This window comes from Osmerus mordax, chromosome 12 (genome assembly GCF_038355195.1).
Source record: "Osmerus mordax isolate fOsmMor3 chromosome 12, fOsmMor3.pri, whole genome shotgun sequence".
NCBI classification, from domain to species: domain Eukaryota; kingdom Metazoa; phylum Chordata; class Actinopteri; order Osmeriformes; family Osmeridae; genus Osmerus; species Osmerus mordax.
The window spans coordinates 3009579-3150138 of NC_090061.1; the positions used below are offsets into that span (position 1 = coordinate 3009579).

General features: G+C 45.4%; 10 protein-coding genes and 1 long non-coding RNA gene across 18 annotated transcripts; 6 read left to right on the top strand and 5 right to left on the bottom strand.

Moving 5' to 3' along the window:
* The first annotated feature begins 14236 nt into the window (after nt 1-14236).
* LOC136954438 (DELTA-stichotoxin-Hcr4a-like) lies at nt 14237-14852 on the top strand. The gene is made up of 2 exons (XM_067248069.1): nt 14237-14343; nt 14453-14852. Exons 1-2 carry the CDS (start codon nt 14237-14239, stop codon nt 14850-14852), a joined length of 507 nt encoding a protein of 168 aa, XP_067104170.1.
* Nucleotides 14853-15279: 427 nt separating this feature from the next.
* On the bottom strand, nt 15280-17409 carry LOC136954328 (uncharacterized). The gene is made up of 7 exons (XR_010878101.1): nt 17249-17409; nt 17080-17133; nt 16856-16909; nt 16515-16589; nt 16237-16269; nt 15850-15930; nt 15280-15570 (listed from the first exon to the last, which is right to left on the bottom strand). It is a non-coding gene; the product is annotated as an uncharacterized lncRNA (long non-coding RNA).
* Nucleotides 17410-17823: 414 nt separating this feature from the next.
* Nucleotides 17824-24006, top strand: LOC136954393 (ubiquitin-conjugating enzyme E2 D2-like). Of its 2 annotated transcripts, XM_067248028.1 has the most exons (8): nt 17825-18185; nt 20354-20417; nt 20532-20563; nt 20778-20855; nt 21154-21259; nt 21780-21873; nt 22403-22453; nt 23092-24006. In XM_067248028.1, exons 1-7 carry the CDS (start codon nt 18162-18164, stop codon nt 22449-22451), a joined length of 447 nt encoding a protein of 148 aa, XP_067104129.1. In that variant the 5' UTR covers nt 17825-18161; the 3' UTR covers nt 22452-22453; nt 23092-24006. The 2 variants fall into 2 exon arrangements, with proteins under 2 accessions (XP_067104130.1, XP_067104129.1); XM_067248029.1 differs by lacking the exon at nt 22403-22453 and having other exon boundaries at nt 17824-18185.
* A 632-nt stretch (nt 24007-24638) lies between these two features.
* nfkb1 (nuclear factor of kappa light polypeptide gene enhancer in B-cells 1) lies at nt 24639-40778 on the bottom strand. Its single transcript, XM_067248030.1, has 25 exons — nt 40411-40778; nt 39826-39875; nt 39506-39560; nt 38129-38169; nt 37715-37813; nt 33785-33933; nt 33504-33667; nt 33224-33382; nt 32184-32288; nt 31552-31643; nt 31300-31438; nt 30715-30846; nt 30571-30573; nt 30289-30387; nt 29760-29921; nt 29403-29559; nt 29088-29202; nt 28622-28823; nt 28199-28368; nt 27817-27919; nt 27328-27458; nt 26985-27054; nt 26685-26851; nt 26244-26379; nt 24639-26043 (listed from the first exon to the last, which is right to left on the bottom strand). Exons 2-25 carry the CDS (start codon nt 39859-39861, stop codon nt 25949-25951), a joined length of 2781 nt encoding a protein of 926 aa, XP_067104131.1. The 5' UTR covers nt 39862-39875; nt 40411-40778; the 3' UTR covers nt 24639-25948.
* A 298-nt stretch (nt 40779-41076) lies between these two features.
* LOC136954392 (thiosulfate sulfurtransferase/rhodanese-like domain-containing protein 2) lies at nt 41077-44041 on the top strand. Its single transcript, XM_067248027.1, has 9 exons — nt 41077-41360; nt 41483-41775; nt 41870-41978; nt 42157-42279; nt 42387-42492; nt 42884-42999; nt 43093-43251; nt 43396-43534; nt 43773-44041. The coding sequence occupies exons 1-9, from the start codon at nt 41235-41237 to the stop codon at nt 43997-43999; spliced, it is 1398 nt and encodes a 465-aa protein (XP_067104128.1). The 5' UTR covers nt 41077-41234; the 3' UTR covers nt 44000-44041.
* A 649-nt stretch (nt 44042-44690) lies between these two features.
* On the top strand, nt 44691-61393 carry sec24b (SEC24 homolog B, COPII coat complex component). 5 transcript variants are annotated; one of them, XM_067247922.1, is made up of 25 exons: nt 44691-44937; nt 45752-46399; nt 46543-46806; nt 47628-47741; nt 49549-49632; nt 49853-50004; nt 50080-50267; nt 50469-50571; nt 51733-51859; nt 52034-52143; nt 52316-52428; nt 52872-52990; nt 53445-53500; nt 53868-54074; nt 54688-54811; nt 55286-55444; nt 55674-55847; nt 56355-56465; nt 56814-56989; nt 57232-57369; nt 57921-58025; nt 58357-58449; nt 58924-59027; nt 60492-60643; nt 60845-61393. In XM_067247922.1, exons 1-24 carry the CDS (start codon nt 44844-44846, stop codon nt 60625-60627), a joined length of 3699 nt encoding a protein of 1232 aa, XP_067104023.1. In that variant the 5' UTR covers nt 44691-44843; the 3' UTR covers nt 60628-60643; nt 60845-61393. The 5 variants fall into 5 exon arrangements, with proteins under 5 accessions (XP_067104023.1, XP_067104022.1, XP_067104024.1 ...); XM_067247921.1 differs by having other exon boundaries at nt 60492-61393; XM_067247923.1 differs by having other exon boundaries at nt 46579-46806; nt 60492-61393.
* Nucleotides 61394-66798: 5405 nt separating this feature from the next.
* hopx (HOP homeobox) lies at nt 66799-69762 on the top strand. Its single transcript, XM_067248225.1, has 2 exons — nt 66799-67173; nt 69469-69762. Exons 1-2 carry the CDS (start codon nt 67024-67026, stop codon nt 69544-69546), a joined length of 228 nt encoding a protein of 75 aa, XP_067104326.1. The 5' UTR covers nt 66799-67023; the 3' UTR covers nt 69547-69762.
* A 3803-nt stretch (nt 69763-73565) lies between these two features.
* On the bottom strand, nt 73566-77259 carry LOC136954630 (sperm microtubule associated protein 2-like). 2 transcript variants are annotated; one of them, XM_067248265.1, is made up of 8 exons: nt 77120-77259; nt 76979-77009; nt 76766-76822; nt 76359-76490; nt 75356-75481; nt 74643-74784; nt 74024-74158; nt 73566-73789 (listed from the first exon to the last, which is right to left on the bottom strand). In XM_067248265.1, the coding sequence occupies exons 1-8, from the start codon at nt 77136-77138 to the stop codon at nt 73667-73669; spliced, it is 765 nt and encodes a 254-aa protein (XP_067104366.1). In that variant the 5' UTR covers nt 77139-77259; the 3' UTR covers nt 73566-73666. The 2 variants fall into 2 exon arrangements, with proteins under 2 accessions (XP_067104366.1, XP_067104365.1); XM_067248264.1 differs by having other exon boundaries at nt 76359-76493.
* Nucleotides 77260-77495: 236 nt separating this feature from the next.
* On the bottom strand, nt 77496-80280 carry arl9 (ADP-ribosylation factor-like 9). The gene is made up of 4 exons (XM_067247624.1): nt 79941-80280; nt 79444-79618; nt 78881-79056; nt 77496-78535 (listed from the first exon to the last, which is right to left on the bottom strand). The coding sequence occupies exons 1-4, from the start codon at nt 80154-80156 to the stop codon at nt 78356-78358; spliced, it is 747 nt and encodes a 248-aa protein (XP_067103725.1). The 5' UTR covers nt 80157-80280; the 3' UTR covers nt 77496-78355.
* A 767-nt stretch (nt 80281-81047) lies between these two features.
* Nucleotides 81048-88021, bottom strand: srp72 (signal recognition particle 72). Its single transcript, XM_067247846.1, has 19 exons — nt 87916-88021; nt 87119-87239; nt 86798-86921; nt 86239-86382; nt 86019-86130; nt 85882-85913; nt 85482-85606; nt 85228-85285; nt 84964-85095; nt 84535-84663; nt 84203-84275; nt 83804-83868; nt 83620-83715; nt 83372-83475; nt 83082-83159; nt 82756-82893; nt 82577-82614; nt 82091-82250; nt 81048-81913 (listed from the first exon to the last, which is right to left on the bottom strand). Exons 1-19 carry the CDS (start codon nt 88013-88015, stop codon nt 81733-81735), a joined length of 2010 nt encoding a protein of 669 aa, XP_067103947.1. The 5' UTR covers nt 88016-88021; the 3' UTR covers nt 81048-81732.
* A 426-nt stretch (nt 88022-88447) lies between these two features.
* Nucleotides 88448-92399, top strand: LOC136953955 (leptin receptor overlapping transcript-like 1). Of its 2 annotated transcripts, XM_067247448.1 has the most exons (5): nt 88448-88555; nt 89553-89628; nt 89850-90036; nt 90242-90354; nt 90520-92399. In XM_067247448.1, coding segments are annotated over exons 1-5 (393 nt in total). In that variant the 5' UTR covers nt 88448-88539; the 3' UTR covers nt 90521-92399. The 2 variants fall into 2 exon arrangements, with proteins under 2 accessions (XP_067103549.1, XP_067103548.1); XM_067247447.1 differs by having other exon boundaries at nt 90242-92399.
* Nucleotides 92400-140560: the final 48161 nt, after the last annotated feature.

The window sequence follows — 140560 nt, forward strand, 5'->3', positions numbered from 1 at the left end:
AAAAAACTAAATTGTATTCCATAGTGATATCAACTTCCTCTTATTCTCAAGCTTTATAAACACAGACCTCACTTTGTCTGAACAATCTTTTCAACCTATTAGCGATTTAAGTACAAACACACACACACACACACTCGAACACACTACGTTAAGCCTTATCTCTATTATATTTAGTTTTGGTTTTATATTTCATTTTGTCTGTTTCCATTGGAACAGTACTATTTCTTTACAGACTTCTCAAATCACTAAAGACGCATATCTAAAAATCTCAACAATATTAGTGACCCTCGAGAGAATATCAAACATGCATTTATTGAGCGGACAAGTTATTACTGTAATCTGCAAACTCTGTTACATTACGCTGATAGATAAGAATAAATATACATCCAGTAAAGATGTAATTAAACACCTCTGCAGTTACACTTGACACTGTTGACACATGTTCACACATACAGCTGTGCTGTTTGGTCTTAAATGCGCATCCAGCATACTCTTAAAACAGCCACATCATGGTTTGTTTCTACAGTAAACACAGTTAACTCATTTTGCTCCCCCAAAAAAGCGTCCCATTATAGCGAAGCCCTTAAATCCGAGGACTAATTTGTTAGTAATTGCTGCATGAAGAGCTGCGCTATTCTAACTGTGAACCTCTGTTTCCCCGGACTGTCTGGGATAATTACAAATGACACACACAATTAAGGTGCACAAATGAAAATCAGTCACCGACCATTATTCTATTCTCACGGTGAGACTGGCTGCCTGGTTCAAAAACGTGAACAGGAAGTACACCACGCTATTGGTGCGTCAAATCAAGCAGTATTTGTGTCTTAGTGACTATAATGCAAGGTGTGATACAAAGTGGCCATACGTCTATTCGTGTCCAGTTCAGCTAAGGATAGAACATAAATTATTGTATAATAAAAGGTTCAATTTATCACTTCATCAAATTGTCTTTTTTTTTGCATCAAATTGTCTTTTTTTTCTCTCTCTCCAAAACCAGTTTGAAAACTTTTTTGACGGTACACCTTTCTAAACCTAGTTTGAGCTTTCTTTTCTCAAGTACAAGCTTCTTAACATACGTTGAGGTTTTTTAGAATATATGCTCAACAGAAAAGGTATCCTAAACACATGTATATATGTACACACAGGCAAACACATACACACATTTCACCACACACTCATGCATATCTCACACACACACACACACACACACACACAAATGCATGCCACACACACACAGATACCACACAAGCATATCACATACACTCACACACACATGTATATCCCCCCTCCCCCCCCCCCACACACACACACACACCTATGTGCATAGCTCAGCAACCCAAATGAGTGGGCCCACAGCTGAATCCATTAGCTGGTCACCTGCACACTTCTAACGAGGTCAGAAGGATGGCGATCCTCACACAAGTCAGCTAATGGTTTGCACGTTTATGGGGGCAGCTGGCGCACACACACACACTCGTTTCAGTTCAGGATTCCGGTAAACAGCACGAGCGACTTGGTTTTGACAGTCTGAGACAAAGAGTTAAGTCAGGTGTTTAAACTATATTTACTTGAGTCAACCATGTTATCACATTGTTACAATGTGTTAGCGAGAATTTACAGTAACGACACTGAAACAGGATTTGTGCAATGGAAGTGTGTGCAATTTTTAATTATCTGATACTTTTAACGCGGCCTTGGGCAACGTGCTTTTGGGTTTAATTGTTAGTGCTTGTGTGCTTGTAGTGGTGTTGACAAATGCAAATTCCATTTCAACTGCATTTTCTCACCAGAGAAGAAAAAAAAAGACACAAAAAAAGAATTAAACGTTCAATGTTAAATGTTTCCATTGACCTCTGAGGGCTCACACAAGATGATAAGTTACACCCCCGAAACATGAAACAAAAATCTGCCACCGGATGACGAGCGAAGCATTATCAACGCCACACAGTCAAAACATGCCTGCGAGGGCAAATAGACTTTCTTGAACCTCTTCCCACATGGCCTAGGGGCCACGAGGGAGCGTTGTCTCCTTACTTTGAGGCAGCTGACTGAGGATGATTGAGGCTGTGACGGATGGTGCTCGGGACATCGAATCCCTGGTTGGCTATCACTCACCTCGGATCCCTGTCTGACTCCTGCTCCCTCATCCACTACGCTTGGGAACCTGCTCTTTACTAAGCTGCCCTCCTCCCCCTCGCTAGCACACAAAGGCAGGGGGGCAACATCATTCACTTTGCTCGATTTTTACAGTGTCAGGGTAGGCAACTGGGAGGGTCAAGTGAAATCAGTTTCCCAGTTGTGTAGAGTACTCACTCACTGACTCACTTACTTAAACGCGCACGTTCAAACAGACACACACTCAAATGTGCACTTCCGTGTATACAAGTCCAGTTGTAAAGGTACGCACACACACACACATTTTTTATACACAACCACCTACAGAAAATAGGGAAACTTGATCTGGGGGAAATAGCTGGTGCACTTATCTACAGGTGCATTATATAAAGCGAGTCTAAAACATAAACAATTCCAAATCATTAAGCCCTATCCCTAACCAATATTCTCCACAACTGAAAGAGACACATCCACAATGGTGCGCAATCAACATTTAAAGCACATTCACTTAAAACAAACGTAAATTTTGCTAAACAGTGTCATGAAATGTGTGGCAGACACTTTCAGAACGTTTCCTGGTTTCCCAGTCCTCCAGCCTGCCTTCCTCTAATTGCTTGGTGACTGACTGATGTGAACTCTGCTCTAATTCTGTCAGGGTGTGATCTTTTATACAGTACTATCTGTTCTCACAGGGGCTGTCTTTGAGATTAAACAGCACACAATACTTGGCCAAACAGTAAAACCTCAATGGATGAACTCTGCTCTCCAGTATACAGTACATCAATTTAATATTATTCATATGCTTTGGAAGCAACCAATAATTCAATTTCCATTTCATTACTGGTAAAATTTAGGCCAAGTTTATGAGGACAAAATATATTCAGAAAAATATTTGAACACTGACAAGTGATTAAGTGATGTTTCATACAATGTCTTTTTCGTGAATCAATACCTTTTCAACGTCACAATTTATTTTATGTGAATACGTTTTGCAATATATTTATGATGAACACAAAATCTAAATAGTTCATTTATGTCAAGCTATACAAATAGCATGTTACTGGACTTAACTATTGATTACCACGGTAGCAGTAAAATCGATAATAAACTTCAACATCGACACTCGCTAGTGTGTTGGAAATTGTGTTTACATTTTGTATTGCGGATGCCATCACTGAAACGGTAAAAAAAAATGTCTACAGATTTGCAAGTCAATGCGTAATATGCTCCGTATTATGATTTACTTGATAGCGTTCAGTTGGGTCAACCTCCAGCCCCCCGTTCCAGGCTAAGGTCGCACGCGCTCACCCGTGAGCGCTCGGGTGTCAGTTGACCTGTTTATCGGTATTGAACCCCTGGTTGATCCTGTTTATGTGTGCGATGGAGTGACAATCGAAAGGAAAATTATGTAGGCCTACCTGGTTCATTAAATGCTTAATCTATTGACCTGTCCCCCTGTTCCCACCAAGTTGTCTAACATAACAAACTCTCGCTTTCAAGTACACAAGGTCACTATGACTTCCATGTATGCGTAAAAGGTTTAATCCGCGGTCAAGTGGCGGGTTTTTAAATCGCTGTGATTGGTTCTACGGGACGTGAAGCTTCTTTTTGTACTAAATTGTGAGAGGCACGTGAAAGAGAAGAGAAGCATTCGACATTTAAAATGGTTATGCACTTTTTGACATTTGATATTTAATACTTTTGACAGTAAATTATGTTGACCCCCAAACACTTAACAGCTGTTACAGACCCTTTGAGCTAAACACATCAAGGACAGTTAGTTAAATATATATTTTCCGTTTCATCCTTTTTTCACCACACATTGTCTTTGCATTAGACTGAAAAGTAGCAAGACTTTATTGAAGAGATTTTGACTTCAGACAGAATTAGATTCACGCGGGCTAAACACCCACAACTCTATTTCTAGTAATTATATAACATGGATAAAACATTAAAAATAATAGGTTGGTGGATCAATGTTGAGACAGTGGACAATAAATCCTGAATATTTATATGTAACTATATAATCAGATTTTTTAAAGCCTATGTGTTTGACAGCCCCACATGCTGACGCAAAACCTAAATTCAAGTTTTTGATAAAAAGCGCCTGATTACGACAGAATTAGGCTACATAGTGAAAAACAACTTTAGATCTGTCGGTCCTTTAAAAGTCTATTGTTGACCCAAAACATTTTGGCGGAAGTTTTACATATTTTATAGATATAGCCTAGGTATTATGAGAAACAGATCACTCACATTTTGAAAGATAAACTATTGCTTTTGCGAGCACAAATAGGGTATTGGTTGCTTCTATTTCTCATTTTGAGTGATTTGTTTTAATTCTGACCACTTAGCAAAACCATGTCTATATCTGGCATGAACATGACAAAGTTTGTGCCTCGAGCTGCAGCGTTTAAAGTTCCAGCGACATCCCAACAGTCAAGCGAACCCGCTGCGGAGCATTGACAAAATAACTCATGCGCCATCTAACTTTTGGTCACCATCTAAAATTGAAGGGTCAATATATTTTTGGGGTGGACGAGCGCATGCATATAAAGGTCCGCTGCGGGATGGAGTCATATGCTGTTTAAATTGTGATGGAGCCTTTGTACATATGGATGTAGGCACGAGCCTCTAACGCCTGTAATGTATAGTATGATCAGTGCATTCAGGGGTGATGGTGATGAAAACTCTTTGCATAAAACCATTTTTTGTCTCCTGATTGTAAAAACAAATGTTCAGATGGACTGCACTAATATGATGAAGCCTTTAATGGTTGGTTACGTGATCGATATCTCATAATTCCTGCAAAAAAACATGATGCCAGGAAATCGTCTTGACAAAACGGTTAATTTAGTTGGGCAATCCGCACCAGACAATCCTATCACCCCATTTACCGTCTACCGTGAATATTGAGATAATGTTTACCTTTGTGCCGCTGTGTTCGCGTCCAATATCCCCGCGCTCTGCATCCACGACCGGACCGGTGTCATGCCACTCGTGAGCGGTTCCTCTTTCATGGTCAAAGCTCCCCGCGGGAGGCTGTCCTGGATGGAGAACATGAAAGTAACCTTCTGGGATCTCTCTCTTCACCAAAACGTGCGAAATAATCCTCCCGAAGACTCAGAGCAAGGCCACCTGGATTAACGACGAGCAAGTGAAAAGGGAAGAATCTTCCCCAAAGTGCAACAAGGGGGAAACGCGATAGCGGTCCTTATCCAAAGACGAGCGCCGTATCCCTTTGGGTTTTCCGCTTTATTTTAAATTCCAGCCCCAGTTCAGTTCGCTCGAGCTTAACCGGTCTCTCAAGTTAAAAGAGGGTGGAGAGAGGGCGAGTGTTAGAACAGTTAAGCATCTCAAAGGAGAAGAATCAACCGGGATCTAGGAGACCTTGTTGTCGGGAGGAAAGAGAGGGGCGATACCCAGCTTGATCAGAAGAAGTCGAACATACGAGTACGGGATTGTGAAATGAAAAGTGGGATAAAACAAGCGACTGCTTCAAAAAGGAGTAAAATGAAATGATTATCAAATAAGAGGGAGGGACGGACCATGGAAGGCTTGCTCTCCCAGGGGAAAAGGGGGATTGGGTAGCAAGAACTCTCATTCCCTCCCTCCCCGTGTCTTTATGTTGCCTCTGTCCCAGTGGAGCGCACCTTCTCTCGGGTTCGAAAGCTCTAGTGCTCTCGGGGGGGACACGCGTGGACTTGACAAGGGCGGAGACCAGACCTTAAAAGGAAATAGTAATTTAAATACCAGAATGATGTGTGGCTTCTCATTGGTCAAAGTCATCCGTTGCGTCATTTTTTGAATTCGCCGGAAAAGATTTCCGCGTGTACGAGTTCCCTGCATGCTCATGGACTTAGTCTGTGTGCCATTGCCTTTCCAGATTAATTTGACAATTTGCATGTTGGCCCACTTTTGAACAGATCAGAGACTCAGTAATTTAAGCAGCTATTCATTTGTAAGAGTTGATCCGAGCATCAGGACCATCCAGCACAGGCGCGTTAACTCAGGGTCACCGTTAAAAGATAAACACGTTCAGTTATCAAGTTTGTTGTATTATAGTCAACCGTCTCATTTCGGGGGAATGTCCCTGTACTTACTGTAAGTCGCTCTGGATAAGAGCGTCTGCTAAATGACTAAATGTAAATTAAGCGTCATTTAAAACAGCCGACCAAGCGGAGGTTTAGGCAACTTAAGCGCAATGACCAGAAAGAGCAATTTGATCTCATAGGACCACACTTTGTCACGAGCGCGCACGGCCTCACTCACAAACACACGCGCACAGTTACAGTGAGTAACCTATGAGCCTATGATCAAATTAACAGCAACCTCTGTTACAATCATAATACGTATGAATTAACTGAATATAGCCTATTAAACAACATGCTCGTCCTCCTGCTCCCAACCGTCACATATCATCATCTCCTCATTTTGAGAGTTCGCTACTCGGTGAGATTTGACAGCAGGCGCTTGTCATGTCAACGCCAGCTATTGCATGTCATGGTAGCAGAAGAAATAAAACAAACATGATGATAATAATAATAATAATAGGCCTACTGATGATAATAATAATACTACTAATAATAACAATTATAACAAAACTAGGCCTACTAATTGTTTTTATAATCATGTAATTCTGACATCATTCCTTGGTAAAATAAATAATATTATTAATGATAAAATCGCCAGTTTCATAGCGGGATAAATAGACCGTCGTTAATTAATTAGCCTTGAGAAAATCTTCTAAAGCAACCTTCATTAAATATTTATGGTACTTTAGCCCCTGTAACTTCGGAGGCTAAGAATGATCTCAAGAGAAAACGAAAGAGTCTGAGAAAAATATTTCTCAAAAGGTAAATTGATGCAATAGGCCTACATTTATTCAACACGTTTCAACTTTCTTTCCGATGTTTATAGTCAGTTTACATGGTTACCAACTCCACCTAAAATGGGATGAATGTGATGAGGATAATTAAAACATAACCTACTAAAGTAGTCGTTGACACAATCTTATTACCTCCGAATACAACAATTAAAATATGCCTACCAACCGTATAAATGAGGAATATGCTAATATTATTAATAATAAAGAAGGCTAATCAAATTTCAAATCCTAACCCCTCACCAAGGTATTTTGGCAAACCTGCATGTTAGCCTAAACAAACCTTATCAACACAATGCGAGTGATACTTTAAACTTTAGGTACTTAATAAAACATTTTAAATAGCCAATGCCAGTCCAAGTAAATCTTCAATCTTGATCTATTTCTTGTCATCAAACTTTGAATTCAGAATGCACTTTTTGACAGATTTCCCAATACGATAATGGGTAGGCCAGCAAAACAAGTATTTGGATTGGAGGAGAGGCTGTAATGTTTGATTATAACGGCTTGTATATTCAAACAGGGGGCAGAATTAAACAGTATATTTTAAGCTTATGTCTTTTTTATATACAAACCTGTTCGGTGCTTAAACCGGACGGGACAGTTGACTCGTGCACCTTACCAAAAAATATTTTCATGCAGTAGTCTAATCCAGCTGATTACGTTTTGGGGTGATTTTGAGAGTGGTGAAAGAGCAACAAGCAATTTGTTATTCATCTCCTAAAATATAGGCAACAATTTCTTCATATTTTACATACTCTGAATGCATCTGCGAAATTATGCACCAATTTGCCTCAATGCATTATGTTTTATGCATTCTGCCTGTATAAAAGTCTAGGTGATGCGCTAGATTATATTGGTTTCAAAAGAAACTCTTGTAAGAAACACGTATATGTAGACTAAATGTGTCTTGCTCAATGATTTACAAACACCATTAGTAAACTATTTTAATTTCATTATGTGGCCACTTGATGCTTCCTTAAATGATTGTTATCTTTTGCAGAAGCTTGTCGCCATCTAGTGGTTCACGGCAGCATTACGCCTTTTCAATAGCCCTACAGGAGGGGTACATGATATGTAATCTCAATTGATTAACACTAAGCAGTTGAAGTAAAACTGACAATTTACCTTTAAATGGATGCTTGCTGGCCTATATGTGGCATTCCAGTTAAAATACGTCGTAAACTGTTTCTATTGTTGCCAATATGTCAAACATGAACAAATCCCAAAACATTTACAAATTATTCCCAAACCACCTAAATTCAAGCTTCAGTTTCCAAAGAGAATTCCGTTTTTTTGTAATCCGATTCATGTTTTTTTTTTTTCTTTGTTAGGGAAAATATCCATTTACAGTATCCTAACTCCTAAACCTCATCAAACCTTATCAAGTATTGGTTGTGGCACTAGTGTTTGCTATATAGGCCTTTTACCTGTTCACTTCAACTTTAAACGCGTTCTCCACATTTGGTCTCATGTCTTGCAGGCTACTTTAAGGCTACAGTAGCAGTCAAATTACTTTAAAATGTAGCAAATCGTAAACCACTGTCATATTATAATTGTTTTATTCTGACTAGTTTCATTCACATTGTAGCTGAACGTGGCCCAAATTGGATTGTTTCCCTCATATGTGACACAGGCTGTTGAACTGCCCAAAGCGCATTGAATCTGACATTTTCAAATCGGGTTTGATAATGTTTTGACCATATATACTTCTATTTATGTGTTGCATCCAAAAGACTTCACACCTTCACTGAACATCCTTGGATTGTGAGCTAGCACCTGCCACATTTACTGTACCAAGTTGAAGACACAGTTGTTGAAACGTGTTGGCAAAGACAAAATGATGTCATGTGTGCTGAGCAGTACATGGCATGCAGCAGAGGAAAAGTAAGTACCTAATGTCCTAAAATTACATTTTCACCCATGAGGAAAACTTACCGTTGTCAGCCCAATGATCAGATCTTCCTTTGGCTTCTCTCTGTCTGACAGTCAGTACTGACTGGAGAAAGTGCAGACATGGTCACTGTATTAGTACTGTAAGTACTGTAGGCCTAAGTAACATTAAATTATGTTTTCATAAAGTGTCATGATGTACAAGAAACGTACCTAACACATTTGTAACGTTCCTTCAGGTCTTGCAGAGGTACTGAATGTTACAGCCTGTTTGGGACATTAGAGGTACATTCATAACATTCCCCATTCCCACGTTATGAACGCACCTGTAATGTACCTGTAATGCACCTGTAATGTACCTGTAATGCACCTGTAATGTACCTGTAATGTCCCGAAAAGGCGACCTCTGAAAGACCTCAATGGAACGTTATGAATGTACCTAGAACGTCACAAACAGGCTGTGGCATTCAGTATCTCTATCATAGACATCTCAGTTATGTTTCTTGTTTGCTGGTGTGGCAACTCTGGAACTCAGGGTCAGGTGATCCAGGTGAAGCACACAGGGTCCCGCTCCCCAGCCAGCTGACGAGGACCACAGCTGCTCCTCGTCAGCCAATCAGGGGAGCTGTGGCATATAAGCCAGCCAGTACAACCAATCAGGGGAGCTGTGGCATATAAGCCAGCCAGTACAACCAATCAGGGGAGCTGTGGCATATAAGCCAGCCAGTACAACCAATCAGGGGAACTGTGGCATATAAGCTGGCCAGTACAGCCAAACTGGGGAGAGAACAACCGTGGTGGGATCTGCATCAGACAGGTCAACTTGGTTCATCAGGTTTAGAGAACCCCAGGACACCTTACCTGGTTTGTGAAAGAAGTTTCAAGACTCTACCCAGTGTGGTCACCAGGGAGCTAACTCAGGTTTTGACCTTTGACCTTGTATAACTGAAGGAAATAGCACCAACAGGGCCAGTTTAACCCAGGTAGGGTATTTAATAAACACAAAAAAAAAGTGCAAAAATACAAGGTACAGGTGCCCCGTCACACTTTGCGGAGTCAATTAGCTGTTTTTATATTGTGTGTAAATAAAGAGCCTGCTGATGTTCACATTCCATCAGTATGTCCTGAGACCCCAGCAAGTGTGTGTGTGTGTTTGCTTCTGTAGGTCCTGTGTGCGTTCCCCTAACTTTAGAGTAGCAGAACTCCCCCAACAACTGTGAGGTAGATGGTCAGTCAGTGAGGTCCATCTGGACCTAGTGTTATCACCCAGCAGCAGTACCCCTTCATGTGTTCTGGTTGTGTCTGTGTTCATTAGATTATTTTAACTAATAAGTGTAACTGATGACCGAAAATATAATTTGAAATTGTAGAAAGAGTAAACAGCTTGAAAACTTTTATGAGTTTACATCTACATTTTCTACTGTGACTGAATTGATTTAGTTGATTTAACAGAGTTCAAGCACACATGGATATATATTTTCTTCTATATTATATTGGTATGTTTTGCCGTGCTCTGCTCTGCAGTATGTGTAGGTAACTAAGGGCTGGAGTTCATGTCTTAATTTACATTATTCTATTAACACATATGAATACTTGCACAATATAATTTGTTTTTTGACCATGTCTGTCCTGCTGTAAGTGTAAGGTGGATTTGATTATTGTTTTTTCATTATATGACCCTTAGGTGGCAGTCTTTGTATTCATATTTCTCAAGTGATAAAGTGATAGTCTCAAAAATAATTCTGCAGAATTATTTTAGACTATAAAAAATCCATAAAAAAACAATGTGCCAAGATTTTTGAACAATGTATCTACATATATTTATATATCTGGTGAAGGGCTGTAGCATGGGCCAACATAATTATGACCATGATTCGTCATTAGGTTCCTTAACATCATTGCAAAAGAGCTGCAGTTCCTGTGCAGACAGGAGAACCTAGCAGAACAACCATCTCTCCAACTCTCCATCGTAGCCAAAGCCCACCTGAGAGGTCACGACAGTTAGCCAGACTCGTTAGATCAGAGAGCTATATTAACATGGCATCGTTTGAGTATCGTAAGAGTCGAGACTTCAGGACCCCGGGTTCTGGACTGGATGGAGTGCTACAGAGATGGCGTTCTGCTAGGTTCTCCTGTCTGCACCGGAACTGCAGCTCTTTTGCAGTGATTGTCTCCTGTGTATGCACAGGGACACTGAAGCTATGTAAGAGTGTCTCTCTTTAGTACAGGTTTACTGTGCAACACTAGCTAGTTCACTCCAATGTTAATACTTAGCTATAATTATAGCATTCGCGCTGACCCACAGCAGAGTTAGCTAATAGTTCATCCTAAATTTGGAGCTGGCAAAAACCTACAAATTTACTACAATAATGTATAATTTGAACAGTACTTATACGAATCTTTAGCTGAGGCAACATACTCTATGTTCCTATTTCACTGACGCCAGCCGCAAATTAGCCACCCTAGCTGAAGCATCGACCATGTGAGACTTAGCTAGCCATAAAACTAGACGAAAATGTTTGCAATCATGACGGATTTACTGGATTTGATTATTCAAATCAGTGAAGTATGGTAGTAACTGCACAAGTAAAACATAAGTACACACAGAGATTACTAGCAGCTAAATTGGATGACTGCAGATAGTTTACCGTTACAGAGCAAAAGTCACGATCCTGGCAGGCAGCGCCGAGGTAAAATGGTGAAAAAAAGAAACCGTTGGGAGAGCGCGAAAACTGACGTTATTTCCACCTCAAAACTATTTCACTTCCTGAAAATTGCATGTAAACCAATCTCATACGCCTTTCTTTGAGCGCAAAATAGTTTTTTGAGCTTTATGTAAATAAACTTTTTACAAGCCGTTTTTCAATTGGTAAAATCTTGTCTAGAGAAGGTGATGTATTTTTGTCTCTTAATTTTTCAGCCCTACGTAGCTACCTTGCGTTTCTTAGCCTGGTTTAGCCAAGGAGCTCTCCACCTTACTCATTTTAAAACTATTTGATAAATCGAATATAAAAGCATCATAGAATGTAAAGTAACAGCTAGCTGGCGTCCGTTACTTGTAAAATGCATAGATAATGTTTAACAGTAACATCTAAATTTAGTTTGCACCTAAGTAAGTTAAAACATATTTGAGTGTGCTAACATTAGCAATAACGTCAGCTAGTTTGAGGTTTATGGATAGGCTAACCATTAAATTAGCAGCACATTTCCCGTATTTAACAATGATTAAACATGGGCTTACCTGAAAGTGATGCACGGGCATCAACTTATTTTTTCCTTCCCCTGACTCCTGTTATCTTTTTAAGCCAATTTTAGAAAAGTTGACCTAGCCTGCTGTCAAAGCTCGTCAGGCCACTGAGATAGGGAAGGGCACCCACAGGAGCTTGGGAAGTTGACTGTGTATTTGTTTTTTTTTGTTTTTTTGGGGGGGGCACCATCGTAACTTTTTTTGAGCATTTAAATAGGCTATATCTCTTGTTCTGCCTGTTTTGTAATATCATTAAAATAAATACAGTCAAATGCTCTAACCACCGAGCTATACCTATCCCCTAGAACAGGGGTGGACAACCCTGGTCCTCGAGAGCCCCTCTCCTGCATGTTCTAGATGTTTCTCTGCTCCAGCACACTTGTTTAAAATGAATGGGTTGTTATCAAGCTCTGTGGAAGCCAGGTAATGACCGTTCATTTGAATCAGGTGTGCTGGAGCAGGGAAACATCTAAAACATGCAGGACAGGGGCTCTCGAGGACCAGGATTGGCCACCCCTGCTAGACAGTGTGCACAAAGTTGTGTGTGGGAGACGGAGGCAAAACCAGCCTGCGTTCCCGCCAGTCCAGTGGCAGCTACACAGGGTCACGGCAACTGCTCTCAGAACCTCATCAAATCCAATCACGCTGTATAGAGCCCTTTATACAAGCACTCACAGAAGGCTCCACAGACGCCCATAGATCAGCACCTGTAACCAACCTAAACCCACAAACACCTGGAAAAACTCCCAGGGAAACAATGGAAAAAACTTTACGTGTTCATTTAGGCTCTTCCACTGCATTGTAGTTTTTAGAATATCATTTATACAGAGATATTGCGAAACATTTCCCTCCCCAACCCATATAAAGATGTGTATTTGAGATCACCCTTCCCTTCCTTATCAGAGGGTGGATTGAGGAAGTTGTTAACCAGGTTATTAAAAGAAAGAGTCTCAAAGGTCAGTTCCCTGTCACTTTCTCCAGTCAGTACTGACTAGAGAAAGTGCAGAGAGAAGCCAAAGGAAGAGCTGATCATTGGGCTGACAACGGTAAGTTTTCCTCATGGGTGAAGATGTAGTTTTAGGACATTAGGTACTCACTTTCCTCTGCTGCATGCCATGTACTGCTCAGCACACATGACATCATTTTGTCTTTGCCAACACATTTCAACAACTGTGTCTTCAACTTGGTACAGTAAACATGGCAGGTGCTAGCTCAGGATCCAAGGATGTTCAGTGAAGGGGTGAAGTCTTTTGGATGCAACACATACATAGAATAAGAAATGTTTTATACATTTTTCCTAAAGAACTAAACAAAGAAAATATCAGATGATGAAAAAGGTAAGAGAGACAGGGAGTATTGGGGTGTGTACTAATAAATAACTACGTTGGTTATGCTACTTCAGGAAGCCTTGAATGCATATTTCCCACTTTAAGAACTGAGACTGACCCAGATTACCCAAAGCATGCCATCCCACATTCCCAATCATAATTGGGAAAAAACTTTCCTCACTTTAATGCATATTTTGTTACTTCTAAAGGAATACGGAATTTAAAGTATCAACAGTCTTTTCTTTTAGTGAGACGACCCATAGATACGAGGTGCTAGTCCATAGCAACAGAAAGTGAAATGTGACGACAGTAGGACTTGTTTACTGCCAAGCTAAATTTATGAACTTTTTTCTTTAAGGAGTTCCATGAAATTTATGTACATCCTCTTGTGGACTATTGCTTCAAGAGATTATGTTATTATAGCACTGTGTCTTGTACATTACAGGCTGTTCCTCCTTGATTATCCCCTGCACTCACTATGCCTCTTTGGACAAAAGCATCAAATAAATAATGTCAATGTGATCTCTCATCAGTCAAAAAAATAACTTACAGTACTTGAATGACTCAATTAGAAGAAATGAAACAGTCGGTCAGTCGGTCAATTAAACAAACCGTGCACATCAGTGCATCAGAGTGACATAATGGAGATAATTTTACAAGAAGGAAATGTTACAGTAATTATTGTACTAGGCTACTGATGATTATTCATTAAAATAACTCCCGAATATCTGTGTTGTGGGAAGCAAACAGTGAAAACACATCATCATGTCAGCTCCACCGCCGGTTGAGCCTCTGTCAATGAACGTAGCCAGCAGGAGTGTCAGGATTCAGATCACCAACCAAACCAACAACTACACTCTGATGAACCCACAGTAAGCAGTGCCTTAGTCTCTCCTATAAATCATTGACAATGTTTCCATTCCATGTTTAATGAAAAAAAGTTTGTTATTGTAATTGTTAATTGTGTGTTTGTCTCATTAGGGTAGCCATGATGAGTGGGGTTGTCTATGCCCGACCTGCATCCACAGTCAAGCCCATGGAGAGTGAAGTCTGCTCCTTCATTAAAAAAAGCATATGGCCAACAGGCAGTGTTGGTGTTATGACCTATGAATTGCAAAGTGACAACAGCTCCAAAGACGAGATCTTAGCCATCATGTTCTCTGTGCCCTTTAACTACATGGTGTACAGTAACTGGTTTGGTGTGGAGTTCTATGATCATGGCCGTGCCTGTAACGAGAAATTGTTCGATGAGATGGAGGATGAAAGAAGAAGGATGTGTGGCTCAGAAATCTACTCTGAAGGAAAGTTCCTCAAGGTGAAGGCCAAAATGCTTGACCAGGCCAACAGCGTCCTCACAGTGGAGCTATCAACAAGAAAATGAATACATACTTCTCTTGAAGAACTCTGAGGTACTAGGAAGTATGGAAATCCCCTGATCAATTAAATGAACTTGGCTAATCTTTACTACCTATCATGTTAATTAATGCTTGACGGGAAAATATTTTACTTTGTCTTAACCTACATGTATGAACACCAGTATGTAATAATCACTCTGTTAAACCTTTACTTCTAACTATTTCTGTCTTCATTAAATTTGGCTTTACAATAAACCTGTGTTGTGAACCCAGTTTCAAGACTTTAGTCCACCATTTCTTGAACCTGAGAGCGATGAATGACATGGTAGTTTGATGATGGGGTCTTTCTCAAACAGCTGCATGTAGATCCTTCTAGATTCACTGTCACCAGACAAACTTGTGGCTGGGATCTAATATATAAGGATATTTGATTTCATAACACAGACGATTAAAATGATTATGAATACAAATGATCTCTTTATTATTGTGGTAATTATTGTCTTCTTCAAGTCAGTAAACAGTTTAATGGTTGAGAAATATAAATGCAAAGACTGACACCTAGTGGTCAGATAATGAAGAAACAATGATCGAATCCACCTTGCATTTAGGGACAGACATATCTAAGCATGTAAACATAACTGCCATAGATACCAAATCCTTAGAGCTCATATTTATGCCATTTAATCTTGGGCTTGGCACAGTCCTTCACTGCAACCAGACAAGAGTGTAAACTGTCAGCAATGCCTGTGGGCAAAAAAACAATTACATTGTTTAAGTATTCATATGTCTTAATAGAATAATGCAAATTAAGACATGAACTCCAACCCACTCCAACCCAACTCCACAACATAGCACGGCAAAACATAACAATATAATATTGAAGAAAATATTTACCCATGTGTGCTTAAACTCTGTTAAATCAACTGAATCAATTCAGTCACAGTAGAAAATGTAGATGTAAACTCACTAAAGTTTTCAAACTGTAGCCAAAAAGAATTCTGTACATAGTTGTACAATACTTACCTGACAAGTTAAGATCATCAATATTTTTTGCTTTGCTTTGCATTCCCTCAATGCAACTCTTGATAGCACAGTGAGCTGCATCTAAAATAAACAAAGTTTTCAATTCATATGATTTACTTAATAGCTGATTTAATTTTGTAGTAAAAATAAATGAGTACTTTACATATGCTTTAAATCCTAATTTGAATCATCAATCAAACATTTAATTCCAAGAACTTGGTTTTGTGCTGATGACAATATAGGCCTATATGAACTTGTTGTGATATGTAAGTGATAAAAAATCTACTGGAATGGCGAATAGCCTTTACGTTGTGACCTACAGGGAGATAATTATATTATATTGTCAATTTGCTACTTGTTATAAAAACTGACAAGATGCAAACCTACCATAGACCTCAAAGTCACTGTTCAAGTCATAAGCTGTAAGGAAAATACCATCAGTATGCCACTTAGAAATTATGTAAATTCAGCTAAATGCTGTTGAATCATAGTTTAACATGCGGCTGATTTAAAATAGCTTATTTAAGAGTTCTCGAAGTGTTGAATAGGCCTATGTTATATATCATGACGATAACATTTACAACACAAATAGCCTATGTCGTAAAAACAAATTAAAAGTTAATTTGAATGCACTAGAAAAGCAATCAACAAAACAGCCTACTTACTCGAGTCTTGGAAAATGAGATTATATCCCAAAACTCCGCATTCTTGAATCATGTCGATACTCCCGTCCTTACAGGCTGAAATACATTAATCCAATATACATAATGTCAGTCAAAATGATTTAGTCCCATTTTATTCATTTGTGTTCTGGAGTGGCTGGGTTTTCACATTCTATAAATTCCCTTGCATTGAGTAGGCCTACTTTTCATTAGTCACAAACGTAAAAGTTTCTCTGCGCAGAAAAAAGGATTGACTTGAATAGCCTAAGGCAAGGTAAAACAGTAGCTACCTATGAACAGTCCGACCTAATTGCCACAAAATATTAATGTGTATATGCTTATACCTTTGTTAGTTCTACATTTCTTCTGGGCTGCTGCAAGAACTCTTGTTTTACAATCTGTGTGATTTGCACAACAATGGTTTTGCCTGATCAAATTGCACTTGAAAATAATGTAATACGGTCACATTATAATTAGCAGAATAAATAACATATAATTATATAATCATGTGCTGTAGCCTCTATTACAATGTTGAAGATTAAAAAGTTCGATATAACTTAATTCCTACCTGAGACCTCGTCAACTGGAAAAATGTTGTCATAACCTTTTAGAACCTTTACCTCTGTTGAAAATAAATAAATAATGAAGTTCCTGTTTTCAGAAAACAAGTTGAAGTCGATTTTGACTCAAGCAATGTTTCCTTCACATTTGCAACAAGACATTATTAGTGCACCTACCAGATACAATTACCAGAAGCAACACAAGATAACCAACTGTAATCATTTTTACTAACTTTCCTGTAAATATAGAAACTCAAACCACTTATTAATAAAGTAAAACCCGTCTGAAGTTGATTTGTAGAGTGACTAATCAAGCTGTATGCCAGTGAAACACAATAGTGAAACCAAAAGAAAGGCTTTCATTGGAATATGGAAAACAGTTCCAAACTCAAAATTTTTTCTTCAATTGGTTCCTCCTTTGGTGCATTTAAATTATTTATAAGATAAAATATAGCCCTCTCAATGAACATAAAATGACAAGAGTTAGCTTTTTTATTCAACTGTTTATTTTCAATACATTACACATTAATTGTGCATTGATATGACATGTAAAATCACGTAGCAAAAGCACTAGCGTTCCGAGACTAAACCAGGCAACAGTGGAATATTTCAGAAACCTGAACGATATTTTATGCAACCGGAAGAAACGTGTCCTCCCCGTTAGTGCGGGTGCCTACAAATGATCAATTACGCCACGCTTGAGTTTTTTACGCACGGGTGTGCGTTTGAGGCTCGAGAGGCGAAAGTGTAGTTTCTACTCAATGTCAGTGGACATTTTGAGCAGTTCGAGTATCTTGACAGTGCGCACAAACTCCCGGTAGGGAACAAGGGCCGAGAAAAATACACCAGCTAGCCAGTGAAGTTAGAAACGGTTCGTATCGTACTATAAAAGGCAGTTACAATAAAATAAGAATCAACTGACACGATTTTATTAAGTGCCAACATCGAAGTTGTTTGTGTAGCTTCCAAGCTAGCTATCAAGCTACCTCGCAGCGTCAAAGCTAACCGCTAGATGGTCGTGAGCTAGCAAGCATCACCTAGCGGGTCTTGGCTTTTCCTCTTCGGCAACTGGTCCATACACACTGGCAGTATGGCTTTAAAACGCATTCACAAGGTAAGAGTGTGTTGATTGACTTAAGATTTAAAGTCTTTACGGTATAAATGTTAAAAATGTATGTTTCAGTACATTGTAGTGAGCTAGCTGGCGTAGTAGCTTTTGAAAGGTAGACTCGTGTGTGGACGGTGTGGCAATGCTAAGCTAGTCTGCAGCTAGCTAATGTGTCAAAATTCGTAATTGACTTGTTTTACAAACACTCACACTCAGTTTCTCTTAGTTAACTATTGTTGGTGTGACTATAGGTATGTAGCTGTAATGTATGACCTCGTTGCAATTATATTTAATATATTTATTTAGCGTGTGCTATGTTATTTACTACAATCTCGATTCTCAATCAGGAACAGTAGCCTATATTGCTAGTCTGTTTTATGTTGCTTGATCGTTGAGCTTTTTCAGGTAGATTCACTTGTAGTTTCGTTTCAGTGTATTGTGAGAATAACTAACTCCAGTATAAGGGTGAGCTAGCTAACGCTAGCTGGCAGTGTATTTAGCCAATTAGTCAACTTTCCCAGTTACAAATGTTGCAGTCATGAAAGGAAGCGTGTTCTTTCGGTGTGGATGTTTCTCAACTGTACAGAAAGCGTCAGCATAAAAATATACATTGTTTCTGAAGTAGAGCCTTCTGCTTACATACTGTAACGGTAATAGAATTGCTGTGTGCACACGCTTAATTCTACACGCATTCTGAACTTTGCCAGCGGATGCTTTTGTAACCCCTATTTAGATGACAAATGTAGACAGATACCTGTGACGGAAAGGTACGTTTGGGATTTTGTTAGCTGTCACGAGCGATTAACTTTTTCTTTATCCGGTGAAAGGGATCATTTCATTCGCCTACTGTTCAAGGCCAAAATATACACATTTAAGATTAATGTTTCGACGCAGTACATCATAAGTTTCTTGCAAACTAAATGTTACCACAAAGCTCGGTTACAGTTGCAGGAAAGGGAGGTTGATGTCGCGCTAAGGATGTCCGTACAGTGGGCTTGTCTAACAGCTGACAGCATTGACAGCTGTGATGCTTCGATCTAGCTTAGCTTTGCACCTAGCTTCAACAACTGGCCCCGTTTGCAGAAGCTGCCCCCACTCAAGTGACCTTATACTGGGCCCAGTTTTCTCAAGTCTCTTATTCTCTCCCACTTGGATCACTGAGTGAAATCTGTGAAAGTCAGGTACTTGTGGTTTCACGTCTCCCTGCTGTTTACAACTGATAGGCCTGAAGTACTGTTTAGATTCTTGATGTTACTCAGACTGACAAATATATTTTACTGTTATAGTTGTCTTAGCAGTTTATTTTTGTTATGTTTTATTGCTGCTCTAGTTGTCCATTCGTCTGGATTATTAAACGAATCCATATTTGAGGGTTTCAGTGCTCAACACCTGGGTTGTGAGTTTATAACCTGGATATAAGGGGGAGTCAGATGGCTGAGCGGTTAGGGAATCGGGATAGTAATCTGAAGGTTGCCGGTTCGATTCCCCGCCAGGCCGAATGACATTGTGTCCTTTGGCAAGGCACTTCACCCTACTTGCCTCGGGGGGAATGTCCCTTTACTTACTGTAAGTCGCTCTGGATAAGAGCGTCTGCTAAATGACTAAATGTAAATGTAAATATTGGCAGCTGTTGTTGACAAAAATGTATTCCTCTTTTTTTCCAGCACTTCCTTGTCAAACCAGGCAAACAAGTTGAACTGCCTCTATGGCTTGTTTTGTTTTTGCACCACCAGCTACATACGTAACCAACCCTCATGTGTCAATTGTGGATTCATGATCCCCATTCATAGTCCACCTGCTACAAGTATATTTTGAAACGGGAAACTCCTACAATGAATCATTCCTATTGCATATCCCCTCTGCTTTGTAGGGTGGTGTGCCATGATGTGAACCACATTTCTGTGTCAGGTTGTCCCTTCCTGTGTAAGAGGGACACAAGTGCTTATGTGGGTTAGGGGGGTCAGATGACTGAGCGGTTAGGGAATCGGGCTATTAATCAGAAGGTTGCTGGTTCGATTCTGGCCGGGAAAAATGACGTTGTGTCCTTGGGCAAGGCACTTCACCCTACTTGCCTCAGGGGAATGTCCCTGTACTCACTGTAAGTCGCTCTGGATAAGAGCGTCTGCTAAATGTAAATGTAATGTAAAAGTAGGGTTGTGGTTTTCTTCATTCAGGAGCTGGTGGACTTTGGACGGGATCCCCCTGCACAGTGTTCTGCTGGCCCAGTGGGAGACGACAGTAAGGCCTGTTTTAGTCTGAGTTTCTACCGTACTGGGTCGCTGTGTGGACCTGACTGTGTCGCACCATGCATCAAACTAATCCAGCCATCGCTGTGTGCTTCTTTTTTGGCAGTGTTTCACTGGCAAGCGACGATCATGGGGCCTGTAAGTACGATGAGGCAGAGGCGATCAATCTCTGTCATGAACGGCCAAAAAACTTCCTCCATTCTCGCAATCTAGATTCGAAAAGTATCTCCATCCTCTAGCTTCTCCTAGGATGGGCATGACCTGCAAGCCTCATTTACTTAGCCATAAAAATGGAAATGAATGTTTCCGAGAAGTGGTGATCTCTCTGTGAGACGTCATGTTTGTGTTTCAGAACGACAGCCCTTACCAAGGAGGTGTGTTTTTCCTGACTATTCATTTCCCTACAGATTACCCTTTCAAACCACCTAAGGTAAGGAGCTCCTTCCATTAAGGGATTCTTCTACATAACCAGTGTGTACAAGCATGTACACTACAAGTATATCAAGTGTAAAGTCACAGGCATGCACGTTTTTGCCAATGATAACTTGGCAGTAACATATTACTCACGGCATACCTTTCTCATGTTTTGCATGTTTTCTTTTAACCAAAATAAAAATGTTGTGGCCAAAATGCCCAACTCGACAGAAACAAAATGTCGCCTTTGTAAATATTTATGAAACATTTTTCTTGTTGCTCAGCATGACCATGTCCTTTTTTTATATCCTCAGGTTGCCTTCACTACAAGAATCTATCACCCTAACATCAACAGTAATGGCAGCATCTGCTTGGATATACTAAGGTCACAGTGGTCGCCAGCCCTAACTATTTCTAAAGGTGAGGAGTGTTTTTATTCTGGAGATGGACCCTCCAATGCTTGTACATGGTGGTCAAATGGCTGAGCGGTTAGGGAATCGGGCTAAGAATCAGTAGGTTGCTGGTTCGATTCCTGGCTGTGCAAATGCCGTTGTGTCCTTGGGCAAGGCACTTCACCCTACTTGCCTCAGGGGGAATGTCCCTGTACTTACTGTAAGTCGCTCTGGATAAGAGCGTCTGCCAAATGACTAAATGTCAAATGTACTCTGTAAGACAGTGTCTAGAGTCTATTACACTTCATTTGGTTACCACCGGGGACATGCAAAGTGTTTGGAAATGCATGACCTTTACATAAAAGAGATGCATATCTCTAGACGCGGTAGCTGCTTGTATGTAAAAAAATAAACTAATATTATATAGAGATATAGATATATCTCGATAGAGGTGTGTGTGTGGAGATAGGGAATGCAGTTGGGGTTTTCATGTATTACTGTAGGACGACCCTGATCAAAACGTGTCCTTTTGCTTCCCTCTCCTCCAGTACTGTTGTCCATCTGTTCCCTCCTATGTGATCCCAACCCTGACGACCCCCTGGTGCCAGAGATCGCACGCATCTATAAGACAGACCCGCCCAAGTGAGTAAGCCTCCTCAGTAACCCCCCCATCTCCTTTCCTCACATCTGGATCCAAATCTTGCTTTTTAAAATGAAAGGACCATTGAAACCATTATCCTAACATTATCTTTTTGAGATGTAGAGTATGATTTTATTCACCCTGAGGAGGGGCTAGGTTGGTGTAGTTTGTTTTCGGTGTCATGGTTGGTGTGGCAGTTTCTGGATTAGCCGAATGACATGTCACACCTGAACATGACGGAGCCAGGTGACCTAGTTGGAACAGTTGGAACCTATTGACCTAGTCACACCTGTAACTAGGCATGTCATCTGGGGAGTCAGGTGGCTGAGTCAGGTGGCTGAGCGGTTAGGGAATCGGCCTAGTAATCAGAAGGTTGCTGGTTCGATTCCCGGCCGTGCCAAATGACGTTGTGTCCTTGGGCAAGGCACTTCACCCTACTTGCTTTGGGGGGAATGTCCCTGTACTTACTGTAAGTCGCTCTGGATAAGAGCGTCTGCTAAATGACTAAATGTAATGTCATCTCCATGCTAGGTACAATAGACTAGCGAGGGAGTGGACAGACAAGTATGCTATGCTGTAGGGGTAAGAGCAGCCTGCATCTTGGAGAACGAGTGTGTTGCCTTCATTGATTCCTTAGGCCCTTAAACTAACCCAGTGGGGCTTGTCTGAGTTTGCTGCGTTGACAAATCTGCTTTCAAGCTTGCCTTGCTGGACGGTTGGTTTGTACCGTGTGTGAAAGGTTGCTCTGACTGGGTGGTGTTTGAGAAGGGCATCACAGCTGGAGCAGTATGGATCTCTCTTGCTTGTGTTTGAGGCATTCTCACAATAATAAAATCCTTATATTATATAATTATTTATAACTTATTAAGCATGATACAAAGTGTGTTGTCAACAGGCAAAAGCATGTGTTCAAGCTTTGACAGGTACCTGTCTAAGATAGTGGTTATTCAGTCATTGACAGCCTGACATCAAAGCGTCTGCTAAATGGATCACGTGTGTCTGGATAATTGATATTATTTCAACAACTGAGGTGTAGTTTTGGGACTGTGAATCGAAACACTTCCCATCTGGATGTTGTGTTTGAGCTGCTTGACTTGGAGCCCTTTTTTAATGCAACTCAGTTCTTCTACAACTTAGTGCTTCTACAGCCACTGCATCTTTAGTAATCCTGCATCATCACCCCAGTGTGGATTGTGATTGGCCTTTTATTTTCTTTGTAGGTATGAGAAAACAGCTAAGGAATGGACTCAGAAGTACGCCATGTGATGCCCTGGTCAGGGCTGCTTCACTCACACTAGCTGGAATAAACATTCTAGTATTTTGGGTTTTTTCTTTTTGTCCCATTTTGGTCACAACCCCTCACATCAGCAAGTCTTCTGTTTATTGACCCTTTCTAAATTGATTCACATGCTTTTAACCTCATTTTCTTTCAAAGATGGAGAGGGCTTTGAAATACTCTCCACAGAGCATGTACCAGTGTGAAATATTCCCACTCCTAGGGGCCCACGTTCCACTAAGCAAGATTATCAAGCTGAAAAGCTATAAAACTAGATCATTTAAATACAATTTATGGGAGGGTCTCATGCTCCTAAAATACATAATTACATAACTTTGAATTTGGTGGTAACTTGTTGGTCCTACTTGGTGGAACAACCCCATATTAAACTGAGCTTAAAGGTGCCAATGCCAAAACATAAACAATGTTCTCAAGTGACAGCTTCTTGGGAAGCTGAGGGCTGTTGTTACTATACACACTCTTTAACCAACTGACTTAAATGAAGAATTATCTCAGCTATATCTGCAGGTAAATTAGATAAAAAAAAAAATGTGCATGGTGATACAAAAAAAATTGTTGGTTTCTGTGCTGCGGAGTTAGAATTGAAGGATTGTTGAGAGCGCCAATGTCCACTTTTTAAGTCTCTTTTTTTTTCTTTTTTTTTGGGCGGGGTTGTTTTTAGAACAGAGAGCTGTTAGTTAATCCATCATCCATAGCTCGGTTCTCTCCCTTTTGCACTGAATACATTATTCACAGCTACCAATGGCTGATCGATCAACTAATAGCTCTGTTATTTAATGGCTTAGTGGTTACTTTGTTTCATTATTTTTTTTTTTCTCAATAAAGTTGAACAAATATCTGTGGCGTCCTGGACCAGTTCCTCACACGTTCTGAGATATCGCTGCTTGTTGTTAGCCAGGTCCTCTCTTTAAGAAGCAAATGATATGTCTGGGAGAATACTAAGAGCTCCTTAACAACTGGTGGCCTATTTATAACCTGCCCCATCCAGCCAGCCTCAGAGCTGTTATAACCTGCCCCAGCCACCCAGCCAGCCTCAGAGCTGTTATAACCTGCCCCAGCCATCCAGCCAGCCTCAGAGCTGTTATAACCTGCCCCAGCCACCCAGCCTCAGAGCTGTTATAACCTGCCCCAGCCACCCAGCCTCAGAGCTGTTATAACCTGCCCCAGACAGCCTCAGAGCTGTTATAACCTGCCCCAGACAGCCTCAGCTGTTATAACCTGCCCCATCCAGACAGCCTCAGAGCTGTGGACCTGGCAGGACAAGCCTGTAGTTCACTTCTGGTCCTAATCAAAACTACAGCTCCCATTCAGGCTACCATCTACAGTCTTTACAACTCACTCTACTGTACTTTAAGCCTAACTGGGAACTAATGAATTCTCTTTCCTATTAGTTGAATATTTGCCAACACCCTTCAACCAATCATGTTGAGATTTAGGTTCCAATATATTGGAATGAGAAGATCTACTATATAGCTATTTACCATTTTTATTTAAAAAAGTTTTACAATAAAATAAGTTGACGCAAACTGACTGTACACAAAGCTGGTTGACAGGGTGCATGTATAAATATCCCAGCGTTAGCCCACAGTGATGCAGTGCCTGTCAAACCTTTGGTTTGAAATACAAAAAAATGTCTCTTAAAATCCGGTTTACCCATTTTCCAGCTTCCCCTCCAAACCACCTGGAAATATAGGATATTTGAGCGGTTTTATGAATGAACTTTCTCAACTCATACAATGGAGGGGTTAAACTAATAACATGAAGCATATTAAACTGTACGGGCTAGTCCAAAACTGTTTACAAACAACAGTGATAACCTGATAAATGTCACATGGCAGAAATTGAAACATAATACAAAACTTTCACTCAAGTTCCAAGACACAGAGACTGAGTACATGATGCAGGTCTAAAAATAACTGAGAAACAGGCCTTCGGGACAAGGTGTCAGGCCTCTAACATCAAAAACAAGTGGGTATAAAGAGGTCTATGCAAAACACAAGCAACTGTCAGACACCAGTGACGTGCAGAAGGTTGTACACTGAGCCATTTCAACTGGCTTCATCCCCAAGGGTGTTGCAGAGAACATTCTACAATCATCATTACCTGTTTTACCTGAGGGATACATTGATATGGTTGAACCGCTACTTAAATTCCCAAAAGTTCCAAGACAAACCAATGTTGACCACTACATAGTTTGGCATTTGTAAATCCGGTGCTATCAATATTTAGTTTGAACAACCAATAAGCATAATTCTAATCTGTTGACAGTTGAATATCTGAACAAGGAAACATCCACACTAATGGAAACTGTAGTGTGGATCACTACAATCTAAATACTTAAATAACTAACATTCTTATTGTAAGATTATTTTGGAACCATAGCATACACATTAGGCTACTAAATGTCTTCCTCATTTTCCACTTTCCCTTGAAAGTACTCAGTTGAGTATACTAACAAATAATTCATTAGTAAGATTTCCAACAGTTTCACTGACAATCATTTGAACATGTTCTTTTTACTCATAAAAAGAAATATTAATAGCAACACTATATAAAAAAGGTTTCATGTCATATAAAAAGAAGTCTTTGATGTCCTAGGAGTGCATATGCAAAGTCCCTTCCAGGCGGAGAGTGGGTTGTGGTGGCGATCTCTCACTGGCGTGTGAGAGGGGGTCGGCTAGGGAGACGGGGGTAGTCTAGGGAGACAGGGGTCATCTAGAGAGACGGGGGGTCGTCTAGGGAGACGGGTTGCGTTGCTAGGCGTTTGCGTTGCTAAGCGTTCACGCTGTGGACAGCTCCACGCCGCTGTCACACCAGCCGCTGTCCTGCTGGCCGTCAAGCTTCAGGTCCTCCAGCGGCCCGGAGACACACACATCTACAGACGACCAGAGAAGGGCTCGTTAAACGGACAATTATCAACTGGTACGTTCTAAAGTCAACTGTTATCAAAAGTTAGAAACAAAGATAAGTCATTTATAAAGTTAGATATAAACAGAACAGACCCTTTCTCGCTCACGTTCGGTCCCTCAATAATATTTTTATTTATTTAATTTAAACCAACTCTTAAACTCTTACCCTGGAGCTCTGTTGTGCTTTGGGAGACTGCAACATCCTTGGTGGTATTCAGCGCCCCCTGTAGGACAGTGAGAGCCATGTGGTTTTCCACAGCCTCTAACCCGGCTACCAGCTCCTTGACTGTACCCCCAGACACCTGCACACACACGTGCACACACACACACACAGGCAGTGAGATGACAAGCACAGACCTAAATCACTCCTCGACTTCCGATACAAAAACTGCTACAAATTGGGTCTACCTCATAGCTTTTATATATATTATCATGACCTCGTAGCTGTTACATAATATATACTATCATGACCTCGTAGCTGTTACATAATATGTACTATCATGACCTCGTAGCTGTTACATAATATGTACTATCATGACCTCGTAGCTGTTACATAATATGTACTATCATGACCTCGTAGCTGTTACATAATATGTACTATCATGACCTCGTAGCTGTCCAGCAGCGTAGTGGCGGGCGATGGGCTGAGTCTGAAGGCACAGCTGAGGATGCCCATCCCCAGGGCCCGAGCCAGGCTCTCCCAGCCTCCACACGCCCCCTCCAGCACCTGGCACAGAGCCTGCTTGGTGTCCGGGCCCAGGGTCCCCATGTCCCCTGCACAAACACCACACATCACATGGGTTACAACCACGCTCGTGTAACAGGTCACACACAAGTGTCACATCTCTCACAAACACTTCGCTGATCGTGTGTGAATCTGGGAGGTCATGCTACTGGAGGGGCCGACCTTGAGGAGGGACGCAGACTGTGAAGGGGGTCTCTGGCTCGTACTCCTTCCCGTTCAGGACCTCCGACACCTGGGAGGACAGGTCACCAGGTCAAACTACCTCTTCACAAACATCAAAGTGATTTATGTATTTCTATACCCAAATGAAAGGGTTTTAACTGTTGGTAGAATACAGGTCAAAAGGTTAAGCCAACTCCACAAACGACCACTTCACAAAACACAATGACCAAACAAAAAGAAACAGACAATTGTAAAAGTGATAAGATACTAACTGCCAGAAGGTAGGGGTAAATATCTGTGAATCTGTCCGAGACGAGATGGAAAAGACGTCCTGGTGACTTACCTCAGCGCTGGCAGCCATGTTGAGCGGCGTTGTTCCCGGGATATAGCCTTCATCCTCCTCTTCCTCCTCCCCGCAGCAGTCTTCCTCTCTGAAGAACAGAGGCTCAAAGTTCTCTCTGTGAGGATCAGCACCTGCCAACAGAAACCTGGGCTTACTTCAGAAGGAGATATTGGGAATATCCAGGTCTCTCACACACACTCTCTCTCTCACATACACACTCTCTCACACACACACACCCACCCTCTCTCTCTCACACACACACACACCCTCTCTCTCTCACATACACACGCACACACACCCTTTCTCTCTCACACACATACACACACCCTTTCTCTCTCACACACATACACACACCCTCTCACACACATACATACACCCTCTCTCTCACACACATACACACACCCTCTCTCTCTCACACACACACACACACACACACACACACACACACACCCTCTCACACGCACACACACAGGGTTGATGGGTGCTGACCAGCGGCGATGAGCAGGGCGGTGAGTTTCACAGAGCCCCGTCCAGCGGCGATGTGCAGGGGGGTGGAGCCGTTGTAGGTGCAGCAGTCCACGCTGGCGTTGCCCTGCACAGACACAACCTCAGGGATCAGGGGTCAGCTGACTGCTGATCCAGAGGTCCTGGGTTCAAAGCCCTGGTTCGAATCTGGACCAGACCATACTCTCCAGGAGCACCCAGACAGACAGACAGACAGACAGACAGACAGGCAGACAGACAGACAGGCAGACAGACAGACAGACCTACCTCCAGGAGCAGACAGACAGGCAGACAGACAGGCAGACAGACATACCTCCAGGAGCACCCAGACAGACAGACAGACAGGCAGGCAGGCAGACAGACCTACCTCCAGGAGCAGGCACCCAGCCAGGGAGACGTTGTCCATCTCGGTGGCCAGGTGGAGGGAGGTGCGCCCGCAGCTCCTCTCCTGGACCTCCACGCTGGCACGGGCCTGCAGGAGAGCCCTGAGCGAGGCCAGGCTGTCTGCCAGCACGGCCAGGTGCACCGCACACACACCTGCAGGACCAGCACACAACCCTCCACGCTTTACACCTGTGGACTGTACCATGTCTGCTCATGCAGATCTACATTACAATTGCTGGAGACCACACTTGATCCTTCCATGCATTATAAGTGTATGTATCGTACATGTTGATATATACTTTATGAATAGATGGAGACCAAACTAGAACTTGTGTCATCAATACAAACATCAAAATGATGCAAACTAATATACATCCTTATCTTGAATGTGTATGTGTGTGTGTACCTGCTGCATTGGGGAGCTCCACTAGTTCGGTCACTTCCTGGTGTTGCAGCAGGAATCCCAGCATGCCTCCCTCCTTTTGCTGGGCAGCCAGATGCAGCACTGTGTTGCCGTGGCGATCGGCCATAGTGACATCAGCCCCGGCTAATAGGAGGGCCTGGACCACCTCTTTCTGTTGGGTGATCACAGCTAGGTGCAAAGAAGTCTGGGAAGGGCAGAGACAAACGGAATCACAAGATGTCCTGTTCTGTTCAAACGCCCACCTCAGCACAAAGCAGCTGTTTAGTCAGGCGTGATGTTAGAAGAAGTACAGTTGACCAACAGGGCTGTAACAAGTGTACTAGCTGTATACCGGAACAAACTTGCTTGGGTTTTGCCCGTGTGTATGCATGTATGTGTATGCCTGCCTGTATGTATATGTACAGTATGTCTGCCTGTGTATGCATGTATATATGTATGCATGGCGTACCTGGTACAGGTCATTCCTCATGTTGAGGCCCTCCTCTCCAGGCAGGCCAGCTATGACCTGGGCCAAACTCGTCACTGCTGCAGTCTGGCTGTGGATCACTCCCAGATGGAGACCCCTGCAACACACACACACACTAAATCACTCACCAACACATTCTTGACATGTTCCACTGTAACACAAGCTCACTGTTGAGAGAGAGAGAGAGAGAGAGAGAGAGAGAGAGAGAGAGAGAGAGAGAGAGAGAGAGAGAGAGAGAGAGAGAGAGAGAGAGAGAGAGAGAGAGAGAGAGAGAGTGTGTGTGTGTGAGGGACCTACGTGTCTCCGTCCTCGTCCTGGGTGGTCAGTAGGTGGCGCTGTGGGGCCAGAAGGCAGCGGGCGTCTCCACTGACGGCGTACTGAAACAGAGCTGCTGCGTGTCTCTCTGCTACCCTCACCAGCCTGTCCTCCCACACACACGCTGGGGACACACACACTGTCAGCACATACACACACCGTCAGCACATACACACACCGTCAGCACACACTCTAGAGGGACACGCACTGTCGACACACACTGGAGAGATATACACGCAGGAGAAACACACACTACTTGAACACATCTCAGTAACGTCAACCAGTCTACCAAAAGAAACAGAAATCCCAACACACACACACACACACACGGGTACACACGGGACCCACCCTCCGGCTCCACCTCCGCCCCTCCCTCCTCCTCCAGCTCCCCAGGAGCGGTGGGCCCCGGCTGGGCTCTGACCCTCAGAATGGCCCCCGAGGCTGGGTCATCGTCTGGGTCGCTGCCGTCATCTCCGCTGTCCTCCGCTCTGCTCTGAGGGGCTGTGGGGTGGCAGAGCCAGGGGGGTTAGAGTCAGGTAGTGTGGGGTGGCAGGGCCAGGCTGGGTAGAGTCAGGTAGTGTGGGGTGGCAGGGCCAGGGGGGTTAGAGTCAGGTAGTGTGGGGTGGCAGGGCCAGGCTGGGTAGAGTCAGGTAGTGTGGGGTGGCAGGGCCAGGGGGGTTACAGTCAGGTAGTGTGGGGTGGCAGGGCCAGGCTGGGTAGAGTCAGGTAGTGTCATTAAACTCAAGACCGGTCTTGGTTTAGGTGGCCTTGACCACAACACTGGGGTCTCACCAGAGAGAACACGATTACAGAGAGAAAGAGAGAGACACAGAGAGAGAGAGAGACACAGAGAGAGAGAGAGGCTCACCATGTTTAATGCCACCCCCACCTCCACTCATACTGGTGGAGAACCCTGCTCCATAACCTGTGCTGTAGTTGTTGTAGGTGGAATAGCCCTGAAAGTAACCTGAGGAGAAACACAATCTCTTAAATACGTTATCCCCACATGGGTATCATTCAATAAACCCGAGCTCCCTTTAGCATCAATTATGATGTATTTTATTATTGTCTCTATTGTTCTGATGCAGGTAGCTTAGGGTAGGTGTAGCTCAGTGGTCGAACATTTGACTGCAAAGGTTCAAAACTCGACCCCCTCTGTAGATCACCGGCAAATAAACATATAAACAATAATGAAGTCAAATCATTCTCAATCTATTTCACAATCATTCCATACCAATCGCTGCTGTGATAATCGTGTTTGCTCTGATCTGATTGGCTGGTGCGTGGTGCGTACCTCCTCCCCCCGTGCCGGGCCCGCCCCCCGCTGTGGGCCCGCCCCCTCCGCCTCCGAACATGCCCCCTCCTCCGCTGAAGTCCTGGAAGTTTGGGAGTGTCTTCTGCCTCTTCCTCTGAACCTCCTCCTTGTCTGCAACGAGCAGAGCAACCAGGCTTGACATCGTTGTCACGGCAATGTGCGTTTTGTTAAATCGAACGAACCGTTTCGTTCTTTGGTGTTAACCACTGCGATGCTGTTGGAACTGGGGCACTTCTGATCCTTTTGTTTATCTGCTGCACTTGCTGTGCGGGGTGATCTGTGCGTCGCTTTGGATGAAAGCGTCTTCAGAATGAGTGTGTGTGAGTGAGAGGATGAGGTGTGCTGTGTGTCCACTGGTTGCTACCGCTGTGGTGCTGTAGGGGGCGCTGGTCCCTCAGAAAACTACTCTGACCATTAAGGTGGATTAATGACTGATCACACGACATCACCGGTGTAAAAACAACATGCTGACATCACCATGTCCAGGAAGTCAGGATTACCCATACAGGATTACAAATCAACCTATTAATAAAGCGGAGCCTGGCGTATTTCTAGACAACTCACCTATGATCTGAGGGTGGTAGGTGAAGGGCTTGGGCTCGCTCGTCTCGTTGTCAGACTTGCGTTTCAGCTGCACAAACACCGACGTGGGCTTCTGCAGGTTCAGGTCCCGGTACTTGGGGGTCTTGAAGACGATCGCAAACTGGAGAGGAGCGGGGCGGGGCGAGGGAAGGAGGGGGGGGGAGACGCAGCAGTTAGAGACCCCCCCCCCAGTCTGGTCTGTGAGGCCCTGGGGCGGCCGGGCGTGTGACTGACCTGCCGGTGGACGTCGGTGGGGGAGAAGTCTCCCAGGGCCTCCCAGGTCATCCCCCTATCGTCCTCCTCGTAGAAACGCACCTGGATGTCATCTGGACAACAACACAGGGACACGCCTTCACCACACAACCAGGAAGTGATGTCATGTAATATTATGTAGACAGGCATGTAAAAGCATGTGTCTTTCCCTGTCCCGCTCTCTCTCTACCGGGGGATTTGTATACCAGCCTGGGAACTCCCCAACACTGGCCAGCTAGGACTTCCTACTCTGGAACGACATGACGCGATGCTGTCACAATCAACAAAGCCGTCATGCGAGGGTATCGGTGACTACGTAATCACTTTGTTTTTAAGGTGACAGGGAGACTAAGTGCTTTGCATTTTGCGGTACAAATAACAAAGCAGGCCGTGCTCGGTTAAAAATGAACTTGTCACGATGATCTAGATCTGCCAGCTAGTTAAACCTTGTCACATAACTAAGGGCAAATGACAACTGGACATCTCAACAAGGCATGCTGAGATATGATGAGGCTGATTGATTATCTGCTGTGGAAAGGTACTAGGGAAGACAGTAATACCAAGTGTTGTACAGTTGAACACAAAGTCTTGCTCTAGCTCTGGACTTGGCCTACCTTTCTGAACCTTGTCACAGAGAAGATAGACCTCCTCTCCTCCAGTCACACAGCCGGCCGTTCTGTCCATCCTCACAATCTTCAGGTTGGAGGCGTTAGGGGCCTCTGCAGGGAACACAGAGAAGACCAACAGGGAATCAGGGAGTCAGGTGGCTGAGCGGTAAGAGAATCGGGCTAGTAATCAGAAGGTCGCCGGTTTGATTCCCGGCCGTGCCAAATGACGTTGTGTCCTTGGGCAAGGCACTTCACCCTACTTGCCTCGGGGGAATGTCCCTGTACTTACTGTAAGTCTCTCTGGATAAGAGCGTCTGCTAAATGAGTAAATGTAAGAAGCCCATAGAACTGCACCTAACCCAACCTAAACACTCAGAGACGACAAGGAAAAACTCTGGGGAAAAGACAGAAACCTTGGGAGGACCACTCGTCTCTTCCTCTGCTTTAGAGGCAGCCAGGACCACTGCCGCCTCTGAGGCAGTGCTGCTGGGAGCAGGGCAGCCAGTCAGAGGTCTAGTGTGAGAGGAAGCAGGGCGCAGTGAGCTGGGGAAATGAAACCAGGCCAGGCTGCGGCAGTTTCATCTGAACGCCGGAACTCTCCTTCCAACACGGACAGAGAGCAATGTGCTGTGGCCGTCTCCAGAGCAACCAAGTGGGTTCGCTTCAGCTGTACTTCCTGGTGCAATCGACAGAGATGGGGGGGGGGGGGGGGGATGTGTCTTACAGAAAGGGTGCCGAAACAAAGCACCGTGAGTAAAAATCCCTCTGTGGTCTCCGAGTCACACGCAGTGTGGAAGACTGAAGCCCTTCTCAGATGTTCTCAGGTGTAGGACGTGAGGGGATGCGGAACTCTGACACTACCCCCTTTCATAGGTCATAATAACGACTATCTTAGACACAGCTACCCCCTTTCATAGGTCATAATAACGACTATCTTAGACGGACCCTGACCCACCAACGGCAGGCCTTCAAGATAAGTTAATCGAGTTCAAACGCTAAGAGAAGACCAAATCCCAGCGGGCTGAGAGAACGAAGCGCTGACTCACTGCTGTCGAAGATGGGGTCTGATATGACGGGGTCCAGCCGGCGAGAGAAGCCCCCGTCGCTATCCGGCAGGAAGGCCGTGAACATGAGACGGACCACACTCAGGTCCATCTCCTTAGACTGCTGACCTGCTGCTCCGCTGATCAGGCTCTTCTGATGCTCTGGACACAAACACACACACGCACGCGGAGATACACACACACAGGACACGCGTTAGCACAAATATCTGTCAAGGCTCGCCATTGTGTGTGTGTGTGTGTGTGTCTCGTGTGTAGTTCTGACCTGTGAGCTCCCTGGGGAAGTGGACCTCTCCCTGGTAGACGTCTATTTCCGGGTGGATGGCGAGCCCACTGTTGTAGCCCATTCTGTAGGCCTCGCTCATCCTCTCCTCCAGGGTCTTGATCACGTTCTTCTTGGTCACATGCAGGATCCCCAGGTTGGGGAAACTGGAGAGAAGCGACACAGATTTACAGCTGGCTTTGGCCCTCTTGACCTACCACCGATACATGTGTAAGGATTTAACAATGTGACCGTGTGTGTGTGTGTGTGTGTGTGATCCACACCTGAGGCAGGAGTCTTTGGGCTGCAGGTCAGCGATGCAGATGCCCTTGTCACACTGCTTACCCACCAGACTGTGAGCATGCAGGTGTGGGCTGCTAGAGTTAGTGACCAGCTGGATCACCAGGCGAGCCATGCCCTGATAGTTACAGATCTGGACACAACAAGGGGGTCAGATGGCTGAGCGGTTAGGGAGTCGGGCTATTAATCAGAAGGTTGTTGGTTCGATTCCCGTCCGTGCTAAATGACGTTGTGTCCTTGGGCAAGGCACTTCACCCTACTTGCCTCGGGGGGAATGTCCCTGTACTTACTGTAAGTCGCTCTGGATAAGAGCGTCTGCTAAATGACTAAATGTAATGTAAATGTAACAACAACTTCAACCCTATTCAATTAGCCAACGCATCCATCCAAAGGAACACACAGAAATGTGAACCTGTGACCTCTTGATTGCCAGTAAAACCCTCCACCGCTCCCATATCCTATATGTGTTTTGGTCGCTTGATTTAAAACAATTGAGGCTACAGCGTTGCAGATCGATGTGGTGCGTGAAAGCTACAACAGGGACTCCAGAAGTGAGTCACAAAGACAAGAAGGTTGATTTTTCTGTAATGTTGTCCTCTCTAGTGTGGTGGTGAAAAACACTTTCTCTAGGCAAAAATGAGTCACTCGGGAAGCCACACACACACACACACATACGTACGTATGTATGTGTGTATGCTGACACGCTCAATGTGGGTGGATAAAAAAGGGTTCAAAGCTCCAAATCAAAGGCTAAAGCACTATGTATACAAAATGTTTTGAAAGGAAAGTAGTGGAGAAACTGTTGTGTTTACTAGTGATCCATGACAAACTAATTGTGGCATAAACCACTTCAATCTTTGAGGTTTCAAGTTGGTTATAGCTGATCTGGAAAACCCTCTGGGACATTTCTAGTAAAAACGGCTAGACAAACAACATTTGATTGGATTCAAACTGACAAGTGACTGACGCTGGATGATAGCCAACACAAACGTCACCCATAAACATTAAGAGGACCGGCCTGACACAAGACAACTGTTCCATGAGCTAAGCCACCTCCGAACACCGGTAAAGAGGTCGTCCTTTCCCTGTCGTGCCACTGGTCTTCACACACCAAGACGTAAACCCCCTGGGATCACCTGACTGACGGAGGCACAAAGTCCTCCCAAACCCCCCCCCCGTTATGAACGAGACTCGCTGGTCTAAGTGTGACCTGTCTTGTACTCCTGTCTTGGACAGGTTCTGGTTCACACAGACGGCACCTGCAGCACTTGGACCTGCTGCCTTTATCTTTTCTTTTCCGTTCCCCTCCCCTGCAGTTTTGGATAAACAAACCTGCTATATGAACACATTATTATGTGTTTCCTGGTTCTTCACAACAACACAGAGCAGGTCTGTTCCTGGAAACTGTATACATATGTGGTTTCTCATGCAGCAGGTGACACTTCCGCTAACAGGCAGCCTTCCACTGCTCGCAACACCAAACCCAACCAGGACAACTGCCATCCAGCCAGCATGCCCTCTGCTCACCAGACCCACCGGCCCCACACGGCCAGCACAGTACCAGACCCACCGGCTCCACATGGCCAGCACAGTACCAGACAGACCAGACCCACCGGCTCCACACGGCCAGCACAGTACCAGACAGACCAGACCCACCGGCTCCACACGGCCAGCACAGTACCAGACAGACCAGACCCACCGGCCAGCACAGTACCAGACCCCTGACAGAAAGAGAGGTCCCTTCCTTTTCCAAACAAGCGTAGGCTCTGTGAGAGATCTTGTCTAGTTCCAGGTTGATATCTGTCATGTCTGAGTCTGTCTGATTCACTCGACATTCCTTGTAATTATGTGCGCACGACACGCGAGGAAATTCCCAACGGATCTGAAACAGTGGGGAATTAAGGGGGAGAGTTGTAGCGTGCAGCTCAGTGGTAGAACATGGGGATGGGTATAGCTCAGTGGTAGAACATGGGGATGGGTATATCTCAGTGGTAGAACATGGGGATGGGTATAGCTCAGTGGTAGAATATGGGGATGGGTATAGCTCAGTGGTAGAACATGGGGATGGGTATAGCTCAGTGGTAGAACATGGGGATGGGTATAGCTCAGTGGTAGAACATGGGGATGGGTATAGCTCAGTGGTAGAATATGGGGATGGGTATAGTTCAGTGGTAGAACATGGGGATGGGTATAGCTCAGTGGTAGAACATGGGGATGGGTATAGCTCAGTGGTAGAACATGGGGATGGGTATAGCTCAGTGGTAGAACATGGGGATGGGTATAGCTCAGTGGTAGAACATGGGGATGGGTATAGCTCAGTGGTAGAACATGGGGATGGGTATAGCTCAGTGGTAGAACATGGGGATGGGTATAGCTCAGTGGTAGAACATGGGGATGGGTATATCTCAGTGGTAGAGCATGAGGATGGGTATAGCTCAGTGGTAGAACATGGGGATGGGTATAGCTCAGTGGTAGAACATGGGGATGGGTATAGCTCAGTGGTAGAACATGGGGATGGGTATAGCTCAGTGGTAGAACATGGGGATGGGTATAGCTCAGTGGTAGAACATGGGGATGGGTATAGCTCAGTGGTAGAACATGGGGATGGGTATAGCTCAGTGGTAGAACATGGGGATGGGTATAGCTCAGTGGTAGAGCATGGAGATGGGTATAGCTCAGTGGTAGAACATGGGGATGGGTATAGCTCAGTGGTAGAACATGGGGATGGGTATAGCTCAGTGGTAGAACATGGGGATGGGTATAGCTCAGTGGTAGAACATGGGGATGGGTACAGCTCAGTGGTAGAACATGGGGATGGGTATATCTCAGTGGTAGAACATGGGGATGGGTACAGCTCAGTGGTAGAACATGGGGATGGGTATAGCTCAGTGGTAGAACATGGGGATGGGTATAGCTCAGTGGTAGAGCATGGGGATGGGTATAGCTCAGTGGTAGAACATGGGGATGGGTATAGCTCAGTGGTAGAGCATGGGGATGGGTATAGCTCAGTGGTAGAGTGTTTGCCTGCAGATCAAGAGGTTTCAGGTTACAATTCCCCTAATCCTGTATGTTACACTGCTAAATAAAAAAAAAATGAAAGCCACAGGCATGAAACACAGGCATACTACTAAATCAATCTTTCCTATCCTTTCTTATTATAGTGATTATGATAAACTTGTCTTTAACCAGAGAATGACTCGTTCTTCTATGTGAATGTCAGACGGTTTCCAGAGAAGGAAGGAAATGAAAGCACTTTAAATGATATTCAATAGTTTCTAAAGAAACTACATGATCCTGGCTGTAGAAGACCTAATATTTTTCATATCTTGCCTGTACCACATCTGTTAAATCACTAAACCATATAGATTAAACCACAAAGGTTTAAGGCCTAACATTTTTATAGAGATCCTGCTAATGATAAGACAGTGGAGAAACGGGCTCCATATCCAGACACTCCTACAAGTGGGGACTTCCCAGAGTTAAGTCTGAACATAGTTAAAATTACCAAGGATTTGTGTGTATTTGTGTAGTGTGTAGTGTGTGTGTGTACAACGGAAGAGGAGGGGGTGGAGGAGGAAAAACAAGAGAAAGGGAGACAAAGAAATCTAGAGAGAAAATGAGAAAAAAAGAAAAAAGGACTGAAAAAAAGAAGAAAAAAAGATAGAGAGAGAACTCATGGTGATAGAAAAGGCAGAAGAGCATACTTCAGAACAACCCTGTGCTTGTGGAAACACGGCCTACAAACTGACAGGCCTCATCCACGCACCTTTATCCAATGTAAAACTACATGTTGGAAATGCTTCTAGAAACCAAGAGGGGAATTCCCTCTCATGCATCTTCAGTCAGAACACATCCACACTGTCACATGACATATGGAAGAACACAAAAGAACAACGAAGAGAAAAGTGCATCACCTTGATCTGAGGATAGGACTTCCTGTTCTTCTCACTGGACGCTCCCGGGAGCCCGCCGTGAGACGGCCCCTCGCAGCCGTACCGGAAACGGAAGCCCCTCTGGGGAACACGTGATCGCCGTTAACCGTTAAACATCTGCCACCCAAACACCTCGCAACCATACTGGGTAGATTACAGTAAGGTCGACTTGCTTTCTGTCAACAGTAAGGTCGACAAATATCTGATGTATTCATTTGGTGGATGCTGTCCAAAACCAATGGAAAAGGGGACTATTTGAACCTGCGATCCTCTTGATCTGCAGTCAAATGATCTACCCACTCAGCTATACACATCCCACTCAGAGGATGTGCAGAGCCGACAGGTGGTTACAGGGCCGTCGGACCTCTAGGAGCAGAGTGAGGATGGAGGGCTTACCTGTTTGGGCTGCTCAGTGATCTGAAGGTACGGCCCATCCACTGAAATGAGGAGCACGAGAAGAGGGGGAGAAAGCACACATATTAACCATCAGTCGAGTGTCTTCACACATAAAAGCGGAAGAAACAACATACACTCTATAACAGGGGTCTCCAACCCTGCTCCTGGAGAACTATCTACCGGCTCCAATCACACTCACCTGACCTGATTCAAGACTAGTTACCTGAACAACCAGATTCCCCCCCCCCCCTTTACGGAAACACTGGAGTGGCTTGCTCTTCACCTAGAAATCTCTATCATGAGCAGACTTCTATATCAACCAATGAACAGGTCATCGTGTAGTGAGCTTGCCCCGAACAGAAGACTGCTCTCCAAGAGAGACTTAAAACAGTTTTTTAAAGTACAGAACCACTATAATAATAACCTTTATTTAACCAGGAGAGACCCATTGAGATTAAGAATCTCTTTTTCAAGGGAGACCTGGCCAAGACTATAATTCAACAAATGGCATGTACGATACTTAGATGTACTTGCTGTCATGTGGCAAGGATGTTGTTTTCCCTGTGACATCCAGCTCTGTAGCTCACTCTATCGGTGGGTCGGTCCACAAAAACTGCCCGTGGGTGCATGGTCGCAGTTATTGCGAACTTGCGCCTTTTTTGGTTTTGTTAACACCATCAGGTGTGTCACATCCTCTGTGTTAAACAACCACATCAGCTTCGATGACTTCCTGTCTGACAAAGGGCCTGGCCACATCCTCCCACTGATGTTAGCTAGCTTCCTTCAACCAACACGCTAGCATTCGGCTACAGATACAAGAATCAAGACTGAGAGAGACTTTAGACGCCACTTATTCCTGAATCCATCAGTTCAATTTGAAGACACTGTCCATGGGACTTGGTTTCACAGCACAGTGTAGAATGCCACCTCTCAATGCTGATTTGGACAACACACACCCTCACCCACACCCACCCACACACACACCCACACACACACGCACTCACCCACACACTCACCCACACACACACACGTTGGGTCTCCACCATGACAAAGAGAAGTTTCCCCTTTGTAGTCTTGTTTCACCTTCTGTTTGTGCTTGATGTTTCATTAAAGTGTTTTTTCTGACAGCCTTCTGAAGATCAATAGAGAAGTGAGACTAACTTGAGAAAGAGAAGTGTACTTGTGGCTATGAAGTAGTAAACTACCCAAACACATCATGACGTCACAAAACTGTCTTTTCAACTTGCATCAAGGGGGTGAAGGATATGCTGGGTTGGGATAGTAGGTAATATTTTGACTAACTGTATACTTTCCCCATGGCCAAGGAACTGTAGAAATAAAAGTAAAAACGTCATTCCCACTGGTCTATGCTCTTACCTGTTCGCTGTGGTATGTCCGAGTAAGATGAGATATCCCATAGTGGATCATAGAACTAGAAAACAAATAGAAGCATTCACGGATTAAAAACCAAACCTCCAGTTAATCGTTTATTATAATGCTGTCATATCGCTACCTAAATTTTTTATAATATACTATACATTACTATATATCAAAAAGGTATACGGTAAGATTAATATTGCTTCCTAAAATATGTATAAAACAACAGGAATGGGAATGCACTGTTGAGAACAACAATGGAACAACAACACAAATCATAGTATTTCTTTATAGAAAGAGGAAAACGGGTCGAGGTGTACCGGGGTTTGATTTGACAGGTAATCCTCATCAGCCATGTTTGTGTCTGTGACTGGGGAAAGCACAAAAGACCGTAAGACCACAATGATAGTTTGAGTTTTCACTGGTCTGCTCTTTCGTCAATTATAGCAAAAGAGGGATATTTTCCAGCTGAACAGCTCTCGACAGTAGAGCTAGCACTTATTGAACTAGTTAGTAAGTTTAGGACTAACTACCTTGTTAGCTTTTTATCTTGCGCCCAATGTGTGGTAGCTAGCCTATACCTAACCAATAGTTACTGTGTCAGTACACCAGTTCAAACAGATATGTTTCAATGTTTCGCCATTCCATTGCTACTGAAGTTTGCTGTACAGTAGCGACAGTTACAGCGACAGTTTGCTATTCATGATCAATGTTAGCAAGCTAAATAGCTAACTAGACTAGCTAGCAGACAAGCTAATTTGAGATATGAGGAAGTGGACTGGGCTGCACAATAATAGGCAAGATCACAAACTGTTTAAGCAGTTACACACAAGTCTAAGGTAAACTGAATGCATTCTTGGAAATGAGCTGGAACGTACCGTGTACTAAAAACAGCAAATGCTTACCTGCTTTAGGAGGTCACAAATCGGATTCCAACATGAAATTGCAGTGGCAGTCCCAACCTAATTTGAACTGAGTTTCGCACCTATTGCGCCATGCTGTTTGGATGAACTCATTAGCAAGCTGCTACAGTATCTAGTATAGTAGCAGCTACAGCTAATTAAACAGCGGCAGATGTCGTCCACCACCAGTGTTATCTGATAAGACTGAATACATGTGTTTAAATTGAGCAATGATGGTATATGTCAAATGGTTAAGAACAAAAGACAACTAGAACGTGAATTGGACAGTTGTTAATACAATTTACTTCCCCACTGGAATTTCCCAGTGACGTGAACCTAGAAGGGTAACTTTTTGACCTTTTTCGTAACGCACGCCCCCTAAAGGCGACCAAGGTTGAGGCAACTACGTAATCACAATCCAGGCTTAAAGGTACAATAGTTATTTTTATTTTTTTATTTTTTTTGTAATAGTTTTGACCCATAACATGTTATTATTTTTCTTCTTTGGATATAAATGTGTTGTTTATTTTGGAACGTTACGCTATTTTCCAGCCGGACTATTAAGTACAGGTGTTAATTGTAGGGAGGTATGTATGGCTATTTTTTGCAATTTTTTTGAAAACTAGGTTTAGGTTATGTGTGTTTTTTTTTTTAGGTTAATGATTTCTTGATTTAGTGTGGGCCGCCTGCGCTACTCTCCTTAACAGTAGGTGGCGGTAACGCTCTTTTCAATGATGGTTGCAATCTGACTCTAAACGCTGAAGTAGTCAAGCGTAGTTCCTGAAATCTTACAGAAGCCCCTTTGCGACAAAATAACGTATATTGACATGGCAACAGATATGGCTTGCATCGATGTTTCTACTCAGGATACTTATGCTACTCATGGCCAAAAACAAGAGAAACTGCAACTTTCCACAACCTTAAGAAAGTATTATGCTTTCTGCAAGAGGAAGGTGAGTTTACAACTGTAAGGAGGCCCTTCTGACCGAATAACCAGAGTTGTGTACTTTACAACTACTTTTTAAAGTAATATAATATGTATCCCATTACAATTTTTTTTTGTATCGTTTTGTAGACATTTGCCAAATTTGTGGCATCGAAGGAAAACCCATGTTCCGAGGAAGCCGTTCGTCCAACAACCTGGCAATGCTGTAGCCAAAGTTTCTATGAACCCTCTTCAATCCACAAGCATGTGGCCAGGGCTCATGAATCTGAGATTACACAGTTAACAGAGTCAACGTTCGAGAACTTTCTCAGCCAGACTGAGAAAGACACATTATCACAACAGCAAGTAAAAGTGAAAGAGACTGTAGATATTTCACAGTGGATTCCTGACACCAGCCACATCTCTGATGACCAGCTACAGAAGTACATGAGACTATATCACAATAAGACTCATTGATTTCAATAACATTTGGCATGCACACATTTTTATCTTACTGTGTCCTCTTCTGTGTCTAAGTGGTCCAGGTGAGGTTCTCCTATACTACTGCTATTGCCAGATTACAGATCCACATCCTATCTGTGCCTGGCAAAAGGCCTTGTGTGAGAAGCTCCACCTAACTGGCAAGGTAATTCTGTACCTCACCTGGGGCTATTATGCTGTGCATGAAGTTCCTTTATAACTACAGTGTCACTACAGGAAAACTACATATTTTTTTTTTAGTACACATGCACATGGTAGTAAATATAAGCTAATGTACTTCCTGATCTTGTCATATATACTCAGTCCTTCCAGTCTTTCTGCAGGTGAGGGTGGCTACAGAGGGTATCAATGGCACAATTGGCGGCACCAAAGTGGCGACTAACTCGTACATCAAGGCAATGCGTTCACATCCAGTCTTTAAGATCATGGATCAGGAGGACTTCAAGGTAAAAATTCTCCTCACATAATTTTGCCAGACGAGCTTATATACACAAGTCAGAGACTTAAGCTTGAATAGTTTGACAGCAGGGCCTGGCTCTCTGTGTCTCCACAGACCAGCGAAGGGGGGGCAGGCTGTTTCCCTGACCTCAGGGTGGGTGTCTACAAGGAAATTGTCCCCATGGGAGTGGACCCTGAGGAAGTGTCCTACAGACTGGCAGGTACTAAACCACACAATACTACCTGTGTGTGTGTGTGTGTGTGTGTGTGTGTGTGTGTGTGTGTGTGTGTGTGTGTGTGTGTGTGTGTGTGTGTGTGTGTGTGTGTGTGTGTGTGTGTGTGTGTGTGTGTGTGTGTGTGTGTGTGTGTGTGTGTGTGTGTGTGTGTGTGTGTGTGTGTGTGTGTGTGTGTGTGTGTGTGTGTGTGTGTGGGGGTGGGGGTGGGGGTGGTTGGGGGGGGGGGGGGGTTTCGATGCATTCAGAAACAGATTTAAATATATGTAACATGTAGGCAATGTATGCCAGATCCTACAGTACTTATATCAGATGATTGTTTGACTGAAGCATAGGAGACAGACATCTGGTTTGACAAGGGTTTGCTAATCTTGTTAAGGAATCCACTTGGAACCGGAGGAATTTCACAAAGAAGTGGAGGCTATTCTGTCAAAAAGGGATTCTTGCAAAGACACAATACTGTTAGACTGCCGAAACTTCTACGAGAGTAAAATAGTGAGTACGGTTGAGAGATGAATGCACCGTATCTGCTCCAGCAGGGCTACATATGTAACCCCTGTTCTCCTTTCCTCCTCTGGGGGTCTCTAGGGCCACTTCAGACATTGTGTAGCCCCCAACATTCGCAAGTTCAGCTACTTCCCTGACTACGTTGACCAGAACCTTGACCTCTTCAGAGACAAGAATGTGCTCATGTACTGCACAGGGGGTATTCGCTGTGAACGTGGGTCAGCATATCTTCGCTCCAAGGTAAGCATAGTGACCTTCACTAAACGTATCTGTTTTGCTTGGTAGCGTTGTATAATATCTTCATATAACTATGCTTAATGCCCCTCCATATGCAAGAACACTTTCAGCCCAACAAAGTCAACAAACCATGCTGTGTGTGTCTAGGAGGTGTGCAGGGAGGTGTACCAGCTGAAGGGAGGGATTCATAAGTACCTGGAGCGCTTCCCAGAGGGGTTTTATCGAGGGAAACTGTTTGTGTTTGACGAACGCTATGCAATCTCCTCAAATGGGGACGTTATCTCAGGTGTGTGTATCTCCCCTGGGTATTACAGCACACTGTGTTTGTGAGTTTGCGGTTGTTCAGTGTCAAACGTCCACAAGCTACTGACATTTTAGTATATGAATGAAATCAAATTTGAATATGATCTGATTGTTTGAATGGCAAAAGTGCTTGAGTGATTTGTTTGCATACGATTTTTGAATATTACCAAAACAAAACAAGCTCATAAAACGTGACCCTCTCCCTCTGTCCCTCGCTCCAGAGTGCAGGTACTGCAGCTCACCCTGGGACCATTACCAGCTGTGCACCACCACCTTCTGCTGCCAGCTAGTCCTTTCCTGCCCCACCTGCAGGCAGGGGGGGCTCACTTCCTGTTGTCCCACCTGCCAGAACAAAGGCCAGGGCCAGGAGCCCTCTTCCACACCGCACCAGAGAGAGGAGTGCGAGTGCACAGACGGACGCCCTAGGATCCCCCAGGATGTATTGTGATGCGACAGTTTTACAGTTAGAAAATAAATATTTTTAAATACATATGCTGTGCTGTGTGAGGATTTAGATGGCTATGAAGCATGGCAGTGTTTGGTTTTAGTTCACATGAACATGGAACCACATTTATCTGATATGATAAATGGGCAACCGTGTCAATCCCTCGTGGAAAAGATGGTACTAAACAACTGTAATCTGTAATCATTAATTAATTCTCTCACCTTATTCTGCTGTTGGTGAACTTCACCTTGGAGTATAGATTGTCTTAAAGTTAGATTGTCTAGAAAGTCTTATGAACTGCAGTGTAGTGAGGTTGCCACATATTTGTGTCCTACCTTTTGTACCTTATGTTTTTGAAGCAGTTCACACTTTCCAAACAAACACCAACAGTAGAGTGGGGTGATATGACTGTTGGCGTCTGTTGGAGCAGTGTGAAAATGACGGTTAGCCTATCATTCCAAACATTTTAAACCCTACACAAATAGTTCGAATATTTGGTGTTGGGGCAATATGAACTGGCCTTAGGGCCTCTCAATTAATGTATGTTTTCATAAAAACCGTCTTTATTTATAGGACAGACCCAGAGGAAGTGCCTATTCGCTGCACTAGATGGCGCCTTTGACTTGTAACTAGTAATTGCTAGTCGCATAGAAACGGTACCAGATAATCGCATCATCACTGGGAAAGAAGCTCATCGTCGTAGGGTGGCAGGGGCTCACGAACGGTCACCATCAGGGACGAAAACTGCCAGTCAGCACCTTGGAATATACTACAACTTGGGTGACAACATTTGATGAGTTTTAGTAACCTTGTACAGTTGTGTTCGTGAGGACAGGAGGACTCAGCGATGTCTGCACCGGGGTTTACAAACCTGAACACATCTGTTGGTTACAGCTTGAACTCAACGCTGAATGGTGGAGCAGCATCCCCTTATCAGAATGGTAAAACAGGCCGCGGAGATAAGCTAGGCTGTACAAGATTAGCGTATAGCCTTGAAGCTGCCGTTTATCTGGTTCCCAACATGTTTATGTGAAACAGTTTCTCTAGACTTTAAGGTCAAGTGTAACTAGTCATACATTTTACTTGACTTATGTCATAAAATATAACTTGCAGGTGTTTGTGCAGTCAGCAGCAGTATTCTAAGTGGCTAGCTAGCTAGCTACTAGCTAGTCTAACCCTATGGCGCTATAGCGTATCTAGCTGTATAGCTAGCTAAACTCACCCGCAGTGCCGGTTAGTAAAGCTTTTGCTAGTAGTGACTCAAACCAAGGGAAACGTGACAGACGCGACAGATTATGGCGAGATCATTAATAGTAGTTGATCATTGTGGAGTTGGAAAGCTAGCCGAATGTGCACATTTTATAACAGCTTGCTAGCTGTAGCAAGCCAGAGTAATCAATGCAGCTGTCAAACTAGCCAGTTTAGCTACTGTAGTGCTAGCTAGCTGACGTTAGTGACTGGGGATTGGGAAGGTTGGTTTAACTGCGTTCTGTCGGCTACGTTAGTGTGTTTACAAGCCAATTAGCCTACCTAGCAACCTTTACGTTTTAAAATTATAATATTTCTTGGAAGCGATAGCTTAGTATGTTAACTTTATCAAAGTTTGACATCTAGAACGTGGTCAGCTGTAGAAGGCGTAATCATGGACCGTTAGTTAACTTTGATTAGCTATGACAGTTTAAAGCTTTAGATATGCGTCGCTCCCTTGACCAACGTTGCGACCTGCTGAATACAACTGTATCCCTTTTTTTCCAGGTTCAGAACAGAACTACCCCTCCACATATCCTGGCTATCCGGGCTATTATGGAGACACACCTCAACATCAAGGCCACTCCACCATTCCAGCACAGTGTGCCCCTGCCCCTAACAAAGCGACAATCACGAACAATGACCACAGTGCTAACTACTACCACAACAGCCACCAGCAACCCCCCCACCCCACTGCTGTCTCCAGTGTAGCCCCCACTGCATTTGGGCCACCCCAAGCTTCCCTCCACCCTCCACCCAGTTCCCCATCAAATCCCCACCATCCACAGCCATTCCAGCAGCCAGTCCCTTACGGCACCTCAGCAGGTTACTACGGACAGCAGTATCACACTCCCCACTCACAGCACCACCCTCAACAGACAAACCTGGTGTCGGCACCACCAAGTGGGCCTGGCACCCCCCTCTACCCCATAGTCTCCTACCCATCTGCACCGGGCAGCAGCCAGTATGGGACGCTACGCTCCTCGCTCGCCACCTCCTCCCCGAGACCCGTTCCAAACCTGATGGGGGCTCCCTTGCACCAGTATCCTCCTGGAAATGGTACCAGCCAGCTGGGGTCCCCGGCAGCGGTGCATCCTGGGTACGGCGTGGCTCCTCCAGGCCTTCCGCCCACAGTGAACGGCCAGGGAAGTGCAGGTAGGACCCGGAAGCTGTATTCTTTCTGATGGATCTTTTGTTGGAATGAGTTGTGAGGTCAATCTAGTCATGTACCACTGTATACAAGTATCTGCTAAACGAACAAAGTACAATGAAATAAGCCCCCAGGTTATTTGTCGCAGGCCAGGCCCCAGTCCTCCAACACTACGACCAGCCAGGCCAGGCCCCAGTCCTCCAACACTACGACCAGCCAGGCCAGGCCCCAGTCCTCCAACACTACGACCAGCCAGGCCAGGCCCCAGTCCTCCAACACTACGACCAGCCAGGCCAAGTCCCAGGATCTCGTGACCCCTACGGACGAGTCCCAGCTGGGCTGTCGGACGCAGACAGGACCCCCTCAGGGACCCCCGCTGCCTCGGTCCACTCGTCCCCCGGACACCAGCCAGGTACTAGAGACAGGCACACAGTGTGTCCCTCAAACAGCTTTTTCCATTGGATGAAGTCGCCAGGGGTGGACTGCCATTGGACGGGAGCCGAGAGCATGTTCCCTGCTGTGTTTTCTATACGCTGTATTTTTAAGTTGCTTCGGATGAAAGCAAACTGCTAAATGGATAAAATGTCAGATGTGATTATCTTTTTGAATTCTCCCAGAAGAGCTCGGTATGGGCCTCTGCTCAGACAGAGAGGGAGTTTGCTAACGTCCTCGTTTTCTAGTGCAGCGTGATCCGTCGAGTGCTTGCTGGTTTTAGAAACCTCAGTTAGAGGTTTCTTCCTGTTCTTCACTGCTTAGTGTTACGGGGTTTGAAGCTGACACCTGGCAGCGCCTCAGAAAAACCAGCCTTCTCTCTCGCACACACACACCATGACACATCTACAATGTTTTTATTCATTTAGCAGATGCTTTTATCCAGGGCGACATGCAAATAATGCACATGCAAAGTACAGCAGGACATGAGGGGGGCGTAGTTATGTAGTATTTTAGTGGTCAAAGGTTGATCTGTATTACCAGACACAGTGCAGAGTAGCCTCATCCCAGCCAACAGGCACAACAACAGCAATAGTATCTCAACTACAGGATTTCACTGTGCAATGCTGCAAAAACATCATATCTGGGCAACATCAGACAATTTCGTGGATGACGGTTGTACAACAGTTTCTCAAACACAAACGCAGTCACATGTCGTGGGCGCTCCCTTACAATGCCCCACCCCCCCATTCCCTTCCACAGCTGATGGTTCTGTTTTGACCCCCCCCCCCCCCCCCACAGGCATGCAGTACGGATATGTAGCTAATAGTGGCTCCGCAGCCCCCCCTGCGCCAGCCGCCCCAGTACCCTCGTCATCCAGCTCCGAGGAAGAGGAGGATGAGGATGAGGAAGCAGGTCTGCTTTGCTCTGATTTTATTACCCATCCATACCCACCCCTCCCCCTTCACTGCACTGTCTCCTCCCTCCACTGTACTCTCCCTCCTCCCCTCATTCACTGTACTGTCTCCTCCCTCCCTCGCCTTCCCTTCCTAAAGCAAACAATCCATCTCCAAATTCACTTTCCCCCCCGGCCGCCCCCCCCCCCCCCCCCCCCCCCCCGGCCATCTCAACCCCATGCCTTCCCTCAACTCTAACCATCAACTTTCTGTGCAGAAGAGTCCAAATAAGGGGGTAAATCGCACAATTTTCACTTGACATATAACCACACATTGTGGCTCATACTATTTCTTTGAGAATTCAGTTGATGTTCCAGAATGTGTCGTTGGCGTACAGACTGTGAGCCTGCTCTGCTTTCTGTCTGGCATCTAACCCAGAAGGCCTCTGCTCTGCAGGAAGTCATGTTGCTCTGGCAGGGTGCAGGCAGGAAGGATGCCTCCTCGCAGCGTCGCCTGTGTCAGAGGACGTTTTGGGGAACATTACGCTGCTCTGCTGTATCTCTGACTTCAACACATTAAATATTCAACAAAAAAAACACGAAACTAATTTCCATAAGGACTCAATTTCCCTTTGTTTCCCCATTAGATACACTGGACAAGGTTGTGTGGACTAAACATAAAATCGTTCACTTTTCACCTTTAAAACCATGCTGCTGCTACGTGTCATATCCTGCACAGCATCTCTCCTCGTAGTGTCCCAGTTCTAGAGAGGTGTTGAAGTGTCTCCTCAGAGACATGCACTGCCCCGCCCTGAGGAGCTGTGTAATCGACTGGAGGTTAACAGCTTTTTATATATAGCCTCTCCCCAGTCCGCCAGGGCGTCTCTGGGCCCTGGGTCTCTGCCGTGGGACCAGGAAGCTGGCCAGGCTGAGCTAGCTCTCATTAGCACTGTGGCTAAGGTGTTGCTGCCTCCAACTCCAACCCCCAAGCGTTCTTTGATTTCATGTTTATTCCCTCCTTTTAAGGCACCTGTAGTGGATGCCGGTTCTCTCTGCTTGTCATACAGTATAATTGTATTTGTCGATGCTGTCCTACCGGTAGAGGTGTTAGCGTTAAAGACAGTTCTGAAGGTATTCGAGGTTTGTGTGGTGTCAGATTCAGGAGGAGACGGTGTAGAGTCTTGACTGGTTCTTCCTTTCAGGCAGGGCTTCTCCCCAGAGCTCCTCTCCTCACGCCGGGGCAGATTTAGCCTGGGCTAATTGGATGTGTTTCAACGAGCGCTTAGCCTGGGCTATCTTAGTTCACCAGCACAGTCCTCCATTTGGCCAATAGGATTAATTTGGGCCTTACACACCTTCCTTCATCCGCTGTCATCCCAGATCCCTCCTCCCCCACCATCCCGGGACAGGCTGACGTGGGATTGTGGGATTGTGGGAGTGCGAGTTGTTGTCAGGCCCCCTGTGAGGCCGTGAGGGGAAGGACGAGAGACGACATGTGAAGCTTAAAAGCCCCGGCGGAGTTTGTGGACCTCGCGACCTCCTCTCTGTTTGTCCTGAAACTCGGGAGCGCAGGGGAAGGGTTGACTCGCAGAGGCTGGAGAACTTTGTTGTTCCTCTTCCTGCCCACTTGGGTGGATTCCTTTCAGCACCATTTCACCTGCTAATTGCTAAATGCATCCTGTTGTGTGTTTACCGTCCCATCTAGCATTCCATACTCTGTCTAACCCTCTGCAGATACACTGGGTCTGTTCAAGGTACTGAGACAACATAACCATTTCATTTTTCACTTATTTGTGTGGTTTCCTTCCTTCTTGTCTCCTCTGTCAGGCGGTGACACATCTTCCTCCACCACAGGCAGTGCCTCCCCGGTGCCGGCCAGCTATGAGTGCCTGGAGGGGGGTAGTTACCCAGGTGAGGAACACACTCTCCCCAACACATCAGCACAGCCTGCTTCAGCCCACTCAGACACTGACGTTCTAGCATTTTCTCTCTTCTGTTCGGTTCTCCCCTCCTTCTCTCTCTGCCCCTTTCTCCCCTCCACCCCTCTCTTTCTCCCCCCCCCCCCATATCCTCTCTTCTCCCTCCTGTCTCTCCCCCACCCCTTTCTTCTCCCCCCTCCCTCCCTTCCCAGACTCCTCCATGGTTCCCTCCAGTGACATGGCCAGCCATCCCCCGCCCTACGGCTACGGCTACCCCAGCATGCAGTCAGCCTATCAGCAAGCACCAGCCCCAGACTCCTCCCCCTCCCATGGGGGCTACAACCCTGGCTACGAGTACTCCCAGGTAGGAGACTAGACTAGGCCCCTCATGCACACGATGTGTCCTTGAGGTAACTAACCCTCTCCCCTCCTCCCCCAGCCTGCCTTCCCTAACCTGTCCCAGCTGTCGGAGGCGCTGGGGGGGCTGAGTGGGGTCCCAGAGCTGGAGATGGAGGCCCTGATGCCCGTCAACCTGCTGCAGGAGAGGAGCCTGCTGCCCCCCCGGCCCCTGGAGGCCCCAGAGCCCAACCTCAGCTCCGACCTGAGGAAGGCCAACTGCAGCCCCCAGTACGTCCGTCTGTGTGTGTGTGTGTCTGTGTGTCTGTGAGTCTGTGTCTGTGAGTCTGTGTCTGTGAGTCTGCTTGCATGCTCACTCAACAACTATTCTAATACAGAAACATCTAAATGTAACGGTGTGTAGATGCACTGATGACATAATGCTTACTGTCTGTGTGTGTGTGTGTGTGTGTGTCTGTGTGTGCTCCCCAGGACGTTCAGGTGCACCCTGACCAGCGTGCCCCAGACCCAGGCCCTGCTCACCAAGGCCAGACTGCCCCTGGGGCTGCTGCTGCACCCCTTCAGAGACCTGCAGGTACAGCACAGCCTCCAGCCTGGCCTCTACACGGCCTCCACACAGCCTCCAGCCTGGCCTCTGTACGGCCTCCACACAGCCTCCAGCCTGGCCTCTGTACGGCCTCCACACAGCGTCCAGCCTGGCCTCTACACGGCCTCCACACAGCCTCCAGCCTGGCCTCTGTACGGCCTCCACACAGCGTCCAGCCTGGCCTCTATACGGCCTCCACACAGCGTCCAGCCTGGCCTCTGTATGGCCTCCACACAGCGTCCAGCCTGGCCTCTGTATGGCCTCCACACAGCGTCCAGCCTGGCCTCTATACGGCCTCCACACAGCGTCCAGCCTGGCCTCCACACAGCGTCCAGCCTGGCCTCTATACGGCCTCCACACAGCGTCCAGCCTGGCCTCTATACGGCCTCCACACAGCGTCCAGCCTGGCCTCTATACGGCCTCCATCCTGACCTTTACTCAGCATCACACTGAGTTACATAATAACAACTCTGAATGTGACCTGCAGTCTTGAATGGGAACCAGAGCTGACAGTCTGGTTAGAACTGGTTACGTCACCGTTCAGCAAGCACAGCAGAGATCTCCTCCAGGGCTGTTGGGAGTGAATGGAGCTTTCAGTGGTGATGTGTCCTAGCCATGCCGAAGTAGAGGCCATTATCCCTGCGTTTGTGGGAGGTGTTGAGGATAGCAGGGGAGCAGGGGGTGAGGTGTGTTTATACGAGAAGTGGAGCACTCCACTGGAGGGTGGAGAAGGCTGAGTGCATGTTGTACATGTGGGGAGAACAGCTGAAGCTGACGTTGACACAGAGCAGTCAGACAGACCAGAGACATGGTTGTCTGACTGCTACAGTTGTGGTGGAGATGTAGGTGTGATGCAGGTCACAGGTGCAGGGAGTTGGTAAAACCACGAACAAGCTGTGTTCATCAGAAGAATTTACTTATTTTTGTCTGTTCCTGAACATATTTTTTCCTTCCTCCTCTTCCTCCTCCCCTTCCTCCTCCCCTTCCTCCTCCTCTTCCTCCTCTTCCTCCTCCCCCTCCTCCTCCTGCTCCTCTTCCTCCTCCCCTCCTCCTCCTCCCCCTGCTCCTCTTCCTCCCCCCCCTCTTCCTCTTCCTCCTCCTCCTCCTGCTCCTCTTCCTCCTCCTCTTCCTCCTCCTCCCCGTCTACAGCAGCTGCCCGTCATCACGTCCAACACCATTGTGCGCTGCCGTTCCTGCAGGACCTACATCAACCCCTTCGTCTCCTTCCTGGACCAGCGGAGGTGGAAGTGTAACCTCTGTTACCGTGTCAACGATGGTGAGGGGGGGAGGGGTTGTAGAGGACTAGTAGTAGTAGGGTGAGGGTGGGGTAGAGGAGGGGGGTGGTAGAGTAGAGGAGTAGGACGTTGTAATGCAACTTCTGAATCCTGAAAAACTTGTAACCTGAACTGGAGATTTGCATGACGTCTTCTGTCCCCTGTGGCCCTCTCAGTCCCAGATGAGTTCATGTACAACCCCGTCACCCGCTCCTACGGAGAACCACACAAGAGGCCGGAGGTGCAGAACTCCACGGTGGAGTTCATAGCCTCTTCAGACTACATGGTGAGGGGCTGTTTGTCTTTAGGCCACTAGAGGGCAGTGTGGTGCACAACACCACTAACGACAGCAACAGATGTCAGTGTTTTCCTCTCTAGGGCAATTGTTGAGTTATTGTAAGCTGGTTTTTCTGGGAAATACATATATGTGTGCATGTGCGTGCGTGTGTGTGTCTCAGCTCCGACCCCCCCAGCCAGCTGTATATCTCTTTGTGCTGGACGTGTCCCATAATGCAGTGGAGTCAGGCTACCTGAAGGTCTTCTGTGATTCGCTTCTGGAAAACCTGGACAAGTAAGAGCTTCACTCCTCCACCGAAACCCTGAGATTCACAAAGCTACTGCAAATGCAAACTCTAAAATAGAGCTTAATGGTAAAAACAGACTTTTCGGGACCATCATCCCTTTGTGGGCATGTTTTAGTCGTCATGCTCTTAGTCGTAAGCAGACCTGACTAGCTCGGAGGCTGGGATGATGTCTGGAGAATATCAGCCTGCACACAGTCTCCCACTTAACTCCCACATTTCCATGAAATCTATATCCTGATTCTTTTTTTTTCTTTTTTCAATCCCTCACCCACTCACTTACTCACTCACTGTTTCACCCCCACAAACACACACTCATTCACCCGCCGACACGCACACACAAACATGTGCTCACACACACTCGGCATACAGTGTGTGCTAGCTGGAGGCTATGCTAACTCTCCGGGGTATGGGGGGGGGTGTTGTGTGACAGGTTGCCCGGAGACACGCGCACCAAAGTGGGCTTCCTGAGCTTCGACAGCACCATCCACTTCTACAACCTCCAGGAGGGCCTGTCCCAGCCCCAGATGCTGGTGGTCTCTGACATCGACGGTAGGTGCTTGTATGATCAAATACATTTCTAATGATGATGTTTTCTTTTCGCAGATGCTTTTATCCAAAACGTCCTACAGGTGGGGATTTGAACCTGGTACCTCTTGATATGCAGGCAGATATTCTAGCCACTGAGCTGCACCCATGTGTGTTTATGTTCTTGTGTACCAGAATGTTTGTTCTACTTGTTCATATTCAATACAGACCCACCTGACTTACTGTTGCCCTTCACGATGGACCAACCAGGACCTCAGTTTAAGAGACTGTGGCTTACCTTATCGCATTTCACCAAACAAACTTTTATGAGATCGACATTTACTTTTAGAATAGCAGAAAGTAGTTATATAACAAGGAATGTTATATAGAGAACAGCTGGATGGACCTCCAGTGAAATTCTCTAGAAGTTTCTCCAGCAGCCAGATGTTTAATAATGGTGTCTGTTGTGTTATTTCAGACGTGTTCATCCCCTCTCACGACAGCCTGCTGGTTAACCTGAAGGAGAGCATGGAGGTAAACATCTGCCCTCCTTCACGCATCACCTCTGGTCCCAGTTTGTTGATGAAATGGGCGAGTCCATTTTGGTTTTGAAGTCGTATGAAACGTCCCAGCTTTGGGGGGAGGGTCATCAGTGTTTGGTCCAGCTTGATTGGTCCAGCTTGTTTGGTCCAGCTTGATTGGTCCAGCTTGATTGGTCCAGCTTGATTGGTCCGACTTGATCCAAATAATGACAGTGAAGACGGGGGTAGAACACCTCTCTCTTCCCAATTCAGTCATGTTCGTCATTCCCCCTAATTTTTCTCCTCTCCTCTTTCCTTCTCCTCCTCCCGCCCCTCCTCTCCTTCCTCCTCCCCCCACTCCTTCCTCCTCCCTCCCCCAGCTGGTGAGAGACCTGTTAAGCTCGCTGCCCTCCATGTTCAGCTCCACCAGGGAGACCCACAGCGCCCTGGGACCGGTCCTGCAGGCTGCCTTCAAGCTCATGTCCCCCACCGGGGGGCGTGTGTCCGTGTTCCAGACCCAGCTCCCAACCCTGGGCGCAGGGCTGCTGCAGTCCAGAGAGGACCCCAACCAGAGGATCAGCACCAAGGTACGGGGGAGCTCCAAGGGATTTGGTGGAGCTCAGTGGTTAGAATTTTTTTATTTTCGCAAACATTTGGAAAACCTTTAAACTTTTTTTTTTTTTTTCACACACACCAACACGATACAAAAGCTTCTTGCTTTTTTTGTTGCTTTTTATAAAATCAACCTTTCCAAACGTATGCTTACTGTGGCTCTGATGGACACTACTTTGATCTCTGGAATAAATGTAGCCGTGAAAACGAGCTGTTGGGCTCTCGTAGTGGTGTTAAACGTGTGATAAGCCCAAATGAAGTGAATGGATGTATTGGGGGGGCCGCAAGAATATGTGAGCTATGCAAGTGGGCCGCAAAGTATCGAAGGTTTTGAACTGCTGGTGTAGGAGCTGAACAGGCCTCTGTATGAAGGCATATGTGACTCACCACACACATATACTGTTACACTATCAAATAACCATGGAATAACAGTTTATATGTTTAGCAGACGGCAGAAAAAAAATGGGCAGGGGGGGGGGGGGGGGGATTTGAACTACGACCTCTGATTTGCAGTCACATGCTCTCCACCCATATCCTACATGCCTTAACATGCTGTGTGACAGGAGGGATTTGTGTTTGTGTTTCCAGAATGTTCAGCACCTGGGCCCGGCCACAGACTTCTACAAGAAGCTGGCACTGGACTGCTCCGGCCAGCAGATCGGAGTGGATCTGTTCCTACTCAGCAGTCAGTATGCTGACCTGGCCTCTTTAGGTAACTCCATGCAGCTCTGTGTACACGTCACAGGGTCACTGTCTGAGTCAGGTGGCTGAGCGGTGAGGGAATCGGGCTAGTAATCCGAAGGTTGCCAGTTCGATTCCCGGTCATGCCAACTGACGTTGTGTCCTTGGGCAAGGCACTTCACCCTACTTGCCTCGGGGGAATGTCCCTGTACTTACTGTAAGTCGCTCTGGATAAGAGCGTCTGCTAAATGACTAAATGTAATGTAAATGTATATGTACTGCAACACTAACTAGAAGTCTTTCAACACTGTCTATATGCACAGGAACACTGTCTAAATATGCACTGCGACACTGTCAATATGCACCTTATTTCACTAATATGTCGAGGCTTGAGAGAGTGGATGTTATCAAACCCTAGTAGAACAGTTCTGGTAAATCCGTCTAGACACACTGAAGGGTCTCAAACTGTTTGACCAAAACCCCCCTGGTCTCCTGTCCCGTCCAGCCTGCGTGTCCAAGTACTCAGCAGGAAGTGTCTTCTACTACCCCTCCTTCCACCACCTCCACAACGCGCCCCAGCGGGAGAAGTTCCAGAAGGATCTGGAGAGATACCTCACCAGGAAGATCGGCTTCGAGGCCGTCATGAGAATACGCTGCACCAAAGGTAAACACACACACACACCCACAAAGGTAAACACGCGTGCCTCTAAAGCAACCGTTGCTTTGATATAGCTTCTAGATAAATGAAAGGAATCCATTGTATTCCAAACTGGATTGTCATTGACGTTGTTTCTAAACATTCTAAATTCAAATGGATTTTTCATGTTATTCTGAATTCGAATTCCTCTGTTGTTGTTGTTAGTAACGGCGTGTGTGTGGTGGTTGCTCTGCAGGGCTGTCCATCCACACGTTCCACGGGAACTTCTTTGTCCGTTCCACTGACCTGCTGTCCCTGGCCAACGTGAACCCAGACTCGGCCTTCGCTGTCCAGATGTCCATCGAGGAGAGCCTAGCGGACACCTCTCTGGCCTGCTTCCAGGCTGCCCTGCTCTACACCTCCAGTAAAGGTAGCACACCTCCTCTCCCCTGGTCCACCTCCTCTCCCCTGGTCCACCTCCTCTCCCCTGGTCCACCTCCTCTCCCCTGGCCCACCTCCTCTCCCCTGGCCCACCTCCTCTCCCCTGGCCCACCTCCTCTCCCCTGGTCCACCTCCTCTCCCCTGGTCCACCTCCTCTCCCCTGGCCCACCTCCTCTCCCCTGGTCCACCTCCTCTCCCCTGGTCCACCTCCTCTCCCCTGGTCCACCTCCTCTCCCCTGGTCCACCTCCTCTCCCCTGGTCCACCTCCTCTCCCCTGGTCCACCTCCTCTCCCCTGGTCCACCTCCTCTCCCCTGGTCCACCTCCTCTCCCCTGGTCCACCTCCTCTCCCCTGGTCCACCTCCTCTTCCCTGGTCCACCTCCTCTCCCCTGGTCCACCTCCTCTCCCCTGGTCCACCTCCTCTCCCCTGGGCTTAAACGATAAAAGCAACTGCTAAAAGAATGACACGTAACCTCCCCTTCACTGTCTGCCTCCAGGGAAGAGGCGTATCCGGGTCCACACCCTGTGCCTGCCGGTGGTCAGCCAGCTGAGCGATGTGTACGCTGGGGCAGACGTCCAGGCCATCACCTGCCTGCTGGCCAACATGGGTGAGACCACTGTCTCTAACACCAGACCACAGCCCTCTCTGAACCACAGCCCTCTCTGAACCACAGCCCTCTCTGAACCACAGCCCTCTCTGAACCACAGCCCTCTCTGAACCACAGCCCTCTCTGAACCTGCCTGGGTGAAAGGCAGGGTTACAGAAATAAGATTTGATTGGCTGAATCAATGAGTGGTGAAAATGAATACCTTTGCATGTATGGGAAAGTATTGATTTTTTTTCTTGTGACCCTTTCATTGATGTCTGTTCTCTGCTGTCTGTATGCAGCTATTGCATCTCAATGTAAAAGCCTTAGTGAAAGGATATATTTGTATTTATGTGTGTGTGTGTGCAGCCATCGACCGCTCGGTGTCGTCCAGTCTGTCGGACGCCCGGGAGGCGGTGCTGAACGCGGTGGTGGACTCCCTGAGCGCCTACAAGAACACCGTGTCCAACATGCAGCAGTCTGGGCTCATCGCCCCCGCCGCCCTGCGCCTCTTCCCCCTCTACACTCTGGCCCTGCTCAAGCAGGTCTGGAGCTGCACACACACACACACACCTCCAACCCTCTACACTCTGGCCCTGCTCAAGCAGGTCTGGAGCTGCACACACACACACACACACACCTCCAACCCTCTACACTCTGGCCCTGCTCAAGCAGGTCTGGAGCCACACACACACACCTCCAACCCTCTACACTCTGGCCCTGCTCAAGCAGGTCTGGAGCTGCACACACACACCCCTTTAACCCCCCCCTGCCTGTCCCCTGACAGAAAGCCCTGAGGACAGGCACCAGCACTCGTCTGGATGAGAGGGTGTTCTCCATGTGTGAGTTTAAGAGCCAGCCCCTGCAGAACATCATGCGCATGGTCCACCCTGACCTCTACCGCCTGGACACCATCTCAGACCAGGTGAGGACACACCCCGGCCTCGACAGCCTCTCAGCCTCTTCAGCCTCTCCACCACACCCCAGAGACCATCAGGGTCCTGGACAGTAACCTGTCAGTGTGTGGCACCAACATGTGGAACACGGGCACACATTTACATTTATTCATTTAGCAGACGCTTTTATCCAAAGCGACTTCCAAGAGAGAGCTTTACAAAGTGCATAGGTCACTGATCATAACAACAAGATAGCCAAAAAACATCGCGAGTAGCCAAAACATGAAGCACACATTGTGAACAACCAAAGTAAGTGCCAAAGGGAAGAACCATAAGAGCATGCAGTTAAACAAGTTACAATTAAACAACATGAACCGCTATATGCCAGTAAAAACACACTGCAGTCAGAACCCAGCATGATGTCATGTCTGAATTTAGCAGATGCAAATGATCCGAGGCGACATTTGAATGGGATTTGAACTTGCGACCTCCTCGGAGCTGCAGTCAAATTCTCCACTGTGCTAAACTCTCCCATCAAGTGCCCCTAACGCCTGCAGCCTGTGTCCTGCTTGTCCACCAGGGGGCGCTGCACCTGAACGACACGGTGGTCCCTCAGCCGTACCTCCTCCACCTGACGGCCCAGAACCTCTCCAGGAGCGGAGCTTTCCTCATGGACTGTGGCAGCGTGAGTGCGGCCCTCCACAGCCCTCGCCCTCCACAGCCCTCGCCCTCCACAGCCCTCCACAGCCCTCGCCCTCCACAGCCCTCGCTCTCCACAGCCCTCGCCCTCCACAGCCCTCGCTCTCCACAGCCCTCGCCCTCCACAGCCCTCGCCCTCCACGCCTGCAACTCACGTTTCACATTCGGATTCATTTATCTGACTCTTTTCTCCATGTGCATCTCTATGTGCATTCTAGAAAGCACAACAGAGGATGGAGGATGAGAAGGGGGCTGGGCTGGGACAGTGTTTCCATGGTCAGGCTGGGGATGCTTACTAACGTGGTTCTGCTCCTCAGGTGTTTTACCTGTGGATAGGGAAGACCTGTAATGAGATATTCATCCGGGATGTTCTGGGCTGTCCAAACCACGCTTCCATACCTCCCAACATGGTAAACCCACCGCAAGCTCACCTCACTGCACAACACAACATTGGTGCAAACATTATCTCAGAACTCTGCTTCTGTGACTAGATTCCAGAATGCTTGTGACATGAAATTCCAGAATGCTTGTGACACTATCTCTTCTCCCAGTTAGCATACCCCTGCTTACAGTTCTGACAGATGGGCTTACTTACTGCATTCCTGGTTTGTTTGTTAGCCTCAGTGGGTGTAAAACAAACTGAGTGAGGGTTAAAACACCCACAAAGATCTGGGATGGTCAGGGTTTAGTTTACACACTCAATTTCATATTTCCAGAAAAGAAACCACCTACATATTTTACATTCCCACTCCATGTAAAGATCTCTACCCGACCAGAGCCTGCTCTGGAGGTCTGGCATACCCCCCACCCCCCCCAACACAATGTACTGGAGACTAGATCTCAGAACCTGTGTCTCGTCTCTCTCCTCCTGTTCTGAATGCCAGACTCAGATTCCAGAGCTGCAGACTCTGCTGTCTGCGAGGGTGCGTGCGTTCCTGGCCTGGCTGCAGGATTGCAGAACCTTCAGCTGCATACTCTACGTGCTGAAGTAAGTATTTGACTGGAGCTGCAGACCAGAAGTAAGTCCTTAAGACTCGGTGGGGAGGGAATGATGTTCGAGATTTCCATATTAGATTTTAGAGGTATGTTGTAAAATAAAATCTACAGATTCTTACTGACTCCTTACTTACTTGATAAGACATCTCAAGACTCATATAAAATATAATAAAAAGTTTTGGCTGACTTCACATTATCACAAAGGTGTATGTTGATTGTGAGGTTGAAGGTAATATGAGGATGATGATGTCCGCCACTCTCCTAGGGCGTTGATGTGTCGTGTTCCCTCTCGCTGGGTGAATGTGTTGGTGTGTCGTGTTCCCCCTCGCTGGGTGAATGTGTTGGTGTGTCGTGTTCTCTCTCGCTGGGTGAATGTGTTGGTGTGTCGTGTTCTCTCTCGCTGGGTGAATGTGTTGGTGTGTCGTGTTCTCTCTCGCTGGGTGAATGTGTTGGTGTGTCGTGTTCTCTCTCGCTGGGTGAATGTGTTGGTGTGTCGTGTTCTCTCTCGCTGGGTGAATGTGTTGGTGTGTCGTGTTCTCTCTCGCTGGGTGAATGTGTTGGTGTGTCGTGTTCTCTCTCGCTGGGTGAATGTGTTGGTGTGTCGTGTTCTCTCTCGCTGGGTGAATGTGTTGGTTTGTGTCTTGTGAGGGGTTCCAAGCAGCGACGACTCTGAGCAGGCCAGAATGGTATGTCTAATGTAAACACAGAGAAACATGCTGGCCATTGATAGACAGCTCTGCTCAAGGCCTCGTATAGTGTAGGGTTTGAGTGAGCTGTCCGGAAACGGGGGTGTGTTGTCACAGTGGGAGACCACTCTCCCTCACACAGGAACACAGGTCGGTGTGTGTGTGTCTTATGTAAGTCAGACCAGGTAGGATACCGTCTTGCAGTCACACAGAGACACACACACACACAGAGACACACACACACACACAGAGACACACACACACACACACAGAGACACACACACACACACACAGAGACACACACACACACAGAGACAGAGGGACACAGAGACACACACACACACAGAGACACACACACACACACACACACAGAGACACACACACACAGAGACACACACACACACACACACAGAGACACACACACACACACAGAGACACACACACACACAGAGACACACACACACACAGAGACACACACACACACAGACACACACACACACACACAGAGACACACACACACACAGAGACACAGGGACACAGAGACACACACACACACACACAGAGACACACACACACAGAGACACAGGTGTTTTAGAGGTGGCTTCACTTCACAGTGATGGAGGAGAGACACCTGCTTTTCTCACCGGTCTCACCGGTCAGCCCTTAAGACTAGGGGGAACCAAGTTCTTTAAAAAAAAGAAATGTAATTCAAAATAAACTCATTTCCAAGTCATGTCCTTCATATTCTACTTCTTCTTCGTGTTTCTCAGGGACGAGGCTTCAGCCAACACCAGCTTCTTCCAGCACCTGCTGGAGGACAGAGCGGAGTCTGCCTTCTCCTACCAGGAGACGGCCTTCTCCTACCAGGAGTTCCTGCTGCACATCCAGAAGCAGATGTCCAAGTAGCCAGGAGAGGAGCTGTGTAGGAACCAGGCCCTGCCCCCCTACCACCACCCCCCCAGACTGACTGTAGGAACCAGGCCCTGCCCCCCTAACCCCCCCCCCCCCCCCCAGACTGACTGTAGTGAACAAGGCACACTGAGGAACAAGGTAGCCTCTGCCCAAATAACAACCCCACCCTTTCTCCCTTCTCATTGGTCGACCTTTGACCTTTGGGTTGCAGGAAGAAGATGTGAGATCTGAGGAAATGCTGAAACGGAGCCTCTTGACGTAGCGGTCGTCCTCACCTTGAACAAGCTCCTCCCTCTTATTACTCTGCTGAGTCGCAGTCTCAGCCCTGCGTAGCCCCGCCCCCTTCAGGAGGACCAATCACATGCTGCTACTTCTCTGGGTTTAGCGCTGCATGCTGTGCTGTCCCCGTTCCAAACCTTTTTCTAGAGACGTGCGCTCGACCCATCCTCTTCTTCTGCTGTTTGATTTCCGCGATGCGCTTCAGCGGACACACACAACATTCCATCGTTGTTTTTGCAGCGTGCGCTTGAGATCCGCGTCTGTCCTCAACGCTGCCCGCCTGCTGACCGGCCAATCACAGCCCGGACGCTGGAATGGTGAGCGGTGGGAGGCGGAGTCTGGCCGCTGACCCCTCCCCCTAGACTTACCTGACTCTGACCTGTCCAGCGAGACGCCCTGGACTCTACTTTGTAAACTATTGAAAAGAATCTTTTACGTGCGATAATTTATGACCAGCTTATTAAATAAAACAAAAACCCTGTTTTTGCTTTTTCTTTGTTATTGTGGTGTAGGGGTCTGTCTTCAACATCAGAGCTTGAACGAGTGCCAAACCCACAGGTCTATAAAAAAAGGAAATGAATGGATTTATTTTTTGATCCGTTTCCTTGATGAGAATATCAGGATGTGAAAATGGATATCCACACTTTTCTAATGGCTTATTCATGTGCAGAACCACCCAACACTTACTCATATGGTCTCTCAAAGGTGTGACACACTAATCAGTGAATTTCTTTAACTTCCGGCAATGTGAAGTAATCTCTGGAATTCTTAGAAAAAGCCACAATCGGTCTGTTTTAAGAACTTTCGCAACATTGCCTCCCTAAACATGTATGAACAGTATGTTGGACAGTATGCTGTCATTTGATTAGGTGGAAAAGGGAGTTTGTATTGTAAGGGCAGGGAAGAGAGGGATTATGTAATACAGGATAACTCAGTAAATCTGCAACTAACAAGCAAAACGCTCCAACTTCAGGGTCCATTTGCCTAACTTCTATATCTGGACCCCATATGCTTGGCTTGTTATTTTCACAGAAAATTGCTCCAGACCTCAAATATTCTGTCCAGTCACGCTTGTGCACTCTGGTAGAGAATATGTAGAATAAGGAGGAGGTTGTCCTCAACCATTTTGAACATTTCTAATCTTTGCATCAAGTAAGAGTTGGGTGAAGAACGTTTTTATTATCTAGACTAACAAGTAAGTACTTTGGTGTCCAGCTGGGAAGAAAATTGCATTTCTTTTATGCAGACCAACCATAATTTGAGTACATACTACAGACTTCAGTACATATTAAATGCATAATAAAGTCAACTAAAAGTAATAAATGGACCATTCATTTCGGGCACAGATGTTTCTTGCGTAGTGTTGCGTGCAAACATGCACACTGACCATGACCAAACCGTAAAGTTAAAGGAGTCTTTGAACTTTGAAACTGTGAGGTGTTGAGGCATCATTCATGAGACCTTGCTTCTCCTACAGACTGACTACTGTCAACCGGCTATATTTAAATACTCTCCTGACTGGCCGACACTCGCTCACACCCACTGCAATGGTCAAGCCCCACCCCCCCCCTCCCTCACCACAGTGCTCCTCTGATATTTTCATAAGGATGATGTCACAGTTTCCCATCCAGACTCCTGCTATGACCACATTCTCCCATCTTGAGAAAACGAGGAGAAAAAAAAAGAGTTCTGTTCTGACGGACGGCTGCAAATGTACAACTGATTGGACACAATCATCTCTGTTGTTCCTTTCTGTCTCGAAGGAAACTGGTTACATGCAGGTCTCTAGGCTCGATTGGTTGAGTCTTATCTTCTAGAGATAAGGTTTTATTTTGTAAGAGTAGTCTGGGTTACTCTCTGAAGGTGAATTCTGTGCCTCTGCAGTACAGTGGCATAGTGTTTGACAGGATACACCTCAGATAGTAACAATAGAAAGATATTTCACAGATTCCAAGTACTCCTCGTTACCACCACAGTCCAAACCTTGACTCGACTACTTTCATTTTACAGCACATTGGACACTCCTTCATTGTCTGCTAGTTTTACTACTTTAACATCTGTCATCATTTTTGGGGAAAACGCAAACCAATCTCTCGACATTGACAGTATTTGCACTACTGCCAACGAGAACGTTATTCATCTTGTATTGAAGCATCATGATGATTCTGGTTCTTACCTATCATCACCAGTGTTTATCACTAGCATGTCAGAGATTGAGTGAACAACACTGTTTGTTCAGCTTTCCCACAGCTTGACTCAACGCACAAACACACTCCTGCCCTCTCCTCTCTCCACCTCCTCTCCTCCCCCTCCTCTCCTGCCCTCTCCTCTCTCCACCTCCTCTCCTCCCCCTCCTCTCCTGCCCTCTCCTCTCTCCACCTCCTCTCCTCCCCCTCCTCTCCTGCCCTCTCCTCCCCCTCCTCTCCTGCCCTCCCCCTCATCTCCTCTCCCTCTCCTGCCCTCCCACCCTCATCTCCCAATCCTCCCCTCCTCCTCTCCCTCCTAGCCTAGCTGCGGCTGCAGACAAAGAGCTCTGGCAGAGTTTATTTTGATGAGCATTCCTTCTAGAGCATGCCTGACTCCTGAACTTGAACCATATGCAGAGCAGCTAGTGAGAGGCTCCACCGGGGCAGCTGGCTAGGGTCTGCTCCTGGGCCCCTGGGCCCCCACAGTATATCAAGAGGTTTGCTTACACAGTAAATACAATATTTCTCTCATGAAAGGCCGTGCGGTTAAATCACATGGGGGTCAAATGTTTGGAGAGGTTTATTGTAGTGTGTGTCGGCAGACAAGTACTGTGTTATTCCTATGTTTTTTTTGAGAGACTGAGAGAATTTTTCTCTCACTGCTTTATTTTAAGCGTCCTTCGTTAAACAGAAGCAGAAGTTAATTCTGTCGGAGGGCAGTTAAGCCTGGCACCATTATCACCATGGAGACTACCTCAGACTCCACGTGTCATCGACAGACCCAGTCTCTAACCCGGAGTACAGTTACACACTGTACACAGTGACATACTAAAGGTGTTGTTGTACTGACACAGGTTTTATTACCTATAGAGGCCCATCTTGACGTCCATCACCATGAATTCATCTGCCCAATTGCGTAGGACATCCTGTCTTTGCGCCGCATGAAAACATCTCCACCCTCTTCGCATTTTCATTGGTTGGCTCCCCCGGCCCACAGGAAGTCACTTCCTGTCTTGGCTTCCCTTACTGGCCGTTTGGAACGTCTTTGGTGTTTTCTCTAAGAATGAGCTGTGTGTGAGCCACTAAGACCAGGCCAACCAGACAGCACACCACTGCATCTCTCTCCTTCTTCCTCTATCCCTCTCCCTTCTCTCTCTCTCCGCTCTATCCCTCCCTCTCATCTTTCCCATTCTCCCTGTCTCTCCCCCTCCTCATTTTTCTCTCTCTTTCTCCCCCTCTCTGTCATTTTCTTCCCCAACGCACACTAACTCTGGAGACTCATTTCCATCTCGTCCAGCTCTGTGTGAATCTGATTCCTCTCTTCCAGATGTTTCTCTTTCTCCAGGGGGTGGGAGGTGGGGGAGACGGCGAGGACAGCCAGACTTACATAAGACAGCGCGGCCTCCTCAAACCACCGTCAGAAAGGCAGCAAGGATCCCTGGTCTGGACCCCGGGGAGGGGCAGCGGAGGAACCGCCAGAGACGTTGTCTCTGCCTCCCAGAGGGATCAGGAGATTTACAAGTGCTGCAACATCAGCTAATCTGTGGACGGAACTGTTGTTTTTAGACTGCCATGCATCTTCTTTTCTGGAAGCGTCTTTTGAAGTGTTTGTATTGGGCTCCCTTCGTTATGTTTGACTCCTTGGTCCTGACTGCGGGGGCAGCCGTGTGAAGGGCTGAATCCCGTTTATTTGCTCAGGGGTGGGTATAGCTCAGTGGTTAGAGCATCTTTATCTACAGATCAAGAGGTCACAGGTTCAAATCCACCTCTGTATGTCACTTTGGATAAAAGCGTCTACTGAATTAATACATTAACTGAATTAATACATTAACTAAATGTACCTATGTTGTAGTGAGTACATAACAGATTTATAGGCGTCCATGTAAGGTAAAAGTAGGCGGCGTACCTAAGCCTGAGGTCTGGTGCGACCTGTAAAAACAACAACATTGAGGCCTTAACAGTCAACTGTGGAATGTTATGAGAAGAATCAGGTCTTCTGTCAGGGCCTGTATTATATTTTCACAGGTTGTGGATTTGAACCCTGAAACCTCTTGATCTGCAGGCAAACGCTCGACCACTGAGCTAGACTCATCCCTGGTGATACCCATCATGGTGTATGATGTCTCTGTCCTTGTCTCAGTCAGGGTGTATTACCAAACATGGCATCCCATGTCTCGTGGCCTCTTCTATCACCTGTGAACACCAGTCACACAGATGCTGCGATGAGCAATCAAAGTAGTACTTTGCGATCGCACCTGTAATCACAGTGTGTCCACGCAACACCTCAGCTATTATCTCTGTGGTGCAATAGTCTTAACTAAAGTAAAGAGTCGTAAAGAGTCCGTCCCGCCTGGGGAGGGCTGTACAGGACAGGAGGGAGTCAACGTACACACAACAACATACACAAACATGGCCAGAAAAGTCTATTTTTGTTGAGAATTGTATGAGTTGTATGTTGGCCCCCAAACTACTGGCTTGAACTCGAGAGTCACCACTGGATATTTTTAGTCCATTGTGAGTTTTTCTGGCACATAGGATATTATCTTATCTCAAGCAGTGCTAATGTGGTCTTGGCATGAGAGGCCTACTCTGTGTATTCAAAAACACTTCCTGAAGGCCTGGTTAAGCCTGCTCATCAATTTAATACCCTTGTTATTTAAGTGATCAAATGGCCTTAAATGTGTAACTGTCTATGGAACAAATAAGCTAAGGATTCATTCCAGTTTTTGCTTTTGCAGTGTGTTAGGATTTCAAGAGAAATGTATTTGTTTCCGTATACTAATGCACATTTGTAACCAGATGATACCTGTTTTTATTAGAGGAAGACGGTTACTGGTCATGAATCCCATCTGTTCGTGGATCAATCTTTTGTTTGAGAAGCTATCACAGGGTGTTTTCCGTGCAAATATCGCAGTCATAAACTCCCAGCAGAGTTTTTTTTTTTTTTTTTTACATGACAACCTTTCAGTCCTGTCGGCATTGACAATCATTACCAGGCCGACTCTGCGCCACTGACGGACTTCAACAGAAGGTTCTTCATTTGTCCATCCAACAGCATCGAAGGGCTCGAACTCCCAGCGTCAGCTGTTTTCTGAAAGTGGCTCATAATTATGTCACTCCAATCTACATCTGAAAATAGCAGCGGTAACAAACACTGTTGAAAGCTGTCAACATTGGAATTCCAGTATTGACTAAACTCATCAAAACCAGGCAACTCGTGTCTGCTTGCTGTCACAAGGAGAGTCGCTGTTGCTAAGGTTGGTGAGATTGAGAAAGCAGACAACCAAGGGTTTTCTACACCGTTGCCAGAAATGAACATTTTAATAACCATTACTGTTTAGTTTCACTCACTAAAACAGGCTGACATTTCTTTAATTATTAGTATGTTGGATGGTGTGGAGTGTCGCAGGTGCAAAGTGTCCCGCGTTGGAGAATCCACTGCCCTGACGTCACCAAACACGTTACATAGGCTGAAAGGACTTTTGAGTGGCAGTTTTAGTGACGGACACCTTGAAATATCTGATCTCGTCCAGTAAATATTCACCTGTAGATGTGTATGCTGCTTTAAAAATACTTTTCATGCCTCCTTGCGTCAAGGTTTAATTGCGTTTTACATTAATGGGGAGGGGAGGGCTCTGTTAGTGAGGGAGGGAATTCGTGCCACTGTTGACAATTCGTTCACACACGGTTCACAGTCTCATTCTCAATGTGGCGTGCGCTTGAGTTACAGTTCAGTGACTGTAATTGCTAGGCGATTTCTGTTTGTCCTTATCTGTCTTTTCAGTTGGCTATTAGCTGGTACTGTTCACGGGACGACGGACGTCAATTGCATGGGAACTTCTTCTGAGGAGAATAAAAATTCGGTGCCTGCATTCTAGACAGAAAACGACTTGTTCTGACTGAAAGTTCTGTTGACGAGCGGAGAATGGCTTCGAACGGGATGGAGAGCATGCAGTTGGCGGAAGATCAGATTAAAGTTCTCGAGGAGAATTTTTTGAGAGTCAGCAAGCATCCAGATGAAGCGACACTCATGTTGATCGCGGCAGAGTGCGGACTCACTGAAGCCGAGACCGCTGTGAGTATTATGTTGTTTTTATTAACTCTTCTGTGACTTCCAGTCAGTGTTGCGGAGACAGATTGAGACACAGGCTATGCGCCCTGAATTGTATAATTCGTGTAATGCAATTGTCTCATAGCCTTCTAAGTCCAATTAATTTAAAAGTATTTCGTTGATTAATCAGACTAGTTTGGCAATATAATTTCTATTCGACATGTTCAACGCAGTCATACACTGCGGTCGCAGTGTGGCTTCCATCAAGTTGTCCTCCGCTGTCCATCCACGCACCGTTGAACAAACACTGTGCTCCAATTCTAGAAATAATGGGCTGAATAGATTTTTCTGGAACCGGTACGCGCTGGCGTGATGATTTTGCTGCTGTGGGCTTTTAGTCCTGTGTGTTCTACATCAAGTGGGCTTTGTCAACAGACAGCGCACGCGTTAGGCAGGTCCCCATCACTGTTCGCATGCCAGTCTGTCTTTCCAAAGCAACAACATACCAGTTAAGAGTGAATTAACACACACTCACTAGTAGGATACAAAGCATTCTAATCAACGATACCCGAATCCTCTCCACAAATATTTTTTCAACGTATAGAGCACCAGTGATGTCTGAACTCCAAGGTGTTGAGACTATCTGCCACTAGTCATTTCTAGTAGTTTTCTACTAATTGTTGAGCAAACGTTCATAATTCCCTTTCAGTATTATTTGTGTGTGCGTGTCTGCTTTCTCTAACAGGCAAATACGTCAACTCAGCAAGCGCAAGTGACCTCGCGAGGATGTCACGTGGCCCGACGTTTATTTCATAGTCAAATAAAAAGAGCGTCTGCTAAATGACTAAATGTAAATGTAAAACCAAGGTGGTGAGCGTGGTGTCAACAGAGCAAACCAACCGCCCAAGCGCTCGGGGCCTTGGGCGACTTTTGTCCTTTACACCGTTTACCCCCGGATTACCTACTGTCAACCACAAATTAACAGTGGCACATGTCTCTTCAAACGGTTCAATCTCCTCTTTACGGAACCGGTTCCGCCAGTTCTCTCTCCTCCGCGTGTTTGGTGACAGAGTGTTTCCACTGAGCGCACGAAGGTGGGAGAAGACTTTTCCGACCTGACTGAGCAATCAGGATTGGGGTGAGGTTGAGGCCTTGGCTGTTAATCAAAAGACCAAACTTCATTCAAAGCCAAAGTTTCAGCCACCTCACGAATAACAAAGCCGTGTTTTGAAAGGGTTTACCTAAAGGAAGGGCACACCCTGCAACCACTCCCGTTCTCAATTAAAACATTTAGAACGTGTTTCTGCGTCTTTATGGCATGTTTCGTCTCCTTTCGTTGGTCTTTAAGTGCTGCTGGTTCTGAATCACTAAGGTGCCCTAAACGTCACGTCAAAGAACTTCGACATGCAATTTCCAAAACAGTCTTTTGTGGAAATACATGTTGTGATCGTTTTCAGTAAAAACGTTTCTGTCTAACATTCCTGAATATCTTCTCAGTGCTGAAAAAACAACTGATGCATTGTATCTTAAAGATATAATAAAATCAAATGTTATTTGTTTACTACTTTTTTTAAGGTCACAGAGAGGGCTTCAGATGCTCACAGATTAGCACCTATAAACAAACTAAACCCTCAAAAAAGACACGAAAAAAAAATGTAATTTAATATTATATGTATTCAGTCTGTGTAAAATATTCTTTACAGTCGTACAGTGTTGCTCAATGCAGGGTCGTGTCTGAAAGCTGTGGTTTGGCTGTGCCTTCTTCCATTACATTCTGACTCAAATCCACTCACTTCCCCACACTATCTGACAAGTGATGTCACTACTGTTGTGGATTCCTTGACAACCTGAGTTACAAAACAATGACACCATGCCATGAGCAGTCAAATCATTTAGTTCAGTCTTTTGTGAGTAGTATAAAGATCTGTTGTCAATTGTAGTTTCTGAAGTAATTGTCTAAATTATTGCCCATTGCTCTGGCTTCCAAAATACTTAACTGTCCAATATTGGACAGTTCTTTCAGGAATATTACAGTAAAAATGAACCATCTCCTTCCTTCACACAGATCAGATTACAGGTTATGTAACTAATTGTGTCAATAATGACATCAGTCACATGTTCTTTGGAACTGAATGCTCATGGAGAACAATGACAGTGATGTCATAGAATGCCTACAATGATATTGATGTCATAGAATACCTATGAAGAACAATGATAGTGATGTCATAGCACGTTTATGTAGAACAAAAGTACTGCCGTCATAATAGGATATACCGTCACCTGTATCTGACTTGGGTTTTATTCTACTGTTTATTCCAGAAATGGTTCAGGCTACGCAACGCTCTGTGGAGGCAGGCAGAGGGTCTTCCTGCTCAGCTGGGCTCAGTGAGGGACTGAGGAGGGCCCGACACCAGGACGTCCGCTACCCTGCTGTCGTCTCCCCCAGACCAAGCCCTTACTGACCAACTCCTCTTCAATCCTCTTGTCCTTCTCTCATTTGTATCCCGTTTGTTACTTACCGAATGTGAAGTGTTTGCGACTTGTGTGTCTTGCCAATCTATAACCCGCCATGTTTACATAAATAAACAAAAACGTATATTATTATAAGTTAAAGCCGCGCCATTGTGGAGTGTTTTGTGTGTGTCCTCGTGGGGCCTGATGGAGGAAACGGTCACAATGGTGGGAAGGAGACGTCTCTGCTAGGCTTGCTGTTGTCCTCCTCAGCGGAGAGCAGGACAGGAGGGTTTCATGGGGCTGTAAAGGACTCCAGGCAGTGTCCAGGCTGCCAGGCAGTGTCCAGGCCGCCAGGCAGTGTCCAGGCTGCCAGGCAGTGTCCAGGCCCCCAGGCAGTGTCCAGGCCGCCAGGCAGTGTCCAGGCCGCCAGGCAGTGTCCAGGCCGCCAGGCAGTGTCCAGGCCGCCAGGCAGTGTCCAGGCTGCCAGGCAGTGTCCAGGCTGCCAGGCAGTGTCCAGGCCGCCAGGCAGTGTCCAGGCAGTGTCCAGGCAGTGTCCAGGCCCCCAGGCAGTGTCCAGGCCGCCAGGCAGTGTCCAGGCCGCCAGGCAGTGTCCAGGCAGTGTCCAGGCTGCCAGGCAGTGTCCAGGCAGTGTCCAGGCCGCCAGGCAGTGTCCAGGCCGCCAGGCAGTGTCCAGGCAGTGTCCAGGCTGCAGTGGACCACAGGAATCAGTTGGCACTGCTGGTGGAGCAGTCTGGGTGGACGCTGACCCACAGTGGGATCAGCGCCGCTGATGGCAGACTCAGCCGCTGATGCGCACCTTCCTGCCATAGTAAATTCCTCGATTGTGCAAACTTTCTTGGCGAATAAAGCTGATTCACATTATGATTCTGAGAGAGAGATGGTATGAAGGACCTTTTCCTCTGTCATGTGGCAAACTGAAACCTCTGTGCAGAGGAGAAAGAAAATGGGATACAGAGAGACGAGACCTGGTACCAGTGGCGAAAATCTGCTATCAACTTTGATATTACATTTTCTCAAGAGCAATTCCTGAGGGGTACACCAAAACTACTGCTGTAACACATAGCACATTAAAAAAGTGCCATCGTGTCCATAATCAGCAAAGCCCTTTCATTGCGTATTATTAGTATTATTGAAATTACATATTTATGTTTACAGTGATTTATTGGGGGGGACAAATCATATTTTTTCCAGGATGGGGGGGGTCATGTCCCCCCTGTCCCCCCCGGGATTTCCGCCTATGCCTGATACACAGAGGGGCTGATTGTGGGAACATTCTGCTGAACAAGCTCAACAGAAACCGATAGCAACAGAACAGGTAGTTCATGTTGTCATGAAACCTCCCCTGTTTCCACGGAGTGTTTTGTCGACAGGGTACTCACACAGGCTGCAGTGGTATAGGTTTCCTGGGCCTGTGGTGTTTTGCTGAAGCCCAGCTGAGTCACACCCACTGAAGAAAAACAAATATGTTTATTTAGACACACATAGTGAACACACAGCAGCTCAGACTCAAGCCAGCTGGAAAAGCCAGGTCTGAAAATGTCTCCCTCTTTTCTAACCAAGCGCCCTACAGAAACACATAGATCGTATTTATTTTATAAACAATAAAGTAGCATATGTCACCAACACATAGCTTAAAACAACCTTGATGCTGATTTTGTTAAACATTTTTGCGGTAATTGTTCTTGTGATTAGCGACAGTGGTCTGGATAGTAACAAAAGTGAGTGGAAGAGTTATTTCTCAATAATGATCAGCTAGTTTCAATTGGCCCATGTAATTAAAGAACTCGTTAAAGCGACAGGACGCTGTCTAATGTGCTGACTGTCGCTCATAGTGTCTCTTATCACTTTCTTCAACTGGTTCATGCTGTCAAAAAATTCCGTGGGAAAAAATCACGACTGCAACTTTAAAACAACAAATGAAGTACATTTTACGATGGAAAGAAAATCGTTCCAATAAACATTATGTTAGTATGCATCATTAACTGACTACGGGCAATGCCACAAGCATGGCTCTGTCATTAAAAACTACAAATCATTAGACTGAAAGAGCGACTGGAGGGTTTACGCCGTTCTGTAAGCGACCCTGTCTCTGTGGATGGAATCAGAATGGACTCGGCCATTGTCTGTTGCTAAGAGGACTTAACAGAAGCCTGTGGAATCTGTCACTGCTGGCCCTGAGAGGGTGAGGCCAGGAAGATTCACTGGTCCAGCTGGAAGTGTCCTAACAGCCCTCCCAGACACACAAGGAGCTGCCAGATTCACACTGCTGTTGACCAGGGGCCTTGTCAAGGATGCTCCCACTCCCAGAGAACCTTGTTGACTCGAAACTGGCTGGAAGGTGACATAGAGGACAAGGTTGATAGGAGAAGGAGGTACAAAGTGTAGCCAAAATAATACACATATTAGTGTATGTAAAAGCATCCTAAGTGCCTTAACACTAATTAACTAACACTTACTAATATTATAAACACTTACAGTATATCGTCTTGTTAACACATTCATGTTAATATTTTTTTTTTTTTTTTTTTTACATTCATGTTAATATGCATCTTAAATGGGCCTTCTAATCTATTAAGCAATGCTTATTTTCACACACACACACACACACACACACACCACATCACAGATCAACTGATGGTAGGCCTAGCACTAACACCCTTCATGATTATGACTCCAGACATTTTAGAGAGAAAAAATTCTAAATGTTTAAGATTCACCTGAGTCACCTGACTAGATACAGATGCTTATTACAAGCATCTGTATCTACAGTGTTACCTCTGTCTTGTTGACTTGTCAACAAACCACCCAAAGCCCACAGCAGTGTTTAGTGTACACCACTCCTGCCTGTCAGGATCCAGACAGATCATTGTCACTCTGCCTGCTGCCAGGGTAACTGGGCATTTAGGTCAGAGCAGTCAGCCAGGAGCTGTTGCATCATGGGAACAGTAGTCTCCAATACAAGACACACTCGATCTTTAAACTGTCCTTCTATCCAGACCTACAGTAGGATTAGATTACTCACCCCACAGTTCCTCCACTACAAGAAGGATCAAATGGGCCCTGTTTCTCCTTCTTCCGTGACACACAGACGAATCAGTTCCCCCAACCCCACCCCCCTCCTCCTGGTTCCTGCTGTCTCAGGTCACCATCACCACAGGCTAATCCCAGATTAGGGCCCCAGTGGGAGGCTGTCTGGATCTTCTTTGAAGCCAGGCCTTTCCTGGCTCTTCTCTCCTGGGTCTCACACCCGGCTGGTGCTGCCCTCTCCTCTCCTGCAGGCCTCCAAATCCACACCAGCCCCTTTGAAATCCACCCTGGCCCCTTTTTACATCATACTCACATGTGTCTGTGGTCTAAGTGGGATAATGGAGGATTTTAAGACAAGCTCGCAACACTTGCAACACTCTCAACGCTTATCAGTTTCATTGTAAATGAAACTGGCAGTTTTTTTGCACACATAAAATATTTATAAAGGAATTTGAAGGTACAATGAATATGATATGTGTGTATTCTTTGCTTTGGAATCAATCATCAAGATCGCGGTATTTCTAAATGTTTCTAAAATCTGATATCCACAGAAAACCCAGATGATTTAAAAGTAGAATTGTGAATGTGGATCATGTTATCATACCTTTGCATATTTCCAAGATATGAACATAGATTTTGCAGAGGGGGCAGATCCAAAATGGATCTTGGAGGTAGTTAAGGACGAGCAAACAATTCACACAGCCAATTTGGTTTGGCATCTTGCTAAAGTCAATGGATTCTGCTATAAAACTCAGAATTCTGTCTAAAAGGAAATCCAAGCATATGTCTCACTGCACAAGATTACAAAACCAGATCAAAGGACAAAGAAAGACAGGCCTCACTTTTACTAAAGAGTTCTGGCGCCCAAAAATCTCAGTAAATCAGATAAATATGAAAGACCCATGAGTGCATTGTTCAGTTTCTTTTATTACTATTGTTGGCTGAGTTGCGGTTTCTCTCTCCATAGGACACCAGCTTGGCGCTGGTGCTCGGTCTGTAGGTGTGGTTGGAGGAGCTAGATTCTGCTGCGGGGCCATACTGGGTCTCGCAGTGGGATGTAGTCCTTAGAGAGCTGCTTCGCTGCTGACAGCTCTGTCAGGCGAGGGGACGCTGTCGCCTTCTTCGCCGCCTTGGAAATCTGTTGACACAGCAACAATATTCTAACTGACCCATATCTCAAAAACATATTGTACATTTGACTTTTCAAACCGCTTTGGATTTTCCATCCCACAGTTGCAGTTAAGTGATTTAACATTTTAAACATTTAGAATTTTTTCTCTCTAAAATGTCTGGAGTCATAATCATGAAGGGTGTTAGTGCTAGGCCTACCATCAGTTGATCTGTGATGTGGAGTGTGTGTGTGTGTTCTCACCAGCCATATAGGATCTTCTGGGCGTCCTCGCTCCATAAACATCTGATTGTGTTTCATCTTAGGCAGCGAGAGCATGTCCAGTCTGGGAGTCGTACGAGCTGTTTTGGCAGCATAGGAAATATATGTTTCCACTTTCTTTAAAAAAAACACAAGAACAAGGAAACTCTAGCTTGTTATGGTTTTTCGATCAAATATGAAGTGGCCAGAATTCCATCTCCTCCTCAAGGCAACCAAAGTCTACTGTCTTGCTTGGTTGGTATTTGTTACAGAGTGGTTGGAGCGTTTGACTGCAGATCACAAGGTCATGGGTTCAAATCCCCCTCATATACGTAGCATTGGATGGAAGCGTCTACCGACTGACTACACTAGATTATACTCCATGGGAGTCAGATGGCTGAGTGGCTAGGGAATCAGGCTACTAATCAGAAGGTTGTGGGTTCGATTCCCGGCCCTGCAAAAATGACGTTGTGTCCTTGGGCAAGGCACTTCACCCTACTTGCCTCGGGGGAATGTCCCTGTACTTACTGTAAGTCGCTCTGGATAAGAGCATCTGCTGAATGAAATGTAAATGTGTACAACAACAACAACAACTCACACACCTGTCGCGTTTGGTACCTACCTCCCGGGCAGGTGTGAAGCTGGGGTGGTTCAGTTTGGGACTGGCCAGCTGAAGCAGGCGAGGAGGGGTCTCAGCTGGTCTTCCTTGTGGGCTTATGTGCCAGATAGGGCAGCTGTACTCACATTCTGAGGTATGGGGAAGCCTGGAGGAACAACAAAGAGCGTTTTTTTATTTTATTTTCGCAAACAAATATTTTCCACATTGAAAGCAAGTGTAGAGAGAAGAAGTCATTTTTGAATGCCCTGGTGGGAATTGCACAACATGATCAAATCACATCAACAAGATTCCTTGACCTCTATCTCCATTTTTATCCTATAACCATGAGTAGATATCTGAAATGACAGAAACCATTCATACTGTTCACTGTGTGTTGATCTCGGTGATCTGGGCTTTTTCAAGGAGAACATTTTCTAGGCTTGAGCCCAAACATGCACTTCTGGTACTGCTGTGTTTTTTAAGATTTATAAAAAGACTTCCGCGGCCGTTCACTAGAGTCTCCGGGGGTTTGGGTGGACAATAGGCCCTATTGTCTCCGAAGCTTCTCCTCTTTCTCCCTCAGTTTGCTAGTGCAATAACACATGTCAAATTAATAGCTTTCTCGCCCAAAGAAGACTAATTTTAGACCTGGGGCCAAGTGGGATTGTTTTGCATACTTTCATACTCGACATCTTGATATGCGTTTTGTTTATGGTCACGTTTCACAACGTCTTTACCTCATTTCCTGGGAGCTGCGGGTTCTGGACTTGGGCGTTGACAAGCGCACAATGTGTTGAGCCTGGAGCTTCTTGGAGGAAGGACGTGATGCCTTCCTGGAGACGCTCTCCTCCTCCTCCTGCTTCCTGCGGGACAACGGCTGTGGTTACACAACGAAGACGGCTCGTGCCAGAGAATACGTTTGTCGTTTTCGGTATTCTGTCTCTCCGTGATGCATTATGAAAGCTGAGTGCTGTTGATGCAGGTCACGAAGATAGTTGTCAAGAGAATTATTTCCGAGCCACAGCAACGTTTTTTTCAAACTAGATTTCGATTTCTGAACTCATTAGGCCTATTTACATTTACAAACATTTCGGACACTATAGGGCAACGTGAGACATCTGTTTTCTCGAATGCCGCAACCAAGCAGTTACATACAGTTTCCTGATCATCTTCAAAATGCTGCTGTTCATAATCCTGATATCTGTCTGAAAGTAGGCTAGGAGAGTAGTTGAAGGTTTATGTTTAAACACTGGAACGTTCTATCTCAATGAAACAAGATGCGGAAGCGAAGCCTCTGCTCTGGTTTTGTCCTCCCACAACCATCAACTGTCTTTTTCAATTCAGTAGATGCATTATTATTTATTATTAAAAGAGTCGGGCTTCTCGTGATGATTTCTGATCAGATTATCCATTCAGTCTCATCTCATGCTGACAGCTGGATGGAAAGGTAGGCTAATGATAGCCTACAGGTGAAGGCCTATCATCTACTTGAGTAGATGTATTTCACAGAGCACTCGCCCTGATGTGGACAGTAACTTAAGGAACTGGCAAATAGCCAGTTCACTAAAAGCTTTTCAGAGTTTCTTCGAACAACGCGGCTATGGAAACATGTTCACTCTTTTATTGCTAACCCAGCACAATCACAGCAATATTCCACGTACTGGCTTCGCTCTCTCTTCAAAATGGCCAACTCATACTTTTTCATCAATAAAAGTGAGGGTGCTATTAGGGTCGTGTTACCTCAGGTGGTCATCGCATGCTGAGAAGACTCTTTTGTGCCTGGATAGGTATTGGATTCTGTCCGTTGGAACGGCTCCCAGAGCCGAGAACGATAAAGGCCATATAGAGTCCTGGTTACCCCAGGTGAGCTTGCTGCTGGATCGTTAGCATAACACAGTTGGAGAGTGAAAAGTCCCTTACACATGTTTTTTTTCCAGGTAAATATTGATGTATAAACACAATAAATGTGATGTGCATGCAATGTTTTATTTTATTTGTTTAGGTTAACAGAAAATATTTTGGCTTGCTCAACAGTCTATAGGATTTTTGTTCAACAGTGATTGTTGTAGGCCTATGTGGGCAAGACACTTCTGTGAAGGTAGGCTACTTTGTGTGTAAATTGTGTGTGATTGTAAAAAGGTACTTACCACGGAGTTGTGACCCATATCGTTTTGGGCACTTTGTGCTGGGCAAGTTCCAGGATTCTAGGAGAGTTAGGTAAATGATCTACAACACACAACTACACAACTCTCTCACAACCAAAAACCAATGTGTACTACTGACCCAATACAATACAATAGTAATACAACCTTTCATGAAAAAAGAACAAATGTAAGATAATCCTAAAGATGTGGTAATACCTGCTTGATGGACCAAATCTGGGCTGTATTCCTACAAAGAAAACATTTGATGTCTTGTACATTTTACTGTATTATTATTCCAGTTCCACATTTGTAAATCTCACAATTGATAGTAATAGTCAAACTGAGAATGATCTGTACCTGTTTTTCCAGACACCATCTCCCCAGGACAGACCCGAGTCTGTGGGAACAGCTCAATGAGAAGCTATTATTGAAGCGGTATTGTACTACCAGTCGTTGCTATGTCACCGGGAGTCCTTAGCAACTTATCACATGGCTGGGACTGAGGCTTGGACTCCTTAAGAGCCTGCAGGCTGAAACTGGAGTCTTATTGTCTCAGAAAGGCTTCTCTATCTTGTGTCTCAGAACGTACCATACAGGATGTTACAAGAAAACAGATATGAGGTCAGCAAACGACAGTTGCTGAAGTATTCATGGTGAGCTGGAACTGACAGTGACTATTATAATATGACGCACAGTATGAAAAAGGTTACATACATATGTATTTTTTACAAGTTTTCATTTTTATTATTTTAGTCACCCAGTTGAAAACATACAAAGCGTTGTATCCGAGTCTAATTAGGAATGGAACCCTGAGTCATTTCAGATGGATGATATGTATTTGGACAATCAAATATGTCTTCTGCAATTTCAATGTGTTCAACTACCATGGTCTTATTAATGTGTTTATACAGTGAAATCTTTGCACAAACTAGGATGCACAGCAGCACTCATTTTGTCAGGTGCACCAACCTTGAACATTAAGATGTAGTCAGTCCATAAAATACATGGAAAAGGTACTTTGGCATCTTCCTGAAATGCGTTTGTATTCATAGATAAATATCAAACTTTGGAGTTGGGAAAAATATTTTTTACATTCCCTCTAAAGAGACAAAACACTCACAAATATAAATATGCACCATGTAACAATATCGTTTTTTACAATTACTTTTACTATCTGACAGCACACGAATAATGGTTAGTGTTCTACCAGAAGTACTGTACACATCACCTGTGATGTAGGATTTTCACACACAACAAAAAACTTTGGTGACCAAAAAATATCAGCCCTTTCATTTAACTTTGTTAATGAACACCAAACATAACACGACGAAGGTTAAGATTCAGGTCAGCGCATGACACTATCTGAGGGTCACAATCTCCAACCACCACACCGTGAAACCAACCAATCAGCTTCCCCCTCACTTCAGATCCCTTTCAGCTGCGCATCATTTAGCACGTGGCTCAAACCATCCAAAATGCTAAATACATGTCACACACTACAACCGTAACCCAGAAAACTTCCTCCAAACACGACGACAGACAGGAAGTGGATCTGGTTGAGGGGTAAGAGAGCGGTGGTCGCCAGGCTCTGTCTTATTTCCCTTCACTCATCATCTGGACCACCAGATCCCGAGCGTCCTGCACGCCTGAGTTGAGCTCCTGCTCGCCTCTCTTCACGCACGTACCGATGAGGAACATCCTCCGGTCGTCCCCCAGCTCAACCAGTCCCAGGGCCTCGTGGAGGTCGGTGATGCTGCAGGCACCTGGCAGGTCCTGGGGTACACAGAAACAGTGGATACGTCATTGATCGTGTTGATTACTTTCCTGTAGCGCGTGAGATCGGACCTGTGATCAGTCCCTTGTATCCTGTAGTGCGATCATGAACACTACAGGAAGTACAAATGTACTTCCATCGACATTCCTGATTTCTCAATGTACATGTCATACTCCTAAATACGGTTACAACAACCCCAGCTTGAACATAAACGCTTACAGATCACCAAGGTAACCTGATGCCGTATGGAATCACACTTTAATCTTTCCCCTGCTCATGCTGCGTTCGTGCCATGGATTAGCCAATCACAACGAAGACGGTGACTTCGAGTGCGTCACTCTCACCTGCTTGTTCGCCAGCACCATCAGAGGCAGGAGGGGTTCTGAGGTCACCAGTTCATGTAGATGCTTCTTAGCCAGGGGGAACTGGTCAGACTTAGAGGAGTCAACCACAAACACCAACACCTTCGCCTTGGGCATGTATCTCTTCCAGTAGGCTAGCAGGTTCTCTGTACCTCCAACTACGAGACAAAAAACAACTGTCTTCTGAAAATGTCTACGAGCTAGCCATTAAAAGAAAGTACAGTTCATCCTTTATGGAAGTGTTGAATTTAGAATTTGAATTTGGTTTATTTGCCAAGTATGGCAGGGAGGTGCAAAACACTAAACATATAAGTATCTTAAATTAGGTAAAAGTACAAAAGTTTAACTATTTCTAAGAACTAAATCTAAGAATAAAACAATTTAAATATAAAATATATATAAAAATAAGAATGAGCAGCGTGAGTGGTCAACATGCATTTATATAAATGAGTAGGCTAATATGTCACCATAGTTCTCTCTCCGTGTGTGTGTGTGTGTGTGTGTGTGTGTGTAGTACAATGATTAAAAACTCAAGGTGTATTTACTTTCGAGGAACTCTATCTGAAGGTCCTCTCTGTTAATGGAGACAGCGTTGAACCCCTGGGTAGGTGACACATCTTGCTCCAGGCTACCAGTAGCGAAGCAGTGAAGCAGGCTGGTCTTCCCTGCACCCTCCAGTCCAAGCACCAGCACCTGTTTCCCCTTCTCTGCTGGCTTGGCCTAGTAAACACATGAACAAGATTCAATCAAACGGGGCTTTTATCCCCTGTTTAGGTGGTTGCCTACAGACCTCTGTTGGTTGTTCTGGGCGGATGCACACTGCTCGTCTATGCAAGGTCAACACTTTTGCAACCTAGCTATTACAGTAGTGGATACATTTGAAAACACTTTCTACAAAAGTGAACGAACAGACGCGATCGTCTAAACCACTGATTTGCAATGGAGGTTATTTCCAATGGCAACCAACCACACATCCGCTGTTGTCAGAAGCACTCTTGGAGAGAACTTTTAAGCACAGATTAAGCTACAACTAGCTACGCACCTCGGTTAGGGCTGGTGTTTTTTGTGCTTCTATGACTTCTGCTTTTGAAACGGTGTCTTCTTTTGCCTCGTTAATTCTTTCCAAATTGCCCTTTGCCTTTTTCGGCGGCTTTGGCTTTTTGTCCGCCGTCGACACGTAAGTCCAAATAATAAGTGCGACTCCTCCCGTTAGCGCAACAGCAACACCCACCAACCCAGCCTCTCTGAATCCAGGCATGTTTGAAGAAAGCTGGAAAATAATGAAATGCTGGTTTCACATGGTTTCATGCATCGTGTGTCGCTACAACTTCGCTATACATCTCCCTTTGACAACAAGTGGATTAGCTTTCTCTACACCTCATTGCGTGAAACGCTATTTCCGGACTAGTGGAAAAAGCACAGGAAGTGAACACAGACAAAAGATTCGTTTTATGGCTTGCAAATGGGACAAATAACTTATATTGACTTGCTAGACAATTGCTTCAATACTCTTTGAACGGGATGCACTGAACATCACCGTTGTTTCCTAAAATACACTTAATATGGAAATGACGCTTGCCACACTGGTAGTTCATTGGGTTGTTCATTGTGTTACAACCCAATGTTGCTTCCAGTTTGCATCATTTCGAATTAAACTGCCACTCAACCATAGAGCTAAGAGACTTGACAGTTTGACATATGTCAGTGAGTAGGCCTACTTCACACCTACATTATTTCTTATAATTGTTTGTGCATAAATGTGCATACATTCTAATATTGAGCCATGGACTACTGTCACGGGTACTCTATTGCCACCTAGTGGGTTTTACGTGTAAATTCAAGGGTATACATTGTAAACTCTCCACATCCATCAAGTGTATCCGTCACAATCTTCATTAGATGGTTATTTTGTACTTGGCCAATTAGCAAACACCATTATTTTACTCTGAACACCAAAATATTGTTAGAACTGCACACTTCTGATCCTTCTCGGATCCTTATTCTAAATGCATTATTTGTATGTCTCTTCAGATAAAAGTGTGTGCTAAATGGCTAAAATATAAACACATGCTGTTAACTCCAGACTCCACTAGAAGTTGCTGGTATGCCATTCCCAGATCTTTTCACAATGAAACAATTCAAAAACCAGTCAGGTGTCAATGAACTATTTATTAAGACATGACCAAAGGGACACCTTTCTTGGCCAGAATCGTTTCCTTTCCATCTTTGTAAATGGCTCCAAAAACGACATGCAGGTGACATACTCCCCCTCCCCAAGGATTTAAAATCAAAATATCTTTTGGATAATTTTACCTAAACTAAGACTGATTTGAAAAATAAATATTGTTTAAATTTGCATACACAACCTGAACTTTGTCTGATGAGATTGAAAGACTCATACTGAAAGGGCATTAGTCAATCACATGGATATTCATGGTTGGCAGTACCAAAGGAATCAGCTCACTCATAATGAAACACTGAGGGAAAGGTGTGTGTTAGAACATAAAGCGAAGCCCCTCTCGCCTTCAACACAAACACACCTGAAGATTAGTTACACCCATCTCCAAACGTTTGTCTTTCTACGCATTCCTTTCTAAAAAAAACCTCTTGAATCAAAGACGGTAGCAGGGCAGGGAATGGGGGGGGAAGGGCCTTCTGAAATACGTTCATCGTACACAACAACTAAACATGAATCGTACAGTTGTTTGGATGGTAAAAAAAAATAAAGAGGAAAAGCTTGATAAAAAAAAAAAAGCTTGTGATTTTCTGACATCGACAGGTCATAGGTCGTAGCCAGTGTGTCTGTGGACAAGCAGCGTGCTGTGTCACCATGACTACCAGCCTCCCTTGCCTCCCTTCTTCTTCTTCTGTGGGGCCTTCTTGCGCGTGGCCCCGGGTGCCGCTGGCTTCTGTTGCCGGGGCGGCACCACGCCGGGGGCAGGGGCGGAGGCTGAGGCGGAGGCTGAGCCCGGGCGCGGGGAGGTGGGGGGGCTGCTGGCCGTCTTGCTGGCGTCCCTGGAGCGAGAGGACAGATCCAGTCAGTGTGTGTGTGTGTGTGAGTGAGGTGATCTACACCAGTCAGTGTGTGACAGGTGATCTGTACCAGTGATTGTGTGCGTGTGTGAGAGAGGTGATCTACACCAGTCAGTGTGTGTGTGTGTGTGTGTGTGTGAGAGAGAGGAGGGTACTTACAGGTCAGAGGCAGCTCCAGATGTGGCCCCCTGCGTTCCCTTGCCAACCTGTTCCTTCTTCTTGCTCTTCTTCTTGCCTCTGTAGTAGGTCCTCTCCCTCATCGGCATCCACCGCTCTGGGTCAGGGGTCGCCTTGGGGTCACAGTTCTTGGGCAACTTGCCTAAATATCGACAAAGGAACAGGGAAAAATAAGTGAGATTTCACTTCCTGGGAAGTTATCACACAAGTTCCTCAGATTTTCTTCTATATTACATTTAGTCATTTAGCAGACGCTCTTATCCAGAGCGACTTACAGTAAGTACAGGGACATTCCCCCGAGGCAAGTAGGGTGAAGTGCCTTGCCCAAGGACACAACGTCATTTTTAACAGCCGGGAATCGAACTGGCAACCTTCTGATTACTAGCCCAATTCCCCACCTGACTCCCTGACTCACTCTTCTGTGTTTGAATAGTTGGGAAACAGTAACCAGCTGAGATCCAGACATACCTTTCTTCTTTTTCTTCTTCTTCTTAATATCCCCCTGGCTGCAGAGACAAACCAGTCAGATGAGCTCCCAGGTCACACACACACCCTCTGAATCAAATACAACCCATCTGCTCTGGCAGCAATCCCCCATAGAACAGTAGGACCTCCCTGCCTGTCAGCCTACAGCCTGGTTCTCTCACCCCTGTTCTTTAGGAAGGTTCTCCCCGGTGACTTTCGCAGCCTTCTTCCTGACGTAGTTGGCTCCGTGGGAGTTCTCCAGCTCGTCCACATCCACGTTGAAGGACATCTTGTCTGGGGAGGGGAGGTGCTTGCTGAGGCTGGGGGCAGGCCGTTAAGGACGCTACAGTTCACCTGTTCTACAACCCTGACTGGTTTCATCACTGTCAAACCATCCCAAATCTATACATTTGATCAGGTAACAAAGAAATCAAAGAATCAGAGAAACACCACGATAAAGACTTGAAGACACATTAGAGCCAAACAATGTTCATCTCAGCAAGGATACGATTTGGCTTTCTCTGTGTCCACCAGAGAATAGGCGGAGATGAGCTGTGCCAGCGTGTGGATGTCATTAGTGTTTTGCCTGTATAATGCCAAAAACATTATTATCATTAACCTGAACAGTGTTTTTAGGGCTTTTATCAAAAGCAACACAAAGGGGTGACATTTTAACCTGCAATCTCTTGATTTTGCAATCAAATGCCCTACCGCTGAGCTATGACCATCCAAACGTCTAACACACAACTAGCATCAACCATGTCTCTAAGGAGGGAAGACCCAGAGAGAGATGCTTACTTCCATAACTGCTCCAGGTCACTGATCGCCTCTTTTTTACGTCCGTACTTCAATTTGAAGTTTGCCGCTTCTCGTACGAGTGCTAAGTGAGCCGGTGAGCCAGGCTGGGAACACAAGGCATGGATGACAAATAACATCACACATCTGACTTCACAAGGCCTGTATATCTGGTTGATAACATATTACAGATGTAGCTAACTTTGTAAAAGTTAAATGGATAGAAGTAAAATAAGTACAAGTCAAATAACCTGTTCGGATTGGTAGTACTGAATAGCTCGGCTGAAGACATCAATGGCGCTGTCGATATCCTCCTCATGGCTGTACATGGTTACCAGAGCCGAGATCTGGAAGAGGAGGCCAATGTTAGTGTCAGCAGGCAGTACACAGGACTTCTGAAAGAGCTGTGGACTAGGCATGCTCATGAATACTCACCATTCCTTGCTTGTGCTTGAAATCTTCGATCGATCTCAAGATGTCGCAAGCTTTCGTAACGTGACCTGTGGAGTTTTAAAGAGAATTTAAACTTTTCACTTTCTAATGTGCATTGGGGACATTTGCCTCAAATTTGAACAGCCTGAATTTTGTTCTATTTGTTTTTTTTATTTTTTATATTTGGGATCTGTTTGAATGTGAGCAACCAGAAAATCTAATTTGGATCAGATTTGTTGAAAAACATTGAAATAAATTAATATTTCAATTTTAAAGAGGTGAATTTAAAACCAACAAATTCAGTGGTGTTAAAATGTCAATATAAATAATTAAATGTCCTTAAAATTCAAAACATGATGTCACTGATGTGCTTCCATACAGGAATGCAGAATCTAACAGTACCTTGAGTTAAGTACAGCTGTGCCATGGTCAGTTTGATTCCAGATGCACTCTCTGGATGCTGATCTGAGAAGCGCTAGGACACAAACACAAGACACGGTATTTACACCTGCAGAGTCTTCACAGGTCCACTCAATTCCACAAGCAGCCGGGGCTTGTGACTTAATACATTTAAGAATACTTTCTCGAGTTGATTAATATCAAAATGGAAAGAATCTAAGTTTATATGCTTGTATTTATATAGAAAACAGCGTATATGTCTTACTTGTTAAGGGTAAAAAGTTCCCCAGGGCTGTAGCGGGGGTGCTGTAGCAGGGGTGCGTGTGGGCGCTTACCTGCAGCAGCTCGATGGCTTTAGTGTGCTGCTTCTCCCTGCACAGCTGGGCCACCTGCACCAGGACCGGGCGAGGCTGGCCCGGGTTCTGGCTCTGCAGACTGGAGGACAACTTCCTGCACTGGTCTGCCTGGTGGGGGGGGGGGGGGGGGGGGGGGGGGTTAACTTTTGTATAGAAATTAGGGGTGGGAATCCTTTAGTGCCTCACGATTCGAATCGATTCTTGGGGCCACGATTCACAATTTGTGAATCGATATGAATTGCTAGAAGACTGAATCGCGATTCAAATGCGAATCGATTTGTCTTGTCTACGGTTTGTTATGTCAGTGTGTAGGGAGGGCAGGGGGAGTGGAGAAGCGTTCCCTCGTTTCACATAACCTCTCACTTTAGAAATTGTAATGTTGTATTTGAGAGGGTTTCGGGGTAATACCTGGTTAGTGTACATGGCCAACAAGGCTTTGTTGAATTCAATCGCCTGTAGCTGCATCTTGGCTAGCTTGTGTTCAACTCCTTCCGCGTTTGTGAGCTTCACTTTCTTCTTCGAGTCAAACACGTTTTGGTCCTGTACAAAAACAAGGAAACGTCTGTAGTCTGTGTCCAAAATACATCAAATCTAACAGTAATTGTACAATGTTATTTGTAGTGAGTTGAGTCTGTACCCAGGTTTGAGGTGAGTATCCCAGCATGCACCCACCTTGTTGATTGTGATGATGTTGTTGGCAGTAACAGCTAGCAGCCCAACGTCAGATGGCCTGTAGATGAAAACAGCAACAAAATATGAGAGGGGCCTGTGAGACCACACAGAGAAACTACTGCAGAGCAGAGGAGAGCTGAGATGAAGAGAGCTAAGGTGAGGAAAGTTGAGATGAGGAGAGGAGCGCTGAGATGAGGAGAGGAGAGCTGAGCTGAGGAGAGCTGAGATGAGGAGAGCTGAGATGAGCGTCTCACTTGAGCTTGATGACTTGGTTGTAAAGCTGCAGCGCCTCGTCCGTCCGGCCCTGCTTCTGCAGGACGTAGGCCATCTGAGAGTGGATGACGGCCAGCTCGGACTCAATGTCCTCCTCCGTCACGTCCTGGGGACGACAGCAGCAGAACACACCGTTAGATCAAACTGGAAACGCTAGACAGAACGCAGTGTGTTCGTACAGAAATTGTTCTATATATATATTATATATATGTATTTTTTATATAATAGATATATTTTTTTATAATATATATACAAATTACTGGAATACAAGCCAATAAATCAATTAATGATTAATATTTTTTTTTTTTGGAATACAAGTATAAAAATAAAAACCAGGAATAAAAGTAAATTATTCAAAATTTTAAGAAAATGAACACTTACAGAATCGTCTGCCAAGGACATCCGACAAAGCTCTAAAACAGAGATTAGACATTTAAAAATCCCAATAAGGACATGAAACCCATGTTGTGCTAGGACCCTGGAGATGTACAGGAGAAGGGCACTGGGACCAGACTCACCCTCAGCCTGCCGGAGTTTGTTCATTGCCTCCGTCAGCTGTCCCTGACCAATGAGAGTGCAGGCAGCGTTGTAGCACAGTTCGTAAGTCGTCTCAGGCAGACCCAAGTCATCCTGCAGACAGTTACATGGAGTTAGTTACGTAGGATACAGAACTGGATTGTCAATATAAAAACGTGTTAAGTGTGTGTGCTCCAGGGCCGTCCCAGACAGGAGACCCACCGGTGAAGAGTTCTCCCATGTGCTCATGGCAGCCACCACAGCAGACAGGTTGGTCTTCCTCTCCTCCTCGTACTCATCCTGGGAGTTCCTGATCAGGTCCCTGTACACCGCCTTGCACTCCTCATACCTCTCCTGCCTATACAGCTACACAAGAACACAACCAGGTCATGTTCAGTCCCAACGCCCATTCTGTCCCAACCCTGATTCTGCCTCAGTCTTACAGATCACCTCAGAAACGATGAGACTTTACGCCTTCAAGCTTGAGCTTAATTATCGTTGAGCAAACTTTGATCAAAGACAATTGCAGTAATCTCTTTTTAGACCTGTGTGTCGTGTTTGTGTACAGTATACAGTGCTGGTCCTTCCGCCTAGGGCTTAGATGTTTCTTGGCCCCAAAACACCCAAATAAAATGCATGTTTGTTACCAGGCTTCTAGAGAGCTAGATAATGACCCATATATTTGAATCAGGTGTGTTGGAGCAGGGAAACATCTAGAACATGCAGGACAGGGGTTCCCTGAGGACAGGGTTAAGAACCACTGCATTAGTGTGTGCCTTACCACTTGACCGTACAGTTCCTTTAACTTATCCGTCTGCTCTGCAACACCTTCGATGGTCTTCAGGGCGCTTTCCACTCGGTTCAACCGGTATTCACAATACGCTTTCTCAAAAGCAATAAGGTCACTAAGGGAAGCGGGATAAAGACTTGTGATATTGATAGCACTGCAATGGACATTTTGATCTTGTAAAATGCTGGCTTTTGCTCTGTTTACATCAAAAATGCTGTCACTTTAAAACAAAAACATTTGCACATTGTTCTGCTACCCACTTCCTGGCATAGACCCACTCTTGTTTCAGTTAGAATCAATGTCTCAACATACCTGCCAAGTACTTTTGAAAAGGTGTTCATGACATTCAATGCCTCTTTGAAACTACCATTTTGGACAAGGCATACGACTTTACAGTGAAGGGCTGTCACGTCATCTTTGATTTCATGCAGAACTGTAAAAAAAAGAAGCAAAATACTTATTTAGATAGAAAACTAGCAGCAGCACAGAAGCTTCGCGTTATCAATGCAACTGTAGCAAATAGACAATTCGAACGCATTTCGTTGGGCAGTAGAGCCAGAATTGGTCATGTATTATTAAACAGTCAGTAACCTAATCAAAAAACACCCCCCAATCAGTTAACTACGGGGGTTCAGTTATTTCAATTGGCAAGATTAGAAAGGCTGTATTGTCTTTTGCAGCTAGTGTCAAGCTATCCCATCTCAGCCTGTCAAGCTTGTTAGCTAAGGCCGCCTAGGGACACGTAATCACTGTATTGTAGCTAGGCTAATAGCCAGCCAGTTAGATCTTACGGTCACTTTGCTAAGGTACTTTAACTTGGAGCTTCACATGCGATGACTACTGAGTACACAATTTGCAAACAAATGTAAATCTGAATTAAAAATAAAAGCCACCGTAATGAATCAATGTAAAATAACCAGATAATCCATTGACGCTAACGTTAACTACCCACTGTAGCTAGAGCTAGGCTAGCTGGACTATGATGAACACTGCTAGCTAGCTCTAATAGCAGCTGGGGAAGGGACCTTGCGTTCAATATACCGAAATTAAACGTTAAGCAATAAGTACACCTGACAGTTCCAATAGTTTGTTTGTATCAGAAATCCTACTTTTGTTGACAGCTTTAAGGGCTCGAGTGAAGTCGCCATTCTGTCCACAGCGGTTCACTTCAGTCCACAGCGAAGCAACGGAGCCCCCTCCGCTCGCCATCTTCAACCTCGCTGCATGAAATTGTGAAATTGAGACGGATGATATACTCGGAAGCACTTGTTAGTTTGCTCCTCCGGGGTTAAAGGCCTGGTAGGACTCTGCCTGGTTTGAAGGCAAGGACTATTTTGTGTTTCTTTAATGAAGTGACCAACGAATAATAATAAAAGGTTGTTAGTTTGTAAATAATGACAAAAGATAATGTAAAACTGTGTATGTAAAAAAAGAGACATTCAAAGACATTTTGAATCAAATCATCAAACGATGATACACACATCATTGGATGTACAAATAGTTATAAAAATATATTAGCATGGGCAAAAACTATTTTTTTAATCAGAACATTTTAATTTTTTTACTCGCCCACTGTCGCGCAGGCGCCGTGGTGTAGTAAAGGCAGCAGCGATATGCGCGGTCGGCAGCTCGCTTGGGTCCTTTTGCTTTCAGTTTAGCTAGCTAGCTAGCAATACTGTCAAGGGTGTATTGTTGTCGTTCGTTGATAGGGACTGTGCCTAGGACGAGCAGAAATGGCCGGAATCAAAGGTAAGACATTGCGATCTTGATTTTCAATCGCAAAGGGTTGTATCAAAATAAATATATCCAATTAGCCATTGCTGATATAAGTTAATCATTGTGAAAGAATCGGTATAATGTGCCATACTACCATAGCGTAGCTACAGTTTGCCGGCCAAAATGATAATGCTGGTTAGCATTTGCCAAAACGCCATTATGCCAGCTATTCACTAGCTACCAGTATCTAGCTAGCAATAATATTATTATGCTATCTATCTGCATTTAAGATGGGTTGGAGGTCTTGGAAGAAGGCAATTTACGAGTAACAGCTTGGGTATTCTTTTGACTGTGTCCCATGTGCATTTGTCTTACTTAGCAAACCCAATTAGTTAGCAGCAATAGCTAGTTGTTATTGTTGCGAGCTAGGTAGGTTAGGTTGGCATGTGTGCTCTACAGCCTGTAGTACAGGGCTAGCTAACCGTAGCAAACGAGTGTGGGCAAGATAATAATGAATGAGATATACACCAGGGTCAACTAACAAACTAAACATCTCTAGCTTCCTCGCTAGATAACCCAGTAAATTATCATCGTTTGCGTAGTTCACACGGATCCTAACATTAGATGTAGCTTGACAGCTAGCCGGATTCGTCGAACAAAAATGCAATTCACTGGAGTAGACTAACAAACTTGCAGCTCCTAATCCTAAGCAGTTGCTAGAGCTACATGTGAAACCATCTGACTTATCATATGACTGCTACCTCATTTCAGCCATAGTATTAGGCCCCATGGGGGTCAGATGATCAATTACAGCCTCAACCAAGACACATTCATTTTGTCGGCTAGGCTTATGCTTATTATTCCACTCTATGACCACCGAAAAACTGTCCAACTGTGCTCTTTTTATCCTTGATCTTCTGCCAAACTTTATGTAAGCTCGATTTGTACATCTCTTTGGATAAGAGCCTGCAAAATGAATACAATGTAAACTGTTCATGCTTATGGCTCCCCTTCTCTCGTTGTTGTCCAGCTCTAATCAGTTTGTCCTTCGGTGGAGCTATTGGCCTCATGTTCCTGATGCTAGGATGTGCTCTTCCAGTGTATGAGTAAGTATCTCAAACACACATCCAGTCATTGTTATTGTACAGTTGGCCCGCTGTTTTACTAATATTTCACAATAATAGGAACAACAGGAACTAGGGTGTGAATAATTCAGCTGCAGATCATGAGGTCACAGGTTCAAATCCCCCCCGCTTGTATGGCATGATGGATAGAGGAGTCTGCTGAGTGAATCCCTTATTGTTAATATCTGTCTTTTCCTCCACAGTAAATACTGGCCCCTGTTCCTTCTCTTCTTCTACATCCTCGCCCCCATACCGTACTGCATCTCCAGGAGAGTTGTTGACGACACAGACTCAGCCAGTAACGCCTGTAAAGAGCTGGCCATATTCCTCACAACAGGGATTGTGGTTTCAGCCTTTGGCCTCCCCATTATATTTGCTAGAGCTGAAGTTGTGAGTACACAACATTTCCCGTTGTACACACATGTTCGCAAGTGTATACATCTCGTTTTCACAGCACATTTTATGTTAATCCGGGCTCTATTCTAGAAAAGCTCCCCAAGGTTTTATTTGTATTTTTTTTTCTTTCATTTCGCATACCACAGAGACCCCATACAAATCACTTGTTCATTGAATTATTGATGCTTTTTCCTTACAGATTGCTTGGGGAGCCTGCGCGCTTGTGCTAACGGGCAACATTGTAATTTTCGCAACCATCCTTGGATTCTTCTTGGTGTTTGGGTCGAATGATGACTTTAGTTGGCAGCAGTGGTAAAGATGGGGATGGGGTTTGGGACCTTAGACTCAACTGTTTTTACTACTAGCATTATTATTATTATTGTGTTGTTGTAATTATTTTAACTGATGTTATTTATTTGGCCAACCATCCATAGTCACATAAACCCTGTGCAATAATCTGTTTTATCTGTTATGCAGAATGTCAAATTGACTTTGATTGGACGACGGTGACATTCCTTCGGAAGTTCTTTGATTCACATTTGTGATTGGCCTGGAAACTCATCTTTGAGTGCTGCAAGTAAATAATGATGAGATCTCATTGGATCATCACGTGTGCGTGTAAAATCCTACGGAATGTCAACCTGGGCCTGACATGACCAATAGGACATGGCCATAAGCTTTCACATTTCCTGTGTGTTTCTTGTTTTTGTACAGAGGTTGAAAGTTGTTGGGGTTTTTTGAGGACAAAGTTCTGCTTTTATTTTGTCTGGCTACTCAGTGCAATGTCATGTTGGTTAGTAGGCCCCTCCCTCCCCCCTCACTGCTCCTCCCCCCTACCTCCTCCACTTCCCACTCCTTTATGTTCTATAAACTAGATACCTGAGCAGACTTTCACATAAAACTGTGCAAAAAAAAGTCAGCTCAAAATGACAAGTTATAGAAGGATTCTGTTCTTATGATATGTAATTCAATGTGACCCCCCAGACAGTGGTCCAATTCTACTGACTCAGCAATTCACAAACGACAAGCAACTCATGTTTCGTTGTTGTTTGGAGTCAGATACAGTAACTTGATGCTATTTCAATGCTGATTAGACATGGCGTTAAAAAAACATAAATAACCATAGGATCCATTGGCTGCAGCTGGGGCAAGTTAGGATCTAGGTTTTTGATGACCTTGGCCACTGACTAATTTCCCTCAATTAAGTATCCAAAGACGACTATGTACTTTTCTGTCCCTTTCTAGAGGTAAATCAACTGTTAATTTACTTTCAAGTTGAAGTTGTGAGTAATGAATCTGTATTTGATAAACCTATTGTTTTGATAAGGATTCAGTACACATTCAATAGGCTTTTCAATACCTTCCTCCAAGGAAGTAACTGACTTAAGTTGAGGTGACCTATTCCACTTTGTGTGGTCTGTGCGTTTGTATGTTAAGATGCAATGAAGTCCTGTCTTTTGTTATTTGCCCTCATGTTGAAAGCATTCAGTCGGCAGTCTGCAGCTTTTGGAGTTTAATTGCTGTTACATTTAAGGTGAACTAGTTGTCCAACTAAGAAAGGTATTAAGCATCTGTCACCCCATGTGCACAGGTCAAGTGAGTAAGAGTCCACCAGCAGTTTTTGTTTGCTTGTTCATTGGTTTTGAATGGGGTTGTTCTCTTTGTGAAGACTGGTCTCTGGAATTGACAAAATCTGTCTAAAATGTTTCCAATCTAATTGCAGTTAAACACTGGTTAATCAGGTATTCTTGAACTTTTGTGAGTTTGGTTGTTTAAGTTTAGTAAGTTATTTTTGTCTTCCAGAGACCTGGACAACAGTGGAGGGATTGATTGTATTACTGGTATAATGATGACTCTTCTGTCCTTATTTGAGTTGTCTCAAACATCTGAACTAATCATTCTTACCTTGATTAACAAAGGTAATATGACAAATTGTTTGTTTTTTTGGTCCTTGTATTTCAAGTTTGAGCTAAAACAAAATAGTTTTTATTCAGCCATTCCCAATGTTACTAAACTGTATCTAAAGAAGTTGTGTAGGAGGCATCTCTGGGTTGGGAACTGCAGACTTTCAATTGAATTACTGGTTTATTTAAAGAAATAACAACAAAATCTCCCAAACTTTTCTTTAAACACGAATACATGACTTACAGAACCTGGTCATTATATGCGTGTTATGGATTTAACACCCTTTTTTATTTTTTTGCAAAAGTCTTTCTGATTTGGAGGAATATTATTTATTTTACCGGACGCTTTGTGCAGATGTCCAGATGCCATTTTCTATTGACAACTTTTGTGTTAAGGAGGCAGAACTTAGCATGGTGGTTTTCTTTTTTTAATAAATGCCATTTTTGAACATCCTCTTGTTTTAATTAAGCATCATCCTCTTAACGAATTATGGATCGAATCAAACTAATAGATCCTTACTCAAAAAATTATTCACACCCTAGTTCCTGTTGTTCCTGACTACCAGGAGAGCTTAAACAGTGTAAAACCCAAAATGTATCTGTGATGGCTTTCCTAAATCCTTGCTTTATATTCACACAGATACTCCTTCACTGTTCTGTTCAAATGTACACTCCTTTGCTTATCCTTTGCTCTTGCTGGAGTGGTGATAGGATGATGTCAGTCGGTGGCCGGAAAGATGCACAAACAATTAAGAGTCGACTTTGTTTATGAGAACAATGTCGGATCATGTAACCAGTCAGAGTGGTCAGATGAGTGAGGCACATGGATCACAAACGTCCTTATATAAAATGAATAGACCAGTACAAATATAGTTTCCACAGAACGTGTCCTTACATGGCACAGCATGTGGTCAGCAAGTTTGTACACTTGAAAGACGACATGTGACAACATCGTAACTCATAGAAGCCTGTTTCTGCATATTTCTTCCTCACTGTCTCCTGTGAGTCTGGACAGATGAGGCCTCTATGTGTGGACTGGAAGGAGCCTCACCACATCACCTCTTGACCTCAGGAGACAAGTTTCTCTTATACAAAAACTCAGCGTATCACGTAGCAAAGTGTGTGTGTGTCATCCAAGACTTTGTGTTCAGGCTTCAATGTAAGACATGGAGGCCAGTGGAGAGACTGAGCAAAGCTGGTGTTACTGAGGACATGAGAAATTAGACGAACAGCATGTTGGTTTGTCTCCCCCTTCTGGTGAGGAGGTCCACCTGAAAACCCCAATGCAATGAATGGGATGAGTCTCACAATAGTAACTTTACCCTCCAGGACACACAATGATATGACAGTTGTTTGTTGTGCAACTCAGACATCTGCCTCTAAGGTACAGCTGTTGCCTCAGAACGTGCCACCTGCCTCTCATTCTCTTTCACAAGCTTATACACCTTGAGGGGAAAAACGTTTGTGTTACAAAGTCACATTTAAGAGATTTTGGCTATAGCTCAGTGATTTCGACTTATGATCGAGAGATCCCAGGTTCAAATTTTTCCATACTAAACAAATTTTGCATTGGATAAAAGCATCTGCTGAATGAGCACATAATGTTATTATTTAATCAGCTACTGCTGGGTCATATTAAAGAGGCGATGTCAGGTTTACATCAGGTTCGAGCGATAAATGCAAATGAGCTTGGGGAGATGATGGAACGTGTCTTAGTGGGTGTTTTCCAGAGGCTATCAGTTCTCCACGAGTCCTGATAAGAGAGGGAGACACTCCTGCTGTACACCACCTCAGCCTTTCTAAACGCTCCCACCCAGCAGGCATACAACAGCTCGTGAACTAGTAAATCAGCAGTCTGTCTGCCTGTGCCAGTGCTGGAGCGAGGGGAGGGAGAGCAGAGCGCAGGGGAACGCAGGTATGAGGAGGGAGAGGAGGAGAAGATGAGGAAGTTTTTCAGAGTCGGTAGAGAGGATGACTACAGTCAGACCCAGTACCTTACGGCCAAGTGTAATCATCTGACTCATGAGAAAGGTGAGTATGGAATGTTCTGGACTAGACCTGCTGAAGGTCTGTGTTATGTCAACTGTAATGTAATTTGTGTTGAAATTATGTGTTAAAACCCACATGAACTGTCATTGGTAGATCCTTACAACACTACAGGTTATTGCTGTGACAGGACTAGTTCATGTACTTTCTGTATCAGTGAAGTGTTTTCCCACCTGCGGTTCTCTCTGAACACTTCCACAGAAAGTCATTAATGTATCTTTAACGTACAGATCAAAGTCCAGCTCTACTGAATTCCTTAGAACAAGTGACACATACGTATTCCAGACCCACTGTCTACCCGTCTATTAACTGGATAGTTCTACAGCCTAAAACATTATAAAACAACAAGTTTTATAATGGGTTAGTTTTTATAATGGGTTTTTATAATACAAGTTTTATAATGGGTTCTCCGACTAATATAATAAAACTATAGTTTTATTATATTAGTCGGAGAATTCACAGTGTTGAGTCTTACATTGTGTGAGTGGTGCTGTGTAGCTGTGCTCTGGTGCTGTGTAGCTGTGCTCTGGTGCTGTGTTGCTGTGCTCTGGTGCTGTGTTGCTGTGCTCTGGTGCTGTGTAGCTGTGCTCTGGTGCTCTGTTGCTGTGCTCTGGTGCTGTGTTGCTGTGCTCTGGTGCTGTGTAGCTGTGCTCTGGTGCTGTGTTGCTGTGCTCTGGAACAAACCGTTTCACACATCCATCGGTAGAGCTGTGCTGCCCTGACCTCCACGTCCCTGGTACTAGGAGAGCAGAGGGGTGTACTACAGTTACGGCGTTAGAGTCTAACAAGGCCGAGGCCCCCTGTGATGCAGCAGTGCTGGAGAGGGAGGTCCTGGTGAGCAGGGAGAGGGAGAGGAGCCTGCAGAATGATCTGGAAGCGCTGGGCTCCCGGCTGTACAAACAGGAGCAGGTCAACGTGGAGCTGAGCATCAAGAACGACCAGCTGGTCAGCAGGCTACGTCACGAACAGGTAGCCGCCATTTTGATGGTCTTCTTCTTCGGAGCTCTTGACTTTTTTTGGGGGTGAAATATCTGTTTCAGGGATTAACTCGACACATTCCTGTTAAATCTGGATTCTGTTCTTACACACTCACAGGTCTGGGCTTGCCAGACACACTTATGCTCAGACGTTTTGGGACTTCTGTCTGAACACTTTGGTCTAATGAATATCATTTCAATTCATAGCATAAACTTACTGTATACCTATTTCTGAACAAGGTTTTACCATGCATAACTACAGCATGGTGGTATTTAAGATTCTACTAAATGTTCATGGCAAACAAGTTTGTTGTAGCGGCCCTTGCATTCTATATGGCATTCCAGTAAATGATCCTGGTTGTAAAGTGGATGCACATCATTAGAAAGTGTGTATCTGTTTAGTGTGCTTTCTATGTGTATGAGTTATGCATGTGTAGTGTGTGTGTGGTTGAGGGCCTGGTGGAGTTCCTGCGACAGCGTGTGTGTGTGCTGGCGGAGGAGGGCTCCAGAGAAGCTACAGTGCTGAGCCTGCAGCTGGAGCAGGTGAACTCCGAGCTCCTCCACCTGCTCTCCTCAGAGGTGCAGCTGGAGGGCCTGGTGGACGAGCTCCACACTGAGGCCCTGCAGAAAGCTGTGGCTGCTGAGGGCCTCCAGGCACAGCTGCACAGGTAGGCCCACTGTGGGTAGATTCAGGGAAAACATTGGGGAAATGGGGGCAGGTAGGAAGGCCAGGAAGTGGATGTGTGTACCCCCCAACCAACTTCCCCTCATGTTTGAATCTGATGACGTTTGTTTTAAATGGGTTAAGGCCATGTACCCCATGACTTTCTACACCCAGCTGTGCAAACAAACATGGAAAAATCTAAAGTTCAGCCTAGATAAAGGTGTATGTTAAGCAAAGAAACATAAAAAATTAAATGGGAGTCCTAACTTTTGATTACCATCTACCACAAACTGTAGCCAAGTGGAGCGGTCTCCAGCTGTTTCAAAAACACGTAGCAACGATATTGAGCTAGTTATGTCTTAGTAATAAAAACATGAGATTCTGAATTTGTGATTTTAGGTCAGCAGAAATGGGCACCCCTTGCTCTAATTTGCTGACTTGCTGAATGTCCACAGAAAGTTCGGCACGTTATTAAGACGTCCAAACTCGCTATCACACTGAGGATTTTAATTTAACCCCTCCAGCTGAATGTCCTATTAGCAATTCATGTTGAACATCGACAATGGGATCGCCGAACTTCGAACGTTTCTTTAAATTAACTTAAGTGATTCAAAGAAGGTAACCGCAGTAAAAAAAAAAAAAAAACGTAACGCCGATAATCGGTCCTCTATGTTTTGTGGCTTCGATAGCAAGACCGGTGAGCTGGAGGAGTTGGAGCGGGGCTACGCAAAACTCTCGGTAGAGTTGGAGGAGCAACTTAGCGCCAACCGGAGGAGGGTGATGGAACCGCAGGAGGCCGGAGGGGAGCAGCTCAGTGCCCACCAGAGGAGGGTGGAGGAACTGCAGCATGACAACGCCGCCAGCCTCAGGAAGCTGCAGGATACGGCCCAACAGTTTGAGTGGCTCTGTGAGCAGCAGCGTCACTGGATCTGCTGCGTCAAAAGGTGGGCGGCCATGATTGGGTTCTCAGTCCTGCCATGTTGGGGTTCTCGATACTGCCATAACGGTGTTCTCTAGACTGTCACTGGTTCTGCCAGGCAGGCCGGCAGGCATAGATAAAAGACAAAGAGAAACAACAGAAAGGCAATGTCAGAAGAGAAAGAGGAACTAACTCATCACCTTGCCCAACATACTGACAAGCACCCTGAATCCTATTTCCAAGGTTCAAGGACGGCCTGTGTGAGGAGAAGGAGAACCTGGTCCGGCAGGTGAGCAGGCTGGAGAAGGAAGTGTCTCAGCTCCGGCAAGGCTCCCCCGGCCCCAGCCAGGCCCAGTGCTGCCCTCTAGAGGACACATGCAGCAGGTACACTTCTATCTGGGTCATAATCTCAACGAGCCCTTCCTGGTTAAATAAAGGTTAGGTCAAGAAATAGAATCTGAGTATTAACGATTTGAGATGAATATATGATATGTGAATGGAAGACAAAGTCATACTGGAACTTGTAGCTACCACAGTCCGCGAGAGGACATCGCAGCATGACAGCTGTGAATAAAAGAAATAAAAACACATTTTATAATAATCCATAACAATACTAAGTGTCACCGCCACACACTGGCTTTTCAGGACGTCGTCCTGGGAGGCCGAGGAGATGGACCACCTGCAGGCCCAGGTGGACAAGTGGAGAGGCCTGTACGAGGACCTGTTCAGCCAGCTCACTCCCACCCAGGTCAGTCCACTACTGACAAGACACATGAACTCTATCCCACTGGCCCTACATTTACATTTACATTTAGTCATTTAGCAGACGCTCTTATCCAGAGCGACTTACAGTAAGTACAGGGACATTCCCCCGAGGCAAGTAGGGTGAAGTGCCTTGCCCAAGGACACAACGTCAGTTTGCATGACCGGGAATCGAACTGGCAACCTTCGGATTACTTGTCCGACTCCCTCACCGCTCAGCCACCTGATTCCCTAGTGCATGCTAGGTAATAGTTATGAGGGGAAAGGACCAGGTAAGATGATCGTGACTCTAATCAGGGAGGGAGCCAGTTTCACCCTTGCATCAGTTTATGTGGCAACAGATTTTTTGAAACTTTAAAAGTTTGTCTCAGCCTTTACAGACAACAGTTCTGGACTACAGAGCTAGTGCCGTATGTTCGGTAGTTCTGGACACGTCCTCCAGCACCAGGACTTGTGTTGTTTTGGCGTCTCTCTGCGCCTAGGGCCCCTCTCAAACCCGCACACAGAGATGACTAATGAGGAGGCGAGGTGTTTGCCAGTGGCCCCTGTATTCGCTTTGTCAGCTCCCCTGCTCCTCTGTGTATACCTCCAGATAGGTCTTGTGATTGAGTGCAGATGATGCGCACTGGTCCCCACAGAGTGGTGGGAAACAGGAAGCTGGCAGGAGCTTCAGGGACAATAGGAGATGTATATTTAGGAAGCAAGCGTGCTAAAATGCATTACATGGTTTTTATGTGATTTATATACTTGTTCACACTCTGTAGGCAAAGCTCACGTTATGACTCGAAAATTTGAAGAAGATAAAAATATCATACCGTTACTTACTGTAAATGAACGCTTTGGGAGAGAAATAATGGGAGAGAGAAGCAATAGGATTTTCCAGAACAGGTTTTTCTCACTGTAAATTGTATGGTGTGTGGTTTATGTTCGGTGCCTTTGGCTGCGCTCACCTATAGTTTATTTTTGCATTCTCAGGTGGGAGACACAGTCGACGGACACCGAAAACCTCCCTGAGGCCCCAAGACTGAAATCTATAGTTTGGTCTTCTGTTTTTTTTTTTCCTTCCCTCAACTAAAGAAAAGGTTTTCTTGTCTGTTGGATAGTTTTGTTGCTGCTTTCCCAAGTGTTGTGGTGAAAGTGTTCATTGTCTTTGTTGGTTTGGGACATTGTTTACCTGTCTTGTGGATTCCAGGTCCTGTTGATTTACTGTTGAATGAACCTATACAATAATTTTATAAAGATCCCCCCCCTTCACCAAATGTATGGCGTTGGAATGTCCGCTTAATCATGTATTTTCATATACACTGACGATTGCAAAGACCCTGTTGCTGATTGTAGAAAACACAAGAGAACATGTTGTACCAGTCTGCATAGTGTTCCTCTCACACTCACTAACTCTTTGTGAAAGTCTTACAGATGGTAAAGATTGTTTAACAAAGAAGCACTCACCATGGCCCTCACCTTAAACCTCCCCTAACCCCCATTCTGGACCCTCAGCCCAGCTCTGGCAATGATTACATTTACATTACATTTAGTCATTTAGCAGACGCTCTTATCCAGAGCGACTTACAGTAAGTACAGGGACATTCCCCCGAGGCAAGTAGGGTGAAGTGCCTTGCCCAAGGACACAACGTCATTTTGCATGGCCGGGAATCGAACTGGCAACCTTCTGATTACTAGCCCGCTTCCCTAACCGCTCAGCCACCATCTCCCTCAGATGGTAAAGATTGTTTAACAAAGAACCACTCACCATGGCCCTCACCTTAAACCTTCCCTAACCCCCAATCTGGACCCTCAGCCCAGCTCTGGCAATGCTTGCTTGCTTGAATCTGCTGTGTCGACAGATGGTACTTTGTGGTCATGTGTCTCTCACCCACTAGACATCTCTGTGGCCCGATGGTGTGTGACAAGCAGGTGTGAAATGTGGCGATCTAAATTAGTCCTGAATGGCAAAGGTGTAACCAAATATTAACAACGTGCGACAACTGGAAATATGTTGAATTTGCACACAATAAATACCTACACACCCAACCATGCAGAACCCCATCTACTAGACTCAGTCCTTGCAGAGTATATTAATAGAACAATTATAGGTAACACAAGAATAGTATGTTTATGTTTCCACATTTAGCAGCCAGGGAAAACACACTGTAACACATTATATACATCTCCGAACCAGGATGTGACCATTAAAATAGAGTTGAGACTTGTTAAAACAGAGTCCTGCATTTTACATTAGTGTACTCACCTTCTTGTCCAAACATGAATTATGAGGTATAAGACACATAAATGGCTCATTAACAGAGGTAGCTGAGTTTAGGATTCGCTTTTTGCTAGAAAAGAACAACGGGTTCATTTGAGGAAGAGCTCTCTCTGTCTCTATTTAAAACACCACCCAACCTGAGAGCATTCTCAGTGTCACAACAAACTTCTTACATCCTTACAAGTCTGCTTTCTGCTTCATTCCTCCGGTCTAGAAAAACAAAGTTCCCCCCCGGCTGAGGTAAAAGCTGTTTACTGCAGATCCTCTCGTGTTCTCGTGTGTTCCTCTGGACAGATTGATTAATATGGATGTTTTGGGGCTTTTTCGGTCTCTCTCTCAGAGCAGAAGACAAACTGCTTCCCTGCATGCTCATGTGACACAGTGGAATGATGCGGTTCTGTCTTTGACACGGGTGTTTGGAAGGGTATGTAAATGTTTAACAGCAACGTGAGTAAACACACAGACTAGGGTTAGGTGTTGGGGTCTGGACCAGTTGATAACAGCAGAGGCTTAACTCTGACTCATGAAATCTTGTGGACCTGATGCCACAACATGCTGCACTCCTGTGGAAGAAACAATGACCTCACTCGGTACTCACTTTACTAATTAAAGGAGAAGTTACTTATCTGACTTTTTCAACTACATTACACAAGTACAGTTTCTCATTTAAGGACAATCCAGAAATGGATTTAAGACTCAAAAGAAGACTTAGTGACCTGTAGTCAGGAGACCATGAGGCCCTCATAACAACACTGGCTTTCCACTGGAAACAGAAGCATTTTAGCGCTCTTGAAGCCTTTGTGAATAATCTCTTCAGCTTCGGTCTCTGGCAACAACTCCTCCAAACTAAGAGAACAGGTCTTCTGGAGCATGTGTGTGTGTGTGTGTGTGTGCGTGCCTGTGTCTGAGTATGTGTCTCGTTACGGCTAGATGTTGACACACTATTGACCCCTCACTGGCGTATGACGGCAGCTTACTTTACAGCCGGCAGGGTGACTCGAGGGGTGACTGCGTGTGTGTGAATGTGTGTGTGTGGTGGAGTAGATGAGCCCCAGGAGCCTGCTCGAGGCCAACCTGGTGCTCAGGTAAGGCGGGGAGCGTGGGTCATCACCCCATCAGCTGCAGGGAGAGCAGGAGTCCCTTTACTGCAGTATAAGACAGGTGTTCCAACACCACCCACTCCCTCTCTGGGTCTGGAAGACAGATGGGCGCTCCAGGTTTTATGTCGAGAAATGTCGTTTCGCCGCTATCGGGTATTTACCCTGGCAGGGAATATGGTACGATATTATGGCGAATATATTTCATTGTCATTATTTTCGTCAATATTTGCCAGAGGTTCTGCTGGATTTCGATGAACTGTGAGAGAAGGGGAACGCCGGTGTGCCAGGAATGAGATGCCCGGAGGACCCATCATCCAGGCTCAGACTTTACAACTGAGCCTGGATTTGTGATGTATAGTTATGGTCAACAGGTACAGAATTCGTTCAAATGATGTTTGTATTAGGTTTCTGACCCTGGATCGTACGTGACTTTGGGCCAGGTTGTTCCACTGCAAACGATGAACCACCAGAACTTTTCTCTGCTTTATATGTCAAACATCATGCATCTCAATGAGACAGCTTCATCATTCTATTTACTTGGGGGGGAGGGGTATAGCTCAATGGTTAGAGCATTTGACTGCGGATCAAGAAGTCACAGGTTTGGGCGCCCCGGTACCTAGGTAAGTGCTGAAGCCGTCTCTTCAGTGCGCCTGGGTTCAAATTCCAATTTTCTGCTTGTCTTCCCCCTCTCTCTGTCTCTTTCTCTCTCTCTCTCTGTCTCTCTCTCTCTCTCTCTCTCTCTCTCTCTCTCTCTCTCTCTCTCTCTCTCTCTGTGTCTCTGTGTCTCTGTGTCTCTGTCTCTCTCTCGCTCTCGCTCTCTCTGCTTTCACGTCTCTAACGGTCCTATCAATAAACACAACTGAAAAGGCTACACGTTCATACTATTACCATGGCAACTTCTTAGCAGCAGGACGGTGGTTTACCATGTGAGAACAGTGAGGCCTGTGAGGCTGGTACACACAGACTGAACAGGTGAGATGCCAGGCTGTGAGGCTGGCATCACTGCTGGAGGTCATTCCTCCTCTGGCGAGGGAGACATCTGCTCTCCATCCTCCTGCAGGCTCAGGTTCCTCTGTGTGCCAGGGCCTCTGTCTCTCTCTCTCTCTCTCTCTCTCTCTCTCTCTCTCTCTCTCTCTCTCTCTCTCTCTCTCTCTCTTCTCTCTCTCTCTCACTCTCTCTCTCTCTCTCTCACTCTCTCTCTCTCTCTCTCTCCAAGGCATCGCTTTCACTCGGCCGTGTGTCTTCCTTTCATCTCCTCCAGACTCGCACGCCCAACTGGGGCTCTTTCTTTTCTCGCTATAAAAGAGGGAAGCCTGCTAAGTATCCTGGGAAAACAGACTGCAGGTTCTGTCAGCCATCACTAAAGGGAGGTATGTCTCACTTAGGAGGTTTTATTCCCCCCCTCGCCCTCCTCTCCTTCCCTCCTTTCCTCCTCTCGTTCTCTCCTCCATTCTTCCCTGCTTTCCACCTGACCTTCCCTCCTTTCCTCCTCTCCTTCCCCCCCCCCCCCACCTACTGCTTGGCCATTAAACATGAGTAGAGCCCCCCCCCGCCCCTCCCCCCGTCTCTCCCCTTCTCTCAGATCTGAGATCTGTCATGTTGTGTGTAGACGGCCTGTAGTCAGACCATAGTTCAGCCCAACACGGGAAGCCCCGATAAGAAACGGCATGTGCTGAAAGCTTCCAAAGTGAACCATGTTCACCGTAAAAATCTAAAAGGGCTACAAAACAGCCCACTTCCGAGTTTCAGGAGTTTGAAAATCAGCAGCTGACAGGAGGCATCTTGCTCGTCTTAAGCTTACACATGTTCTTTCAGGTAAAACATGGGCCTGTTGGCCTCGGAAGTCTGTGGATCCAACAGATTCAATCTCGTCAGTCAGTAGAAAAACTGTGTCTCTCTCCACCAGTAGAGGTCCTTCTTGCTCTTGCGTTGAGGTGCTGGGGGAAAGTGTTTGGCAAAGAGCAAGACATCTCTCAAATCTGTCTTCAATTAGCGAGCTTCACTCCGCACACCACGCTAAACTGGAATGTCTGCAGAGTTTGCGATAACCCCTGGTTCTCTTTTATCTGCACATAAAAATCCAGGAAGCGTACATTCTACATGGACATCTTGACAAATTTGAAAAGCAGATTCGAGATTATGGATGAAAAATGTGTTTTAAAAATACTCTTTTCACTACATTTCTAATGACTAATGCTAAAATTGTTTGCGCCCGGCTCTCAACACTATAAAAAGTGATGCTTTTTGGCTAAATATCTTGTCAGCTGTGTGCATGTGCAGGCACCAGTCTGTTGAGGTCAAACCCAGGTGGTAAGAAGAGACAATCAGCCCTGAAGGGGCCAGAACAGCAGGGAGCAGGGAGGAAAGTGGGCCATGCTAGGACATCCAAGCTTGCTCTCCCTCTCTCTGTCTCTCTGTCTCTCTGTCTCTCTCTCCCTGTCTCTGTCTCTCTCTCTCTCTCTCTCTCTCTCTCTCTCTCTCTCTCTCTCTCTCTCTCTCTCTCTCTCTCTCTGTCTCTCTCTCTCTCTCTCTCATGCACAGCTTCTGTCACACACACTGCCTCTCCCTAAACCCTGGTGTAATGTTATTTCAGTGTTTTCCACCTGTCTACGGCTTTCAGCACGTCAGTCTGTCCATGGCTGCCTCCCTTCTCCTGTGGCTGCTGCCTCACACGGTAGCCTGGAGGGCTGCCTCACACGGTAGCCTGGGGGGCTTCCTCACACAGTAGCCTGGAGGGCTGCCTCACATGGTAGACCTGGAGGGCTGCCTCACACGGTAGCCTGGAGGGCTGCCTCACATGGTAGACCTGGAGGGCTGCCTCACACGGTAGCCTGGAGGGCTGCCTCACATGGTAGACCTGGAGGGCTGCCTCACACGGTAGCCTGGAGGGCTGCCTCACATGGTAGACCTGGAGGGCTGCCTCACACGGTAGACCTGGAGGGCTGCCTCACACGGTAGACCTGGAGGGCTGCCTCACACGGTAGACCTGGAGGGCTGCCTCACACGGTAGACCTGGAGGGCTGCCTCACATGGTAGACCTGGAGGCCTTCCTCACACGGTAGACCTGGAGGGCTGCCTCACACGGTAGACCTGGAGGGCTGCCTCACACGGTAGACCTGGAGGAGGGCTGCCTCACACGGTAGACCTGGAGGGCTGACTCACATGGTAGACCTGGAGGGCTGCCTCACACGGTAGACCTGGAGGGCTGCCTCACACGGTAGACCTGGAGGGCTGCCTCACACGGTAACCTGGAGGAAGGGATGGTCCGACAAGCCCGCTGCCCTGCTCCTCCAGTCCAGGAAAACTGCCTTCAGTGCCTCGTCTCCTGCCCCACAGTACGGACGACGTCACCCATAACCCCTTTAAACACACGCAAAACCATCCACGTTGAACTACTCTTGGGCTCTGAGTCAATCGATCCTCTGGATGTAGTTGTTGTCTCATTTCACCATTCTCAGTTTATTTTGTGTCTCAGAAAAATGGAGTTCTCCAACTTCTCGCTCCCATGGCCTCACGTGGAATCAGAGAAGTATGTTTTGAATAAACCAATTAGGGGCGCAAATTCACTTTGTGGCACAGTGACCATAGTAACAATATGAGAAGTATGTATGCAGTTAAACAGAGGCTGGAGACAGCACGGGCCTGTGCATTTATTTATATAATGTGTCCCAGTGCTTGCGTGTGTATATGTATGTGTGTGTGTGTGAGTGTGTGTGTGAATATGTGTGTGGGTGTATGTCTGTACACAAGTATGCCTGTGTGTATACGTGTGTGCCTGTGTACGTGAGTGTGCATGTGTGTGCATATATGTGTGCGTGTGAGAGTGTATGTGTGTGTGTGTAGCACTGTCTGCCCATTGTCTGTGCCACGCAGACGAAGGCCAGGAGGACTGAGCCATCCGTGTCTCCCTGGCTCCCTGTCGTCAGGAGCTAACGCAGTCCAGCTGTCGGCGGTGGAAATCCCGCTCCCACCCCATGACCAGACACAGGAGGCAGCGGAGAGGAAAAGCAGGAGATGAGGCAGATGTTAGTTCCTGTAAGCTACACATCTTAACCCTGGCTGGCTCTCCCTCAGTGCCTGCCCTCTCGGGTGTGTATGTGCTGACCTTAGCAAAGCTCCACAGCAGACCCTCTGCCTGGGGCTGGCCCCCGGACCAGCCCGCTGCTGTCCCCTCTGGCGTCCTGTCAGGGTGGGTTGAGGATGGGTGACATTAAGCAGCCCCTCGCCTGGAAGGCCTGGAGAGGCTGGAGGTGAATTGAAGACATGGACGGATGTGCTTCTGTGAACAGAACGGTTCTTGTCCCAGGTGTTGTGTTCTGAACTCCACTGAGGTACATGTTCTTTAGAAGTGCCTCTGCTTTAGTAACATGGACAACCTCTGAACTACTGATACTGTAAATGTCTGCTTCTCTGTATCCATTCAACTTACTAGGAGCCCAGAACCAACTGTAGAAAACCACAAACTCCCCAAAGAGAAACAACCTATTCAAAGCTAAGTTATAAAAAAAATAACTATTCATCTAAAACCCTGGTGTATTTTCTTTGTGGCATGCCGTGATTTCAAACCCTCTATATTTAGGTTGAAATTTGTTTTTTTATTTCATATTCTAAAAAGAGTGTTTTCTCAACAGGTATATTATTCTCAATTAACTTTTATGAATTGGTGTCAAGGGGGTTCGGTTGACATCGGCACCACCAGTAAAAGGAGGAGGAGTCGGCCTGGTGTTTAAAAGGGGGGGATCTCCAAACCCAGACGTACAAAAACACCCGGTAACCATGGCGACCTCTCTGCATGGCGGATCGCTGTAGACACATGGGGAGAAGTTGGGCTTTCCACTGTGAGGGTACATTGACTGGTGATCAGTCTGAACCACACACGCCTGTTGTCTTGTCACAGCCTGGCTGGTCCGGGCTCTGATGTCTTCCTCAGTGCCCCGGGCCTCCTCCCTGTCTCACATGGGAGGAGGCCCTCCTCCCCACCAGCCCCCCATGACCCCCTCACCTGCCCCCCTACCAACCCCCCACCAGCCCCCCATGACCCCCTCACCTGCCCCCCTACCAACCCCCCACCAGCCCCCCATGACCCCCTCACCTGCCCCCCTACCAACCCTCCACCAGCCCCCCATGACCCCCTCACCTGCCCCCCTACCAACCCTCCACCAGCATCCCCACCACACCCCCTCCAACCCACCCTACCAACCCTCCACCAACCTCCCCACTACACCCCCTCCAACCCACCCTACCAACCCTCCACCAACCTCCCCACTACACCCCCTCCAACCCACCCTACCAACCCTCCACCAGCATCCCCACCACACCCCCTCCAACCCACACTACCAACCCTCCACCAACCTCCCCACTACACCCCCTCCAACCCACCCTACCAACCCTCCACCCTCCGTCTCCTCCCTCCGTCTCCCCCCCTCTGTCCAGTGTCACAGGGATGTCCAGGTTGGATGTGACGGGGAAACTTGGTTCATGCGTACAGTACCACACACACGTACAGTTCACATCCTGTTTTAATAACATTCTGTTGGCTATCAAACATATCCGGATAAATCAAGGTTCACAACTCAAACTCTGTTGGTGACGCAGTCTGAACAAGGGTAGTAAAAGTGTGGCTGGACCAAACCCTATGTTGGGAAACAATGAAACGTTCACACCAAGCTGTGACATGACAAATATATATCCCCATGTCCAATAATAACAGCAAGTAAGCTCTGCTGTAAAGCCACGGAGAGTATAATCACCATGACAGTGAACATGCCTCCTCCGTCTGTAGGGAAGAAAGGTGAAGCGTGTGTGTGTGCGTGTGTGTGTGCATGTGCAGGCATGTGTGTGTGTGTGTGTGTGTGTGTGTGCATGTGCAGGCATGTGTGTGTGTGTGTGTGTGTGGATGTGCAGGCATGTGTGTGTGTGTGTGTGTGCGTGTGTGCATGTGCAGGCATGTGTGTGTGTGTGTGTGTGGATGTGCAGGCATGTGTGTGTGTGTGTGTGAGACTGTAGTGAATCCCGGGTGGCCCTTTCCTCTTTTAAACGTTTCCATTGGAGACTACGTGTGAAACCCGAGGGAAAGTCTCACATTTTACAACACTTGGAACGCTTTGGGGCACAGATGAATTTCAGTGGTATTATTGTACCGGATGGAATGGAAGTTGGAAGCTAGGAGAACTGAAGGATATCGTGCAGAGTGTCTCTCAGCAAAGAAAGGCAAACAATATTCCATCTTCTGGTATGTTTGATGAAGAAACCAGCAAGCCATTTCCGCCCACCTCAAATAACTTTATTTGTCCGTTTAACTTCAGACACGAGAAACCCATGTTTGGTCATCGTGGTTCAGTTTTGGAAGGTTTCATCATGTAAAAAGGAGTAAAGGCCAAATCTTAATGTGTCAGCAAACATCATTGGCTGTGCTTCTATCCAAGTCATGGCAGCTGCAGGGGAAAAAACAACATGGCCGTAAAAGTGCAGACACGGTCCCCGCGCAACCAGTGTCCCTCAGACAGAAACCTGCACGCCGCCTAATAGTCCTAAACCACTCATGGCAGCAGAATGTGAACCCCAACCAACACACTCTGTTTTCTTACCAAGAAACATTCTCTCTAGCTTCTGGAGCAATAAACAACATGGTCCGATATTAACCAGAGGGACTGAGAGTATGGAAACAATTATTCCAAAGAACGGCTAAAATATAAATTCTCGATGCAATATGGAGTTTTATGACTGAACACTAAAACAATGCAGTCCTATTTAATGTGATGTGGAAGAAAGCGGTCAGGTGAAGGCTTGTTTGTTATCGTCAACATGGAGTGGCAGCTTGTCGCGAGGTAATGTATTCACTCATCAGACAGTTTCATCCATAGCAATGTATAGAGGGGGATTTGAACCAGGGATTTGAATACCTGTTTCCTTGCTGTACTGTAGTCTTCCTTTCAAACTCCCTTCCTTCAACAGATGCCTCAGACCTAGTGTGATCTGGATTATTTGTCCTTGGCCCAGTAAATATGTGAACCAACTGTAGGAGGTGATGAATTATTCTGGTGTTCTGTCTGCAAACATGAGACAAGCGTGGAAGAATGGACACATTTAGATTGGGAAAATCTGAATGGTCTTTCTTCATTTCGTCCATGTGGCTCAAGCCTACAAAACATCAACATCAATGTCCAAGAAACAGAGTCAAATGAGGCTGAACATTCATAAAAACGGTAATGTTGTCCATTAGTGGAATTGGTACAATTCTGGAGTTATTAACGAGAGCCAATACATACCCAGTTGTTCCACAGTGTGCACAACTGCCCAACTGAACTACTATTATTATTTATTTTACATTTCTACAGGAGCAGGGACCTCCAGAGTAATTGAGCAATTTTTCTAGCAAGGAAATTCGTTTCCAGGCAATTTTTTTTTCAGGTCGCTCCTCTATTTTTGTTTGGTTTGTCTGAACCCACTGGTTGTTAACCAAAGTTCTGTAATCTCTGACATTTTTCTCAGAGCTTCCTCCAAAAATACACGGAGGGTGTTCCTGTGTTCCCCTTGTCCAGCAGGAGGCTCGTTTAGACAGGGGGCCAAACAGCCTCCTTATTAACCTGATTACATGTGCAGAATTCTCCCAGATGGTATTGGGGCTGTGGCGTAGCAAGAAAATATTTAATGTGCAACGTGTGTTCAACTGCTGATAGGGATATTTCGGGAAATTCCATGTTTGTCTATTAATGTTGTGGTGGTGGTCGAGGGGAAAGGAGAACAGAGAAACCTAAAACAGAGTAGATTAAAGCAGAGTACAATTATTATTTTTTACATTTCGTTTTTTTCCCTTTTTTTTTTTTCCCTTTCTAACCTTTTTTTCAAATATGTATCTCTTTTTTTTAACCTTTCAAAACTTTTTACAAAACTTTTTTCACACAGTGAAAGGAGAGGACATGAGAGGAGAGATGAGAAGAGGGAAGAGAACAGAGAAGCCTAAAGAAGATTAAAGCAGAGCAGAGTCCTACTAGAGTACAGCAGAGTATAGTAGCTGTGATCCTAATCCTAACTCTGACCCTGCCACTACACCTCATCCTATCCATGTTGAAGGATGAGAGTTAGGGTTGGTCAGAGATGGTGAGTCCTCATCAAGTTCTCATCTTTTTTCTCAAACTTTTATTTTGAAACTTTTTGGGGGAAATATTCATCTTGTTGCCTTCTGCCTTGCTCCATGGTAACTTCGTTGACTAGTTTACATTTGTTGTGCTGATAGAAGAAATTATATTGATTATACCACCCAAATACATATTAAAACTAAAGTAAAGAGCCTGGCTTGAAAATGTAACATATAGAAAGTACAGATATTTGTGTACAAAATCTAAGGAGTGAAAGTAAAAAGTAGTCAGAAAAATGTATAGTGAAGTAAAATACTGATAACAGAATAATCTACTTAAGTACAGTAACAAAATATTTGCACTTCACAAACAGAGAATTGAAACAAAGAGGAGAACGACCAAATAAGCAAGACACTAGGAGCCAGGAAGGAGGCGGGAGCAGTCTTCTAGTTAATCCCACGCAGCCACTTAGGAAATTGATTGTTTAAGAAAAACAGTGCTTAGGGCCTAAAACAATCTGGAGGTGAATTTGCTTGAACACAATCCATTATGACTGCAAACGTTATAATCAGATCAATATGTTTACAATAACTGCCGTGAAAGGGGGCACCCCACATCACAGCCGTCGCTGCGAGACAGATGACCGTGATGTCAGATGCTTGTCTTTTGAAAACAGGACACTTACAAAGAAGGACACTCTTCTTGGTTTTCATTCAATTCAATTAAAGGGGCACCTAATTATTCAAAACACCCTTAGAAGGTTTCCAGTTTCAGATTGCATGAATGAGTAATTAAAGCTTGTGTGAGATGTAAAAGCCACCAGGAAGTGTCACCCAGCTTGATACCAGGAAGGTAAGTGGAATGTATCTTAGAAGTTGCAGAGCAAAACCTTTTTCAATGTGCTGGATGTGTCCACTTTGTTGTTCGTATCTCTTAAGTAGCAGTACCCGTCTGAAACTGTGAGAGGAAGACCATGGCTGAGATGTAAGTTTGGAAAGTCGGTAGGTCTCTCTGTTCTCCCAAAGCAAATAAGTCAGGGCCAGCCTCCTGCTCCACGGCTTTCCAAGGTTAACACCACTCTTGCTCTGAAGTGTGATATATAGTTTCACATTTGTCGCTTTTATGGTGCCCTCTACTCCTGGGGTCACAGGGTCACAGCAGTAGAACACAAGCAGCTAGGGGAGAGGTCGTTTAGAACTTACTTCCTGATCATCGCTTCCTGATTATTTGGTTTACATTGATAATAAATAATGCAGTCATTAAGCAGATGCTTTTATCCATAGGGATTTGAACCTGAGCACCTCTCGATCTGCAGTCACATGCTCTGCCGCTGAACCATACCCAGGTGACACTAAAACGGTTCTAGACCAGCTAAGAGTTGGCGCTGCTCTGGAACCAGTTTTCCTGGCTGGAGGTGGGTTCTCTTGCTGTTGAAATACAAAGAAGGGTTCGGGTTAGGTATGGGGTCAGGGTTCGGGTTAGATTAGGGTTAGGTGTGGTAGCAGGGTTAGGGTTAGATTAGGGTTAGGGTCAGGGTTAGGGTTAGGTTTGGGGTTAGGGTTAGATTGGGCACCGTCTCCGAACCAGCCCTCAAAGTGTCTTGTTGGAAAAGGGGTATGTGTGGTCATGATTTGCAAGTCAGTTCCTCGGGGTAGTGAAAAATCCTGTGTGTGTTTGGGGTTGGAACAAGAGGCTGTGGAAAACTGTGAGTCATAAATTGATGTGAGAGGTGTAATGGAGGAGCTGAAATGCAGCAACGTCTTCGAGTGCTCTAGGAAACAGTCTCCCTAGGGGCACATCCTAATCATGATCGGTGAAGTCATGACTCCCACTACCTGCTATCAGCACTGATATACGATGCTAGGACTGGAAGGTTATTAGGGCGATGTTCTGGCTCCTTGCTCGACAATATATATATTGAACAGGAAGTTTTCAGCGGGATGCTCATCTTGGACACAATAAATATCTCTCTTAGTTTTAGTGTGAGGTTGCAGGGAACCACAGCAGCTGTGGTCAGGAGAGGGTAGTTCATCCCAGGCCTGCTTGACAGTCACTTGATCCTGCCATCTCTGGTTACCTTGATGGAGTCCAGGTACTCTTCCCTACACCTGCAGGAGCTTTCTATATGAACATGGAGCTTAGCTTACTACATGAACATAGACCTCTCCTCACCAACATGGATTGAGGAGAGTCCCTGGCGAGATCTGACCAGCAGCTGGAGACCTGGCTAGTCTCTCATGTTTCATCATCAGGCTTTGCCTGCCTTCTGTCTTGCCAAACGCCAGGGAGGTCTCTTTGCTTTTCTGTCCTCATCCAGGCCGACGGTGGTTCCCTGAAAGGCCGGGAAGATGGGTTGCCTTTGTAGCAGTGTGACATTGAAGAGAAATTTGTGTAATGCAGGTGGAGTTGCTGTTGGGATATAGGGCAGTCCAAACAGTCCTGCTCAAGATCTTTACTTCTCAAGATGGACGCCATCCTTTCATTCCACTGACCCTAACTGGAACTACTACCAAACTAAAACAAGTGAGACAGAAAAAACAAAGTTGAACATTCAAAGGTGTATTTGGACTGCATGACAGAGTAATGATGAATGATTACAGTATCATATTGCTGGACAGATTCAGAAGGAGAACCACAATAATTCATGTATCACACCACAACTGAATGGCTACAAGAAGACATCCTTTGCCTTTCGACTTCTGATTGAGGTTAACGCTCAGCCTCAGTAAACCCAGCGTTGTCCTTGCTGTGTAAATCAGAGCCTGGTCTGTTGTTGTGTGGGCCTAACAAACCGTGAAGAGGGTGATTTCTCCAAGCCGGATTCTGGACAGGAGAGAAGCTGTGGTCACAGCTCAATCTGTCCCACATGGAGCCTGAAGTGAAGCTTGGGTTTAGAAGACAGGAGAGAAGAGAAGAGAGGAGGAGAGAAGAGAGGAGGATAAGAGAAGAGAGGAGAGAAGAGAAGGAGAGAAGAGAGGGGAGAAGGAGAGAAGAGAGGAGAGAAGAGAAGGGAGAAGAGAGGAGGAGAGGAAAAGAGAAGAGAGGAGAGGGGAGAAGGGGAGGATAAGATAAGAGAAGGAGAGAAGAGAGGGGAGAAGGAGAGAAGAGAGGAGAGAAGAGAAGGGAGAAGAGAGGAGGAGAGGAAAAGAGAAGAGAGGAGAGGAGAGAAGGGGAGGAAAAGAGAAGAGAGGCACGGCTGAGCTTCCCAGGTTCCATGCGTGGCAGGTTCCATGCCTGGCAGGTCCCATGCCTGGCAGGTCCCATGCATGGCAGGTTCCATGCCTGGCAGGTCCCATGCATGGCAGGTTCCATGCCTGGCAGGTCCCATGCATGGCAGGTTCCATGCCTGGCAGGTCCCATGCATGGCAGGTTCCATGCCTGGCAGGTCCCATGCATGGCAGGTTCCATGCCTGGCAGGTCCCATGCATGGCAGGTTCCATGCCTGGCAGGTCCCATGCGTGGCAGGTCCCATGCGTGGCAGGTCCCATGCGTGGCAGTGCGAAGCATGCTCTTCTTCCTCTGCTCAACTGAGCTAAACCAAGCTGGCCAGGCCTGGAGGGAAGTCATCTGGTTCTGAGAGCGTTGAGAGAGTGTGTATTCACTCTGTACTGACACACCTACTGCCTATTATGGATTGGTATACCTCAACGGTAGAGCAATTGACTGTAAATCAAGAGGTTGTAGGTTCAAATCCCCCCTCCTCCTGTGTGTTGCTCTGGTAGCCTGATCAATTAATTTACTGTTTAACCTTTCACCTTTACCACTAGAGTCAGAGGTGTACATTTTGATCAGTGAAGGCCTTCAGAGAGAGGGTCCGCTGAGATTGATGTCCTCCCTGTTCCAGGACAACCGAGAGAGGAACCTGTTCTCTGATCTTCTAGCTCTGTGGTCAGCAGAACAGCACAACTCGCTCCTCGTCACACGACTCCTCCGAGGCAATAAAACTCAAAAAATAAGAGACTTCTCAGAGAGGGAGCTCTGATCTGTTGCAGCTGGGATCGTACCCCCCCCCCCCCCCCCCCACCAACATCCTCTCCCTGAACACATCCCAACTCCCTCTTGCTTTTGCGGAGGGAGAGTGTCGCCCAGACAACCACATGCACTTGGAAGAGTTTGTGTGAAGAGGTGGATGGGGCGTGCTGCGACACCACAGCAGAAAGCGATGGGGTAATGACCTCATTCACACATGGCCACCATGACTACTTGAGGAAGAACAGTTACCGTGTGTGTCTCCGTACAGGAGGACCTCGGTGTGCACAGGTCTGAGTGTATGCGTGGTGTGTGAGCGCTGTGCGTGTGGGCTCTGAGAGCGCTGTGTGTGTGCACGCTCTGTGTGCAAGCACCTGATAATGAGTCTGTCTTGCCCCCGTGACCTGAAATTCATAAGCAGGGAGATTTTTGGCACTCAAAAAATACACGTTGGTCGCAAATGTATGCGTGTTAAGTGTGCATTTACACATTTGTGAGGTGTGTTTGTGTGTGTGCAGCTGTTAGTGAGTCTGCATTTGGACCCTCAAGCTCAGAGCATTCTGGAACTTTCTGGACTTCTTTCTGGAAGTCAAGGTCTGGGATGAAGCCAGTGAACCAGGAGAGAGAATCAATCCACATGTTGTTTTATCATCCAGCCAATCAGGGTTCATCTCCCAGCCTTGGAGAGCTCTCCACACTCCCTCACTCCATCAGAATAATACCAATAATGATGTTTTCCTTTAGGTAACAGTTTTATCCAAAGTGACACACAGAGGGGACTTGTACCCGAATTGCACTACCGCTGAGATATACCCACCCAAATAACATGATCCTGTCTGCGTCTATGGAAAGTATAGGTTGAATGTGAGATAATGATGGGCGGACTCTCTCCGAAAACAAAAATACTTTCCAACATCCAGGCCCATATTCTCTTGGTGGCTTGAGAAGAATACGGAAAACCACAATATTAGCACACAAGAAAACGCCTGGATGAATATAGAGATCCCTTCCCCCTCTTCTGGACCCCAGCCTGTTGGACAGAGGGTGAAATCGCTTCTCTGCTGACACCCACCCAGACCCAGTCACACGCCGATCGGACGCCCCCCTCTTCACGTCCTCTCCCTGGCTGCAGCTCCAACCCTCCACCTTGCACCTCGGGAATCAGATGTCAACTGCAGGCTAATAATAATGGCCCAGCAGCGTGATGGATGGGGCTCCCTGGCCGAGGGACTGGCAAAGTGTCTGTTTGATTTGGACTCCCTCGCTAAGCATCTCTGCAGGTTTCATTTCGCAGTCCTCGGTCTTCCTTTCTGAATGTCAGCTTTGCCTTCGCTTTGCCTTTGAAGTTCCCAGCCGTGGCCTCAAGGCCTTCACGGAGAATAAAGTATTGCTGTTGAAACCTCTAAATGGGACAAATACAGTTGTGGGAACGTAAAATTCATCAAAATGAAAGTGAGGCAGAACAATCCTGCATAAAATACCACCAGACAAAAAAACGTCCAACGTGGATATTTTTTTTTTTATACCTCATCAATTATTCCTACATTAGTGTTGTGGATCGCAGGGAATACACATTTGAAACTCTCCAGGTCAGATGCAGTGTTGAGATTGGCTGTGAAAGATGGAGCTGACGGGAATGTGTGTGTGCCAAAACGGAGCTGTCATCACCTCTCCTGTCATCCACTGAATCACAAACAGGCTGGCTATCCGTCTGAGTCCTTGCTTCTGGCCAGACCCGGTCACAGTTCTCCAGGGATGCCAGCAGACAGGCGCTGATGGCTGTCCTGGATGCATTGGCTTCACCTGGACTTTACTGGATCAGCGTCTGCTTGGGTTTTTTACAACGTGGGTTTTGGTGGCTATAGTCTCTAATAAAGAGATGATATGAAAGAGAGCTGGTGTGAAAATATGTTTTCAGAGCGGTAGCTCCATCCAGCTGGATGAAACTGTTTCCTCTTCCATGGACAGATGGTTTGGTAGCTTCCCCCCCCCGTGGAGAGTGACCTTGTCTGAGTCCTTTATGAACCGAGGTGGAGACAGGAGGCCGATAGGCTTCTGCAACCTTGGGGCTGACTGGAGGCTTGGAAGGCCATCAGGGTCGTGGATGAGCCTCAGACGAGCTTGATTGGACATGCAATTACACTAGATCCAATCAGAACCATATAAACCTTAGCCAATCAGAACCCTAGCATGAACAGTACTGCAGCCTGAACACAAACCAAAATGGCCCTCCCCTGAAGACGCCTTCTGAATACTCGAATAAAAATGATTCAAAGCAAGACTGGTCCTTAAAGACAAAACGCTGTATGTCAAATAAAAAAGCAGCAGTTGAAATAAATCTCTGAGTGTTATTCCTCAGACACAGAGTCAGGCGGAGTGATACGTCCTCCTTGGAGCAAACGGCCTTTCAGCTCTGGATGAGCCAGAAGCCTCCTTTCTGCAGCTGCCAAGCCTAATCACAGCCCCGGCCTGGGTGTGATCTGGCACTTATTCACAGTAGCCTCCCCAGCCAGAACATTTCATCCCGGATTTAGAGATTTGAAAAGTATGGTCTCCAGGCACAGGTCCCACGTCGCTGCTTCAGTCATACAATTACCCCTGCTACTTTGGACACGTTTAAACATGAGCTCACCGGTGTGGATCTGCTCACGTGTCTGTGATTGTGTTGACTGGCTCGTAGCTCCTCTGTGAAATGACCCAGTAAATGCCACATGTTGGTGCTAAGACCGCTGATGCTAGGAGAGTTAGGCATGCTTCCCACCCCGATGCCTAATTTAAACTTTAGAATCGGATACTTTTGGTCATAAAGGAATATGCTGATGGTACATATAAAGGCCCGAAGAGATTTGGATTTATCCCGGATTTCAGCATTAAACATGAAGACGACGTATTTAGAACGAACAGCGTATTATTCATTATTAAGGGGTCCTAAAGATGGAAACGTAGCTTTCCTGAGAAACAGGATGCGGTTCTAAATCTGCCTGGAACACAGATTCGTGCAAACAGCATCCTAGTGTACGCTGTGCGCTTGGGATATGCATCAGAATCCTGAGACAGTTCTGACCCTTTCTACATGGTGAGATGGAGGCTTACCTGAAACGATGTCTGCAGATCCGAATAAAATCTAAACAAATCTGGAGATGCATTTGTTGGCTAGGCTTGTTACTTGAGCGGGGAATGAGTTTAGCTGACAGCTCAAACAGTCTGGAAGTACATGAATATGAGACCTGGATATGCACCAAACACAGCCTCGGTATGCTACGTTGTGCAGTGTTAGCAAGGATTTATGCCATTAGGGATGAATAAGATAAAGAAGGATGCATTGTTGTGACAAGGTCACTGGGAAATGAGATTTCAATTATATAATAGATCTCACCTCCAAAGACGAAACATCCCACAGACAGGAAGCTTTTACCACGCCAAACCACTATGACATTTGACGTTTTATTCATTTAGCAGACCCTTTTATCCAAAGTGACAAGATAATAGCACATGTAGAAAGTGCATCAGAAAATCAAGGAAGAGAAGTGCGAAGTTACAACTGTATTTCGATGATCAGGTCAGGGAACGGTCTGTGTTTACCAGACACAGTGCAGAGTAACCACATCTCAGCTGCCATGAACTATGCAACATTTGCTTTGGATAGAGAAGTGTTGAGTCTGTAATCAATAATGTAATCAATCTAGTTCATTATATCATAATCAATTAAGGCTGCTGAGGCCATAACTATACAGTATAATGCTTTTAGTTCCGTGGCATTCGTACATGACCTCAGTGTTCCGTTGCTGTGAGACAGTCATCTCATAATCTGAGATATCTGAGATCTGAGAATAATGTTAGGGAGTCAGATGGCTGAGCGGTGAGGGAGTCGGGCTAGTAATCTGAAGGTTGCCAGTTCGATTCCCAGCCGTGCCAAATGACGTTGTGTCCTTGGGCAAGGCACTTCACCCTACTTGCTTCGGGGAGAATGTCCCTGTACTTACTGTAAATCGCTCTGGATAAGAGCGTCTTCTAAATGACTAAATGTAAATGTGAATAATCTCCTGACTTTGGTAGCGGGCCTTTCCTGATGATTTAGGTGCACGAGTGACTACTGTGATGTTGAAGTCTGTTTTGGACCAGCTTTTCTCTCTCTCCCCCTCCTCACTCTCTCTCCCCCTCATGTCATATTTGGCCTCTGGCCATGTCTGTACTTTGTCTGTGTGCTGTGACACGGCTCTCTGTGTGTGTGTGTTTGTGTGTCTGTGCTGGGCTTGTCTGTCTATATGTGTGTCTGTGTCTGTGACTGTGACTATGTCTGTACCCCTTCTGACCCCCCCTCCCCCCTCCTACTTCTGTACCCCCACCCCCCCATCCGGCCCCGCCCAGGGTGTCTCCAGATCCATGGCTCCTCCCCCTGCTCTGGCTCCTCCCCCATCTCTGGCTCCTCCTCCTGCTCTGGGTCTGCTTCCAGCTATGACGGCTTTGTTCTTTCAAGGCTTCGTCAGGACCTGCTAATGCAATCAGCGAGGCTAGACGTAAAATATAATAGGGGGAAAAGGAGCAGGAAGAGTTATAGGGCTGGGATGAATAGTTTCCCCTTTGAGTTGGTTCCGTTTTCGTTCAATTTATTGCCCTCAGCGAGCTTCTGACCCGAGACTTCTGAGTTTGGCTCTGGAGGGTCCTGGGAGGTGTGTGTGTTTTCAGACAAACACACACGCAGGCACACAACACACATACACACGACATGCACACACACACACACACACGCACACACAGACACACAACGCACACAGGCTTAAACACACACACAACACACACAAGCACACACACACACACAACACACACCGGCACACACACAGACACACAACACACACACAGAAACGTTGTTCTCGCTGTTCTCTCTTTCTGATGGGAGGTATTGCGTAATCCATCCTAACACCAGCATACCTTGTCATGACACGATAACACTGCTGAGAAATATCTGTGTACAGGACGAGAGACCCAAGGTACTTTTGTCCTTCGACAAAACGCTCTCCTGGGGACGCCGTGAGAGTTTGGACACAGTTCTCAAGTAGATGATGAAGTAAGACTTGCTGTCGGGTTGCTTGGTGCAATTATTTAATTTGTGATAACAGACTGGTTTCTTAGATTCAACACTGCATGGTCCACAGACATTTGCACTCTACAGTACAGTTTCCTGACCAACAAATGAATCAACATCTGTAATTTGTCAACAAACTCAAACAAGCCAGAAACATTTCTCATTTTAACAGCCACATTATTGGCCCACTCAGCAATATATACCAGAGTTGTCACGGAAACACTGAAGAACAGTGCCTGCTTTTTCAAACCACTGAATGTTTTATGTCAGATCATTTCTCAAACTAACTGCAAAAGTGGTCCTCTGAAACAGTCATGGACACTGAGGTGATGTGGCTACCACAAAATATAAACAAATAAAATGCCATTGGTCCTAAAGTTATTACATTTATATTTAGTCATATTACCGTGTGTATGATATAAGGTGCAGTTATGTTTTGTTGTGTCTTCCATGAAACTGCATGAGAAAGCTAAATGGAACTGACAACTTAATGACAAATTACCTCAGCTGGCTTGTGTTTATATCTCCTTATATCTTTATTAAAAGAAAACGTTTAGAAATGAGAAGAAAAAAAAGTTAGATTCACAACAAGATGTGTCTAGAAGTGAGAAAATGACTCACCAGTGAAGGTTCCAGAACCGATAAGCATCATCATCTAGAATTCCAAACGGAACTCTCCCTGGACCTGGTTGGCGTGGAGACAGGATGACATCATTAGAACATGCTGTGGCCTTGCGCTAGCCGGACTCCCTGGCTACAGCCTAACAGAGAGAAAACTGGTTTTTACATCAACTCATGCTGTCACACTGAGGCACTCTGGGAGTGGTGATGGTTGAGTAGATCAAATATACAGCAGGCTACCATACTGAGGTGTTTGGGTTTTGTATTTATATTAGTTCCCTTCATGACTCTGTTTCTCAGTAGGAGTTTTTCTTTGTAGAGGATCACCGTGATCCCAACTAAAGGCATCGAACATGACATGAGCAAACAAAATGCTTGTTTATCAAGGTCCCAATTAAAATGTAGACGCTAAAATATGCATTTATTTACGACAGAGATAGTAGGGTTTAGCTTGTGGGATGAGTTTAGCTCACACTAAACATCTGACTGCAGATCAAGAGGTTGTAGGTTCAAATCCCCCCTGTCCAGCGCTTGGCTATAAGCAGCTGCTTAATCAACTGTTTTTATGACATTATTGTTATGACATTAGTGTTATCTCCATTCGTTTACGGTTAAAGTGAAGCTTTCAGCTACTACAGTATGGTTATGGTTAGCCATAGCATGGTTGTGACAGGGTTTAGTAATGCCATAGGGTTCCTCATCAATTCAGTGTTCTGTTTTGCTTTTATGCTTGTTTGTCACGTCACTGGCAACTGCATTTCAAACAAAGCCAGTTCCATTTTACGGTTTGAATGTGAAAGCTTCATGACTTTTCGCTTCCTTCATTATAACCACGTAATAGGTTTTAGTCCATAGATCTGCTACACCTCACATGAAACTGTTTGGATCCGTTTCATATTCTGGCTTTCCTCACACTCACTCTGTCCCTTCCACTCTAATTGTGAGTTCATTTAATTATTTCAGGAGTCTCGCATCAATGCTTCTGGACTGGAGAACATGCATGTTCAGTGCAACAGCTCAAGGACTTCCACTCAAGGACTTTAATGTGCTAACATTAACCTGGACACTGAAACTCATTCCAAAACTAGGCCACATGTTAATTCTGGATGAACACATCACTGGTTGTTCCTGATGCTTATCTACAACAGAAACACAAAAAGTTGATGCAATCCAAGTCACGAGTCTGGGACCAAACTTCACTGGAAGAGGGAGTGTGTGTTAGCTCAAATCTTCAACTGACATCCGTTGTTTGAAATCCTTTTACTGGTTCTTTTATGGTTTCACATCTCAGCTTAAGATTCGACCCTAGTTTGCAGCAGGCCTCTGCCTCGATTTCCAACTCTCAACTGGTCTACAAAAATCAGAACGTCTTAAAGTATCTCTCAATCTTTAATTGTGACAAGAAAACTCTCAGCGATAACTGGGACTATCATGTCTCGCATATCTTTCTCATCAAACTGAACTTTGACCTGTAACATCACAAGGGTTGACCCCTGTAACCAGGGCACCCCACCTCCCGTTCCTGCCGACAGCGTGCGGGACAAACGTCCGCCTGTTGTCTCCCCTCAGAGGAGCGCTGCTCTGCAGAGGGGAGCCCTGGCAGGCCACATCCTCGGGGCCGTCTCCGGGAGCCGATGTGGGACCCTCCTCACGCACCCCGAACGGCTGTATATTAGCCCGCATGTCCAGGCCACATCCGTGCTGCTCTGGAACTCGTTTAGGTAGCAGATAAATTAGGCCGAGTAAAGGTCAGAGGTGGTGGTTGGGGTGGTGGGGGAGGGGGGTTACAGATGGGGGGCCCTGGGGGGCCCTTGGTTTTAATGGCCCTCTGTGTTTTGGGGATTGAGGATTGAACTCAGACAACTCACGGGGGGGGGGATTGGGTAAGAAGGGGGCCTGTGTTTGTGTGTGCAGAGAGGAGGGGAAGAGTGTGTGTGAGTTTGTGTGTGCGTGTGTGAGTGAGAGAAAGAGAGAGGAATAGTTTGGGTGTGTTAATGTGTGTGTGTGAGAGTGATTGAACGAGAGTGAGAGAGAAAGACAGAGGATGAGTTTTTGTGTGTTTATATGTGTGTGTGTGTGTGTGTGTGAGAGAGAGACAGTGAGTGAGTGAAAGAGAGTGAGAGAGAGAGAAAGAAAGAGAGGAAGAGTTTGGGTGTGCAAAGAGGAGGTGGAGAGCCAGCGTGTGTGTGAGAGTAGGAAAGAAAGAGAGAGAGAGTTTGTGGACGCATTCCAACGAGGCCACAACCTCCGGAGCAGATTTGGAGAGGGAGCCGGGCTGCAGCCGAGCCTGGGGAGCAGTTCAGGAGCAGATGCGTGATCCTCAGCCAGATAGCAGGAGAGCTGCTGGGGGAGCAGGGAGAGGAGCCTTACACAGCAACGTCTGCTAACAGCCCTGCCCTTCTCCCTCAAACAAGGAGGGTGTCTCCTTACCCGGGGCAGATAGGGAATCTTAATCATCATCCACAATCTGAATTATGGACAGGGTAGTTTTAGATGTTTTTTTTTTTTGGTGCAGGAATTTTACATTTCTTGAAGCTTTGTTGTGTCATGTGATTGCTTTACGGTCAGAATTCTGAACAGACATTAATCATGTGACACGGCAGCCCCGCAGGTTTATACAAACAAGAAATGTATACCGTTGAATTCTTTAAATTATAAGGTACTCAGTGATTATTTTGATGGCTGTGGCCTGGTCTGGGCTTCAGGCTTGCCAGAACCGAAGGACAAGCTGAGGGCTGTAATATTTCAGTGACAGGTGGAGCATGAGAAGGCACAGCTGCAGGCAGCAGATCCACTCATCTCCACAGTCTCCAAAAGTCTAACAAACCTCTTTTTCTTTTTATTGTTGCATGACCTCTGTTAAGGTTCTTACTAGCGATGGAGGGTCTGTGTTTTTCTTTGGCAGAAAACACGCGGATTGAACGCAGATCGTCCCGCTCCCACTGTCCGCAGGAGGAATGTTTTTGGTTCGGCAGGGGTGTCCTCTGAGAGTCCACGCTACTTCAGAGGGTATGAATCACTGGACAGCACAGAGCAGAGGTTCAGACTCGGAGCTGTGGCGACACGAGAACACGGTCCTGCTCGTGAGGCTGGTCATGGAGGGGGGAGGACACAGGCCTACCCTCGTCCTCGGGGGAACTTTGGAGTTGGAAAAACATTCATAAAATTGTGTTAATTTAGCAGATGCTTATGTCTTTCATCCAAGGCAACATACAGGAGGGGATTCAAACCTGTAACCGCTTGATCTGCAGTCGGATTTTCCACCGTTGAGCTGTAACCACGTTACTATTGCAATCCCACAATGCTGCATTTGGCTGAACACCCAAGGACACACGTGTTCACCCAAAAACCCTTTAAAGGGCAAGTGGTCAACCAAACCCATTCCAGGAAGTAAACAGACCAGGCTGGATAGTCTTTAGATTATCTCTCTTGCTGTTCTTTGAACTTGCGGTCTGTTTCACAACCACTCAAACGTGACCTGGATTGATAGAATCAAACACAAGTGAGATCAGCTGGGTTAGGGATCTTGATCTTCTGACCTGCAAGTGATGTTTTGAAATGGAGCAGATCCTGAAAGGAGCCGTGACACCCAGGTTTTCTATTTATAGAAAAACGACTTTCATGGTGGCTGCAAAGCAGCTATGACAGAGGACACAATCAACCATAATAACACACAAACAACTATATTTTTTCAGCCTTTCCAAACTTTTTTTTCACGCTCTGTGAAAGGGGAGGAGAGAGGAGAACAAAGAAGCATAAAACAGAGTAGAGTAAGCAGAGCAGAGCACAATAGAGTACAGTAAAGTTTCATAGAGTCTTCATCGAGTACTCACCAATGATGCAAACCTATAAGTGAAAAGAAATCCCAAAATATTTTTTCAACCTTTCCAAACCTTTTTTTCTAAATAGATAGATACCAGAAAAATCTACTTAAGTACAGTTATGAAGTATTTGTATCTGGTTACTTCCCCTCTCTGTTGTACACACACATCGTTTTCTGACACAACAGAAGATGATTGGTATTTACTCTTTCCATGCCAAAGGCAACAAATGTTCAAATTCAATGAGACTAACAATGGCAAATGGACTGTAAACTTCTCTCACCCCCTTTTAAATATTTGATCTCCTCACTGGTTTTAAGTTCCGGTTTGTAAAATGTTTTGCCAGTGTAAATGAACGATTGGTGGACCAGAAGCCACAGGAACTAGTTTGATTAATGACTTCCTGGTTTGTAAAATGTGCCCCTCATGTAAAACTATACAGCAGGCTTTAATGGGCGGCCAAGGCCGATGACACAACCCTTCTTGACAGCTCATCTCCACTAATGACACCAGGGCTAATGTACTGGAGCTGGCTCAGCGACTGATGGAGATAGTTAAAAACATAAACTCACATGATGATAATTACAATGTATTCATTCATCAGACTCTTTCATTCAAAACACATATGGGGGGGATTTGAACCTGCAACCTCTTCATCTGCAGTTAAAGACTGAAATACCACAGAGACATACTGTACCATCCCCTACCAAGCAACCTTGCCTGAAGTAAGTCCAGGCTTAAGCTTAATGGGTTAACCCAGGCTATCGGGACACTGGACCCTCGCACCAGACTCCAGGGATAACTGGGGTAAAACATTGTCCTTGAATGTCCTTTTTGTCAACAGGGTCAATCCCATGTCGATTATCCAAATACACCGAGTTCCAGCTGTGTATGTGTTTATGTTAGATTGTACAGTTGGACTCCTAAAGGAGAAAACAACGTTGTGCCAGGCTGTACGACCGACTAATTCTGTCATTACCCTCCATCACAGCTTGTTTGTAAACACAGCAAGATTTGAAATAAATGTTTGTTCTAACATTGAACCATGGGGTGTGGAGCTCTTTATGGAAACGCTGGTCATGTGAGGAAATAAAGTTTACTTTCAAGGACCACAGTGGCTGGAAAATACGGGACGTGCACTCTGGTCTACAATGAAGACTCAGTTCATTTTAAATTTAGCATTTTCTCTCCCCTATGAAATCCTAATCCTCAACGGCTTCTGCTAGCCTCTCATGTCTTTTAGCAGAGAAGTGTTGTTTTATTTGGCTCTTGTTGGGATCATTTAGTTAGACCTGAACGGAGGATGAGGGTGTACTTTATCTTGAGGAGTCTGGATCTGCAGCTCACTCCTGAGGCAACTTTAGGGGGTCAGATGGCTGAGTGGTTAGGGAGTCGGGCTAGTAATCAGAAGGTTGCCGGTTCGATTCCCAGCTGTACAAAATGACGTTGTGTCCTTGGGCAAGGCACTTCACCCTACTTGCCTCGGGGGAATGTCCCTGTACCTACTGTAAGTCGCTCTGGATAAGAGCGTCTGCTAAATGACTAAATTTAATGTAAATGTAACTACAGACAGAGGCTGTTTGTTTCGAACCACAGCTCACCTCTATAGTGAAAAGTGATGATGTGTACAGAACATGAAGATATTAGGGTTAGGTTTAGACAATGAGATTGTAGAATGCAGATTGACTGTTGTGGATGGAAAGAGGAGGAGAGGGAGGGTTAGGTTGGGGGAGGTGGTGTTTTAAGAGTTTATAGTGTTATAAGAGTTTATAGTGTTATAAGAGTTTATAGTGTTATAAGAGTTTGTGGTGTACAAGGCAACAGCAGAAGGAGGCACATGCGTTTGCTTCCTAGTATAGTGATGAACAATTTGTTTAGTTTAAATTTGTGTATATCCATTCTCCCCCTGACCCAAACTATTCGATTTTCATGCATGACTATATAATCTTGCCATAACAAAATATAGAAAGTTCATGTCACCATAACAATATGTGAAATGTGGTTCAGTGAACTATTTTAAAATTTATTTTATGGTCAAAATTGGGTATTTCAGATTGCTGTTATGACCGCAAACTTCCACCAACATCCTTTGAAACCCAATCAGTTCTTCCTGTTGCTTTTGGAATTCAAAGATGGGGTTCGTCCCTCGCAATGATTAGTGGGGAAAATAAAAACATGCTCTTTTTGCATTGCTTTTAACCCCATGTCTCAGATTTGTATTTTTCCTGAACTTCCACTATCCCCGAGTGCACCTTAACACTTAATATCTCAAAGTAAGCACATCAAATTATTTTATTTGCCAGTGCCCAAGTCAGCAATTTTGATGGGAATAGATAGTCGGACAGGTATTTATAGATGAACTATGATGTTGTTGTTGTTGAGAAAATCAGGAAATTACATTCTCACACACAATTGGTGTTGTGCTGTTTCACTTCCAGTCTCTTCACAACAGTTTTCTCCAGCGCTGTGTGTTTCTGGTGCCCTGGGCCGTGTGTTTCTGGTTCCCTGGGCTGTGTGTTTCTGGTGCCCTGGGCCGTGTGTTTCTGGTGCCCTGGGCTGTGTGTTTCTGGTGCCCTGGGCTGTGTGAGGTGTTATTGTACGGCGCTAGACTGGAAGCCAGAAGAGGGATGAAGAGAACAGATGTGTTTCTGGGGAACAGCAAGTTCATGAAGAATCTGATTTCATATTGTGAGGAAAGGTAACAGGGAGCATGGTGTTTTCAGCGTAGACTTTGAAATCCCTTTATGGCTGGCCTTTCTCTCATGTACCTCACAACTTCTCCTCTCCTCAGATACGTACAGATTTCTGTGAGGAGAATCCCTGGCCGCAGTGAGTTTTTGTTTCAGCCATCCGTCATGCAGTGAGGTTTTAGTGGTGCGCAGCAGGGAAGCCTGACACCACCGCCCGCTTCTTAGCCCCGCAGAATGTTTACGTCCAACTCGCATGTGGATCAAATGAAGATCTCTGCAGCAAACTGCAACACAACACATTGAAAGGCTTGTTTCTCTTCCCACCCACAAAGCATCCCTCCTCCTCCCCCTCCTCCCCCCCCCCTGCTGTATTACAGCGCCCCTCTGCTCTCCCCTCCTGGTCTGTTTTCACAGAGGGTAGATGTTAGGGGCAGGTTTAGGGGAGTACCTGCTCGCAAGCTGGCAGGTATGCAGAGGGATGAAGAGGTGAGCTCTGGAGGCCACACACACACTCACTACTGACCCTGACCTCCTCGCTTCTCCTGCAGCAGGAGAGAGGGCGCTGAAGAGAGAGGGATACAGAGAGAGAGAAAGAGAGAGAGAGAGAAAGATGGATGAAGAGTGGGTGATAGAGAAAGAGAGAAGAGAAAGAGCGAGACAGAGAGTAAAAGAGACAGAGATGAAGAAATGGTGAAAAGGATGGAGTAAGCGAGAGAAAGAAAGAAAGATCAAGTAATGCTGTTGCTTCTCGGACTACCAGAGGAGAGAAGGCCTGGATGAGAAGCAGGTTTAGCAGAACCTAGGAGGTCTGCCGACGTCAGTCCACCCATACTCCCGCAGCACATACAAATTGCAATACTCATCTGAAGCAGATTAGCATGACCTGCTCTTCACGTTCAAGTGGTCCCTGATTAGATCTGGGATAAGCACATGCACAAACAATTTTCGGAGCCTTGAAATCTGGGAGGAGTGGTATCAGTTTATTTAAAGTCAACAAAAAAGAATGAAGAGTCAGACCTCCCTTTAGTTTGTGCGTCTGTTGGACTGCGTTTTGTTTTATAACCTGAGGAGATCAGTTTATAACACAGATCAGAGTCCTTCAGTTTTGCCTGTTGTCTATCCTGACGGTGTCTTATTACAAAACAGTAAAAAAAGGGGATTGTCTCTGAGAAAATACCTCATTCGGACCTTATAACTCATCTTTTTTCTTCAACTGTACATTTTCAAAATATTTCACCAATTGACTTTGATATAGATACAGAGGATTCCCAAGTCCTTAAGAAAATATTCGAGGACATAATAAAATATTAAGAACAATAGTGAACCGCATACTCTAGGCTTTTATCACCGTGCTTCTTTGAGTGAATGTTTTGAGGGTTTTTTCACAGTGCTTGACAAATTTATTAAAAAATTCCTTTTGGATACTACTTTCTGGGTGGCTTTCCATAATCCCCAACATGAGGTGATGTGGACGCCGTCCAAAAAAAACCTTCTTTCAGACAATTGCACGCCTTGGATGGTGATGTCCTGTATTTCCAAATTCCACAGGGTTTGCAGACAGAAATCCTCTACTGAATGTTTGGGAAAGTGTGCAAGAAAATAAAAATAAAACGTATCTAATCTAATAGTGCAGAATGTCATGACAGATGGAGCTCCTGTTATTTTCAAGGTTTCGACCCCGTAACCGTGAGGAACGACCCTGTAACTATGAGGAATCACCTGTACAGAGTAAGAGCATGTTGGTCGTCCTGCAATACTTTAAAAAGTAATTTATGATGACAGTCATACTTCTTTTTCTGTGTTAGTTTCGCTCGACATGTACACCGTGTAATTAGAATTATATTTAATGAATATGGAGGGTCGTTCTCATGGTTCCCACAGGAGTTGTAATTTTACCCTGAGGGTTGCGGAGTGAATGCATGGTCTGTTTTTGAAATGCATATGTGTGTGTGTGTGTATATGTATGTGTGGGTATATGTGTGTGTATGTATGTATGTGTGTATGTATGCGTGTGTGTACATATGCATGTATGTGTGTGTGCATGTGCGCGCGTGTGTGTGTGTGTGGGCCTGATCTTTCGGCCGTCTGGGGTGTAAGCTCTGCTTGCCCCTCAGGAACGTGTGTGTCAGGTATAGAGAGCTCAGCCCTAACGCTCCCTGACAGCTCATGGCTACAGCTCAGCTGCCCGCGCTCTGGGAGGTGGGCTCATCTTTCAGGAGGTTCTGAGGGCCGGGGGGCCGCGGGGCTGGCAGGGGCACCGGAAGGGGGCGCAGGGGCCCTCGGAGCTCTAACAGTAGCGGGTAAGTGTGTCTTCGTACGGGCTGCTCGTGTCTTAGCAACAAGGATCCCCGTCGGTATTACATTTCTACACGTAATTAGATTAGCAACCATAGTGTAAAACGAAATCGGGGGGGTTCTTCGACGAAAAAGTATTTCACCCGAGGTCACTCGTTTTTGAAAGGTGCCAACAGAGTATGTGATTTCCTTGAAGGGCAATATTACAATGGGCTCCTAAGTGCTGACTTTGAGGCCCATCAGTCTTGCCAGTAAAAACAACTGCCCTGTAATTACTTTTGTTGACCCCCCAGTCTTTCTCACTGGTTCTCTCACACTCATTTCAAGGCTATTTCTGAATAAAACAATTATACACAGAGAGCACATTGAGGTTGTCGTTTTTTCCTAACCCCCCCAAGCTTTCCAATAGCTTCCAGCTGTCTCTTCAGGACTCTTTGGGAATATTTCTGAGTTCCAGTCACTTGATAATAGCTTTACATTTGATTAGCAGAGCCTCATTCCAAAGGTGAAACATAATTGCCCCCATCCTCACCCATCATATTAACTGGGACGCCTTTGACCTTATGCGGATCTGGTATACGGAACAGTTCTGGGTGCACAAGGAACAAAGCCAAACTTTTATTCAATGTTTTATATCGATAATCGTTAAAATTAGGTTATTCCTTCATATCTAGATTGGTTTTGTAAACTCAAAACCACAGCAATGAGGTTATTGAGTAATATCTTGAAAGATTTCCCAAAAATGAAAAATGTTGATATAGGAATCCATCCTGTAAAAAGCACGGTGGCCTTGCCTGCACATCACCAGGGGCTGGTGAACGGTCTTGTAGGACGCACTTGGAAAGCTGCGAGCAAGGTCACTGAGCGAGAAAAGGGGGAGTGAACAACAAAAAACGTACTAGATAAACTGCAAATCAATTGAATTTGCTGTGTGGGTCAGCGACCTTGGAATGACTCAAGCAGACCATGAATAGGTGTCAGCAGATAGGACATGCGTGGAGGGATGATGGCATATGATGGATCTTTCTTAAGAGAGAGTGCAGACAGTACTATACTTACTGACACATCCTTCCCTTCCACCTTAACATGTACTGACTGGTGATTTGAGATTGAATCAAACTGTCCTGGATTTTGTCCGTTGACAGGAAGTGAACCCGTTTACTACGTCATTGACAACGGCCGTCATTCGCGGTTTCACTGTGCAAAGCAACGCCCTGCACACGCACCCCCTTCCCTCATGGCATGTTTATGATGTAGGGGGCAAACATCTGCTGACGATCAGATCTATCAGCGTAACTGTCAACACACGCGTCCCTCACCAAACCTCTGCCAGATCTTACCCAGAAACCCCTTCCTTTGTTTACCCCGGCGGTGTGGTAACCCAGAGGCGTGTTTGGACAGATGACTCTGTGATCACCAGAAACCCCCACCCCTCACCCCCCACCCCCCACCCCCTCAGTGTAAACTTTACCACACAGTTATTAGGACATTTCTTATTTTTAATTTATTTCTAATTTACTGGTACCGCTGCTATGGTTAAATTGTAACGTCCATGTGTTCGACGTGAACGTACAGTACCTGTTAGACGAGAGCAGAGGATGTTCTGCCAAAGAACCCTGGCCTCTCCTCGCTCTCCGTAAACCCTCTGCTCTTTGTAGAAGAATGTTTGTTCTTCTCCCGAGTATGAGTAAAAGCTTTGGCACCTAGCCACCGGCCTGAGCATTCCTCTGCTTGTGAATGTTGAAGAGGCAGAGGGAGAAAGCAAACGCTTCTACCCCAGAGCACTGCTTCATCTTCTGGGTTCACTCAGGTCAGTTCTCTGTGCTCAGTACGTACTGTGTACATAAGAGAACATACTCAAAGCAGACGCTTTTATCCAAAGTGACGTACTGGGGGGAATTTGAACCTGCGACCTCTTGGTCTGCAGTCAAGTTCTCTAACGCTGATCTATGTTCATCTCTCATGTGGAACATGGAGGGGGAGGTGTCTGTTTGATAACAACATTATGTCCACATACAGTATGGACATCTGTCATCATGACCCATGTTAGATTTGAGGCATCCAAAAACACACAACTTAGATTAGAGGCTCAGTTAACTCTACCACTGGATGTAGTTCAGTGGTTAGAGCGTTTGTCTGCAGATCACGAGGATCCAGGTTCGAATCCTTCCTTGTTCATTGCATCGGATAAAATCGTCTGCTAAATAAACATAAATGATCTAATGATCTGGGGGAGAGGACGTGCAGTGCTGATGTCACCCCACTTGCGGATATATACTGCGAGTGTTCAAGACAAGCATGAGGCCCATGGAACTGATGATATATCTCCCAAGCACCCGCGCCTCCTCATCTCTCTACTCTCTCTCTATCAACAACAATTCATCACCTGCAGGCCCTCACCTTGGGGTGGGAAGAAGGACAGTAAAGTTGAGTTTAAGTCTAAAGTACAGCATGAAATCTCTGTTTAGTGTCAGTTTCTTTGACGTGAAAGGCTTTACGGAGGGTAAGGTCAGGTGTAACGAGGGGGTCAGATGGCTGAGCGGATCAGAAGGTTGCCGGTTCGATTCCTGGCCGTGCCAAAAATGACGTTGTGTCCTTGGGCAAGGCACTTCACCCTACTTTCGTCCGGGGGAATGTCCCTGTACTTACTGTAAGTCGCTCTGGATAAGAGCGTCTGCTAAATGAGTAAATGTAAATGTATATATGAAGAAGGCACCTGACTCACGGATTCATAATCTACTAGTGCTGGTATGACTGATGCATTGTGGGATTAGACATTGTTGTTGTTGTAGTAGCCTATCCTGTAGCTGAGAATGTAACATGCCAGGCTGTTACATGTTAAGCTCTGTTGAGGTTCGCTAATGCAGGCATTCCTTGGCACCAGGTTGGCCCTGAGAGCTAATATCCTGTTCCTAAATCCTGCGGGGCAGGTCCTGGGTGTTGGAGAAACTGTTACACAAAGTTTTGTTTGTGTAATGCACAAAGCATAAAAGCATTGGAGTTGTTTAACCGTGCAGGTCATGTTTCATATTGGTGATATTTAGGAATGTTCAGAATTCACCTGTATGAATGCTGCATTCATTTGATTTTGTGTGTTCTGTATAATCCTGAATTAATAGACAATAATAATAATAATAATGTAATAAATAGCAGTGGTGCTCATTAAAATGTTTTATTGTTCATGGCCACATGAGGGGGAGTATTCTCTCTGCAGGTATTTTCCTCACAGGTGGAAAGACTCTCAGGGCTTATAATTGTCAGGAGGAAAAGCAGAATGGATTTTGAGTGACTGACTGACTGCCTGGAGGACAGCCCGACCCAATAAACAAACTAAACATTTGTGGCCCCCAATCAAAGGGCCCTTTATACTTGTTTAGGACCCCCAAAACCCTAGGGCCCCTAGGGCCCAAGACCCTAGGACCGGCCCTGCCTTTCACAGTCTGGATATCTTCTGTGTTATCCTCTGCTTTATCTGCTGAAATTGACAAACAGTACTAGTGATTCATATTTATCATTTTGGTATTAGCCCTGTGATAATATTTAGTCAGATGTTTGAGCTGAAGGAATCAGCGCAGGAAACTTTACAACTGAAAATGAAACACTGGCAGGAAATATCTGATGACATTTTGCAAGATTTCCTGAGTTAGCATTAAAACTCAAGCTCCATTAAAGTATATTAACTGGCAGAGAATGGGGAAGGACTTGTCACTCATAACGTGACAGCACTAAACGTGCAACACCTAATATTTCATACACGCTGGACAAATGTGATGATGGTAAGATAATGGTGCCTCACTCACAACAACATTTTGGGTCCACTTATTAAAGTGATGTTAATTACCATTTACTAACATAGCAATACCTATAAGAACAATATTGCAGGAACATTTGACATGAAGGTAACAACTACCAAGTAACTACATAACAATTCCTATAGTAACAACATTGTAGTTTCACTGTACATGACGTTTCTGGGTATTAGGGGTGATGATTAGATTGACCCAGCAATCTACTGACATACATACATGAAAAACATGATGAAAATGTAAATGTAACGTCAGACTCTTCCACAGACACTCTCAAACAACAACATCAGCTAGTTCGACCTGGTCTGGTCCACCCATTTCCATGGAGCCTCTCCAGTACATTCACCCAACAGTGGACATGGTATTCCAGTAAAACACATTCCCTCTCTGAGCAGAACAAGAGAAGAACTCAAACTGAGGTCACACAGTCAAGATGGATGGTTTGGCGAGGGATGTGGTGTGGCGTGACCTGAAACAGGGTTTTGCCAGACACAATGAGAGGGAATCCACGTGTACCCACAATCCCTTTTTGTGGGTCCAAAACCGCTTTCCTCGCCAGAGGGTGTAGCCCTAGCTTGGGATTCCATAGGTCCGACATCATGCAGAACATTCTGGAAATAGTTCCAACTTCCTTCCAGACCTTATGCTGTTTCTGTGTGATGTTTTCTGTTTTATTTATTTTTTATTCTACGACTTGCCTATGGAGGGTTTTTTAAATCTGTTTCCACAGGTCCAGTTGTAGAGTGTTACATAATGTTTCACCACAGCGACGATAAACCCCCACATGTCACTCACTCCATAATTTGAGGTATTGAAACGTGTCTGTCTTTATTCTTCCGTAAAAGGTTTTAAACGGTCGTGAGCCCTGAATGTAATTTTAATGCGATGATGGAGGAGGACCTTTTAAAAGTGGAAACACGTCTGTTTTCCGTGCTTTACATTGGTGCCAGTTTAGCGCCTTAAGCGTTTGTTAGAATGAATCATGAATGACCTGCATTAACAGAGCAGTGAGGTGAAACATACATATGCTAAATGACATTATCAAAGATAAGAACTAGTTTTTATAAAGTCTTATATTCTACAGTGCATGAATATAATTATGTTTGGGGCCCAATAAACTGCATGTACCAATTGTATCTGTCCATCTCCGTCATATTTAATGAATCTGAAGTTTCAGGAAACCTCAGAGCAGAAGAAACATTATATTGAGAACATACTGTACAATTAGGAGGAACCGCTGTGAATATTCATGTCACCAATGTTCAGACATTCAGAAATAAAAGCAGGACAGGAATGCACTTTTCCAGTGGTACAAAGGAGAATGTGAACAGTCGGTATTGGGCATGAACTAGACATGACGTGCAAGTTCACGAAAACAAAATGTTGGCTGCGATATTTTGTCACAGCTCCAACTCTGCAACTACCAACATGGCGATTGTGTCGATAAAGTAGTGAAGTTGATGAACGTTCTTCAATATAAGACTGTGCCCTTCCTAGCACGACACAATACTTCTGAAATGAACTACAGCTAAATAAACCAACTGACAGAATTCAAGAAAACCGGGAGCTTGCATACACTCGCATGCTAGCGCATTGTGTTTATTTTTGCACACCGTTTCTGACGTGATATAAGGATTTTTCCAGATTGACTGAAAGGAATATCGTAACCAGGCCGTTGGACCTGGGTAGGAATGAGCAATAATGTTTACAGTTGGCTGAACAGGATGGTATTAACTCCTGACATTTCCAAATAAATGAAGTGTTGAGTTCAGTCCCTCTTCTGCTGTCCGGACACGCTGAATCTTCTCAGCCTCTCCAGTCCGTTCATCCAGCAAGAGTGGAGTTTAGACCCAGATCTGATTTATACCTCCATGTTTAACTGTAATCTGCCATAATCAAACAGACTAACTACTCACCAAACGAAGCCGTTTGAGAGCAAACAGGCGCCATAATTAAAGGGTCTGGAAGAGGCATTACTATTTTCCCAAGCTTTAAAATAAACACAGAAAGAAAATATTGTCTTTAGGCTCCAGCCTTGTAAACACTGCCAGGGCTATCTGTCAGAATAATGGCCTAAACCAGCCTGATGGCAAATCAGATATTATTGATCATTGTTCCTATGTATTTGTTCATATTTATGTAGGCTACTTCTAAGAAGAATCTTCAGGTGTGTGTCTATCCACTACTTGCTTGGTTTGGGCCAATATTGCAGTTTTTTATTTATTTTAATCTGTGTTTATCTGTTTACAGGACGACAACTAATTTGGGCATTAAAATAGAAAACGCTTTATAAGCTAAGAGTCATTGGGTAAATTTCAATGTAATGTAATTCAATAGAATGTTGGACTACAGTTGGACGCAAACAATTGTTTTATTTAACTGAACCCAATGTGATGCTGGTTGCTAATGCTAATGTGTTCACATTGTAGACGCTGAAACTTGAGTCCAAAAGCACATAGTTTTTGTGCCAGAAAATGGAGTAGTGGCACATCTGGTTCCACAACCACACTCAGTATCCTACTGTGACCTTATAGTGTTGTTCTACTCATGTGGGACTAATACCACATTTTGGTAAACTGAAACCAAAACCTTTCCGTTAATCAATCAATCAGTCAATCAAAGTGTCGCATTGTGAGACAACAGGCATCCCAAACCAATAAAAGACTGCTCAAGGTTTACCTCAAATTAATATAACGTAATGTAAAATAGCTAATTCATTCAGCTGACGCTTTTATCAAAAGGAAAGGGGGGATTTGAACACGTATCCTCTTGGTCTGCTGTCTAATGCTCTAACCACTGAGCTACACCAAATCCTGAGGCTGAGATCACAAGGAGGAAGTCAGTCGCTGCTCCGTCGGACTGTGATCTATATGGCGAGTCTATAGGGAGTCAGGTGGCTGAGCGGTGAGGGAGTCGGGCTAGTAATCTGAAGGTTGCCAGTTCGATTCCCGGCTGTGTCAATTTACGTTGTGTCCTTGGGCAAGGCACTTCACCCTACTTGCCTCGGGGGGAATGTCTCTGTACTTACTGTAAGTCTCTCTGGATAAGAGCGTCTGCTAAATGACTAAATGTAAATATGGCCTGCGTTGACACCTCTTGAGTGCGACTGCAATGGATCACCCAGCGTCTGACCTGGTGGTATTTCTGGGGCCCTGGGAGCGTGGCCACAGCAGGGGCATCCATCACACAGAGCACCGACTACACTTTTATTGATTATCTGCCGCGGTCGTAATCCGTCACACGTGTTGGCTCGTCCGCCTCGAACCAGAGGATCATGGGAAGGGGCTGCCAGAGGTCGTAGTCATAGCTACTGGGACCCGAATTATTCTTGCTTATGTTTTTATTGTTTGTTTCTTTTCATTCTTTTTTTATTAGACTGTATTTAGTCTTTTTAACTATTTTACTTAGTGAAGCACTATCTGACCTGGCTCAGTGAAAGGTGTTGTATTAAAGAAACTCATCAATCACTCATCCAGTTGTACGTGTACAAATGAAATGTATATGATCAACATTTTTCTGCTGTATACGATCAACATGTTACAACTGTAAATTCTAGTCCAGTTGATAGTCCCTGCCAGGCCGTGGTTGCTAAGAGGAGAAGCCAAACGATCTCAGTGATCTGGCTCTGGTTTCAGACCAGGCGACTGCTCTTGCACTTTTACACACCAAGGTAGAACATTAAACAGATTAGTTTGGTAATGTGATTGAGCTCCGAATGTTAACTTCATGGTGGTTTGTCGTCACCCACAACAGGCGTCTCCCGACCTCCTGTCTAGGAGAAATTCATTTTTGCTTTAATGGCATGTTGTTAAAGTTGAACCATACAGCAAAGGGGTTCCCTCTGTGGTGTATTACTGCAAAAACTGGCATTAACATTTTAACTAAATACGCTCAGTTTTACAATGTGGCCAGTGAGTCCAAATTGTGGGTCTGATAATCTGTGGGGCTGTTTTGATGAGCAAGCTATGTGGGAAATCATTTCATGGAAATATTGTGAGCGAAAACACAACGGCACCAAACATTGTAAAAACATGGCAGCTGCAGTGATTCGCTGTGACACTTCTCAACTTTACTGGGTTTCCGTGAAAGAAACTAGATGCCTTTTTATGCTCAATGCCACCAGAGTTGTTTCATGGTTTTGTTGCATCCAAAGGTTAAAATGTAGGAAGGATTTGTGTTGCCAAAATGGACATAGTGACCAAGCACTATTTTTAGGTATCTTGCTCACAGCTTGTGTTTCTCTCCTCTCAGACCCTCCATTACATTATTTTGCCTCAGGGAACTAAGATATTTATATATAAATGCCTAAATATACTTGTGTGTTTTGTAACGGAGAACAGGTACTTTCTACAGATGTAGAAACCAAAGACATACGCTTCGATGGAGTGCAGCGTCCCACTCACAAAGCTAGCCAGAGCGGGATTTAGGGAGATTACAGGGCTCCTCTCTGACCCCAGTATTCTGCTCAGTGAGAGTTGACTTTCTCCTTTTTTTTATTGACTCGCCGAGAGCTCCTTCTCTCCACCTTTCTCCTCCTAGTCCTTCCTACTCCCTTTCCCTCCTTCCTCCTTCCTCCTTCCTCCTTCCTCCTTCCTCCTTCCTCCTTCCTCCTTCCCCGTCCCTTCTCCCTCCCTCCCTCCCTCCCTCCCTCCCTCCCTCCCTCCCTCCCTCCCTCCCTCCCTCCCTCCCTCCCTCCCTCCCTCCCTCCCTCCCTCCCTCCCTCCCTCCCTCCCTCCCTCCTCCTTCAGAACAATGGTTCATTCTCCTGCTCCAGCGCTCCATCACTGAGCCTGTGGCTTGGCAGCAGGGCGGGCCTCAGATTTCAACCACATGTCCTGCACTCAAATCACACGAGTCAGGCCTGGAAGAGCAGACACACTGCTCAGAGTGAGAAAGAGAGAGGGAGGGAAAGATAGAAAAAAGGGAGCCATGGAGAGAGGGGAAGAGAGAGAGAGAGACATGGTGAGAGAGAGAGACATGTAGAGAGGGGAAGAGAGAGAGAGAGACATGGAGAAAGGGAGAGAAAGAACAGGATAGGTGGAGGGAGATAGTGAAGGAGGCCATGACTTGGAGAAGGTGAAAGGGACTGAAGGAGTGGGGGGAGGTGTTGTCTGCAGCCTCAGTAGGATCCAGATTCAGAGGTTGGACCTCCAGAGCCATGCAAACGGTCCCTAGAGATCACCCCAGCCGACCTCCACCCAGCCTGGCCTCATGCCCCCCTTGACCCCTCGCTGGCATTCTCAAATCTCACGGACAGTAACATTTCAATGGGGGCTAGACACGTCAACAGCCCTCCATCAACTCAGTTTGTGTTTTCCATGCTTCCCGTCAGGATCCAAATGTGTGTGCAGTCGTTTCGTTCCCGTAGGCGCAAGCCCGGATTGATGATAGATTAGGAGGAGTTTGAAAAACTGTCTGGTCGAAAATGAAAAGACGCGCCGTTGCCAGGGTTTCCAAATGATCGGCTTGGTTGTCTGGCAGAGCGGGCCAACGTCTGCCTGGGCCTCAGCCGACACATCTGGGCCTCGGAAGTTCCCTGTCAGACACAATTTGAACGTCTGAGATTATCGTGTCATTGATTTGACAACCTAAACTAGAACGCGTTCATCGTCGTCATTCTGGTGTTTAGAAAAAAATTATTTATCTCCCTCCAGGCAGATTCGCTGAACCTGTCATCGCAACGTGTTGCTCAGCCAACCTCTTCTGCTACACACCTCCCTCGATCCGTTTCACATCCAATGCTTCAACGACGGAATGTAAACAGGTGTGATGGTTCCTGCCTACACAATCCCAGCGATTGATTAGGACTCCCATTTCCGAGTGAAGTCTGACAAATGGGTACGTACTCACGCACCGTCTTAAGTTGCTTCCCCTTTCCCACGAGAGCAACATGTCAAACCAGGCTCACATGGTCGCCACAGTTCAAACTACCAAACGCAACAACCCTCCAGAGGCAGGCAGCAAGCATTCTGGGACAGTGGAGGTCTGTGTGTGTGTACGAGTGGACATGGGGTCTTGGCTGCAGGGGATGGGTAAGTGAAGGACAGTGCCAGGGGGGTTTCGAGCCTTGTCCCACGGGGCTGGAGAAAGACCATACAGCACAGCCCTCCTCCAGATGGTCCAGAATGGGTCTTTATTTCCCCCCTCAACCTTTTCTCTTTAACTCTTTACTTGTTTGCACGTTCACCAGTTTGTTCATTTGGACTCAACCGGGAAATGGGAATGTTGATTGGCAAGCATCCTTGTTTCTTAGTCAACCTGCACTCCATGGTGATGGCCAATTGTGTGTGTGTGTGTGTGTGTGTGGGTGGGTGTGTGTGTGGGTGGGAAGTGAGGTGTCAGTAGTTATTAGTGTTCTGGGTAAGTGGAGTCATTTCTTAAGTCCAAACATGTAATCAGTTTATGAGATGATAAGGATGCAAGCTAACAGACTGCAGTTTCCTCTGTGTAAACAGGCACCAGATGTGTGCTCAATGTGTTAAAGCAGATACACGTCAAAATATGTGTCCATGCAATTAATGTTCTGTCTATATCAGACCGCATACAAGGCTCAATCCTCGTCCTTCTGAAACAAACGTCTCTCACATCTGCTATGACCAGGAATCTGATCTGTTTGCAAAGACGACCTTCATGAAAATCTGATAAAACTGATCAAAGTAGTTTCTGATTGGTTGTCAGGATATGTGGTCTACGTGGTTTCAATATAATCTCTCTCATGTTTGAGAGAGACAGGCACTTGGTTGTGAAAATCTCCCTGGACAAAACAAAAAAGTTGAAGGGGGAGAAATGGATGGCAAAGGTGTAAAACATCCCAACATCCATCTTACCCAGAGTTGTGTTCCCTCTGACACCCATGACAACATCCAAAGTGACTTGTTGATCTGCTCTGATGTTCTGCTGCCTTTAGGGCTGGGTGTTGCTCAGTGGTTAGAACATTAGACCATAGATCAATAGGTTCAGGGTTCAAGTCCTGTCCTGTACATTTTGTAATTTAGCAGACATTCTTATCCAGAGCGACTTACAGTAAGTACAGGGATATTCTCCCCGAGGCAAGTAGGGTGAAGTGTCTTGCCCAAGGACACAACGTCATTTGTCACGGCCAGGAATTGAACCAACAACCTTCTGATTAATAGCCCGCTCAGCCATCTGACCCCCTCTCTGTTCAATGAACATATTATCTGTCAGTTTTTTCTCAAATGTGAAGTATTACTGTTCCCTAGGGGATATAGGCTTTTATGGAAAACTGACATATTTTCCGTTATCAAATAAATCAACAAAACCACCAAAATTATTTTGTTATTCAATTCAACATTTTTGCTTTGACCAATCTATGAAATATACACCTCATGACTTTTCACCAGGTTCATCAATCCACTTAAGTCTTTCATTGTCTTGAAAGTTGGGCCATACATAACATGGTATTGTCTAGTGTAGATGACAGACATGTTTCCTTTGAAAGTGTTTCTTCTGCAGTGATGTGTTATGTCTTCAGCAAGTGTCTTGGGATGGTCTAACCAGACTTTGTAAAGAGATTCGCCTGGCAAATCTCCCCTTACTCCTCGACTTTTTTCTCTATTTTTCTTAGCAGGCATAGCATTTACGACTGTAAAATTGGCTGCCGCTAACTAGTTTGGTCTGGTTCCAGGCATGCGATGGAGCTACAAGGCCTGACAGACACTGACCACACCTGCACTATCCCAAACCCTTCTACATCCTTCAGTATTCAATCCTGGATGTTTCACACCAACACAGATCAACTGAACTTTTAAGACCCGCATTTCAATTATGCATTTAAAGATTTGGGGTCATGGTAGTTCTATGTGTCAGTGCAAAAAGCTACAGGTTTCCTTGTTATGATCGCTGGTTAGATCTCATACTAAGATCCTTCCCAGTTTGCATGAAAAAAATAATGAAATGGTGTTGGACTTGCTGGATAAAACCCTGCTGACAGATACAATTAGATAGCTATTTTAGAGCTGGGCAATATTTTCCTCCGTCTTTGACAACCCTCCACCCCCCTACTGAGTTTACAATATAAAATTCACCGTTTTTACTCTTGCCAGTAGCTAATGACGTGTCGTCACAGCATGAGCTCCATTTAAAGGTCTCGCCTCGACCGAAACGCATAGCAACGTAAACATGACCTCTCTCGGTCCTCTCAGAGCGATCCCCCACATGCTCATCAATGACACCGAACAACGAACGTGAAACTAAGTATCTTGTGCTGCAAATAACCACTGCCATGGCCAGGCCTGTACAGTGGGGCTGTTATACCACAGAGGTGTCTCTGTTTCAGACGATCGCGGAGAAGAGAAACAGCACACAGTGCAGCCCTGAGTGAGCGCCAGAGGAACATCCAGAGGGGGTCGGATGAGCTCTGCTTTTTCGCTTAAACCTGAGTGCATACTGCAGTAATTGAATTCATTTCTTGGCCTTCTCTGGGTTCGTGTCTTGAATGAAGGCTATAGAGACGTTATGGCGGACGCTGAGATATGAGCGTGTAAAACACGCACACACGCACGCTTACACACGAGCATATTCACACACACAAACGAACGCATGGGCACAAGCGTGCACAAGCAAGCACACATTAGCACACTCACACATGGACACATACACACATGTGGATACACACATACAAGCACACACACACACACACACATGTGGATACACACATACAAGCACACACACACACACACACACACACACACATGTGGATACACACATACAAGCACACACACACAAATTTGGATACACACATACAAGCACACACACACACACACACATGTGGATACACACATACAAGCACACACACACACACACATGTGGATACACACATACAAGCACACACACACACACACACACACACACATGTGGATACACACATACAAGCACACACACACACATTTGGATACACACATACAAGCACACACACACACACACACACATGTGGATACACACATACAAGCACACACACACACACATGTGGATACACACATACAAGCACACACACACACACACACCCCTGAACACACCATAGCATATCTAAGCATCGCTGAATTTAGACCAAGTTTCACAGGGGTTAAGCAAATTTACTTCACATGGTCATGTGTTGAATGAAAAGAAACGACCATAGGCACTCGAATTTCAGATTCCTTCCAACTTATTGTGCTTGACCCCAGACAGGGCGTCCCACATTCACAAATGACCGTAATGAAAAATAAATTTTCACACCTTTGTAAATATAGAGAGCCTTGCAGAGGAAACTGAATGTTTGGCTATGGACTCAAATAATCACAGGGATGAATTTATTTACACTAATTAGGCATGGGCTAGTCTCCCAGGCGAAGTGGTAACTGAAGATAATAAATAGAACAAGCACATTCACCATATCCCTAGTGTTTTCTCGTAGTATTTTCTTATCCGATTTTTAGCAATTTACATGTATTAATGGCACGGAAAATTTTGCTCCATTACTGACGTTCTTATTAAACATGTATGAATGTGTAGGCCTATAGAT

Bases quoted from the DNA above. Each gene is read 5' to 3' on its own strand.
- LOC136954438 (XM_067248069.1), top strand. From the start codon at position 14,237: ATGTCAGCTCCACCGCCGGTTGAGCCTCTGTCAATGAACGTAGCCAGC. The intron at 14,344-14,452 runs GTAAGCAGTGCC...TTGTCTCATTAG, and splicing joins TACACTCTGATGAACCCACA to GGTAGCCATGATGAGTGGGG.
- LOC136954393 (XM_067248028.1), top strand. From the start codon at position 18,162: ATGGCTTTAAAACGCATTCACAAG. The intron at 20,418-20,531 runs GTAAGGCCTGTT...CTTTTTTGGCAG, and splicing joins TGGCCCAGTGGGAGACGACA to TGTTTCACTGGCAAGCGACG. The intron at 20,564-20,777 runs GTAAGTACGATG...TTTGTGTTTCAG, and splicing joins AAGCGACGATCATGGGGCCT to AACGACAGCCCTTACCAAGG.
- nfkb1 (XM_067248030.1), bottom strand. From the start codon at position 39,861: ATGGCTGATGAGGATTACCTGTCAAATCAAACCCCG. The intron at 28,824-29,087 runs GTACGCCATGCA...TGCCCTTCCCAG, and splicing joins TGAGGAATGACCTGTACCAG to ACTTCTTTGCACCTAGCTGT. The intron at 27,920-28,198 runs GTAGGTCTGTCT...GTGTCTGTGCAG, and splicing joins CTGGGTGCCTGCTCCTGGAG to GGCAACGCCAGCGTGGACTG.
- LOC136954392 (XM_067248027.1), top strand. From the start codon at position 41,235: ATGGCAACAGATATGGCTTGCATCGATGTTTCTACTCAGGATACTTAT. The intron at 41,979-42,156 runs GTAATTCTGTAC...GTCTTTCTGCAG, and splicing joins AGCTCCACCTAACTGGCAAG to GTGAGGGTGGCTACAGAGGG. The intron at 42,280-42,386 runs GTAAAAATTCTC...GTGTCTCCACAG, and splicing joins TGGATCAGGAGGACTTCAAG to ACCAGCGAAGGGGGGGCAGG.
- sec24b (XM_067247921.1), top strand. From the start codon at position 44,844: ATGTCTGCACCGGGGTTTACAAACCTGAACACATCTGTTGGTTACAGC. The intron at 52,991-53,444 runs GTAGGTGCTTGT...GTGTTATTTCAG, and splicing joins GGTGGTCTCTGACATCGACG to ACGTGTTCATCCCCTCTCAC. The intron at 55,848-56,354 runs GTAGCACACCTC...GTCTGCCTCCAG, and splicing joins GCTCTACACCTCCAGTAAAG to GGAAGAGGCGTATCCGGGTC.
- hopx (XM_067248225.1), top strand. From the start codon at position 67,024: ATGGCTTCGAACGGGATGGAGAGCATGCAGTTGGCGGAAGATCAGATT. The intron at 67,174-69,468 runs GTGAGTATTATG...TGTTTATTCCAG, and splicing joins TCACTGAAGCCGAGACCGCT to AAATGGTTCAGGCTACGCAA.
- LOC136954630 (XM_067248264.1), bottom strand. The intron at 75,482-76,358 runs GTAACACGACCC...GTTGTCCCGCAG, and splicing joins GCATGCGATGACCACCTGAG to GAAGCAGGAGGAGGAGGAGA. The intron at 74,159-74,642 runs GTAGGTACCAAA...TTTTTTTTAAAG, and splicing joins GCTTCACACCTGCCCGGGAG to AAAGTGGAAACATATATTTC.
- arl9 (XM_067247624.1), bottom strand. From the start codon at position 80,156: ATGCCTGGATTCAGAGAGGCTGGGTTGGTGGGTGTTGCTGTTGCGCTA. The intron at 79,057-79,443 runs GTAAATACACCT...TTTGTCTCGTAG, and splicing joins TCAGATAGAGTTCCTCGAAA to TTGGAGGTACAGAGAACCTG. The intron at 78,536-78,880 runs GTGAGAGTGACG...TGTGTACCCCAG, and splicing joins TGGTGCTGGCGAACAAGCAG to GACCTGCCAGGTGCCTGCAG.
- srp72 (XM_067247846.1), bottom strand. From the start codon at position 88,015: ATGGCGAGCGGAGGGGGCTCCGTTGCTTCGCTGTGGACTGAAGTGAAC. The intron at 83,476-83,619 runs GTTATTTGACTT...TTGTGTTCCCAG, and splicing joins AGTACTACCAATCCGAACAG to CCTGGCTCACCGGCTCACTT. The intron at 82,615-82,755 runs GTGAGAGAACCA...TTGTCTCTGCAG, and splicing joins AACCTTCCTAAAGAACAGGG to CCAGGGGGATATTAAGAAGA.
- LOC136953955 (XM_067247447.1), top strand. The intron at 89,629-89,849 runs GTAAGTATCTCA...TTTCCTCCACAG, and splicing joins TGTGCTCTTCCAGTGTATGA to TAAATACTGGCCCCTGTTCC. The intron at 90,037-90,241 runs GTGAGTACACAA...TTTTCCTTACAG, and splicing joins TATTTGCTAGAGCTGAAGTT to ATTGCTTGGGGAGCCTGCGC.